Source organism: Aphis gossypii, unplaced genomic scaffold, assembly GCF_020184175.1.
Source record: "Aphis gossypii isolate Hap1 unplaced genomic scaffold, ASM2018417v2 Contig00456, whole genome shotgun sequence".
NCBI classification, from domain to species: Eukaryota; Metazoa; Arthropoda; class Insecta; order Hemiptera; family Aphididae; genus Aphis; species Aphis gossypii.
Genome location: NW_026083113.1, coordinates 1 through 112,228, shown reverse-complemented (window position 1 = coordinate 112,228; position 112,228 = coordinate 1). Strand labels below are relative to the sequence as shown.

The 112,228-nt window shown below is 31.1% G+C and overlaps 8 protein-coding genes and 2 pseudogenes across 8 annotated transcripts; 7 read left to right on the top strand and 3 right to left on the bottom strand.

Moving 5' to 3' along the window:
• Positions 1–16,547: 16,547 nt before the first annotated feature.
• Positions 16,548–23,743, bottom strand: LOC114126658 (uncharacterized; annotated as a pseudogene).
• A 4,900-nt stretch (positions 23,744–28,643) lies between these two features.
• On the top strand, positions 28,644–30,802 carry LOC126554245 (zinc finger MYM-type protein 1-like). Its single transcript, XM_050209338.1, has 3 exons — positions 28,644–28,857; positions 28,915–30,649; positions 30,793–30,802. Exons 1-3 carry the CDS (start codon positions 28,644–28,646, stop codon positions 30,800–30,802), a joined length of 1,959 nt encoding a protein of 652 aa, XP_050065295.1.
• A 49-nt stretch (positions 30,803–30,851) lies between these two features.
• Positions 30,852–31,608, top strand: LOC114130446 (zinc finger MYM-type protein 1-like). The gene is made up of 3 exons (XM_027995419.2): positions 30,852–30,915; positions 30,982–31,126; positions 31,458–31,608. The coding sequence occupies exons 1-3, from the start codon at positions 30,855–30,857 to the stop codon at positions 31,606–31,608; spliced, it is 357 nt and encodes a 118-aa protein (XP_027851220.2). The 5' UTR covers positions 30,852–30,854.
• A 543-nt stretch (positions 31,609–32,151) lies between these two features.
• Positions 32,152–32,814, top strand: LOC126554239 (uncharacterized; the record flags this gene model as incomplete). Its single annotated transcript, XM_050209330.1, has 2 exons — positions 32,152–32,456; positions 32,512–32,814. Coding segments are annotated over exons 1-2 (591 nt in total), but the record flags the coding sequence as incomplete, so codon positions are not given.
• Positions 32,815–32,885: 71 nt separating this feature from the next.
• On the top strand, positions 32,886–33,645 carry LOC126554240 (uncharacterized). Its single transcript, XM_050209331.1, has 3 exons — positions 32,886–32,986; positions 33,062–33,536; positions 33,601–33,645. Exons 1-3 carry the CDS (start codon positions 32,914–32,916, stop codon positions 33,629–33,631), a joined length of 579 nt encoding a protein of 192 aa, XP_050065288.1. The 5' UTR covers positions 32,886–32,913; the 3' UTR covers positions 33,632–33,645.
• Positions 33,646–39,086: 5,441 nt separating this feature from the next.
• On the top strand, positions 39,087–39,704 carry LOC126554244 (uncharacterized). Its single transcript, XM_050209335.1, has one exon. It carries the CDS (start codon positions 39,087–39,089, stop codon positions 39,702–39,704), a length of 618 nt encoding a protein of 205 aa, XP_050065292.1.
• A 20,208-nt stretch (positions 39,705–59,912) lies between these two features.
• On the top strand, positions 59,913–61,668 carry LOC126554243 (uncharacterized). Its single transcript, XM_050209334.1, has 7 exons — positions 59,913–59,977; positions 60,162–60,345; positions 60,415–60,477; positions 60,547–60,666; positions 60,860–60,939; positions 61,401–61,567; positions 61,637–61,668. Exons 1-7 carry the CDS (start codon positions 59,913–59,915, stop codon positions 61,666–61,668), a joined length of 711 nt encoding a protein of 236 aa, XP_050065291.1.
• A 3,967-nt stretch (positions 61,669–65,635) lies between these two features.
• Positions 65,636–67,231, bottom strand: LOC126554242 (KRAB-A domain-containing protein 2-like). The gene is made up of 3 exons (XM_050209333.1): positions 67,048–67,231; positions 66,505–66,758; positions 65,636–65,737 (listed from the first exon to the last, which is right to left on the bottom strand). The coding sequence occupies exons 1-3, from the start codon at positions 67,229–67,231 to the stop codon at positions 65,636–65,638; spliced, it is 540 nt and encodes a 179-aa protein (XP_050065290.1).
• Positions 67,232–71,453: 4,222 nt separating this feature from the next.
• Positions 71,454–74,447, top strand: LOC126554238 (uncharacterized; annotated as a pseudogene).
• A 14,836-nt stretch (positions 74,448–89,283) lies between these two features.
• LOC126554241 (uncharacterized) lies at positions 89,284–90,078 on the bottom strand. The gene has a single exon (XM_050209332.1). The coding sequence runs from the start codon at positions 90,076–90,078 to the stop codon at positions 89,284–89,286; it is 795 nt and encodes a 264-aa protein (XP_050065289.1).
• Between the last annotated feature and the right edge of the window lie 22,150 nt (positions 90,079–112,228).

Genomic DNA, 112,228 nt, shown 5'->3' with positions numbered 1-112,228 from the left:
CTACTTTATTATGTCTACCCCTGGAAAAATATTCCCTTATAACACCCTGCTGTTCTCCGATGACATCATCCATGATAAATATAGAGTTTGGTAATACTTTTTCAGGTGTGATGACTTTATTATTCTCGAAAAATGTAAAAATGTTAACCCCCTCTATACCATCAATTATACGTTTTAGTAATTTATATTTCGGTTGTTCCAGCGTTTTAGAGTATATGTAAATGTTTTCAAATCGAAGCCCGTTTTCATCGACGAGTAGAAAATATATCAACTTCGTCTTGCCGCAACCCGAACTCCCTAATACTAGCGAGCGTATCGTGTTTGGAAATAACTCACCATGCCTATACTGTACTGTATCGGGGGTATCGATGTTATATATTCGAATTTTTTTCTCTTGCTCGATAAAACGCATTTTCAATATTACACTTTGTTCTCTATAAATACGGATGTACTGTCTATGATAGCGTCACACGATGTCTCGTGTTCGTAAACGAAACATCAATAAGGGTTCGGGCCTTGTTAACTCAGTAATAAACCATTTACCGGTAGAATTACATTTACCCAGTTATAGGTAAGTCGCTAAATTACATTATTAAATCCTAATAACTAAATTTTGGGTTTGCATTTAGATTCGCCGGTCCTGGTACGAAATTAAAAAAAAGGCTAGCTCGTGGTGATCGAGGAGTAAACAGTCTAGACGAGTTGGCTAGAGCTCATGATATCGCTTATGATAGAAGTTAATACATTAGGTAATTAACAATCGTACAATATAGTAAATTGTTATTTGTTTCCCAATCTGAGGAATATTACTTCGGCCTCCGTCATAGATGAGTATAGAGGCGAGCACGGTCACGGCGGGTATTATTTATTTTTAGTCGTATCGCCCGTACTTCCCATATCACTGGTAAAACCATAGACACAGTATTTACGGTTTGCCATGAACAACAATTTATACCCATAGCCATAGACCATCATACGATAATAATAATGTTGTTTAATGTTTTATTGTTTTGCGTTCATTCGTTGATCGTTCCTATAAATTATTATAACCATATCGACTATCGTCAAAATTGTACTGCGTTGTGTTCTGTCTTCTATAGTGCTGTTTTGTGAAGTCCACTTTAAAACTGATTTATTATTTTAAGTTTCATTTATAAGATGCATATTAAACTATATTATACTTATATAGTTATAATTAATATATTTATTATTATATATAATGAATCAAAAAAAAAAACTTAGCGGAGCTGCAAACAAAAAAGAAAATTGCAAATTGAAAATAATTTCAAAACTTCCAAAAATATTTGAATTTTTTTCAAAACAAGAAATAAAAGGTAAGTGTTTTAGCAATGATGGTTATTAGTTTTATGTTTTATAATCTAGCTCTCTAGTTACATTTAATACATTTTTTAAATAATTAATATTAATTTAGTTAAATTACATTAATACAATAACTTTATTATACACTTTGTTGGTTTAAAAAAATTAAGAAAATTAAGGGTCATCAAGTGAAATTGAGTCTGTTGTATTGTCTAAGAAAACAAGTAGTCAAGTATCACACACAACACTAGAAATATTAATGATTTACATTAAAGCAGGCTCCAATGATGTTCCATTGTAAGTAATTCATATGTTTGAAAATATTCCTTTATAATAATAAGTTAGTTTATTTATAAATAATGTTGGCATTTTATATTTGCTGACTGAAACCAACCTTGTATGAATGAAAAATAAATTAAAATGCCAATATTTTCAATATTACCTAATTGTTTTTTCACTTAGCCTGATTATATCATAAGAATATGTATTAGTAATTTTTAATTTAAATTTTTATTGTCATTTTAGAACTAACAACGAAGAAAAATGAAGGGTCACCAAGTGAAATTGAGTCTGTGGTATTGTCTAAGAAAACAAGTAGTCAAGTATCACTCAATAACACTGGAGATATTGATGTTTTACATAAACCAGATTCCAGTGATATTCCAGTGTAAGTAATTTCACAATATTTTAAATTACCTAGGTATATCATTTTAATAATAATTAACGTTTTTATAATGAGATCTATTAAAAGAATATGTTTTAGTATTTATTAATTTAAATTTTTATTGTCATTTTAGAATAACAATAGGAAGAAAATGAAGGGTTACCAAGTGAAATTGAGTCTGTGGTATTGTCTAAGAAAACAAGTAGTCAAGTATCACTCAATAAGACTGGAAATATTGATCTGGATATCGAGTGTTTTACATAAACCAGATTCCAGTGATATTCCAGGGTGAGTCAATTCACAATATTTTAAAATATTTCTTTATAATGTATACAATTGTATAAAAATGTTAGTTATTTATCTTTGTTGACTTGTGTAAATCTCCTATGTAAAATTAGTAAAATTTAAAATTAACCTAACCAATTAATGTTGTTTAAAAAAAATAAATATCAATTAATAGATTATTAGAGAATAAATTACTTAAATTTGTAACATATAGCATATAGGTATAGCAAATAGCGATTATTAGTAATTACTATTTTTTTTTAATTTGTGCTAATTTTAGTTCTGATCCAGGATTGTGGAATTTAGACGAGAAACAAGAGATTATATTTGTAGAAATGGATTCAGCCAAAATATAAATGCAGATTTACACATTCCAAAAAAGAGTATCTCATTGTACATAAATCTGGAGGTCATCGGACTTTTAATAGGTACTTAAATAAAGATTGGTTTAAAACTGTATTAGTCAATGGGAGAGACATGCCAACGAGATTATTTATCCTACTCAGAAACAAATGGATCGGTGTATGTATCCCTTGTTATTTGTTTGAAAACCAGACTGTTTTCTAAAAAGGATTCTCAAATTGGAAATATCCAGAAAAATTGAAAAAAACATGAAAGCTCAGAAGGACATAAAATTGTGTATACAAAATGAAACAACGGGCAACTGATTTAGCCGACGAAGACATTACAATTACTCGTCAGTTAAAAATAGAGACAAATTATTGGATTAATGTGCTAACTCGAGTATGTTCTGTAGTAAAGTCATTAGCTAGTCATGGATTACCATTTAGAGGAACTGAAGAAAGAAAAGTATGGATCTTCTGTTGCTAATAGTGGTAATTTTATTATGGCAATGGAATTAGTTGCAGAATATGATCCTTTTTTGTCTCAGCATATAAGTAAATATGGGAATCCTGGTAAAGGAAATACTCATATTTATCTTTTATACTTATGAGCAGTTTATAAGTATAATGTCAGAAAAGTCCTAGAAACAATAATTAAAGAAGTCAAAGTGGCAACATACTTTTCAATTAGTATTGATTCAACCCCAGATATAACTCACATTGACCAACTTTATTTTATTATAAGGTATGTATTACCAAATGGAGAACCAGTGGAACGTTGTATTGGGTTCATTGACGCTGCTGGGCATAAGGCTGAGTCGTTAACTGCTGCTATTTTTCTATATTGAAGAAATATGACTTAATGTTTGTTTTCTTAGGGGCCAGTCTTATGATAACGCCAAAAATATGTCTGGCTTTTATTCGGTGTCCAAGCAAGAATTAAAGATGTTATTTCCTTAGCTGATTTTGTTCCCTGTTCCGCTCATTCGCTAAATCTCATTGGAATGTGTGCTAGTTGTTGCGAAGAAGCAAACAATTTTTTTTCATTTATCCAAAACCTATATGTTTATTTCTCATCTTCAACTTTTCGTGGAGCTTATTAAAAAATACAATAATTCCACTCTTAAGAGTTTATCAGATACTCGTTGGTCTGCTCGAGATGATGCTTGCCATAGTTGAAAACAAATTGGGCTGGGGTGAAAAAGCATTATTAGATTTGAAACATGATAAACTACAAAACCACTTACAAGGTCAGAAGCTGAGGGACTACTTCGACAACTTAATAGACTAGAAACATCATTTATGACCGAGTTTTGGAATGATGTACTTCATACATTTAATAAAACTAGTAAACTTACAGTCTGTTCAAATAGATTTGAGTACTGTAGTAGAGTTATATAATTCATTAGTTGCTTATGTTAAATCTGTACGAGAAATGTTTCAAACCTATGAAGACGCAAAAGCAAAAAAGAAAATTTATAGACTGTGATAAAATTCCGGAATTTGAAAATAAACAAAGAAAACGAAAAAAACATTTTGATGAATCCAATGATCCTGGTCATACATTTGATAGCCCAAAACAATTTAAAATTAATATATTTATGTCATATGTGACAATTTAACAGTTGAACTCAACAAAAGAAATCTGCTTATGACAGTATAATATCTAAATACAACTTTTTTAAAAATATATGAACTAGACCCTTCAAAAATACGTGAAGATGCAAAAAAAATTGAGAACTATCTACAAACAAGATCTAGATGAATCCTTTGAAATGAATGTATCATTTTCAAAGTGTACTAAAATTAACCAACAACCCTCCTAAAACCCTATTAGATATGAGTAAATTTATAAAAAAAAAACATTAGTTACAATTTTTCCTTATGTTGATGTAGCTTTAAGAATGTTCCTTTGTAATTTGGCCTCCAACTGTTCAACCGAAAGGTCTTTTTCTACACTCGTAGAATAAAAAATTATTTAAGATCATCTATGTCTTCAGAAAGACTTAATAGTCTTGCAGTCTTAACATAGAAGCTACTCTTACAAAGAGCTTAAATTACTCAGATGTGATAAAACATTTGCGGCAAAACAAGCAAGAAAAAAAAACTGAAGTAATGATTTTTTATATTGAAATGTATTTGAGAGTGTTATTATATTTTATGTTAATTTATATTTCATTAGTATATTACCTATTGTATTCAGTTATTTTTTACCTAGCAAGAAAAAAAAACTGAAGTAATTATTTTATATATTATAATGTATTAATAATATGTTAAATATTTTATGTTTATTTTATATTTTAGTAGTATATACCTATAGTTTCTGTTATTTTTTACATTTTTAAATATATTAATATATTACCAGGCCCTGCATTAGCTTTTTTTTATTATTATTTTATTTAAATACTTAATACAGACACCAATCTCTATAATAAGTATTAGTACTATACTTACCAACTAGTTAATTTAAATTATTAAAGCAAAGTGGCGGGGGGGGGGGCGTTAAAATTTTGTTGCCTCGGGCGCCAAAATCTTAAATACGGCCCTGGGTGAAATGATTGTTAAATTACCCAAACGGCTTAAAAAAATAATTATTAAATCTTCTGTACATAGATAAAATATATTGGTTATACCTTTGGAGAATTTCACCATTCACCGTTGTACAATGTTCAGTTAATTGCGCTAATGCATACATTTGAGCTGACTAATGAAATCGACTTATGTTTAGGACTCCTTGCAATAATATGTTCATCGCGTACATTTTTAATAAAACGTAGTCATTTCTTCACTCGTTCTCGGCAATGATTCCCTTTGGAAAGTTCCCATTAATATAATTCGTAAATATATCGAATTGTTTTAAGACGATTGGATGCATTATAGTTGATTTTCGTACGATTGATTCAAAAATGCATCATTCCATAGTAGTGAAGTCGTATGAGTTCGTACGGTTTAAAAGAATTCGACATCCGTCGTGTATCTTGGACTCTATTACTAAGGAGTTTTCACCGCTATACATCATGCCTAAATAACTTGAAATTCTCTGTCTCAAGAAAAATGGTTCTTTTATATTTCGCCGGCTGCTCCAAAATAAATGATAGGATATTACCCATCAGTGAAAATATTCTTTTTAGAAACTCAGTTGAAATATTAATATAACGTGAGTGATGGGTTATTATATGCACCGCACCGCCACTCTGACATATCAGTTGGATCGATCCCAATATGTATAAACTTACGTTTCATGAAGTTCAACGTATATTTAGTAGAATCGATAAGCTCCGATGGTGGTATTGGCGGGGCATATGTAAAGGTTTTCTTGTATACAGCCGCATTATCTGTGATTGAACCGGCCATATTTGGAAACACTGGTAAATTTATTTTTTAAACGTGAAAAAAATGATTTTAAGTATAGAGAACAATGACTCGTTGCTAGAGTGAATGTATTACTACTGACGATATCGCACACATCACTTTGCTTTATTCATACCCTAAAATATTGCGATTATAATAAATTTGTTATGAGTATATTGAATTCGACTACTTATAATTTTCAATTGTGCGTTGTTTCAAAGTCACTAGTGCAGAATTTTCTTCCGCCTGGACTGGTGTCATCCCGATCGTTCTGTTTTAAATTGTTGTAATTATCTATCAGGATGGGTAAAATAGATGACCATTTATGTGAACCCTGAGCAGTAAACTCTCTATATATGTTTGTTTTTAAAGTTCGGTTAAACCTTTCTACAGAACAAGCTTTCGTCGTTGAATATACCTAGTAATTTATTTTTGAATTACATCAAAATAAGAAATTCATGCACGGAAAAAACGGGGGAACACCCAATGTCTTACTTCCAAGTTCAAACGCTCATAAAAATTTAGTTTGACTTACGGTAAAAATGTTTTTGTTAGAATGGTAGAAAAACTTATGGAGAATCTCATATTAAATTTTCAAATTTATACTCAAACCAAAAAAATACGTATTACGCATTTTACGTATTTTTTCAAATTTCTAACTTTAGACGCTAATAAAAAACAATCAAAAATTTACGCTCAATTTTTTTTCCATTTTCTTAATTATCTCAAACGGAATAATTTTATTATTTAAAAATACGGCCAATAAATTACTCATACGTGTATATTATTATATAAATACAAGTTGTACTGTACAACGTATGATGAATCTTGAGTATACTTTTCGTGCACTCTTCAGCCAAAAAACTTTTAATCAATTAATTCGAAAAATTATAAAATTTGTGATTTAAGTTCATCTACTTCAAGTTCATCGACCTGCACCTCTACATTACCTTTCATTCTCCCGTTTCAATGGTCAGACCATTACTTATTATTACATTAACATACATTATTATTATAATAATTGATTATGTATTATATATGTTAATATATTTAGCATATAGAAAAAAAACCAATTTAACAGTCGGTAATAAATAAAGAATGCTTTTCATCACAAAATAGTTGCGTTATTATTTGTAGTGGTTTGAGTATTTTGATAAGAAATTCTACCCAGCCCATTGGCTCTCTGTAATTTCAAACTTTTGTGCTATAGTTGCACTTGTAATAGCTAGATCAGCTATGACGTTAGCTAATGGAGATCGATTAAGGTATAGACGTTCTAACATCATGAAGGTAGAATTCCAACGTGTCTTACAGTATTGAATCAAAGCCGTTTTTGCCATACCAAGCTGTTCTTGTTTAATTTCTAATGATCGTTTCGCTATATTTGAATGTTTAAAATGAGAAACAAGTTTACTACATTTTTCAACCAATAATTGAATATTATCTTGTCTTAGCGAATGGTTGATAGCAAGTTGAAGTGAATGAGCTGCACATGTTACACTGCTAATGTTTGTATCGCTAGATATTAATGAAATGGCATTAACAATGTTCCAAGCATTGTCGGTGACAACAGCTATGACTTTACTGTTAACTTCCCATTCATTAAATGTATTGCCCAATTGAATCGCTAGATTCTCAGGTGTATGGCGTTCTTCCATTTCATGCGTGCTAAGGGTATAAGAGCTAACGTTCCAATGTAAATCAATTGTATGTGCAGTTACGGTAATATATGAATCCTGAGATAACGAAGACCAGTTATACAAAGTTGTACAAACGATACTTTTTGTCTGATGTAGATTTTCCCTTATTTTTGTTTCAACTAACTTTTTAATCTATTTATTCTAGCTTTCATTGCTTCTTGCTTACAAACTTTATAATTGGGCTCAACGACAGTCATACAATTTTTGAATCCTATGCTGGAACAAAATGAAATTGGTAGTTGATTCATTGATATTAATTTTGCTGATTCATGAATCAGTTCTCTTCGTTCATTACTGCACGCAAATTTAGATTTTTTTAGGTCTTTTGCGTTTTCGACTAACTGGTGACTTATGTTCAACATTTGAGTTAACTGGACCTTCCATTTCACTTATACCATCAGAGTCATCATTTTCTGCGAAATCGGAAAATGAAGGTAAAGGTAATGTAGAGGTGCAGGTCGATGAACTTGAAGTAGATGAACTTAAATCACAAATTTTATAATTTTTCGAATTAATTGATTTAAAGTTTTTTGGCTGAAGAGTGCACGAAAAGTATACTCAAGATTCATCATACGTTGTACAGTACAACTTGTATTTATATAATAATATACACGTATGAGTAATTTATTGGCCGTATTTTTAAATAATAAAATTATTCCGTTTGAGATAATTAAGAAAATGGAAAAAAAATTGAGCGTTAATTTTTGATTGTTTTTTATTAGCGTCTAAAGTTAGAAATTTGAAAAAATACGTAAAATGCGTAATACGTATTTTTTGGTTTTGAGTGAGTATAAAATTTGAAAATTTAATATGAGATTCTCCATAAGTTTTTCTACCATTCTAACAAAAAACATTTTACCGTAAGTCAAACTAATTTTTTATGAGCGTTTGAACTTGGAAGTAAGACATGGGTGTTCCCCCGTTTTTCCGTGCATGAATTTCTTATTTTGATGTAATTCAAAAATAAATTATCGCAACATTTTAAAATTTCACCAATTGTTAAGATAACCATTTTATATACACCAAAAAAATGTAAAATAATTTGACAAGTTTTCGGCTAATTGTAGGCCTAAGAAATTTTCGGTTTTTCCAAATTTTTTTTTTAAATATCGATAAAAAAAATTTCGTTGGGTCAAATTTTTTGAAAATTTAATACAAAATTCCTCACAAGTGGATTAACTAGCAAATCAAAAATAATAAAAATACATACGCACAATTTTTTTTATAAGCATTTAAATATCAAATTTTGACCGAAATTCATCATTGAAAATTTGCAAATGGTTTTGTTGTTAAAAATTCATCAAGCGTTCAGTTTTTTATATTTAAGGATTGAAAATTTAATGCAATGTTTTATGTAAACAGTTTATTATGTTATTAAAAAATCATAAATAAGTATTCAAATTATAATTTTTTATATACATTGTCAAATGAAAATCAATGATAAAACTATTCTGTGGTATGACCGTCGACCAACAACCTATATGATATCACGTATCTTACTTAGTAACAAAAATTCAAACAAACAAACGTACCTTAATGACTGACAGTTTGTTGGCTTCAAATTATGCACTAATTTTAAATTTCGACCTAATAATCCCGTAGTTCCACCAGTACATGAAAATTCGTTGACATCATCTTCATCACACATATTACAATATTCTTTGTCTCCAATACGTTTGGCATACTGCCATACCCAACTTTTTAATTTAGACATTTTAGAAGTTAAAATACGTTGAGCTTGAGAGGTGACACTTGAGACTGAGAGACGGTGGCAAACATAATATAATATGGTATCGTTTAATTTGGACTTTGGAGTATAAATTATATAATAAACTAAGAGTTTATCAATTATTATCTTTGTTTGATTAACCTATTTCTGTTATTCCCATTATTTACTTTTCATACATTATTATTTATTAGGCGTTTTAATATTTGTTACGGGCTCAGCCATCCATGTTTTTTATATTGTTATATGATATAATTGATAAGCAGCGAAATAATGCACTTTTGTATAGATATAATCATAGGGGGATAACTCGTATCGCCTGATTATGACCAATATTTTAGCGACAATTGTTATTAACCTTCATATATTTAAGTGTCTTACCAACTAATCAAAAACAAGGTTTTCCCCATAGTTTATTAATCCATGGTTTTCAAGTTCTTGTCTATGGCTTTGACTTTTGACTTTTTATTTTTTTTTTTTTTTTGACCGAGTGATTTACTTTACATTACATTTTTTCTATTATATTTTATACTTTTTTACGTTATCAAATTTATTTTATAATAGTTTAGTGTACACGTATAATTTTATAATGCCGTCACAAACGTGTGTTGTGAATACTTGTAAAAATCGTACCTATAGGCATTAACACGTTGGCTACCATTAGTATGTCCGGTGCTTTTCGACAAAACAAGCATATCCTACCAAGCTAATTTTTAAAAAACTTCTATTGCGTACCAAATCCATAATTCCATAACTAAGCAAGATAAAAATATTCTGTTTGGACCATTTTGATGTAGATTACATAGGGATCATTAGTATAATTGTTTTGGTGTGAGAAGTTCCGGTGACACACGTGGTACAGAATGAATACATTTCATAGTTTTTCATATGAGAGTTACCAGGGACTCTCAGAAATATTTCATGGTTCTTCAACGAAATATCTATTTTTGAACTCTGTATTTAGATTTTGTTTACGTTAATTTTTAGATAAGCCTTATTTAAAGCTATTTTTCGCATGAAGATTATCGATAACGACGACGACGACAATTGGGTATAATTATAGCTAGAGTATTATATATATATATATATATATATACATTCATTGTTCATTTCATATATATTGGTTACAGTTTATTAATATTATTATTTTTATAGCCAAACTAGATTCTCTGTTACTGCAGTACTGTACACTGTAAATTGTTTTTAATTTGTATAGTCCCTATTCATTAGTTGCTGCGTAAAGTTATCCGTACTTTTAAAACTATAACCTTTTACGTAAAATTACGTAATTTTATCTTACGTACATTTTACCTTACGTAAAATGGATTCCGATGAAATTTTATCAGCACTTGAAACCGAATTTGAAGATTCTGGAAGTGATTTTATTCCTAGTGATTTATCTGATTCTTCTGATGAATCAATAGAAGATGTTATTGAAAATAGTCAATTTGACTTTGAAGATGATATTGAAGAAAATTCAAATAACGAACAGCCTACGGAAATGCAAACTGATCACTGGTTTGATGTTTCAAGTATGTATAATAAATCATAAAATAATAAAATCAATGTAATTTACACTAAATCATTATTATTTTGTATATAATATTCGGTTACAATATTTATTATAATTGTATAGATGTACATCAATCAACATTTCCATACATTGGTAACGATCGAAATATTTGTAATCTTGGTCCAGAGCTCCAGACAGTAAGCCGATCGATTTTTTTATCTATTTTTAAATAATGATGTTATAGAAATGATTGTGCGAGAAACAAATAGACAAGCCAAAAAATATAAAAGAGATTGGGTGGATACTGAGTACTGACCATTTAGAGATAAAGAAAATGTTGGCCATAGTCATGTATACAGGACTAGTCACTTATCCAAAATTAAGTGATTACTGGTATCGAAATTACTATATAAAAACTCTTACATTCCTTTACTGATGCCTCGAAATCGTTTTCAACTTTTGTTGCGATTCTTTAATTTAGCTAATAATGATGACATTTTGGATCATGATCGATTAGGCAAAATTAGATCTTTAGTAGATATGTTGGTGAAAACGTACAGTGATGCTAAGATTCCTGGTGAGGATGTAGTTATAGATGAATCCATGATACCTTTTCGAGGCAGGTTGATTTTCAGACAGTACTTACCTAATAAATCATCAAAGTATGGAATAAAATTATACAAATTATGTGACTCTATAGGATATACATATAAAATAATTGTATATAGTGGAAAAGATTCTAATTTATCTCTTCAGACAAACTTTCCTGCTGCAGGAAAAGTTGTTATGGAATTAATGGATGGATATTTAAATGAAGGCAGGACTTTAATAATTGATAATTTTTATACTAGCTTAAAATTGCACATACATTACTCCAAAACAATACCCATATGGTAGGTACACTACGAAAAAATGCCAGAGAATTGCCAAAAGACGTGATGAATGCAAAAATTAAAAAGGGAGAAATAAAAGGAAAAGTAAATAGCAAAGGTGTTGTAGCAAGTGTCTGGAAGGATAAAAAAGATGTAAGGATGATTTCTACTAAACATGGTATTAATATATTGGAAACAGGGAAAAAAATAGGAAAGGTGAACCCATAAAAAAAATTGAAAGTATAATATTTTATAACAAACATAAACAAGGCATCGACGTCTCCGATCAAATGACCAGCTACTTTTCTCCTTTGAGAAAAACTATTCGGTGGTACCACAAAGTAGCATTTCATTTGTTAATAGGAACATCAGTAATCAATGCAATGATACTACACAAACAAATTACAGGTAAAAAAATACAAATTTCTGAATTTAGAGAGGAAATTATTATGGCTTTAGGAAAAGTTGATGATCAAATTATTTCTCCGAGGTCTAATAAACATAAGTTGGTTGAAAATAATCAGTATAGGAAAAATAGTAATAGGAAAAAAAGGAGTAGATGTGTTGGTTGCTATGAACGATTAAGAAAAGAGTTAGGAAGAAATGAGGCACAAAAAAATGTAAACAAGTGAATACCATGTATGAGACATGTGAAACTAACCCTTATTATTGTATTGACTGTTTTCAAATTTATCATAAATAAGTTATACATTTGTTATTAAATCTGTCATATAATTTTTTTTTATTTAGGCAAGTGTTGTATTTTTTTTTTTTTTACCAAGACAAGTGTCATATTTAAAAACTATTTAATTCTATGTAAATATTATGTTATTAAACATTTAAAAGATTCTTATGATGTTATTTAATATTTTATATAAGTATACATGTACAATAATAGTATTATGTAAAAGTAGTCATTAATACATTTTGATTGTATTTTATTTTATTACATTAAATCTGTAAAACATTTAATATGAATCTTGTGTGTTTTTTTTAATAAAAAATCATATGCATAATGAAAATGTACATATTTTAAAAATCGGGAGTTATCCCATTATACCCCAAGGTAAATAACATAATAAAGATTTTATTCGTTTATAGTTTTATCCAATAGAGCGCGCTAACAGTATACGAGTATACTGAAGGTACTAAACTAAGATAAGCTGAGTGTCACCGGTCACTCCCACAGTATAGCGAGAAAAACAATGTGAGAGTTACCAGTACTACACATGGTAACTAGCGCAAGTTGGTTGAAAAACAGATTGGTAGCCAACGTGTTAAGCATAGGTTCCCAAAAGAACCACATTTGTTTGATGTCTGGGTTTCAAAATGTAACAATAAAAAACTGAATAACCTTTCTATGATTGAAGCATACGAAAAATACGTAATTTGTGACATGCATTTTGAGCCAAAGTTCAAAATACTTGGTACAAAACGGCTACATAAAGAAGCTATACCTTTATTGTTAATATCTCCTGGTAAGTGAAAGTTAATGAAGTTCTAACCATTTATACCCTTTAAATCATTATTAAAATTATAGGTATATTTCATACATTACTGATTATCAGGGCTAGGATTTGTAGGCAATAAACAATGCAAAAATATGCATTTTAGTTTTTTAAATATTCACAAAAAATAAAGTTACCCACAAAAAAATATATTAATTTATTAAAATAGGCATATTAGTGTTAAGCTGATTTTTACATTAATACATATAATTGAGATAACAAACTAAATTTATTATTTATTTTTCACGTACATTAATTATTATTATTTATTATTTTAGTTAAAAAATCTATTATTCTCATTCAATAGTATAAATATGTGTATTATCTGCTACGACCACATATTTTTTTTAATTTTCTAATATAAATGATCGGTGAACGTAGGTACATAGTATATAAATATTTTGCTATAGGATTGTATTTATAAAATAAATTTATGTTTGACCAAAAAACAAGTTATAAACTATGATCAGTTAAATTATTATCGGTTTAAATATAATAAATACGATCATACTAAATATTCAAAAATATGCATTAAGCTCAATGTATGCAAAATAAAAATAGTACCTACAATTTCATCGCAATAATATAAATTGTTGACATTACTCATTTAAATTCCATTTTGACGTAAGTTAATATTTGGGCGAATGTAAGTTCCTACACAGTAAAAAACAAGTACACGTGTAAATTCCTACACTAAGTATATTATAAGTAAATAAGTTATCAATCTAATATCAGTTATATCATATTATAATACTGTTATACATTTTAACCCTTTATTCTATATAATATAAATAATTCTTTATAATATTTAATAATTTACCTAATAATTATTGTAATATAATAATAATTCATCATTTATTGTAAAAAAAAATATAAGTAGTGCATTCTATATAATATTTAATAATTTAAAAAATAATAATTGTAATATAATAATATAATATATTTATCGATAAACTATCGTTATAATCTATCTTTATAGATCTGATTCTTTTATATGGGCACCATATGTATAGGGATTTAAACGAGTGCGATAACATTATTTCATCACTTACTCCACACTATTATGTTTTTACAATTATGAATTATTATATTATTTTTTTTTAAATATGTAGGAATTAACGTATGTAATTGTCTACCTGTAACTCTCGTGTAGGAATTACGAAAGTCGACTGGACTATAGAAAACTGTTCATTAGACGTCTTACATAATGACAGTAAAGATGATGGTATTTATAATATTTATATTCATAGTTCATACTGATTACTTTATACTTAGACTATTATTGATTCAATAATTGTTATAAAATATGTGTTTGATATTCATTTATATTATTATTTTTTTTTTTGTTTTGTTAATTAGATAAAGATTTTGATATTGTAGAGGTAGAACCATCTGAAATCAGGATAGACAGTCATGTTGCTATTAATTGTTCAATGACAGCGATCTTCAAGGGAAGAGAATTCTTACTTAAATTGTGACATAAGTCAGTCAAAAAGAGGTATATAATATTTTATCATATTTTACATATCAGTATATAAAAATTATGTATTAAACATTTTTTCTATAGGTTCCCGTGTTAAAAGCAAAGGATGCTTAAAAGAAATCAAATTGACACGTATTAAAAATATGACTCCACGAAAGAAATATTTATATAAAGCCATGATTGATTTTAAAAAATCTTTATCTGTTATAAATAGAAGACATGTAGTAAATAAAAAAAATTTGGTTGAAGCTAAGAATTTCATAAACAAGCATGGTTTATTGATATCTAAGATGAATGAAACTTCAATCAACTTTTTTAAAACTCAGTTAAAAGCACAAACTATTTCACCGAGAGGAAGACGTTTTTCAATTGACGATAAAATTTTTGCTTTATCGATCTTTAAATCGGGTGCAAAAACTTATCGTCTTTTATCTAAGACATTTGCTTTACCATCTCGTAAAACCCTTATGGACTTACAACGTCAACTGCAAGTAGAACCTGGTAAAAATGATCAAATTATTAATAATTTAAAGGATACCGTTAGCCAATTTAAAAATAAATTAGATACACACTGTGTGCTTCTATTTGATGAAGTTTCATTGGCAACTGGCACCCAGTATTCTGAACTTGATGATAAAATTATTGGATTTCAAGATTTGGGTAATGACAACCGAAAACTTAAATTTGCTGATAAAGCATTAACGTTTATGGTTCGCTGAGTAAGACGAAAATTTAAACAATCAATTTCCTTTTATTTTACTGAAAGTGGAATGAAAACTAATGATTTAGTCATTGCTCTGACAGAGACTATAAGAATTAAGAGCAGTTCAGTCGACTGGATTAAAAATAATTGCAACGGTTTGTGATCAAGCTCCGACCAATGTAGCTGCTCTCAATATATTAACTAAAAGAACCGTTGAAAACTACGCTAGAAGAGGCATAGAAAAAACAAACATTGGATTTGAGGTTGACGGAATAGAAATTGTACCATTGTGTGACCCACCGCACCTTTTAAAGGGTATAAGAAATAATCTTGTAAACAAAGATTTATTGTTTTATATGAACGGAGAAAAAAAAGTCGCCAAATGGAGTCAAATAATACAGTTTTATGAAATAGATAAATTAAGACTAGACATAGGCGAACGAATGACACCTAAATTGACAGATGCTCACATCTACCCAGACAGATTAAAAAAAATGAAAGTGTCAGTGGCTGCTCAAGTGTTGAGTCAACGAGTAGGCTCAATTATGCTAATGTTATCTGAATGTGCAGGTGAGTAACATTTTTATGTACTATAAAATATTTATAAATGTTATAGTTATTAGTAAAAAAATAATTTTAGGCAAAGAAGAGGACAAACTAAGTATAGCAGCAGCAGATACTGCAAAACTTTGTTTGTTCATAGACAAGCTTTTTGACAGTGTCAATAGCAGTTCAATTTCAACATTGCCAGGTAAAGAACTGCGAAGTGTTGTTACTTCTACGTCATCACATTGGACGTTTTGGGATGACGCTATACAAATTTTATTAAGTATGAAATTTTCAAAAAATAATGTACCAACAATTAAAAACTGGATTACCACTATTAAAGGGATACATTATGTATGTAAGAAACTTTTGGCTAGTGGTTTCAATTTATAACACTGATATCTTTTAATCAGGATCCAGTGGAAAATTTATTTTGTAAAAATTAGAAGCCACGGTTGTCGTAATATAATCCGACGTGTTATAATTTCCAGTAATCTTTTAAATCACTGATGCTCAATAGTTTAATGTCTTCTCAAAGTGTGGGAGCTAACTGCGAGAATGATAACTGTGAAAATTGACAAATTTTAAAAAAACTATTGTGTTCATTTCCTTCATTAAATTCTTAAAAATCACTATTTGCATCCTCTAGTATTCACATAACAAATAATAATAATATTCCAAAAACAAGTTCTAAATTGGCTTTAGCTTGTCAGTCTTATGTCACAGGAGCTATTATAAATAAAGTTAAAAAAACGACAAAAAATTGTAAATTTTGTTTAGAAATTTTAAGTTCAAAAAATTATTCGAAACACAAAGACATAATAAAAATAAACGATATGAAAATTGTAGTCTTCAAACGCCATCAGTTATTTCAGTTGACATTTATGCTACTATTATAAATGAATTAATTACAATATTCATGCTTTCATCAACAAACCCAATATAAAACAACATTTTTTAAATTATATTGATTCTAAGATTAAATTTTCGTCTATATGTCTATCTCACATACAAAACAATTGTTCTTAAATCATGCATTCAAAATTTTAATTTTTTTTATATTACAAATATTAACCGAATACTGAAAGGGGAAAAAGTGCAAAACCTATGCTCTGAAACAAATGACATATTTATTTCTTGCCACAAATTACTATAACATTTCAAACTTAAGAGACAAAAATACTAAAGAACTGTAATAAAAACATTATTTAACATAGGTAGGTACATAAACAACTACATTTTTAAAATTTAACTTGAAAACTTGTATTTATTCTTTGTTATTAATATTTAATATGTGGAAACAATGCATTAACTAATGTAATAAATGCATTGTTATACTGTATGGTATATACATATATATTTCGTATGGCAACTATATGGTAATTTAATTCTATTATTATTTTTATTATTATAATTATTATTTATTTCTGTTATTTCAACTATTTATAAACATAATATTATTTATCTATATAGTAGTAGTCGTAGTGTACTAATTTTAACCACTGTGTAACACTTGTGCTATACCATTTTTATTCAATTATATTATTTTAATAAATGTTTTATTATTATTAATATTAAGTATGTATAAACAATGTATTATTATTAAATATGTATGATAAATGTATTAATATAAAAAGACATAACTGTTTTTCATTTATTAATAATTTCAACAAATTGATATTAATTGTAATTTTATAATTCATGGTTTTTATTTTAAATAGATAATATGTAGATATAATATAATTAATCGATTTTAAGTTGAATCGATTATAATTATCGATTGTAACTATCGATTGTGTGAAAAATACAAAATGCGACAACCTGGAGCGCTAGTGTCACTCAACATGTCAACAAAATTTTTTCACACTAGTGCCCTTTCTATCTATTTACTTTTCTATGGATATAATCTTCGTAATAATTATTGCACACACAGAGCATAATATAATATAAGTATAATCTGCAATGACGTCCTTGACCATCGAACTAATTATCTAATGACGCCAGTGTACTACTGTTAATTTTTTTTTTTCTATATCCTAAATTTATTAACATTTATAAATTGTTATACATTATAAATTATTATAGATCATTAAATACACGGTTAAATACACGTCTACCCGTGTACTGAAATACACGTGTACCCGTGTACCCGTGTATTTCAAATACCCATAGGAAATCGTAAGCCCTAATTCGGACGCCGCCCGCGGGGATTTTGACAAGCCCGACAACAAGTAAAAACCAGCTACGGACAACCTGTTGGAATACTGCGGGTATCAGTCGACTATGCAATAGGTACAGTCCGCAGGGTCGGTAGAGAGCGACCTGTTTAAAACCGCGGCGGAACAGTTTTTAAAGTTGTTGACACAAACGTTGCAACAAACGAACGAATCAAAACCGTTCGAGGCACGTTTACGGGCGCTTGAGGCAAGCATGACGAGTTTCTTTACGGAGACACGTTTAGTAGCAGCACAGCAGCCACACAACAACACAGTCTCGCGGATAAACATGCACCCGTCGTCTGAACACGTAACAACTCGCAGTGACGTGACGAACTCAAAATTGTGGTGAGGCAAACATTTTTACTGACCACCCACTCTTCAAAATCTCATAAGACCCTCAGTTCATCAAAACACACCCCAAAAAAAAAAAAAAAAAAAACTCACTTCAAAAATTGTTTTCAAATAGGTACATATGAACATTTTGTCTCTCTATATTTTAGACCAAAAAACATCCCTAATAATTTCAATTAACATGCCCAAACAGTTGAAAAATGGAAAAAATTTAAATTTAAGTATAAAAAAATTTTACTTTGAAAAGTGACACAGATAATGTAGTTAACTTTGGTAATCCATTTTCAAAACATTAATTTAATGATTCATTCATCTCGGCGTACTAATGGACCTTACTAACGTCTTTGAAGAATGTATTATGTAAATTAAGGGGGTTACAATACGTTATTTTGTTGCATATTTTGTGTTAAAATACATATCTAAATATTTATTGCCTAATTGATTTATTGATTCAACAATTAATAAATGTAAGGAGAGAGGCTCCTCTAAAGCACATTCTTGTAATATGAGCTTTTTATGATATAATTTATCATTAACTAATTTATTTATTTATAGTAACATATATACATAAATGAGATAGTAAAATTAATATACAATTAAAAGAAGTATAAAATTATAGATACCATTTTAATTATATATGTATATTATTGAAAAATAATTAAGAAAACATTAATTTTTTTAAAAAAAAATCTGAATATAGAGCAACTTGATCATGACACTTTTATGTCAATAGGAAATCTTTTTCAGTACTCAGAATTAAAAGACTTTCAAAACGGCTTTGTCCTGTTGAGAATCGCAATCTATTTTTTATTAATTTCACCTTAAAATAAAAATGTACCAAAAATTATAATGATGTTTTATGCTTGTAATAGCAATTTATGTATGATTATATATTACTTTTGAAAAACTACGCTCAGCAGAAGCCGATGATATTGGGAATGGTACTCAATGACTTGTAGGTCATGTATACATTTGGAAACGCATCAATTAAACCATAATTTGATAATAGCTCAAGTATTTTTAAACATGAAGTTGTTCATTGTGTCTTCTGTTTTTGTTCATTTTCATCTGAACTTGGGCCTGGGATGTCATCAGAACTTATATTGACTATTTTCATAATTTGGTGTAGAATAATTGAATTTAAGTTCATGACCATTTAGTAGTTCACTTAAGCTTTTCCTAAATGTTAAATATCCAGTTCTTAATGCAATTTTGTCAATGTGTACAATCCATTTTTGCAGATTATCAAAAGAATTTTGTGGTAATTTGTTTTCATTCATTGTCATTAATTGCTCAGGAGACAGTTAACACAAATCTTTAAGTATTTCTCTAGAGTCACTAAACCTTACAGTAATAATTAATTGATGTAATAATAGCATCTAACAATTTGTAATAAACATTTCTTCGAAACACATCACTAGGCAATGAAGAAATGTCATCTCTTGTTTTTTCTCCAGACATCATTTTTATTTTCATTGGTCTTGTCTGTTTAAAATCTTTTTCTTCTTGATTTTTGTCATGTACAAATAACTTATTGAGGGGGCTGGAGTATAATAATAATAATATACGAGTCCGGAGACCAAACTCTTATTTTACGCCACTAACACCTTGGTCTAAAAAATATATTATGGAGGACTAGCTGGGTGTGTAGTGGTGTAATAGCTCGAACCAACCTGGTCGGGATCGCCTAGCAATTACTGTCGGCTATGTAGTGATTATTGTGGATTATGTGTATTTGTATATTAATGTGTAACACGGTTTTTGGCAATAAGTTACTGTTGCTGTATAATACACAATAATAATAATGACTACAAATATTATAACAATGAACACAAATAGAAACAGTATTTTAGAAATTACAATGAACACATTATTTAAAAATATAGTTTGTTAATAGTATTCTAGCTGTCCTTTACCATATAAAAACAACTTGAATACCCTATTGAGCAATGGCACAAGCACAAGTAAGTAACACTAAGTAGGCCAAAGTTTTTTAACATAATGTCGTCAAATTTACTTGATTTTTTCAAAGACCAAATAATATTTTAGTATGTCTACTTTTAAAAATTACCATAAAAAATGTGCGTTTATAAAGGTAAACATAATAATACATAACTAAAAGTAATAAACTCACCTCTTTCCACGACTTGATGTTTTTTGTGGCTTGGTTTGAGGTTTTCATACCACTTAAATTGGCAGATAGTTCTTCCCATGAACCTTGCAATTTGTCTTTGGTATTCAGAGTTGTAAATTTTGCCTGTTGCAACTTCCGGATGCTGAGTTAAATAATCAACCATAAATTCTAACTGCTGAATGTTTCGTCGCTCTTGCCTTTTTTTTTTTTGTAGGCGGTCCATTGTAGCTGTATTATACCATTTATTAATATTAATTTAAATATTAAGGCTGGAGTATAATAATAATAATATACGAGTCCGGAAACCAAACTCTTATTTTACGCCGCTAACACCTTGGTCTAAAAAAATATATTATGGAGGACTAGCTGGGTGTGTAGTGGTGTAATAGCTCGAACCAACCTGGTCGGGATTGCCTAGCAATTACTGTCGGCTATGTAGTGATTATTGTGGATTATGTGTATTTGTGTATTAATGTGTAACACGGTTTTTGGCATTAAGTTACTGTTGCTGTATAATACACAATAATAATAATGACACAAATATATAACAAATCACAGCAATGCAAATGTATAAAATTGAAAATATAATATAAATAATAAATCAAAGCCCTTATGGCTATAACAGCATATTATATATTGTGGCCCTTCTGGCCCAACCGGAAAAAAAAGGTATATATAAATGCGTGACCCTTATGGCCAAACAAAATATAAATATAATAAATAAACGGCCCTTATGGCACGAAAAAATAATAATAAATATATATGGCCCTTTTGGCTTAACCACTAAATAATTATAACACAAATATAATAATAATATAAAACAATTAACTCACAGGTTGTCGGTGCACTGCTGGCCAGCCGCTGCCTAAACTATATAATTCACATAAAAATAAAACACGCAAATGGTGTTAACACACAGCTTAAATATTATAATATAAAATTGACGATTCGCGCCGGAACAAAGGTACAATAAATCAATTGGTGCAACAATATAATAATTAGGCCCTTCTGGCGCTAATGGTTATAATAAAAAATAAAATTCGCACTATTTTGAAATACAATAAAATAATTTGGCGCACACCGTGTAAACGCGACAACGTACGATGTGAGAAGATGTATACAATACGGTGGCCGTGATAATTAATTTGCGTAGACGGAGCCGGTGCCGTATGATAACGCGGTGCTAGGTAATCTACATATTATATAACTCGCAAGACATTCGAAAAATTCAATTATAACTATAACAAAAATAAAGAATACGATAAGTGATTATTATGTGTGTGACCAGCTATTCTTGCTTCCCGGTATTAATTAAACATAAAGATACTATTATTATATTGTATCATTATGTTGCGGCGGCAACATTTATCATCATTAACTATCTGAATGCAGTTTTCTTCAGATCTTAAATCTTGTAAACGAGTTTTAGCATTATCAAGTAATGTCATAGCTTGAATGAAATCCATTGATTTTGATTGCAAATAATTAGAAACTACTGTGGTAATTGAAAATATTTTTCTTATAAAGTGCAAACTAAAACAAATTGATATAATGTAATTATTTTTAGTACCTAAAGATTCTGCAGTTGACACCATATCCTGGTCAGAATCCTTTAGTGTGGTCAATTCATTTAAAGTTTTTAACAGTGCAAAATATTTCTCTTATACCACAATTAACACCCTATCATGTGATGACCACCTTGTAGATGAAAACCGTTTTAATCGACGTTTCTGTTCTTGTGAGTACAATTCTCCTTGCCATTTTATGAATATTGCAGTTCACTTTCTAGCTCGCATAAATTCTACCAATGAGCTGATATTGCCAAAAAATGACTTTGTTTCTAAGCAGCAGTCGCAAGTATCAACTACAACTAAGTTGAAAATATGGGCGGAACACCAAACGTAAATTGCATGAGGATTTTCTTCTTTTATGCGTGTTTTCAAACCAGAATATTGCCGTTGCATAGATGCTGCCCCATCATATTCTTGGGTAATTAATTGTGAACGCCAGTCAATTTGATATTTATCAGTAATTTAACAAAAAAATATTGAACATACCAAGACCAGTAGAATCTGGTGCAGTTTCGAGGGCTACTAATCGTTCATTAAATTTTCCTTGTTCACTAATGCATATTAAAATAAATGTATACTGCTCAATATTTGATATATCAGTAGTAGCGTCAATAATAACAGCAAATTCGTTAGCCTGTTTTACTTCTTTAAATATAAATGAACGAACTTTTTCTAACAAAATATTCATGATATTGTTTTGAGTTACATTTGATAAAAATGTTACACGGTTATGCTGATTTTCATTTATTTTAACCATATGGTATTTTAATGGAGCATGGTAATTAGATAAGAGTTTTAATAATTCCAAAAAATTACCACGATTGGATGATTTATAGCCTTCATCATGCCCTCGCAAAGCTATATTTTGTCTAGCTATAAATAGTATTGCTTCAATTATAGCTGACAAAACTGCTCGGTTTTCAGCGACTTGACGATTAGCTGCTTCTAAGATTCCTGTATCAATTCGCACGTTCTTCTGATACAAACCTCTAGCTATTTCACTGGTAATATGCTCTGACCAACTTTCATAAGAATCAATTGTTCTTTTAATATTTTTGTAGTCATTTGACCCTATTTTGGCCAAGAATGAATTTTTTGCTATTGGAAGGCCAAAAAGCTTACAAGATAAGCAAAAAAACTTATCTTGTGATGTCAAGTATGAAAGCCACCACCTTTTTACAAACATCCGTTAATTTTGAATTTTACGGTGGTAAAAATTTTCATGAAATTATCGCACATCACCATTTGGATATTTTTTCTTGGGGAACTCATAATTCAATAACTCCAATGAAATTGGTTGACGAGAGCCTAATGATGAAAAGTGATGTACTAGCTCATTTGATAATACCAGTGACAGCTTTCCAGGGTCATTTGGAAATACTAGAAAAAATTGTTTTTAATTTTAATTTCAATACTCTATTTACTTATGGCTATTTTTAATGCCTAATGACATACTTACTTACCTGTAAGAAATGTGTTTGAAGGATTTAATTGCTAGGTTTGTCCACTAATTTCTAATATTGACTCATTTTTCTCTACATTATATCAAATATCAATGATAATTAATATGCAATATACAATTAATACAATTTGTTTTACAAATACGGTATTGTAGCCAATTCTTTTTTCATTTAAAAACAATTTTTCACCAGGAACAAAAATCTAACATGTATGGCTAAAAAACTACATCACACAAAATTAAACTTCTTATAAAAACAGTTTTATGCAGAGCTTAATCACATATATTTGAGCTTTTATACATATAGTCTATATTATACAAAATACCAACACTATTTTACAAACAAAATTAGTTATAGTGAAACATTGTTATAAGAAGGTGTAAAATGAGAGTTTTGGAACCTAACCCGCTGACCCGCTGACCCGGCTGACCAGGCTGACCAGCTGACCCGCCGCCGTCCCCACCACCGCCCCCGTCCCCGCCACCGCAGCCGGATACGTATCCGTGTAACCCCGTCGCGCCGCCCCCACATCAATCGCCAGCCGCCATGGTTATCATATTATTGTACACGTACTATATTACCGTACACACATATTAATGTATATTCAACAGTTATCATGCACATGCGCAGGCCTATTTTACCGTGCACACATATTCAATAGATAACGCTATCTATCCCTGTTGTTATCACATATTACAGGCATATTACCATTTGAAAAATTATAGTATAACAAGCATGTAGAGTCTTGTTTGCATTACAAACAATAGTATTCCATACTCAATATTATATATTTATGCAACTTTTGTATTGGGTTAGGAGACTGGAAGAAATCGAGCCGATAGAATATAGACGGCGACTAAAAGTACAATAGATGGTAAATGCAACTATGATTTTAATATGGTACGAGTTTCCGAGTGATACTTTAGGTTTTATTATAGAACGAATTCGGATTTTAATATAGATGTAAATAATAATAGTATTGTACAGAAATTAGATTTGAGTTTAGAAATAATTCTATAAGATGTATTTAGAATATTGTAGTTATACTAAATATATTTGTATCATCAAAACAAAATGTATATTTCATCTACCTGTAATACCTCATCCCTCGATGACCACCATAGATCGTCACCGCGTATTGTCACGCTTTTATTCTCCAGCATTTAAATTAAAACGTTCGTGTCTGAATACACAACTCACTAAAAAAGAAATCCCTAACAAACAATAGTACAGGTAAGTATCCGTCTGTCTAGACTCTAAATTCAGTTTATTTAATTCATATAATATACCCTGGGTCCTTTAAGTCAAATGTACCCAGAGATTTCGAAAACCAGAGTTTTCGAAATTAGTTGTATTTTTATCGATCAACAAGCAACATCACATTTCTACATACATTTTCTTTACATTTTTTTTTCTTTTAAATATGGATCTCATGACACGTAAGTACCTTTATAGTTTTTTATACTTAGCTGAGTAATATAAAACATATATATAAAATGTGTTACAAATTAAATAATACGTCGTTGGGTTTTACGAGACTATTTGATCGAAAAACACTACATGTATAAGTATTCTATTGTTATCGAAAATGCCCTGTCCCAACCGGTCTATTCTCGCACGTGCAGGTCAGTTTCAGGAATTTTATCGATGCTCTGTTCAATACAATGATACCCAAAATAGTTAAAAATCTATAGTGATATACCTAATTCCTAAATAATATTTTACCTAACCCTGGCTTAATTTGTCTTCATCACCGCAAATGCTAAGACACTTGCTCCGTTACCCGTCGATGTACGTTCAGTCTGTTCTAGACAACCATTTCGTACGTATTATCTCCGCGTTTTCACACAACAGTATTAACAATTTTTCCAAGTGTTTAAACACTTTATTTAAACATGTTTAAATGAGATAAGTGTCCATCGGTTTTTAACGCGAAGCGTAATTTGTCGACTCATAAAAAAAATCATCTCGGAATTCGATTCCCATGCACTATTTGACCTACGACATTTAAATACAAGTCACATCTTAATAGACACCAAAAAAAATCTTCATGGTATGTATTTATATAATATTATTTTTCATCATTCATGATATTAATTTATAATAATTTTTTGAAGGTATCATTAACGTGCCTGCACATTGTCAACCCGCCGCACGTGAAGATATACAGATAGCACCGCAAATAACTGTTCCAGATATACCAGCTGGTGGTTCAAACATGTTATCTGATGACGATATTTGTATGATTGCAATGGATGCATATGAAATGCTAGACGCTAATACAGGTAAGTTAAATATAGTTTATCACTCGCGACATTTTCGACAACACATTTTTAGATATTAATTAGGATTTTTATTTTTTAAAGATTCTTACACTACAACCGATAACGGGAAACGTGCTTCTTCCGCAAACACTACGTCTGCTATCAAAGCTAAAAAAGCACGTTTACTTCTTGTACAGTCTCCCGGCTTTATCGAAATTTCGTCTTCTGCAAATAGAAAAGTCGTTGGTATTACGCAAAAAATATCGAAAACATTCAAAACTATATTGCATTTTTTAATTCGATTAAATCTGAATAAGTCGAGTTACTAAAATCACAAGCGTCTAAACATCCAATCAAGTTTAATTTAAAGCTGGAAGCTACATACAATATTCCGAATGTTGATAATTCAACAGAGAACCGTTCATTTAAGACCTCAGCTAGACCAATTTTTTCCGAAACTGGTGTACGGGAAATTGTTGAAGAAGGTATTATAAAATTAATGGCTGAGCAAGACGAATATTCTAGCAAGGGAAGTGGTTATACGCTACAGTGTATTGACGGAATATTATTAGGTGTTTATCAATATACACCTATGAGTAGTTCGTCTTATATTCCGTTACCTGATTTCATTGAAAGAAAAAAAGCTGTAATCAACCCGCAAAACTCAGACCAACAGTGCTTCAAGTTTGCTATATTAGCAAAACACGTTACGGGTTCAAATAAACAACGTATAGAAAATTATACAACTCACGAAGAAAAATATAATTTTTCCGGTCTCACGTTCCCGACAAAACTACATCAGGTTAAAATTTTCGAAAAAAATAATCCTAATGTAACTGTCAATGTTTACGGACTCGAAAAACATTTCCAACCACCGCAAAAATTTCCAAAATATGAAGTGTTTCCACTGAAGGTGGTAGATGAAGAAAAAACAGATCATTTCGACTTGTTACTAATAACCGATGATGAAAATTCTCATTTTACCTACATCTCTAATTTTTCCCGACTTGTGCGATCACAGAAAACCCAACAAAATGGACGTGCTGTATTTTGTAAACGGTGCTTTACATCGTTCGAACCTCTAAATATTAATAAATATGAATTAAATGAACGCATACGATTTGAAGAACACAAGTTAATATGCGGAACACACAAACCAATTTTACCTCGAATGCCTGCTCCCGGATCGATGTTAGAATTCGACGCATGGAAAAAAACTCAACGACATCCGATAGGTATATATGATGATTTTGAAGCACTACTAAGAAAATCCGATGACAAATACCTACCCTATGTCCCTATGCATTTAACATATTATTACAATCCGTCAATCCACATTAGTTCATAGTTATATCCTAATGTCTCGATAATATAATTTGATTATTATGAATGATTATAACTACTTTAATACAAACCGTTGGTCTATATTATACTATTACCTATAGTATATACGTATTAGTTATTGTTTTACAATGCTAAAATAGGTAGGTAGCAGTAAGTACTGCACAATTAGAGTTTTAGAACTGCACATTTTATTTTAGAACTGCACAATTTGTGTTGTACTGCACATTAGCGCAAACCCTGGTTCATTGACACATTAAGATTTATGGCTTCAAGTTTATCAACACTCTCGGAATATTTATTAACACCAGGGTTCGAAAAGTTTAGAGAAACAGCTAAACATTTTAATACCGCAGACTTGCCACTCGTTACTCATAAAGGTGTTTACCCTTATGAGTACACGGATGGTTGGAACAAGCTGGAGCAAACCAATTTACCAGAGAAAGCAGATTTCTACAGTACACTAACAGAATCAAATATACAAGAAGAAGATTATGAACATGCAAAAACTGTTTGGAGTCACTTTGGATGCAAGACTTTGGGTGAATACAGTGATCTATATCTGAAAATTGATGTTTTATTGTTGGCTGACGTGTTTGAGAACTTCAGAGACCTATGTTTAACCACATACTGTTTGGACCCATCTTTTTACTATACAGCATCAGGATTCTCCTTTGATCAGTGGCGTATTTGAGGGGGGGGCGATGGGGGCGATCGCCCCCCCATTGCCCAAGTTATATGTTTTTGTTTGTATATATAAATCAATTTACACTAAGAAAATATGTATTACGAAAATTAAAAAAAAAAAATTGTTACCATTATGTTACTATTTTATCAACAATATTATCATACACGATAAAAATTATAAATATTTCGATTGTGACCACGGTTGTAGATACCGCCGTGATTGTGATGATGCGTGATGTTTATTGAGAGTTGTAAATAAAAATAATACATATTATCATGATATTATCATAGATTAACATGTTCTGTTCCGTTTCGAACGTTATTTTCTTTTCTATGGTTATGGTTTCGAACGCGTTTGCTTTGCGGACGTTGCGGTGCGAGTGTGCGACCTGACGATTTTGCAATCCGTTATAATTTTATAAGTCGAACGACTCTCCGTTGTTTACTTTTAAAAATCTCGTGTTTCTTTTACGAACGCCATTTGCTTTTATCTCTCGAGTATCGCGAGTAAAACGAGTGACTTTATATTATATAGTGTTAAATATTATATATAGTTATATGAAATTCTATGTTGTGTAAGTGAAACATTAAAAATAAGACTATGAGTAAAAGAACTACTGACCAAAACACGCTTTCATCGTGGGTGATAAAACGACCAAATGTTTCTACTACGATTGACTGCAATATAACAAATAAATTACCAAATTGTTTAAATGAAGTATTATCAAATACTTTAGATGTAAAACAACCTTCAAAATTAAATGACGATCAGTTTAATTTACCGCCTACTACAAGCAATTTAAACGAATTTACAAGTGATATAGGTTATTTTTTAAAGAATGAATTATCAAAAATTCCTGACAATATTAAAGTAAAATTATTGGAACTACCTAATATTCCAAAAGATGATTTTATTTACCCATTCTCGACTCACATAAAAAAAAACAAGGAAGAAAAAAGGTTTCTGAATAGATCACATTTTGAAAAATACAAATGGCTTGTGTATTCTTATGAAAAAAATGGTGTTTTGTGCAAATATTGTGTATTATTTAGTAATAAAGGTGGAAAAGATAGAGCAACGCAATTAAATAAATTGGTAAAAGAACCTCTAAAAAAATATGCAAAAATCTTAGGAAAAGATGGTGATTTTGAAGTGCATAGTAAAAATCAATATCATATTAATAGTGTTCAAATTGCTGAAGATTTTTTACTGAGATATAAAAATCCTCACAAAGAGGTTATCAATATTATTAATACTGATAGACTGAAACAAATAGAAGAAAATAGAAAGAGACTAAAACCAATAATTGAAACAATTATTTTTCTTGGTCATCAAAATATACCTTTAAGAGGGCACTATGATTCAGGACATTTCTATCAGAAAGTTAATAATTTATTACCAACAACATCAGATATAAATTCTACAATTAATAAAGGTAATTTTAGAGAACTCCTAAAATTAAGAATTTCATGTGGAGATTCTAATTTGGAAAAACATTTAAAGTCTACTCATTCAAAAGCTACCTACATCAGTCCAATTATTCAGAATGATATAATTGAATGCTGCAAAAATTACATTACAGAGGAAATTGTTAAAGAGATTCATGAAAGTAAGTATTACAGTATCTTATTTGATGAAACGACGGATATTAGTCATATTTCACAAATGAGTTTGATAATTAGATATCCATATAAAGGCATTATAAAGGAATGCTTCATGGGTTTTATTAACTGCCATGATATTTATGATGACACTGCAACTGATGATGATGAATTAATTGAACAGGTTGAGAGGAATCTTGAGACATATGAACCAAAGCTCACTGGTGATATATTGGGAGAAGTTGTGGTAAATATGTTAAAGAATTTGACATTAAATTTAAAAAACTGTGTTGGAATAGGTACTGATGGATGTGCGGTTATGGTATCTATTGCAAGAGGTGCTGTTAAGAAAGTCCAATCTCATGCAACAAATGCTTTACATTGTCCATGTTCAAACCATGCACTAAATCTATCAATATCGAAATCATCTAATGTACAAGTAATCCGTAATACCATAGGGATAGTCATGGATGTAATTTCATTTTTTAATTTGTCCTCTAAACGTAATTTTGTCTTAAAAAAAGTTTTAAATGGTAAACCACAACTAAAAAGTTTGTGTGAGACAAGATGGGTTGAACGCCACGACTGTATCATGATTTTTAAATCTTCTTTGTCTGATATTGTAGAATCTTTATCATTAATTTCTTATTGGCAAGAACAAATTTCTTCTTCAAAAGCAAAAATATTATTGTTAACACTTTGTACATGTGAATTTATTAATGGATTGCAGTGTCTATCAAGTATATTGTGTGTGACATCTAAAATAAGTAAACTTCTACAAGCAGAATGGCAAGATATATGTCAAACTAAAGAAATTATAACTGATGTTATTAATAATCTTGAGGAAAAGAGAAAAAACTCTACTGAAAATTTCCATGAACTCTATATTGAAACAAAAAAAATTATGCTGAACTTGGAAGTTGAAGAAAAACTGCCCCGTTTAACTGGTCGTCAAACTAAAAGACCTAACTATTCTGTTTCATCAGTTGAAGAGTATTACAGAGTGTCAGTATATATTCCTCTGGTAGAAAATATATTAAATGATATGAAGGAAAGATTTAATAATGAAAAAAATCAAGCCTTTTTATTTTTATCTCAACTTACTCCTAAATATATTATTAAAACTAACAATGATGATATTGTTAAAGTAGTTCTTGAAAATAAAAAATATTATATTTTTGAAGATATGGATTTTATTGATTTGGAAGAAATGCATCTTAAAACTGAAATTAACCTATGGAAATCTAAATGGATAAGAATAAAAGAAGAAGGTATTTCAAAAAATAATTATATAATTTCTTAGAGGTTTATCAATAAAAAGTCTGTTTTTGTTTAAGGTGGAGATGTCAACCTTGATGTCATCACTTCTGCGGAAAATTGTAATGAGGTGCTTTATCCTACTATAAAGAAGTTGCTTTTTATTTTAGCATGCTTGCCTGTTAGTGTTGCCTCCGCTGAAAGATCTTTTTCGACTCTTAGAAGGTAATGCTTAATTCTAATTGCATGCATAGTAAATTAGTATTATTATATAGTTAGTATTTAACCATATTTAAATGTTTCAGCTATTACAATATTAAAAATATTTTTCCTAAGCCTTACAATAATTTGCTATCAAAATTCTTATAAATTATTAAAATTTATTTAAAAGTATCTTATTTAGTATTATTAAAAATATCACAGATAAAATTTGCTGAAAATATTTTCTTGTTCATGGTGGTTGAATAGTATCTTCTGTTTTTAAAAAAGTTTGGATTATTTAATTGACATTAATATACTTTTATTTTTATTTTCATTTTTAATTTATTTTATGTAGATTAAAAACCTGGCTTAGGTCAACAATGGGGCAAAATAGATTAAGCGGATTGGCTTTAATGCATGTGCATCGATCAATACACATCGATATTGATCGAATTATTGATAAATTTTCCGCTATGAAAAAAAGAAATGTTGATTTTCAAATTTAATAAATATTTTCTTACTGTAAATTGAGTTATATTATTTTATTTACCTTTCTTAAGAGATGTAAGAGATGCAAGTATAAATGAACCAGTAAGTAAAGACCGGTAGGTCTTGTATCCAAAAGTAAAAGCATATTTATAAAAAAAAAAAAAAAATATTGCTCTTGTGTAGTGTATAATGCTCATAAATTTAGTATCGCCCCCCCCCCCATAAAACAAACTCAAATACGCCACTGCCTTTGATTGTATGTTAAAATATACCAGAGTCAAATTAGAGTTACTCACAGAGTATGATATGCTGTTGATGATTAAAAAGGGTAATTATAATAATTATATATAAAAATTTACATTTATAATATATAAATTTTTTATAGGAATTCGAGGCGGTCTGACACAAGCAAGTATGAGGTATGCTAAAACTAATAATGAAAAGACCCCAGATTATGATCCAACAAAGCCCAAATCATGGTTAATTTATCAAGATTGTAAGTATACATATACATATATTTTAATTATTTTTTTAATATTAATTTATTTTTTTAGGTAATAATCTCTACGGTTGGGCAATGTCACAACACATGCCCTATGGTGGTTTTAAGTGGGTTGAACCTAACCTAGAAGGGCTGAATGATTTGAACGATACATCACCCATCGGACGGATATATGAAGTTGACATTGCTTATCCGAAAGAACTCCATGATAAACACAACGACTTACCTTTCCTACCACAAAACGGTATCCCAGCTGGTTCAAAAGTTAAAAAACTCATGGCAACACTTCAGTCGAAAAAAAACTATATTATTCATTACCGAAACCTCCAACAAGCTATAGCCAATGGACTCATAGTTGAAAAAGTAAATGTATAAATGTTTTTATTTTACATTTATAATATAATTATTTTTATTATAGGTTCATAGAGTAGTTCAGTTTAATCAATCACCATGGCTGGCTCCATACATAGCACTCAATACAGAGATGCGAAAAAAAGCAGCAAATGACTTTGAGAAAGACTTTTTCAAACTTTTAAATAATGCGGTTTTTGGGAAAACCATGGAGTCTATGCGGAAAAGAATAAAAATGGAACTGGTGTCTAGTGATCGTCGTTTACAAAAACTGATAAATCAGTCAACATTCAAACACTGTACTACATACAATGAAACTCTAAATGCAGTTGCATTAGAAAACAAAATCATTGATTTTTGTAAACCTATTTATATAGGTAAATATAAACATTTTAATTTTTTTTATTGTCATATTAATATTTTTAATTTTTTATCAGGTTTTGCAGTGCTGGAAACTTCCAAGTATTTAATGTATGACTATCACTATAACGTAATGCAGAAACATTATGATGATAAAATTGAGCTCATGTATACAGATACAGGTAAATTATTATTATTATTAATTTATTATTTTAGTTTCATTGGTATACTTTTATTAATTTAATTTATTATTTTAGATTCATTGGTGTACTATATTCAAACTGATGATTTTTACAATGATCTGTTGAACAATCCAAACTTGTTGAATCGAATGGACACTGCAAATCTACCCCGTGACCACCCGTGTTACATTGCTGAGAGAAAGAAGATTCCTGGGTTATTTTCTGATGAAACCGATGGACGTATTATGAGAGAGTTTTGTGCTCTCCGTGCAAAGTCCTACGCTTACATTTTAGAAGATAAGGAGAAAATCAAAGCAAAAGGAATCCGTGGACATGTTGTTAGAAACCATATGACCTTTCAAGATCATAAACGGTGTTTGTTTGGTGATCCCAGTTTGGAAGTAACAACGTCAAACGTTTCTATCCGTTCATTCAAACACAAATTAAAGACCATCAAATCCAATAAATTAACTTATAACAGTTTTGATGATAAAAGGGTTATAGTTGAAGACAAAGTACACACCCTAGCTCATGGACACTATTCTATAGAGTGAGTATATAAATATATATATATATTTTAATTATTTTTTAATTAATAATTTTGAATTTTATAGGGAGGAACTTGAAGCAGAACTAGATAGTTAGTTTTTTTTTAAATATATATATATTTGTATATATTTGTAAAAATTATTTCTGTATGTATAATTTTTTATACTTGTTTAATTTTTGTAAATATTTTTTCTATACATTGTTCTGTATACATTTTATCTAGAATAAAACAATTAAATTTTTCCAATGTCATATTTTTGTACTTGTATATTTTACTTTAAACTATTTTCTTTGTCAATATTATAGTTAGTATGGTATAGAATTAAAACTCAATTTTGAAATAAAAAAAACATGATTACAATTTTTATGAATTATTTACAAACCATTTTCTTAAAGCAAACACTTTATAAAATGAACAATATTTAGGATTTAAATCCTTATGAAAGATACAACAAGGTAACCTTTCTTCATCACATATTTGATCCAGTCGAGGACAACCCAAGTCTTCAATGTTGATGACTGCAACGTATGGTATATACTCTATAAGTAGTTGTTTTTTCTGTTCGCCTTTGGTGTAAATACAGTCAAACTTTAACGAATTCAATATTCTGCCAAGTTCTTCATACTCAATATCACCGTAATCTATAGATAGCTGATGAAAATTTTGTAGCCACTTGTTAGTTTTTCGACGTTTATTATCTTGATTAGATTTTGAATTTTTAAAAATCCAATGTTGAGTAGCCCATGTTTCTGTGTCTACAATAGACATCGCTTTAATCATATATTTGTTATTCGCTCCAAGAATGCAATGAATGTCAATGATGCCTGTAGACATTATGGTTTGTCTTTAAAATAAGTTTCAATAGTATTGAGTTGACTATGTATAGCAGATAATGTTTTTTTCAAATCGTTTACAGCTTCTAGAATAGTTTGTAATGTAACTTCAGCTTTTATCATATGCTCTAATATCTATACACGTTAATTTCAACTTTTCTGTTTGTGCTTCTTGTAATTGAAGGGATGTATGATTTTCTTCAATTAAATGTTCAATTTTATTTAATTTATCCGAATATGATTTAATCGAATGTTCAAGATTTGAATTAATTTTTTTTATTTCACCAGACTGAGAACTACCGAACACGTTCATAGTAGAAACTCAACTAAAGTTATTTTCTAGTGTCATTTATTTTTATCCAACTATTATGTGTATTGTCAAACCCCAGCCACTTTATAAATATCTGTGTCCCCTTCCTACGAATAATTTTTTCGATTAAATATTCGTTTGGGTTATTTGTTTTACATATTTCCTCAGAGTAAAAACAGCCAGCAATTGGTTTTCCTGTATAATCTTGTAATTGATATGTAATAGGCATGGTTTGATTAACTTAGATAATTTTGAATATTTCTGCAGACCAACTTGGTAAATAACCTTTTGTAAATACACTTTTATATGTACTTATACGAACGTAATCACCAATTTTTAAACTATTTTTTCTATTAATAATTTTGCGTGTTTTTATTTCAACTGATGTTGGATCTAAATCAGCTTGCGTCGGAGTCATCCTTATTGTTCTATGTTTTGTATTATTATATTCATTAATCAATGAAGGTAAAATAGAAATACAATTGTATGAACCTCGTGCAGTAAACTCTCTAAACATTTTTTCTTTTAATGTACGGTTGAAACGTTCTACAATACATGCTTTCATGGTGCTATACGTTGAATATTTGTGTATGTTATACTTTTTCATCAATTTATCGAATATTGTATTATACAATTCTTTTCCGTTATCAAGCTGTAGTAGTTTGGTGAACGTTTGAGTAGTATTTTCGACATTGCATTTGAAACTTCTTTAGCAGTTTTTGATTTTAATGCTATCGCCCATGCAAATTTCGTAAAACAGTCTATGACGCATAGAATATATTTGTAACCTTTATTTTTTTTCGAATATGGTATCATTTCAACCAGATCAGCTTGCCATAGATCATTTTTTCCGTATATATTAACTATACGTCTTATGTAATTTTTTTTAGCAGGTTTGTGTAGTTAAAATGCGATATCTCGCTTAGACATTTGGTATACGTTTTATGTAACCAGCTTCGCGTAATTGATCGTATTTCGTTGGAAACACCTGTATTGTCAGCAGCTTTTGATGCTAATAGTAGTTTTAAACGGGAAACCAATTCATTCGGATCGTTCCAATATTGAAGTGTATGTTTCTGTAATTGTACAGATAGTCCACTACCAGATGGAAATAATGTTGTGATTATATCTCTGTATTTATTACCGTCTTTTTTAATTTGTTTGCTGTTTGACGTTAAATGAGCTGATGTTTGAATTAATATAGATTTATATGTTTTTAAATCGTTTTCGGTATATAATTTCGGGGCTTTTGAAAATATTAAACTACAGAGACCCTGTGTTAACGGGTGTGTAGTATCATCAACAATTATCGTATTTCCGACAAGTTTGAATTCTTTTTTACCTAAACGTACCGTTTTATTAGGCTGTAATTTAGGACCATACGTCTTGTCTATGCTGTATGAATCTAACAATTCATCTATTTGATAAAAATGAAAATCTTCAGTGTTGTCTATAATTTTATCCAAAGTAGATTTTTTTATTTCGTTTAACGGATCGATAATCGGTTTAAATGTTTCTGTTACTATCGATTGAATATCGGCTTTTCCTTGTTTTAATGCAGTATATTTTCGTTTAATATTTTCTTTTGCTTTTATCAATTCTTCGAGTACTTCACCACTGGCGTCCATGATCGTGAATGAGATGTTTTTTAAAAAACGTAAGTTTATATAATAACAAACGTGTCGAAACCGTGACGATAACGCCAATTATCGCGTTCACACTCTTTGTTTATTACGATAAAGTTGAACCTCCCCTTACGCCAACATGATGTACAGAAATCTTTAAATTCTGTATACGACATATCACCAGAGTAATGCTTCATGTAAACATGTTTTAAATTAGTTTCATCTTGTTTAAATAAAACGATAAGGTTAGCGTTATCACGCAAAAGTTGTTTTGGTACTCTTGAATAATTCTGAGTTAGATAGTACACATCTATAAGGTTATGCCTTCCCCTTGCAAAGATTGATCTACATACTCCTTGCCCCTCTGTCAAAATATCGTCTAGAATATACACAGAGTTTGGTAGGGCTTTTTCAGGTTCAATAACTTGTTCGTTTTCGTAGAACGTAAATAATTGTATTCCTTCGATATCTGATGAGATATTACTCAACATTTTATATTTCGCTTGATCCAGAGTTTTCGAATATATGTAAACGTTGTGAAATCTTATTCCATTTATATTAGTTAATAATGCAAACATTAAGTTCGTTTTTCCACAGCCGGACGGACTCACAATAAGCGCACGTATCGTATTAGGTAGAAGCGGACCGTGTCTATAGTTTTGAAACGAAGTAGGTGGATCTACGTTCTCAACTGTAAGCTCGGTTTCTTGTTTAATGAATTTCATTTTGATATAAATATCTATATTGTGATGAGAATGTCATCAGTACACAATGTCACTCGCTCGAAGAAGCAACAAGAATAAAGGTGGCGGGCTTATTAACACGCTTATAAACAAATTACCGGTCGAACTTCACGTGCCTGGTAAGTTTATTAAATCCAATATTATCATAATAATAATAATAATAATATTTTTTTTTTGTAGGTTATCAATATTGTGGACCTAGTAAAAAATTGAAAAAAACGTTTAGTTCGTGTTGATAAAGGTATAAACCCATTAGACGCTGCGTGTAGAGACCACGATATCGCAAACGAACGTAGTAACTCTATCTCCGATCGTAACGAAGCTGATCATATACTAGAACAGCGAGCCTGGGATAGGTTCAAATCGAAAGATTCTGGTTTAAAAGAAAAAGCTGTAGCTTGGGGTGTGACGACCGCCATGAAGGCAAAACGTAAAGTTGGTGGTGGTTGTGATTGTGGGTGTAAAGCAGCGGTTAAAGCAACTAAAAACGTTTTAAAGAAAAATGTCGGTGAAAAAAATTTAATGAAATTAACAAAAAAGTGTGTAGCCGTCGCACGAAAAACATTTAAATCTACAAAACAAAAGTTCCGAGAATAGTAAACATTCCGAAAAAAGGTGGTGCATTACCACTTATTCCGATTTTCGCAGGCTTATCAGCTCTAGGCGCTCTGACTGGTGGAGTTGCCAACGTTGTTAAGGTGGCTAATGAATTTAAGAGGAACGTTCCATCACATTTGGGAAATGGTTTATACCAGACGCCATATAAAGGCAACTCGTACAAAATAGGCGATGGTCTATATATCATACCTTATAAAAATGGTGGTGGGAGAGTAAAGACGAAAAAAAACTAATATCTACGTTACCCAAGAGAGCGTTGTACGATTTCGAACTTATAAAAATCGCATGTTTGTTGAAAATACCACATTTCATCGGCGTGTTTACTAGAGATAAGTTGCCCGTTCGTCCTAAACGATTTGAATCGGCGATTGTTAACTTGGACACTGAAAACGGTACAAGTACGCATTGGGTAACGTTTAAAAAAATCGGAAAAAAAATAAAATATTACGATAGCTTTGGAAATTTAGCACCTCCGCTAGAAGTACAGAAATATTTTCAAGGATGCGATATTAATTACAATTATAACACAGAGCAGAGATTTAATACATCAAACTGTGGACACTTGTGTATACAATTTTTATCATGTACACGATAACGTTAAACGGAAACTCGAGTGAACTGTCATGCGATTTTTTTCCACCCATAGAGGTAGAAAATACAGCACAAATATGTCTTTTGAGCCTGCTAACAAATAATTCAATTCCAAACATAGAACTTGGTTGCAATACCATAGGTTTTCGGAATATGATTGGACAAGTTGAAAACGTAATTATACCTACTGGAACGTATGGGTTGGAAGATTTAGAGTTTGTTATAAACAAGTTGAAGGCCGACTATATAACTTTTTTCGAACTTAAATCAGATGGTAACACGTTTAAGTGTATGATATCCTGTAGCCATGAGATTGACTTTTCAATCGAAAACAGTACAGCAACATTATTAGGATTTAGAAATGTTGTATATACTACTGGTACTACACACGAATCTGAAAATACAGTCAACATAATGAAAATAAACTGTATAAAAATAGAGTGCAACTTAATAACCGACTCATTTTGTGACGGATCTCCGAGCCAGATTATACATGAATTTTATCCGACTGTTGCTGTGGGCTTTAAAATTGTTGAAGTGCTTAGACATTTAGTTTTTTATGGTCTTAATACTACTTCTATAAGTAAAGTTGAAATCATACTAAAAGATCATAAAGATCGATTGATAAATTTACGTGGTGAACCAATTACGATTCGATTACAAATAACACACGGATAAGATGGCGCTCAAGTTTAATATAAATACTACTGCAATAAAAAAACCCGTCATTAAAGTGACTGCAGTTAAGAAGTCAACACCTATATCTAAACCGAAAAACAACGAGTTCAAGCTCACGAAAAATAACTTAGATTTTCTTCGTTACTACAATAATGGATGACACATATTTAGATGTAACGGCCGGTTATGTCGACGATTGTAAAATAACGCAAATGCAATATCATTCGTTCACACCGTATTCAAACACGTCTTTTTCATACAATGATGAAATTGGAATAAATATTCAAAATATGGAATCTTACACTCTACCGTGTGAAAGTTATATTTACATTGAAGGAAAGCTAAGAAAACCTTTAGATACTGTAGGAGACGTACGTTTTTCGAATAATGGTTTAGCATTTTTATTCTCCGAAATGCGATATGAAATAAACGGAATAGAAATACAAAAATTGAAATCACCCGGAGTGTCGTCTTGCTTGAAAGCATACTGTTCATATACACCAAGTGACTTGAATACGTTAGATAATTGTGCTTGGGACTCGGGCTTGGACGGCGAAGATAATAAAAATTTTATGAGCAAAGATGTATTTACCGGTTGCATACCTCTAAAACATTTATTCGGATTTTGCAAAGATTATAAAAAAATATTACTAAATTGCAATCAACAACTGATTTTCAATCGCTCGTCTACCGATTTAGACGCATTACGTATGACGCAAACCGGAACCCCCGAAAATGTTGAAAAAAATAAAAAAAATACGATTGAATAGATTAAAGTTATATGGAAGATGCCGTATAATCAGAGTTAATGATAAAGAAAAATTAAAACTGTTGAAAGTGATAGATTCACGTAAAACGTTATCATGTGCGTTCAGAACCTGGGATCTATGTGAATATCCTATACTATCTAGAAATACTTCATATTCATGGACGATAAAGTCTAACAGCTTGCTTGAAAAACCTAGATTTATTTTATTTGGATTACAAACAGATAGAAAAAAAAATATAGAAAACGACGCTGGGCGCTTTGACCACTGCCAACTAAAAAATCTTAAGGTACACTTAAATTCTGAAGTGTTTCCATATGAAGACTTTCGTGCTGATTTTAAAAATAATACCATCAGCTTACTGTATAAAGCCTATACAGACTTTCAAAAATCGTATTACGAGAGAGATTATTCTGAACCATTGTTATCAAAAAATGTTTTTCAAACATATGTTCCAATCGTCGTTGTCGAATTATCGCATCAGAATGATAACATAAAAGCATCGACCATAGACCTACGAGTAGAATTTGAAACGGATACGGTTATTCCTGAGAAAACTGCAGCTTATTGTTTAATTTTACATGATCAGATTATAACTTATAACCCGTTTAGCGGTGATGTTAGAAAACTGTGATTTTTATACATAAATATGTGTATTATTTCTATTTGTAATTATTTTTTTATACCTTGTAAATATATTATTTTTACTTTGTAAATATTTTTATTACCTTATTATTAATAAATAAAAAGAAAAACTTTTTTTTTTTTTTTTAAAAATAACTGAGTTGTTTTTATTTTACACAAATACTATACAAATTTTACACAAAAGTACATTAAACAGTGTGTCGTCTTTTGGGTAGTGAGTTGGTAATATTGTATTGCGGTCCGTATGGTCCATCGTTTTCGTCTGTACAGCTTGTCTGTGATGGAGGGGATATATCAGAAAGAATTTCCTAAAACACGAAATATTAAAATATTTGTTTTTTATAAAGTAGGTTTTATTATATTACCTCATTAAATATAGTGTAAAATGATGGCGGTGAAAAAGGTTTCTCGTATCCCTATAAAATATAATATATTAATATTGGTATAAGAAAAATAAAAAATATTTTTTTTCTTACCTCATTTTTTTCTAATTCGTCCAACCATCTTTGTGCGATATTGAACATATCTAAATGAATGTAATTGAAGCTGACTTGTGAAATTGTAGTCATTTACATGTGTTGCAATGCAAATGTTGTTAATTCTTTTTACGCGATTTGTCATATCTTCAAGCGTTCTAGTTTCAACCTTGGTATTTGTTTTTAAGTATGATGCTATTTGATTAATTTGCTGTTATTATGAGCGGTTTAACGATTTTGGTTTTTCTCTCGATGATCTCCAAAATTGACCACTCTAAATCTTGTAACTTTAATAAGTCGTTACGATTTAACAGTATGCGACATCCATCTTGAATTTTAGACTCTATAATGAGCATATTCTCTCCTTGGTACACCATACTAGATATTGTAATTGAATCGGAATCCAAAAATAAATTACGCTTATACTTTTGTGGTTGTTAAATGATAAAATGTTTCCCATAAGTCGGAAAATACGTTTGAGAAAATCGGCGGAAATATTTACAAAACGTGATGGTGTTATAATGTGAATCACGGTGTTGAATTCATCTGTCGGATCGAGTCCGATGTTTAAAAACTTGCGAGATGAAAAATCAAGGAATAAATTACTGCAATCGATTAGGTTAGCTGGTGGTGACGAAGGCACATATGTAAAAACATTCTTCTTGTAAACAGCACGCATGTTTTCTATCGAACCAGCCATATTCAAAAATTTTATCCCAAAACAACGGACTTAATCGAACGAAGAGTGGAGATAGACTGATTTCATTTCAGATTTTGAAACCCTCGCATGTATATTTTATGATAGGGATTTCTTCTACAGGTTTGAAGTATGCATGTCAGAACATGTTAGATTATTGAATAATACTATTGTTTGTAATGCAAACAAGACTCGACATGCTTGTTATACTATAATTTTTCAAATGGCAATATGCTGGTAATATGTGATAACAACAGGGATAGATAGCGTTATCTATTGAATATGTGTGTACGGTAAAATAGTTCTGCGCATGTCCATGATAACTGTTGAATATAATATATACATTAATATGTGTGTACGGTAATATAGTACGTGTACGGTAACCTGGCGTATGTACAATAATATGATAACCACGGCGTCTGGCGATGGATGTGGGGGCGGCGGGGTTACACGGATACGTATCAGGGCGTCAGCGGTGGCGTGGACGGGTGCGGTGGTGGGGACGGCGGCGGCTCAGCGGCTCAGCTACGGCGGCGTCTCAGCTACGGTGGCGGGTCAGCTGGTCAGCCTGGTCAGCCGGGTCAGCGGGTTAGGTTCCAGAACTCTCATTTTACACCTACTGTTATAACAACATAAAAATATGAAAACATTAAATTCTACATGACTACATAAAGAAAAAAATAATAATTTTGGTAACAAGTTGATAACTTTAAATCAATATATTATTGGTTAGATAAAACAAAATAGAAAAGAAATATTTTTGTACAAAATTATATTAATTTAGTAAAGCTACACAAAACATATAACTATCTAAGCGACTTAAATGTTAATTAACACACATAATGAATGTAACATGATTACATGACAACTGAAACACACAAATAAACAAAAAAAAAAACATAAATAAAATAAACTAAAAACACAAAACAATAGGTAATTATTAAAGGAATTACCATTAGAATTTGTTATTTCCACATTATTTGTCGTAGCACTTGGTTCAGAGTCATGATCCAAGTCCAGAGAATTTTGTGGTATTTCAATAAAATCTAAAAAAAATAAATACGCTTGTTATGGGCTACGAGATATCAAGGCTAAGTTAGTATGAGTGTATGACCATGCCTCTTGTCGAGGGTAATGCGGATACTACTATGACCATGACACGTGTTGGGATAGTAAGCGCACCAATAATTATAGTGCACTAATGCTGTATTTGAGATGTTATTGCACATTCTCAAATTCGTGTCCGAATTTGCAACAACAACTATAAGGACACCTGGTTTCACCCAGAAGGTGAATACTCGACGTAAACAAGAGACGCACCACAGTATATAAGGGAGCCCGAAGACCAGCAACGGCAGATGTACCAAAGCTATCAACAACTGAGCACTTTCACGACACTCAGCCACTTATTTTGTTTATTACATGTATTTAATTTATATGCAATAAAGACATATTTCGTTATTGAGTTTAACTTTCGTTCAAAATAACCATCTGGATTTAAATCTGATACTGGCACGCAACACCCTGTTGTAAATAGTTAGTACCATGTATAATAGAAAAAACATTTTCTATGTTTATTGATATTTAATATATAACATAATATAAAATTGGAAAAATATTTTTGAATTTTCTAAGCCAAAATGTCTTTACTTACTTACTAAAAATGTCCATAGAATTTGTATTATATAAGGTACAACACAGTGTGGAAAAATTACAAATTAATTGTTACTTAATAAAATTACTCATAATAAATATTAAATTAAAAAAAAAAAAATAATAAATGATAATAAAAGATTTGTTTATCATACATATAAAATTTTAGAAACCATGTAAAAGCACTGTTATAATTATTATTTACCTTGAATACATGCACCGATTATTTCGTTTGTTAATTAATACATCTTCAGAGTTGCTATTGATCTCTTCAGACATTAAACAAATTATTTATTCTTGGAGAATAATACAAGTCAAGTAAACATTCTATCATATAATATGTATATTTTCAATGGTATTATTTACTTACATTTACGTTTTCTCTGTGAAGTAAAGAATGCTGAAATATCTGTATTGTTTTTTTTCGTTTTTGTGCTTCACATGAAGCTACATGTCTTGTCCAATTCAAATCGTTCATATCATTTCTTTTTTTACCACAAAGACACTTCATAACACAACTGCTAAATGCCATTATAAATAAAATAAAATTATACGAGTATACGACTTATAATTTATAAAAGAAACGAGAATCAAAATATCAAATTACACAGACATCGGCATGGACAGACTAGAAGTTAGAACACATTGACATTTGCGATTTGCCATGTTTTTTTCAATTTTATATTATCATATTTAAATTTGATAACGGTTACCGAAACCACGATTATAAAGAACAAGTTATATGCAACGCGGGCATGGAACAGCGGTCAGAATTCGTTAAGGCGTAGTTTTAATATCTACCGAGCGCTAGTAGTCAGACGTGTCAGATTTTCATTATTTCATATTATACGTGTATTGTCTATCACAGTTTTAGAACAATTTTACTTAAATTACCCGGGGTTTTTTCTATTGAAGTTAAATAAAATGACTTTTTTTAAATGATGGGGCCAAAAATAATTGTCAAAATCTTTAGTTTTGAAGTTATAATAACTTGAAATTGACAGATTCGTATTTAATTTATATACGCACAACTTCAGTTTACCACGTCTTTTAAGAATTTATATAATTTTTTTTTTTAAAACCTAATTATTTAAATGAATGTATTTATGTGTGGATAATTAATGTGGATAATTGAGAACTTCAAGTGTCTAAATCGTTAAAATTAACGTTTTTCATTAATATTTTTTGAAACTGTAACGTGCCACGTACAAGCAATAGAATGATGTAGTATCGAATGGAATATTTGTAAAAAATGAAGACTGTTGAATTATTTCTAAGTGTTTTATTTCGACAAAAATATTCTAAGTCCAAATAATTAAATAAATTAAACTGTGTACCTTTGCTGCTTGTGATAGACTTGATGTACATTCATTGATAACGCATGATGTTTGTTCCATCGTGGACAATGCCCGTTTTTTAATGTTAGTTATAGCAATTTGTGTTTCAACTTTAGCAGCATCAGAACCATGCGTGTGTACATTTTCAGATTTTTTTAAAATCTTTAAATTGTCAATACTTGTATGAATTCTTGCCAAACAATCATTCTTTTGACGACACCTCCAAAACTTTTTTTGTTTGTCGGCACTAAATTTATCAAAAATATACATGAAACCGTCATTTACGAGCATTTCTCGATCACGTTTCGATTGAATTTTCTCCATTTTTAAATTTTTTATGCAGTATATAACTGTGTACAAACTATAAATCACTTCACTAAACGCGTGCTTGTATACTGTATTAGACAAAAATGTCACCAAACTATCAGGTGAACACCAAATTTTACTTTTATTGTTGTATTATTTTTATTATTATATATAGATAACGCGCGACCTTTCTTCTTTTCTAATCTATACTCCGCGCACGATAAGATGATGACCAGGCGGCCGACCGTTTTTCGTCCGTTTCGCGCAGCTGGTTTTTCATTGGTTAGGTAAACAAAAGCGGGCCGGGCCGCCAAGGCGAGCGGTGCGCCGGTGCGGTGGAGAAACTGGTTTTGGATGCGCGCCTGGTCATCATCTTATCGTGAGTGGAGTATACGTTGTAGATTCTATGTAATATATGATCTAATGGTTTTGCGTGTGAACAGCATGATTTGCTTTTATCGTTATACTTTATTACAGTTACAATAGATAACGTGCAACATTTATTGTCGATTGACATTTTTTCGTTTTGGATTAAATGCAATCATTTATATTTATGAATTATTAAAATATATCAAAATTAATGTTTTGCAACAATAACTATTTTTAATGTTTTAACTATTTAATTTTTTACTATATTATATTTATATTTATATTTTTACAATATCTTGTAGTCATTTTTTAAGTAGATTTTTACAACTAACTATTTACTATATTTTCATTTAAAATTAATTGTAATATTTAACAAAATTGTAATTTTAAATTTTATATACAAATATTAGTTGGCACCAAAACAGCAGGGCCAAAACGGCAGCGCCCAAACGGCGGCGCCAAAACGTCCTAGACTGACTTAACATTCATTCTCGTATCATGCGTAGTATGGTGTTTCTTTTACATAATATGTTATGGGTCTCTACTAAGTTAAGTAGTCTTCCTGATTTGTCATATGTTCCTATACCTACTTCAAAAATGATATCCCATTATGCAACGTGCTCTGATATTTAAATATAATATATAAATTACCATAGTCAACAATAATCTAAACATTGGGGGCACAACGGACATCCTTATAGTTATGTTAGGGGTGAGCAGCCAAGCAAGCAATTATCGAGTATAATAAACTAGGACCGGACCTAAAAACAAAAGTTAAAAACAATCAAAAGCAGCATCGCCCGTGTGCTTCCTATCCGCTAGGAGATAATAATATATGATTGCTATCCGGTGGCATATTATAAATGCGTGATTACCACCCGGTAGAATATATTAAGTGCGGAATCACTCACCCGGTAGAATATTATAGTCATATAATTGACACACGGTATCGCCCGGATGACGCAAAGCGTGGGAAGAAGTGGATGCAGGTGCAGATGACCAACAGGGACCTGGAGGTACCGCTGGAGTCCCTGGACGATATATAAGGGGGCCCAGATTAGGCACATTTCAAACGTGATCCACCAGAGTTAGAGCGAGCACCTTCACGTCACCCAGATCAATAGTTTTGTCATTTGAACTTAGAATATTTTTCACAAGTTTAATTTATTTTATTTAATGGACTTAGAATAATTTTCAATAAAAAAACACTTAGAATTATTTCAAGAGACTTCATTTATTTAACAACAACCTATCCGATACGACATCATTCAACTGATTGTACGTGGCACGTTACAATTACTTAATTTCTCAAATTGAATGTAAAAATGTTTTTTTTTTAAATATTTATCGTAGCATGTTATGTTTAATATTGGATAATGGTCTGAATCTAATCTTTTCAAAATGTTTTTATCTGAGTGGCCGTTCCACACCACTATTACATTCTCTTTATTACTTCTTCGTATATAACTGTCAATTATTGTAAATTATTTTTTTTACTTTGTTTCTATTGGTCTAGAGAAGCACCTCTCAGATCGGTTTTAACTCTGAAAACTCTTTTTATCTCTCTTATTGCTACCTGAAGCTCCTTCTCACCCATAGGTTGAGCTTCTGCATTAAGTGGTAACAATAAAAGTCGTCCTTCTAGTTTCCTAATTTTAAATCGGTCTAGGCTATTTGATATAGCACTGAAAATGACTACCATGCTTGTCTTGCTCACCAATGAAAATTCGAAATCCATTATTATGAATTGATGTGTCTCTTTTTTGTATAATTTAAACAATTTTATTTTATACTGGTCTCATTTTTTAAATTTTTCTATAGTGTATGGCAATTGTCTTTGTATCGTCATTATACACAAAACCTTAAATTATTCAATAGGTCACTTATACGTTATTCTTCTCATTTACTTAAACATAAGGTTAATTTACTAATTCTACTTAATATTGTCTGTTTTATCTAAATTATTACTTCTATATACGTGTCTTGTAGTATTTAAAAATTTTATTTATATTTTTTTTGTTTTTTTTTTTTTTATAAATCACTTTCTTTTATTACATTTAATTCTATACCCTGCTCCTGTATTAAATTTCCTATATATTTGTATCTGTGTCGGTTTACACATTTAAAATTATAGAGTACGCCTATCGTTACTAACTAACATTATAGTCACTATTAAGGTACTTATCACCAGGAGCGGCTCGTCAGGGGAGACTTTGAGACTGAGTCTCCCCCTTAAAAAAACTCAGTTACTTGTAAATAATAATTAATTAAAATAATAATGCATAAAAATATTTTTATTCGAATTGAAAATATAATATTATATAATTTATATCGTTTTCTTTGTTTATTATTATAAATTGAAAGCAATCAAGTCTAAAACCTTTAAATAGTTATTTTAATAGAAATGCTATTTTAGTTTTATCGATGACGGTGACGGTCGCCGTTACAGTGAAACTGCCGCCCGACAGTTTCAATCATAACATGTAAAATGGTACGGCCGGTTTGATGGTGGGCCGGAGGGGGCAGGGAGAATAAGCTGCGTATTATAGACTCTATTGAGACTGGGTTCACGACAATAATTGCCGTACCGCGCGCCGTTCTTAGTCGCTGTCATAATTTAATGCATTTCTATGATTTAATAACTATAACACGTTTACTACAGGGTTTTTATACTATCTTCTATTTGATATTTGTTATATTTCTAATTATTTTAAAAATGCAAAAGACAATATAATAGACGTATTATTAATTAGTAGTTTTAATACTTTAACGTACGAACAAAAAAATCAAATTAAACTTAAAAATATTGACTAAATATGTAATACTATAATACTATTAGATTTTCAATAACAGGGTTTTTCTTGTTCGTTGTTGTACGTAGCTTATGTTAAATAATTTTAAGTCTCCCCAGAATAATAACTCACGAGCCGCTACTGCTTATCACTACACTTATTACAAAATTATAATATTGTACTTTAGATTTATTACTTCCCGAATTTGACAGAGGTGGAGTATCAGTTGTGTTATTAATTAAGTGTTCTGTCCCATTATCATTTTTTATTTTATTAATCGTTGTGTCGAAGTGATCGAAATTGTCTGTATTTATTGTTATATTATCGGTTATTTCTTTCGTTGTAATTGTTTTGTTTGTTGTTGGAGTTGTTGGCGATTTGTATTTGTTTAGTTTCGTGGTATATGGTTCTTTTGTATGCATACAATTTAATTGTTTAATTTGATCGGGCATTTCTATTAATTTATCATTATTGACTCCTACTGTTTTTAATTGTATATCACATGTTTTTATAAGTGTACATTTTGTTGAATTTTTATTTAATACGATAATTTTTGGTCTTATAGTAAATACGCATCCTATGGTTAAAGTAACGCGAGTGTCATTTTCATCGTTTAAAGTTATGTTTTCGGTTGTGCCCCAAGTCGTTTTTTGTAGTTCGATACTGTTATCGTTTAGTCTGTAAAATATTATTGTTTCTTCATCGCTCAATACTCCCTTCAATATCATAGCGATTAACCTATAATTTATCAATTATTACTCTATATTATTTTATTACTTAATATACTTTATGTCTATGTTTATTATTATTTTATCTTATTTATTAATTCTTGTTTCTGTATTAAAATATTTTTATTTTTCATTATCGGATCAGCTATTGGTATGGATATTATCGTTTCCGTTCGTGGTTTAAATGTAAAACATATTTTATTTTTATTTAATTCGTGACGAGTGCCATCATTTATTGTCAATATATTATTCGCAACATCTATTATCGCATTATTCTGTAACAGGAAGTGGTGACCTAGAATTCCATCTCGCGGTATTGGAAATTCCTTATCGACCACATGAAATTCCGTTTTTATTTTATTATTATTTAATATTAATATTATTGTAATTTTACCCATGGTAGTTACTATTTTATCGTTAATGCTTTTTTAAATTTATTTTTCCTTTTCCGTTTACTAATGTTTCGCCTGTTAATTAATTTATTTTTATTAAATTGATTTCACTACCGGTATCTAAAAGAAGATCTATTGTGTTTGTTTTAAAACTAGGTGATTGTAATGTAACGTGATTTTCACTAATTACTGATACGATTATGAAACATCGTTGAGTGACAACTCCTCCGTTACGGCCGTTATCTGGTTGATCGAACGGACGCCATTCCCGTTCGACACTTGACCATTTCTCGTCCGATTTACATTATTACGTTCATCCCGTTGCTTACTATAACAGCTAACACTATCGTGTCCTATCTTATTGCAATAACTACAAGTTATCGGCTTTACGTTACTGTTATAATAATTATTATTATTATATTGACTATTAGTATACCTAACGATTAAAATTATTATAATAATTCGGATTTTGTCTATTCTGACCACGGTTAAAATTTTGCTTATAATCAAAGTTTTGTCCGTTTGGATTATTTCCCTGATAATTATTTGACCAACGATTTCCGTTAAAATTTTGATTTCCATAATTATTTTTATTTCCGTTCTGATTTATTTTATTTTCATTATTCTGTAATTCTTTATTAAAGCTAAATTCTATTTCTAACTGCCTAGCCATTTGCATTGCCAGTTCCAACGTTTCTGGATTCCTAGCCCGTAATATCATTTGTAAATCCATTGTTAACCCATTTATATAAATCGCTAAGGCCTGATCCCTTCAGAGTTTGCCTTAAAATTCTCGCCTCTTCTGGTGTTTCATTTGCTAAAGTTGCGTTACATAAATTATAAATTATAACTAAATAAATTCAGTACAACAAATTCGAATCAATCAAATCATCAAAAGAAAAATATAAATAAAATGTTTAGGATTCAAACACAATTTTTTTTTTTATAATAAAACCAATGAGCTGAAAAGCAAAAATTCATAAGCTTCAATTTTTTTGAAAAGTAAAATCAAGATAATTTTAAGTATTTATTAGCAAAAATTAAGAAAGTATTACACGTCTTCTTACTAAATTACAAAAGCTAAGTTAAACATGCAATAATTTGGCGTATTTCTTTTTCTTTTGTGCTGTATTTTCTTTCCTATTATCTTGTACTGAGAAATGTCGCATGCGCATGACTAGATAATTAGTAATAATAGACATTAGAATATTATTTTAATGAAGTATACATGGAAATGTAAATTTATGTTTCTCAAAAATATCTTCTATAACTAAATCAAAAACATGCTTTTTCCCACAATATTTTGTGAATGATTGTTCTACACTAGTTAATAAATAAAATAAATAAATATTAGGATGGGTTAAGCCACCTTTAGTTTTTAAGTTAACAAGTTCAGCTACTGGTGCATCGACATAAGTGCTAGACGATTTTAAAGCATTCAGGCAGTGTAAGCATGTATTGTTTTTAGACAACTTTTTTGAAATATACCCACATGCATAATAAACTATGCAATCTATTGCTGTGGAACTATTGTAGTTGTGATCTTCAAATATGTCATAAGTTTCTCATTGGCCATCTTCAACTAGCATATCGATCTTTGATTGTAAATCATTTAGTTTACTTGTCCTAACACTTTCTTCATTACCTTGGAAAATTTCTTTTAATTTCTGAAACTGAAAATTTTGGCGACTTTATTAAGGAGTATAATGATAGAATTATGTAAAGATGTAAAAAGGTAGAACCAGTCGGATGGTCATTAGGTCCAGCGGCTTGGCGAATAATTCCAAAGAATTCCTGAAAGATATGTACAATTTCACCCAAGTATTAATTAATTATTATTTAAGTCTATAATATAAGGATTTAAGCTACTTCTAAAGGGTCTTGATTTATTTTCCCAGTGAGCACGTAATCAAATCCACATTCGGATAGTAAATATGTTGTTAACTCAATTGTTGATCTTAAAGTTACTCTTAATCCTTCGGCTGTCGTCATAGTCAAAAATTCATTTTGATGAATGTGATGATAATGTACACAATTTTCCCAATTGTTCAACAATATCTCTGTGTCTTCCATTATCTACAATTAAAGATATAGTTAAATAAATAAAATATACTATCACTTCCTAATTGTATTAATTTCCTTTTAAATCATGACTAAATTCTTTTACGCTTTCAGCTGGGAATGGTCTATTCATCGCATCAAACAAATTATTTAAAAGCACTGTAAATTGTTGAGTGTCTTCACTATTTTCCAAACTTGAAACCTTCCTCCGTCGATAAAATTCGATCCCACAAGCCATGTAATGACTGAATACCTAAAATTAATAAACAATTTAGACACACAATATTAATGATATGGACTTTTAAATATTTTTGTATACCTACTTAGTACTTATGTAAAACACACCATACCATTTTATATTAAATTTACAGTACGTATTAAACATTTTTCTAACTAAAAGATAACATGCTGTTATAAAATGCATTTTTCTGAAGATTATCATATCATTGTTATTTTACAAAAATATTGAATTTACTTTTATTTGTATTGCTGGCCGCTATTATTTCTTTTATCATTGTTGATTGTGAATCATTTATTTTATGTTTATTTATTAAATCGTCAATTGAATTATAAGACATGGTACTTAAACGTTCTTTTGCTGTGTTCAATTCAACTTCTAACTTTTTTATCCTAAATTTAGCTCTTAACACTCTTTTTGGATTTTATGCTTGTCTTTTTTTTAATGTAATAATTTCCTGTTTTTTGATGATAACGTATTTTTTTTTTGCCATCTGTCATTCGTTTTTTTTTTTCATGCGGAATACATTATTCAATTGAAAGCAATACAAACAACTCTTCTTTTTTTTTGTTCATTGCTATTTAATAAATAAAGGCAATTATTGTTTCTCAAACGCTGATTTAGTCCTATACTTGCCAAGTTATTCTGAATATCTGGATATATATCTTCTAATGGGCCACCAAAACAAAAATTATAACCATCGAGTAAATGTATCAAATTTGTTATATTTGTAACTAATGGTGAACAGGGTATTGTGATACCAAATTGTTCTAAATCAAATAATTTGTTGTGTATCTTACAAGTAATGACCATATCTTTTCCAAACCTTATCTGTTTTTCAACTAAGACTCCAAAACTGATATCATTATATGGTGACACAAAATAATATGTAACAAAAGGATATTTATCACCATTTTTTTTGTATTCCCAACCTTCTGGAAGGGTAACTATTGTAGGGTTTTCAAATATTTTGTTACACATTACTTCAGGAAAATATTCAGAGTTTGGTGAAAGTATGATTGGAGTAGGCTCAACAAAGACTTCTTTGATCTTTAATAATATTATGAATAAATAATTTTTGTACTATAACAAAAATCTAAAGTAATTTGATAGTAAATCGTTATTTTATAAATGAATGTAATTGGCCAACGCTCAATTTATTTTATATTTATTGTTAGCTAAAGTTATGGAAATTCTTGTATTCAATTTTCAAATCTTAGCTACTTAAATATACAATATTTTTTATAAATTTTTAACTGATTCCTTATGTAACATTTAACAATTACATATTAACATCAAGACGAGTCATTTCCCTCATATTTCCTAAAGATTTCAATATGTAAGTCTTATAAGTACTTATCATTACTCTTACAAACTTAAAATATTTAATACATTTTCACATTTTTTACTACAAAATAATTTTCGAGTACTTGTGTTACTTCAAACGCTAATAAAATTGTGCCTATATATTTTTATGATTTTTGAATCACTATAAGACTAACTAATAAGGAACCATTATATGTATTAAATTTAATATAATAAAATTAATTTAATTTTAAGTATTTTGACTTAGTCAAAAAATTGTATCGACATTTAAACTTTTAACATTTAACTTGTTTTTATAGTAAATAGTTAAAAAATAAAATAATCGTATATTTCAAATGCCTTTAAATAGTCTTAAAATAAGCGAAATATATTGAAAAATAAGTTATGTAAAGAAAGTGCCAATCTAAAATCATAACTGGTGTAATTTCCAAGTATTTATGACTTATACTTTTTGAATATTAACAACTTTTTAAAATCGGTTGTAGGATAAATCGTTATCGTTCCCAAATTTCGTAAACATTTTAAGTCTCCAAACATGCGGTCTATCTGTTTTTTGCGTACTACCTAACTATAAATATGAGTATAGTATGTGGTCTACCAATGTTATGTGTTATACCTGCCTGTAGTAGGGTAGGAAATCCAGCATCATTATTATTTATTAGTTTATTACCTACTAATTTAATGTATTATGTTTTATCACTTTAATCTTATTTTTTCATAATGATATATACCTATATTTTATCATATAACAGCTAATATGTTATTAGTCGGTTTAGTGTCATTTGTGGCGAAACAACTTTTTTTAAATTTGAATTGAAAATTTTTTTAACTTAAAATGCTTATTAAAGAATTTTATAAATTTTTTTAACTGAGGCCTCAAGTGTTAAATACTTGCAAGATTGTGGCCTGTTACCTTGTGCGAAACAGTGTCACAAATGTGGTAGTGACATAAAACTGTGCCAGAGAAATGAACGAGGAAAAGTTAGAGAAGTTTTCCGGTGTAAAAAAAAAGGTTGCCAAACTACCCAATCGAAATTTATAATTTAATATTAGTATATCAATTATTATACTTACAATTGTTTCGCTCAGACGCTGTTTAATATAGATATATCTATACATTAGACATTTATACAAGTCTCACTAGTCTGTGATAAAAGACATCGTTTATTTATGAACTTTACTGTTCTTATATAAAATAAAAACATTAAATATTTTTCTATAAAATCACGTCACTCAACCATTGATTAAATACAAAAAATAAAAAAAAACACAAAAAAATAGGTACATTATTTGGCATAATATTTAATATTTTTCGGTACAGACAAAATATTTTATTGAGTTCATATTCCATTTATTTGGGTAATAAATGTAATACTAGATATAATTTGTATAACTGTAATATATTATTATAATAAGAAATAATAACAATTTAATAATTTTAAAAGACAGGATCACATAATAAAAGTATTTCAATTCACGTTTTTTCCGGTTAGCGTGTTATTTTCTAGAAACTTAACCACGACGTAAAACGAGGAATTATTACTGTTGTATAATATAATATATTTTATAGTAGTATTATAGTATGTAATGGAATATGGGCTGATGGGCTGTTTGAGTGTGTCTTGCGTGTTATTGAAATATTCGAAAATATCATATAATATTATATGTATGTAATATTATACCTACTTAGAGAAGCAACATATTAAGTTTTTCAATAATTATTTATAGACTTCAGGCTTCGACCAGGCTGTGACAGACCATTTTATAAAAATATATTACCTAACTATTAATAATTTTATACGAAAATAAAAATATTATTATATAATTCTGTTAGTTTTAATAACATAATTATCATTGTTACGGAATAATATTCTATTATTTCAATTAAAATGTCATAATATTAATATTTTCAAAATATAATTGAGATATTTTGTTTTTTATAATATAATAATCAAATTTTTAAAATATAATACTATTATTTCTGTTAAAATGTCATATTATTATAATATTCAAAATATATTTTTAATAATATATTAATAATTAATTCAGATTATCAGTTTATCATTTCGTTTATGATGTTCTATAATTAATATTTTTACAATATTACCTTGCAAAATAATTATTTGAAATTGTATTAATATTTATTTGATAATATTATTTTTTTAATGAAAATATGATATTAATTTCATATTATCATTACTAAAATGCTATCTGAGGATATACTACAATTTAGTATAATATTTAAGACTAAACCACGTCCATTCTGGTAGATCGTATTTTTTTTGGTAGACCGCATATTGGGAGATAGCCAAAAAAATAGCTAATATTTTAAATTCAGTCGCTCTTAACATTTTTTTCCTATAATGAAATTTTATTTTTCTTTATAGTTATTAATGGAAAACTCATGTAAAACTTTGTGTTGAATTTGTTAACGTTACCTACATAATTATTTAATTAACATATCCTACCCACTGAACTGTATACTATGGAACGCGCATTGTGTATACTTTCTAATATAAAATGTGTAACACTCCTAGAGGCCGCCATATTGAGTCTGCAAATGTTCCTTTCCATGATTTTTCATGGGTAAGACTATTTTATTATCTCAACCAATACCAAATATCAATGATATCACGTTATCACAGAATTATACAGAATAATACACATAGACATATAATCACTGAGATAGATAAGATATACTGGAGCGCGGACTCGGCCGTAAAAACGAGCCGTCGTGTTTGACGTTACCCCCACCACCGAAGGGCAAAACATTTCATTTTTACATAGGAAAATACGATGAATTTGTAAATAACGATTTATTTTCGTTCTTAATCGCTGAGATATTTACTCAAATGCCTATATAATCTCAAGCCTTTTCGTTAGTTTGTAATTTGTTACAATTTTGTATATCTAGTATATTCAATATGGTTGTCTCGTGTTCAGCTTTTGGATGTACTAATAGGCACATTAAAGGTGGAAGTACCTATTCCACAAGTAAATATTAACATTTTATACAGTTTTGTTTGTGGCCAGGGGCCCGGAGGTTTCTTGAAGCCCCGATGGTTTTATAATTTTATATAATTAAATATTTAATCAATAAAAAATAATTTTCGATAAGTAGTCTATACAATCATGATAAAATTCAACAATAACCTGTAGGCTATATCTATACATAAAAAAATTAAAATTAACTTAACTGTATAATAATGATAATTAACTATAAAAGCTAAGTTAAAACAATACAAAATTTAACTGAATAAGTTATATTATATTAATAAGTTTGATTGAACAAAAATAACTAACAAGTTAAGTTATTATAGGTACCTACCTAAATATTAATATTTTATAATATATAGATTTCCACTTAATAATCCTTAATATTAACTTGTTGACCCGACAGAAATTGTCATGTAATTTTATGTTAGATTAAATTGTTTATTAATGTTTATTTATTATTTAACAAGAGCAACTATTTATAAACAAAAATGTCCATTGTAAATCTCAAAATCCCTGCTTGATCACTTTCCATATCGTTATATCTTATATTATAATCATGGTAATACAATAAGGTAATGAAAAATTACTACTACATTTAATTTGTTAAAGAATTAAGAAAATAAATTAAGAATTATGAACGAAAATAATCATAACTACACGTATATCGTATGTAAAAATGAAATGTTTTGCCCTTCGATGGTGGGGGAAGCGGGATTGAGACGGCTCGTTTTTTGTATCATTGCGGGAATGGCGAGTCCGCGCTCCAGTATATCTTATCTATCTCAGTGCATATAATAGAATATGTATATAATATTATATGTCTATGATAATACATTTGCATTTTTCAGTTAATTAACATTAACGCTATTGACGGTTATACACTTATACAGTTATACACGTGTTTGTGCTTCGTAATTAATAATTACTAGCTATAGTAATATTTCATAATGTAGTTTTATGAGTTCGATGTGGAGAAGATCTACATCGTATTCATAAGTAAAACGTAGTACCTATAGTCATAGATCTTATACTTCAATAAGTATAAGGTGTATGAGTGTAGACGTGGTGCAGTGCAGTTTTTTTTATAATGTATAATTTTCATATTAATTTTGCATTAAAAAGTAATGAAAACAGGAAAATAAATTTGTATATAACCATGGAAGACATAGGTAATTATATTTTATTTACTATTGGTAGGTATTATTGCATAACATGTATTATTGTATGTAATAATATATAATTTTTATTAATATAAATAATTTTAATACTACCTTGCTAAATTTTAAACATTTTGTAGTATTGCTAATGTAGTTAAAAGTTTACGTTTGTTTTTGCCTATCATATTTATATTAATTTTTTTAGTTTCATGAAAGTTTCTTATTCTTATGAAACATAATGATATTTTTTTTATTAAAATTGGAATATGGTTTTTTCAGAATCAAAGGAATGTGTATTTAGCTGATTAAATAAATGTTTTTGACTTAGGCGACTGAAAACAGATAATGCTAAATTTTGTGAAAAATCATGTTCACCTATTTCTGCAATGTCATTTAATACTTGGTGATATAATAATTCTGTCTTGTGGCAAATAGTTATAACATCACTTGCTGGTATTATAAGGCCACCTTGGCTTTTTTGTATTATAAGAAGCACACGATTTTCTTCTAAGTTTCCTTTGTATAATGCTGCTATACAATCATGACATTTTAGTCGTTTGCTAACCTACAATTTGTTTTATTTAAATTAATCTTACAGTTATGATTAAATAAAATTTTAACTTAACCATTTGAACAACATATCCTGCAACTAAAGCAACTGCATTCTCTGAAAATTCACTTAGTACAAAATAATTGGGTAACATTTCTAAGCCTATATCATAGAGTTCTTTTAGAATTTCTCTATTAATGATCAATATTAAAATCAGGTAAACAACTCATATTATCTTCTTTAACATTAATATCTTCATATTTAACAATTCTTTAAATTTTCTATCATTAGATATAGATAAAGTATCATTATTTGGCAGTGTATCTTCAAATCTAGCTACTGGCACACGGGTTGTAAAAAGGATTTCTGTTTGGTCCAAAGATTTAACATTTCCACCGGATGATTTGACACAATGATGCATCAATAATTTTTTGTACGCAGCACTGAAATTCCTGGGTGTTGGATTTACACACCATCCACCTCGTGCTCTTATGGCATTAAAAAATAGCTCTATATGATACTGAGACATTTTATTGTTAAGTAGATACTTAAATTGATCAGGATTTTGCTCGATTACTTTTTTATATATATCTACAACACTTATTGATGAAATTACTATTCCTGTAAATAAAAAAAAAAGTATAGCTAGATTAGGAACATTAATAATATCTTCTAAAACAATTTCTTTTAAATCATTTTTCAGTCAAAATAAATTCTAATTAGTGATTTTTGTGAATAATTTTTTTAATAAATAACTTAGTTATTAATTATATAGGTAAAATATATTTTTAAACTTTACCTAAAAACCCAGTCTTTTTTGGATGTTCAACCATTAATCCTTTGCATGGTCCTCGTGTTATTTTTAATATATAATTTTTTATTTCATTTAAATCTTTTACTCTCTGGTTAATGTTTGTAGATCTTAATGAACTTTTATAACCAACACCATGCAGATTTCTGGAATTGAGAATATCAAACCATCTATCAATTGTTCGTATGAACTGAGTAGTTGCCTCGCTGTCTTCAAATCTTTTCATATTAAGGCTTCTACAAAATTCGATAGCATCTGCAACATTCGAGCTTAAAGTTTGGACTGCTATATTCACTTTCATTGGTGATTGTTTCCATTCCAAATGTCTTCTCCTCAACTTATTACCAGCATGAAGTCCTTCATTTTTTTTGTAAAGTAACAAGTTTTTCAATGTATCCCCAGTCAATTTTGTTATTATCACCATCCTAAATCACCGAAGACCAAGCATTTCTTACTAACTTCAAAGCATGGCAAGGGTCTATTATGCAGTGAACTAATTTTTTTGGATGTGAAAAAATGTTATCTTGTTTGTGGTTGATAAATTAGCTCCTAATGTGTGGGCCATAGAAAAATGAGATGCAGGACCATCAAAAGTTAAAGACGGAACTTGAATATCTGAAAAGTAATATATTAAAATTGGAGCTTTTTTTTATTTATTTATAAAATTCATAAAAAAACATACCAATTTCATAAAGTTTTTTTAAAGCTTCTAATATTAATTTTCCTTTGTCTTTTCCATTTAGACCTTTATGAAAAAAATAGCCTATTGGAACTTTCCATGAAGAATCAAGGGCAACTACTAAAATTACCAATAAATTTAAATTATGAGCAAACTTCGGTAAGTAAAACTGTTGATGAAGAAAGTTCTAAGAAAAGTGTAGGTACCGTTAATATATCTAGCCAAATTTAAAATCTTCAACAATTGAAAAAAAACACAACAGTTTTAATTTGTTAACATCAGTTAAATTTTTTAAAAAGCCTTCAGCCTTTGTTTTATTATCTTTATCATGGTTTTTTTAAAATAAAGTATTTAACAAGGATTCTCCAATTCCTTAATATGTTCAGTAATAAATTATAAGTAAACTCTGTCCACCTGACATCAAAATACTTAGGAAGTGTGTACATAGTGTTTTGTTCATCTAGAGCAACTTTCAATTCATTAGTTCTTAGTCCCGATTGGTGAAAGTATGATGAAATCGAAGAGCATATTTGAATAAGTTTATTTAATTCATCTACTTCAGAAGTTAGTTATTCCCAAACTAATGCACTCCTATGAACTGCACACCAAATTTTGATAAATGGACCAGTATTATTAAACATTTTGTTTCTTTCTTGTTCAAAAATAGATCATAAGCCATTTTTCTTACCTATATTAACGCTATTAACGCTAGCTCCATCGGTTGCAATAGATGAAACTAATGGTAAAACTCTTTTGTTGGAATTCGCATCATTGTCCAATCTCCATTATTCTTTGTCATATTTTAATAAAATATAGTACTTAATACTTTGTAGTATTTGAATTGTATATTTTATTTTGCACTTGTTATTTGTTATGGTTAATAGTACAGTGAAATAAAGTACATTTATATTAAATTATTTAAATTACATTTACTACATAAATTATATTATTTACATTACATTTGTTGCATAAATTAAAATATTTATTTGCCAAAATTATGGTTCGAAAGTGTAGTGTACCTGGTTGCAACCAAAAATATTTTAAAGGCCTGGGTTTGTTCAAGTAAGTACTTCAATTAAATATTTTTTATTATTATGTTTTTTTTTTATTATTATTTTTATTTATTAAGAGATTTTAACTTAAAATTATTATATCTCGACAATTATGTACATGAGACTAAAATAAATATAATTTAGTAAAGCTCACACTTTTAAATGGTATTATATACTTATATAAAATTATTTAGAGTTCCATTTCATGATGTTATACGGTCAGAACAATGGTTAAATGTAATTGGCATCAATGAAACTAGTAATAAAAATTACTTTGTTCGCGAAAAACATTTTAAAAGTTGTGATTTTGATCACAACGGAATTAATGTTAATGTAAGGAAATTGAAATTGTCTGCTGTGCCCAGTTTGTTTTTGCCGGTACTAAACAATTTATTTAAAAATGTATAACAACAATTATTTTAATAATATTACCTACATATTATATAGGTAATTGAAATAGTAAATGAAGAACATGAGCATAATAATATGGAATTAACATTTGATGTTGAGGTAAAAATATATCCATTAGATATTTTGAATCTTGTGGATCTTTACTTAAGTTTGAAATAATTTGTTTAGGAAATCAAATTGAATAATGATGGTATCAGTGATGAAAGTTTGGCATTGGACAGAAATGAAATAAATAACAGTATTTGTAATGAAAATTTACCAATAACCCCAAAAATTTTATTTCCTCAAGTAATAAACCACATAAGACATAACATTAAATAAGCATTAAGTTAAAAGTATACATAATAAATTATATTTAGTAGTGCAGCTTTAGTGCAACATACCCCAGAATATTTTTTATTTAAAAATAAGGGAAATATTGTCTGTTTAAATAAAAAAAAATATATAATACACATACTTCTTATAATGTATTATGTATTAGGTCAGCGTTTCCCAAACCATGGGTCGCGAAAGTTTTTTGGTGGGTCGCGACTCGTTGTTACGATTACAGTTATTTCAGCCGTAAATTGATAAATATTCTTATGTTATATTTTATTTCATACTCTATAATAATAATGTTTGGTCTAACAAGTATTGTAGAATAAATGACGTAAAGTTATTACGATTATATTTATTATATTTATTTATTAAGTTATTATTATTCAGTATATTGTATTTTATAAAAAACTCAATGATAAAATTGATTATAATAAAAATCTTATTTATTTACACTTTACACTTTTACAGCGTACTTTTTTTTTTAGCGAGGGGTCGCGTACCTAACAAAGATTAAATTTATGGGTCGCCATAGCAAAAAGGTTGGGAAACGCTGTATTAGGTGGTGTGATAAAACTTGTTTTTACATGATATTTTATAAATTATAAATAATTATTTTATACGATAATTAAGAAATAAAAATGTAGTAATATTATACACTTAAAATAAATAATTATTATTTATTATGTTTAACATCCTTTGGTTAGAAACCCAGAAACCTCTTGTGTTTATTGTAGTAAAAGACATGATATTTTGAGAACCAAAGAATGTTATACTAAAAAACTAGCTGAAATAAAAGAAGAAGAAAGTAAGCTACCTTTGTCTTGTCCTTGTGAAAATAATAAAAACCTCAACTCAAATAAAATATTGATGAGTATGTTTCAAATTAAAAATATGTTATAGCCTTATAGGTTTAATTATTATCTTTTTAATTAACTTATAGCACTGTCGGATACGTGTAATGAAAATTTTTGATGAAAACTCCAAAGTCACTAGCAAGACGTGCCTTCATTCTTGACCATTCATAAATATCATCTCCTTCAAAGTTGATTAAAAACTCCAAAAATATAAAAATTAGTCAAACTAAGTCAAGGAGAATGGTACAAAAGTATAGACGTCAAATAAAAGTGATTAAAAAAATTAAATTGTTATTGAGTAATCTAAAAAGGAAATGTGTTATTCAAGAAAAATTAACATCCTATCTTGAACATACATTCCCAACAGCAATGTCAGAGATATTTAACAGATATAAAAAGGGGGGAGAAAATGTTATTCACCATCATTAAGAGATTTTGCTCTAACTTTAAATATAAAAGTTACTTTTAAAAAAATAGTACAATTCAAAAATATTATTATTTTTTATTTACAATCAAGAATATTTTTTGTATGGGATGAAGAAAACGTAAAACGAGAAAAAAATAAAAAACAAAAACATTTAGCGAAGCAGTCTAAACTCTTATAATTGTGTACATAACATTGTTAAAACATATAACTATACCGTGTGTCCCAAGAAACAGGGTACACTTTATCACTCATTACCCTTTTAATATTTTTCAATTCTGTTTGCGAGATATTAAATTAGACTTATAGATCCTACATTTCTATGATTTAAAATTTTTTTAACTTAAGCATTTTACGCATGCGCAACAAAACTTTATTTTCTTTTTAATGGCAACCCCTATTTTAAATATAATTTTTGGATTGTACTATTTTTTTTAAGTAATTTTGATATATCAACTTATATTGTAAACTAAAAATTGGCTAAATTAGAGTTAAAAATATAATTTAAAAAAAATCTTATTAAATTTGATTTTTTTTTTTTTTTTAAGCATATTCATCTAACCCTATTATATTTAAACGCTTTTAAGGTTATTATTATTATTATTATAATTATACGCTTTATACATTCAAAAATTGTTAATATAATTCTTATAAGATATTATATTTTAATTACTACCGACAAAATGTTGTATAAATTTCAAATAATGTATTATATTTCGTAAAATTAGCAGTTATAAACGTAAAAAATAACGATAACGAATGTTTCAAATATTCAATACTAAGTCAGTACGATAATCGTTTGAATAAATCTCGGTTTAACAAAAAATATTTTGGTATGTTAGAAAAAAAAAGTGGGTTTAATTTTAAATGCATTGATTTTCCAACACCTATAACTCAGTTAAAAAAATTGAAAAAATAAACAATGTATCAATAAATATTTACAGCTTAGATGATAATAATGTAATTTACCCATTACGTATAATCAATATTGAAAAAAAAAATCATTTTGATCTTTTTCTATTTGATGATAATAATACAGCTCATTATTGTTATAATTGTTATATTAACAACTTCTCAAGGTTTATTAGAAGCCAAAGAACTAAAAATTGTTCAAAATTGATTATATGTTAGAGATGTTTTACAAGTTTTGGAAATAAACCGTGTAAAAGCAAACTTTGGGGTGAAACAGGATTAATTAGACATAAAGAAATGTGTATTAAAAATAAATTAGGAAGACCTATAATGTTTGAAAAAGGAGATGACGATTTCATATATTTCAAAAACTATAAAAATACTCAACGAATCCCAATTGTTATATACGCTGACTTCAAATGTATTTTAAACCCTAAACAACCTGATAAATTCTTTCAAAATGGTGTTATATGCCCACCACTATAGACTATAGAGACGCTTGTACTACAGAATATAATAACACCTGTATGTAGGCGTCTTATCTTAGATATTTTTGCTTATGCGCGACAAGACTATAGTATCGGTCTTGTCGACAAGTTAGTCTTGAACCCGACTCATTCGAGTTAAGTAATGTGCTTATAGAATAAATTATATTATTTTAATAACTAATTAGTGTAATATTCTTATTTAAATCCAAAAACGTCTATTCTTTTAATAATAATTATTCCGCAACATTTAATTAACACCCGCTACACAGAAAACGGTTTCAACAAATTGTCGTCTTCGGATACAACCAGAGACACAATATAAAAATATAACAGAACATCACAGGCTCACGCGATGGCGTTCATAACAATGGTAAAAAAAAAAAACCATAAACTCTTTTACACATTTACATAAACTTATAAGTTACGGGTTTTATGTAAAAGTTGACTATAATATTATTCCGAAAAAATTAATAAAAAAGTTTGAAATTCCTAGAAAAGTAGTAATATACAGAGGTAAAAACGCCGCAAAAAATGTATGAATAGTATGATAACTGTAGGCAATAAAATTAATGATATTTATAAAACTAATTTACCAATTAACAAATTAACTTTAAAAGAAGAAAAACATTTTCAAAAAGCTAAGGTTTGTGAAAAATGTTTATTAACTTTTAAAGATAATAATTTGTTAAAAGTTCGAGATCACTGCCATCCCACATATAGCAATATTATATTTTTGTAACATTATTAAAATGTTTTAAAAATATTCATTCATAATCGTCAAAAAGTTTTAAAATATTGTCACAATATTGTTAGATCATCATTTGTCCAATGATTATTTAATTATGAACATATCTAACAACAATATTTACTAAAAATATTGATGATATTATTTTGCATACAATATTTAGCAAATATATTGATGATATTATTTTGGGAATATTTCACTACCATATTAATCAAATATTATTAATAATATTTTGAAAATAATTTTCCAACAGCATTGATCAAATATTAGTTTTCAAATATTTTCAAAATATTTGTATAATAAAATCATAAAAACAATTATACAAATTTACTTATTATAATAAATTAAATAATTTAAAGCAATATAGTAAAAAAAAAAAATAACAAAAATATCTTTTTGAATCCTTCTTTTAAATTTATTTATTATAACATCATGAAAAAATTATACAAATTTATTTATTTTAAATAATTTTAAAAAACACAATAAAAAAAAATTAACAAAAACATCTCTTTGAGTCCTTCTTTTTTTCAGGTGTATAAATATATTAAAATGAAAAAATAAAAGTTATATAATAATAGAATAATCATACTAGAAATAATAAAAAAAATTTTAAGTATACAATTTTTTAATTTAACATTTTTTTTTATTCTTGAAGGAGCTTGTGCCATCCAACTTTTAAATGGTTTTTCAATTTCTTTGATTGTTACTTCTTTAAATTTTTTCATTTTTAAAATCGCTTCTGAAAGAAAAATATGAGAATACAATATACATAGAATAAGTGCATAATATAATATTATTCCCATACATTTTCTGATATATAATGATTTTTTTTTAGTTATTTTTATACAAAAATGAATTTTTATTAAAACTGTTTACACTTATGTATATTACTATCAATTTATGTAATTTACAATCTAAAGATTGTACAATTGTAAATATTAACATCAAAAATTGTATTATACTTACTGGAAACAAAAATTAGGTATTATAAGATATTAATTATATAATACTAGTACCTACATACATTATACACATAATTAAATAGGTACATAAAAAAAAAAAAAAAATACTTGCCTATTATAACTGTACAATGTTGAAGATTTGAAAATGTTAGTTTGCTTACCTAACCTATAAGGAGTAGTAGGTATGACAAAAAATTATCTGTAAATAATTTTTGCATAATTTTTCTCACTGTCTCCCATCAACCGTGTTAATAGAACAATCTAGAAGATAAACTTAATTAATAAAATAAATATAACTTGCAGTATATTATAATTTAGATTAAATCAAGGTGATTTAATTTAAGACCTATATTTAAGGTTTTCTTGCAAAGTCATTTGTAATACATGACTTTATTTTTAAAAGATTGGTTGTAATTTTTTTTGATTTCCAACTTGGTAAGCGGACATTATTTGGCCCTTTATTTAACCATAAGGTAATCAGCCGTTTTGTGACACCCAGACACACCAAGTGTATATGTTACCGTAAATGCCCGATCACTAGGTAAACCTAGGTTTTACTGTTTGTACTCAGTAAATGCTGAAATTCTTAGTTTTATTCGGGCTTTTAATAAACACGTTGTGTACATCCTAGGATATACAAATTGACTTAGTAAAAGCTGATCAATACACGACACATAACATTAAAGCTGCGTAAAAATTATAATTATATATTATTAAAACAAATTACTGACAGTTATTTAAATTCTTTATACAAAATAAAAATCATTTAAAAACAGAATTATTATATTTTATTCTTCATAAAAATTAGTATTACTGGCGGGTAGTTAGAAATAATTATTATTTAAAAATTTTATTTATTTGCACATGTTGTGCTATTATGGCACCTGCTATTACATAATACATTTGACTGGCGGCATTTGCATTTTTTAGTTGTACATTTTTTCTGGCAATCACACCTCAAAAATCCTTGCCCACCTGATAGTGAAAGTTGAGCAATAGCTTGGCGTATGCTTGTTGTTGTATTTGGAACATCGGATATTGAAATAAATTTTTCTTCGCATAATGTAAATTGATTTCTAGTGAATAATTGATTCAATGTACCAGCTTTAGATCCTAATCGATAAAATTCTTCGTCAATAATTTCAACAACTATAGCCAATAATGTGAGAGAATCAATTTTACATCGGTCGAAATCTGGAATGTTCACTCGCACTGTTAGACCAATTAATGCAGCAGGAAATTTTTTATTAGATATTTTTTTCATTTTTTTCGCTTGTTTTTCCAGAGATTGAAGTGACTCTACTCGTTGTCGTTTAATTTGAGTAGAACGTTCAAGTAATATTTTTTCATTAACTTTTTCATTTTTATGTTTCTTCGATAAAATTGTTTTTTCATCGTTGTCTATATTTGTTTCTATATCTACCCCTGTATTTTTATTGATCTCAATATCGATTTTTTTTCCTCGGTTATGATCAATGTCTATGTCCTTATTGATTTTTTCAGTATTATTCTTCTCTTCATTCTCATTGGAAATTGTAATTTTAGAGTCTTCAAGGACAGATATAAGGTCATCTTCATTAATGAGTTCTGTTATCACATTTTTCGGTATACTCGAAGTAGCAAGTCCCATTTTCATTGTACATCCAAACATTGCCTCATAGGGAGATCGTTTTATACCTAATTCAAAAAATAGTAATCATTTATAGCTATTTTTTATTATATTATACTTTATTTCAAAACTTATATTAAAATTGTAGGATTATTTTAATACAAATAATAATTCTTCAATGTTATATTATACATGGGTGTACCACGAAAATCTGTGTTTGTTCTGTTGTATATTTTTTCTTGTTTTTATAATAATTACTAAATACTTTTTAACCTAAAACTGTATGATATAATTAAATTGATAAAAATACCTTTTAAATATACAACAGAACAAAAGTTAATAATAATTATAACTAACCTGAATGAAATGCTGAATTTTTCATTGCTTGAACAAATCGTAAAGATTCAGACCATTTTGCATTGTGATTAGTTTCCATCCAAGTTGCTATCATACTTTCGATGTCTTGATTAGCTCGTTCAACCGATCCTTGAGATTGGCTGTGACGAGCTTTGCCATGAACTATTTTAACTTGAGGCCACATTTCACATACACTGGTAACAATTTTATTTACAAATTCTCGCCCATTATCAGAGTGTAGTATACTAGGAGCTCCAAAGAGAGTGAATATATCTAGAAGTTGATATGCAATTTCTTCTGCGCGTTTACACCGTAGAGGCCGTATAATCACAAATTTTGTCAGGTGATCTTGATAAACCATAATGTATTTAAAACCATTATCTGGGTTTGATTGCATATCAATCAAATAAATTTGACATCGAGAATTCATTTCATTGTGCATTATCGGTTTAACAACGAGTCCTTTTTTTGGCATACTATGCTTTTTCTGGCATGTTTCACACATTTTCAAGTACACATTTATAGCTTCCACATTAATATTTTTGAATTTTTTTTTTAGCATATGATTTATCCGATCCCTACCACCATGTCCTGTTTCAATATGCGCTGAGTGTATAATATCAAAAAGTTCGTCATTACATACGTAGTATCGAATATCTTCAGATCCACTTTCCACTGGAACAATAAGTTTGTCTTCATTCCCAATATAAAGAACATCAAAACGTTTTAATCTCCGATAGTGAATTGATTTTTTGACAGCGATTGTTTTTGCTTTCTTCACTTCTTGTAAATACGTATTGTACATTTCACGTGTTAAATAAAAAGTATTACTAGAATCTTTTTTTTTAATTATTGGATTTAAAACGTCATAAAACCTATCTTTATTAACCATATTTAAATCAAATGTGTCGTGTATTGATCAGCTTTTACTAAGTCAATTTGTATATCCTAGGATGTACACAACGTGTTTATTAAAAGCCCGAATAAAATTAAGAATTTCAGCATTTACTGAGTACAAACAGTAAAACCTAACATTAACTAGTAAAACCTAGGTTTACCTAGTGATCGGGCATTTACGGTAACATATATAATCCAATGGAAACAGATCAACAATATTAACATTGGGAATCAATGCAAGACATGATATTGTGGGTGAAATATGATATTGCTCATTTTTCATCAAAATATAATCTTCATGACTTCTTTTTTCATTGCCTTTTCCTTGTAGGGAAAACAAACATTATTTAGGTAATATTTACCTTCATGTGAACATTTAGTGCAATAAAAGTAACCTGAATGTCCTTTTACTCTTAATATAAAGGCTTTGGCAGGGAAACATCACAACAAATAATTTTAATTTCAATTTTTTTAAGCTTAATGGTCACCCACAATCCACTCCTACTTAGTTCTAACACTTCAGCAATAAAATCAGAAAGATAATTATTACTATCTGATGGTTTTTTATGGCCATGAAATATTCCAACAGGAAAAACATATTTATGATAGGGCATAATATAGTCTAAAATAGGCTAAAATTGACTGGAGGTGCTTTTCAATATTGGCAACCCATCAATCCCAATTGCAATTTGAATACACTCTTGCAAAGGTAAAATTGTTGAAAACCTTAGTATTCCATTACGTAAGTCAAAATTATAATATAAACCATCTGGGTCTACTTTTTTTTAAATTTAATACTTTTGTAGAGTTAGAATGAAGAAGTGTTCGACTATCTTTAGGTATAAATGAAAGTTTAGCTTTATACTTCAAAATTTCTAATAGTTTATTAATTGTATTTTGAGGGACATTGTAATCTACAGCCCAATGAGCCAATGATTGTAAAATATCTTTTTGTTTATTATATTTACTTTTGTAAATATTTATAAATTCATCATTGCTGGATTCTAATAGGTACATGTTCAATAGCTAGATTTGAAATTAGAATATTATTATGTTTTACTATTTGCTGATCAGACTGGTCTATATCAGAACCAACAGTGTTTAATAGACTATTAACAGTACTTGAAATAGAAGTTGTATAGGATTAGGCAATGTTTCTTGTACAGGTAAAATGGCATGAGTACTATTTGAAACATCTGGTAAACAACCTACATACCAATCACCTAAAGCATCCAACTCCCTTTGCACTTTTCTTTTTTTTGTTCGATTACAAAATACCTTTTTCATCTTATCCAACCTAAAACCATTAGTTTTAGAATACTTAATATAAAAATAAAATGTGTGATTAACACTTAGTTATGTACATATATATATTTTGATTGGGCCAAAAAAATTTAATCGACACTTCAAAAAAAAATTTTCAGAAAAATTGAAAATTTCAGTTGTCTATAAATAACTCAAAAAAACTCAAAATATTTTGAAAATTAATCATGTAAAGGCAATGCCAATCTAAATAACTGGTAAAATTTTCAAGTATCTACAACTTATACTTTTTGAATAATACAAATATTTAAAATCGTTCGAGGATAAATCGTTATCGTTACGCGATTTCGTAAAAATTTAAAATTCAAACGCACATACAATTTTTCCTATAATGATGCTTCGAGTTTTCTCTATAGCTACTTGAAGAAAAACCTATGGAAAACTTAGTGTTGTATTTTTAATCATTAGTTATAAACACAAAAAATTTTATGATTTTTCAACTTCAAAATTACTTGCAAATTTTCGCGTTTACGACAGATTTCGTAAAAATTTTAACTATAAACGCTTATAAAAAAAAGTTGTGACTAACGACTTTTAATTTTTTTTTAGCTACAATAAAAACAACTCATAAGGAACCTTGTATTAAATTTTCAAATTTCTTTGGTCATTCAAATTTTTTTACCGACACTTCAAAAAAAATTCGCATAAAAATCGAAAATTTCAGTGGTCTATAAATAACTCAAAAATAGTCAAAAAATTTTAACTGTATATACTATATAGATAACACTAACATAAACATTTGGTGAAAATTTCAAGTATTTACAGTGATTAGTTTTTGAATTACAACCTTTTAAAAAAATCGATTCGGTCGAAAACTGATTTTGCGTAAAAATTACCGTTTTTCCGTCATTTTTTTTTTTTGTTTTTCTCGATTTTTTTGAAAACTGTCGGAAAATGTTTACTTTTTACCTCTATAATGCACCAAAAATATTAACTTTTACATCGGAAACCACCCCCGAAGTTTGAAATTGAAGCATTATTTCGACTAGTCATGCTGTACACAGACACACAAAAAAAAAAAAACATACATCATTGTAAAATCAATACATTCGTCACTCCGTTCGGAATCTAAAATATTTTCAAAAACATGAATACTTTTGGAAATAATGAGTGTTGTTTGATAAGAAAATCACCCTGTAGAATACTACCAATTTAACTACACCATATAAGTTATTAATAATGAAAAATATAGGATCATAAAATTGTTTTAAATTAAAATTATATTTTAATAATTGCTGCCTACACTTAATACCTATTAAATAATATAAAATGCTTGACCTTTTTAAATTGTATTTTAACCTGTGATATTACGACAAAAATCCAAAACGTACCTTATATAGTTTTATATAATATTATAATAATATGATCGAGTCATAAATATATATATTTTATATATTATATTCTGGTATAAAGAAAATAATGATATTGATATAGAAACCAATAATTTATTAAAAACGAAAAGAAATTGATTAGAATCGACAGAATAAAGATGTCGGTCGGGTATGATATTATATAGGTAGCGACGAGGTACATTAACTGCAAGTACAATAAATTATATTATATTATTAATATTGCAAAATTCATATTTAAAATTATTTTTAGTTACACTAGTTACAGTAACGAATTTGCATTGTGTACTTACACTACGCAGTTCGCAGTGTACAGAAATAAGATTTGAACGAATTAAACGTCGTTGATAAAAATATTATTGGTTACAAATATTAATATTATTATATGATATTGCTATAAAATATAAAAGTTAAGGCGCATTCATAGCTACGGTCGTGTGTCGTGTCGTGTTGGTCAAATCGCATTCTGATTGGACGTTTAACTTTTGATATGTTGGTACAACCAAGTTTAAACCGAGGATACCTAGAATTGAATACATCTCAACTTTTGTCGTTTCTGGTATAAACGGTTAAAGAGTGGTTATAGATTATTAATTACTATCACTATTATTATTGAATATTGACTAAAATGACATGATTATAATTACTGATAACAAATTAGTAATTTTAAATGAGCGATTTGCATATCTAGACAATCTTGTAACTGCGACATGCCGAAGCCGAAAACTACGAAGTACTGAACTACGCTCGTTGCTCGTATCAGTCATAGCTCATACAGTCCGACAGTCGTCAATCGTCAGTCATACGTGTTTGCTATAAGTATTGCAATATTGAATATTGACTATTGTATAGGTACCATTTTGCCATGTCTGTAGTGGTTAAAACTTGTTCAAAATGCCAAAGGTTGTATTTGCCTCATTTCATCCACGATTGTAATGTATTAGGTATGTATCATGTTAAGAGTAAAGTATAATTATTACATTTTCAAATTAAATATTGAAGTTAAATTTAAATAATATGTTTTTATATAGCCTTGGTATGTAGGTAACAATTCAGTTAACAGACCTACTTTAAATCATAATACCATTGGCATTATTATTATACTGTTTATAATTGTAATTCAATATTTGCATTATTCAATTACATTTTTTAATATTTATAGATACTTCATTGATACCTAGCACATGCACATCACAATCGCTGGATCAAGTGAGGACAGCAATTAAGCCACAAAATATTAGGCCAAAGACTACCGAAATAGTAGATGATACAGTTGGTAATGAAACCTTATATTCTAATATTATTGGGGCAGTGCTTAAACATCCTGCTTTGTGGGACCATCGTCTACCTCTAAAGGACCGGACTGAAATTAAAAAAAGAAAATTATGGGAATTGGTCCATTTGAGTGTGGAGGTTTGGTCCAATCTATTATCAAGCTATTTGTATTATTATTGAATAATGGTTTGTATTTGTGTGTTCTTTTGCGTGTTTGTTGGGGTTTTTTTTTCTTAGGTAATTATGATGTAACGTCTATTATGAATAAATGGAAATATTTGAGGGATAAGTATGCAAGAGAAAAAAAAAGTTACAAACGTCCATCTAGTAGTGGCAGTACACACCATTAAATATGGGAGCATTTTGAGGAACTCAAGTTTTTTGAGGACATTGTAGCTGTTGAACCAACGTAAGTAATTTACCTTGTTTATTTTTTCATAGGTAAATTATATTAAATGTAAGTTACAGCAAACAGTCAATACTACATATTATATATGTGACCAATGAAATACCAATTCTAAAAATATGAAGTTTTTTTTTTTGTTTTTCATGATACATATTTTTTTTTAGTACTTCTTCAAACTTGACACTTGAAATTGACAAAAAAGTCCAACCATTTCAAATGCTTCGTCATCAAGAAAAAGTAAAATGTCTATGTTATTTATAGATAGATGAATTATGTAGTTATTATAATTACAATTGTCATAAATACCCATAATTATGACATATTATCTATCTTATTTTAATTTATTGATCATTATATTATTACTTGAATATCTTTATAATCAATACTAATTGTTGTATATTAAAATGAAAAAATAATATAGTCCATATAATGCTATTAATAATTTATTAGTAATCACAATAATGAGGATGAACAATTACAATGAGATATAAGAATATTTAGTTTGAATAGAAACCAAAAAACCAAGAATCGTAATGATCAACATTAATTAATACTATTTTACCATTAATTATTAAACTATTAAAAAATTCTACATATTGTGTGATTTTAATATAAATGTATAAATTTCAGGAAAAACGCATGATGTTATTGGTGAAGCTATTTTAAACGAATTAATATCGTCTAGGCCCAAAACACCACCACCACCACCTACAACACCATCAGTGACTGACCCATTTTGCAACTATTTGATGGAAACAATGAAAGATTTACCTAATAATATAAAAATTCAATTGGAAGAGGACATATTAGCATTGGTGTTTGCTGCAAAAAAAAAGCACTGTTCAAAAGATTAGTACAAATTTTATTTTTAGTATATATGTCTATTAATTTTCTTTTATAACTGTCTCTGTTGGTACTCTAAAGCTCCTGCATGATTAACATACATTTTTAATTTGTCCCTTATTTCTTTAGCATTTGAACTATAATGATTTGAACCTGCACGGTTTAATGGGACTAAACCTTGTAGTTCATCTGTTTGCATGTTGCTTGCACTGCATGATATGGCTTGGTTGTACATGCTTATACCTGTTAAGATAATATTATTAAATTATTATTATTATTATAATATTATTCCATAATATTTACCTGCGTCTGTTTCTAACTTTTTTATAAAGTTGTAAAACAATTGTTGCTTTCGTTATATTTATTATTGTTTTTTCAGAAGCTATTATTGGCTTTCTGAAAATCCTAAATCGTGATGCTAGTATGCCAAAAGCATTTTCAATCGTTCGTCGTGCTCTGCTTAACCTTAATAGTTTTTTTGGAATATTTTACTAGTATAATTTTAATATTTGATAAGTAATAATTTTTATTAAGAATATACCACCACATCTATATTAAGTGCCTCAAAAAACATACTACATAGAAAATTTACATTCAAATTTGCATCAAATTTGTTGATAATATCTACTAACATAAAATCTTTAACATTTCTCTAAAATACTACTCAATTGAAGCTAAAAAAAAAAACACAATTGGTTCTGTTAAAAGCAAATTTGGTATGTTGTACATTATTAATATGTGGGTGTGGTGTATTCTTATAGTAAATTTACCTATAGTTGAAAATTTCTTCATCTTTTGGCATAGTAGATCTTCTACGACCAGGATATGGCCTCATCAAGTATTCGGTAAGTGGAAATGCCTCATCTCCTACTATAAAGTATGGTATTGGTCCATTCACACCATCAATATCTATGGTTTCAGGTAAGTTAATTGTTTTATTGGCAAAAGCTTTGCCCATATTACTACTCCTGAAAACCCCTCCATCGCTGCATCATCCCGGAGCCCCAATATCGACCAGCAAAAAACTATAATTGGCGTCACACATAGCCAACAAAACTGTACTATGCGTACCCTTATAATTGAAATGGTAAGAACCATCATTTGAAAAAGCCTGAATATGGTAAGTATCTGGTAAGTATTTGGTAAGTACTTATATTTAGGTAGGATAAGAAACAAAATTAAAATAAAAATAATTCACTTGATGAACAATATGTTTTCCATCAATTGCTGCAACACAATGTGGTAAATTCCACTTGTCTTCAAATTCTCTAGCCTTTTTTTTTCCAATTTAAGACAGATGGAGTAAACAAAACCTTAAATATTTAATGCTATTTAGTATGTTGCTTAGCTATATTTTTTTTGATCATGACTCATGAATCAGGTATGTTAAGTATAGTTTACATAAATACAGGTATAATTGCCTGTAGATTTGTAAATACTATAAATTCCTACATTTTTCTCTTTAACCTGCCAAATGACTGAACAGCATTCACAAATCAACTTTGATATTGTTGAATGACCCATACGGAAAGAGTATACCAAAGACATCATACTATCTCCTGAAGCCAAGTATCTAAATGGGCATATTATTTATAAATAAATAAGTTTTATTTACACGGAAAAGATAAATATAATAAATAAATAAAAATAAAAGTATTATGCAATTCATACATATCTCAATGTACATGATAATATTTCACCAACAACTAAAGTATCCTTTCTAAAATTTGGAAATCTTGTTACATGAGGACCAACTAAACAAACTAGCTCTTCAAATGTTGTTGAGCTCATGCGGATAAAATTGTGGTATATTGCTGAGTTGTTGCTCAGACACTAAATTGCTGTAGTCGCCATAAAAACGATCGATCTTGGTATCGGTCGCACATGCCATCTTCTTTCAACACTAGATAATATTTATATTAAATCAATTTAAAATGTATCAAAGACAATACATTTAGAGGTAAAAACTATCATTTTATGCAAAATTAATTTTCTTTCCTTAAGTCAATATTTAAAATAATGAGCAACTTCCAGTCGTCTACCTCCTGGATCAATTATAAGTAAGGCCTGGAGGCTGGATGTTTATGACTTGCATCTTTATATAGAACATCATAAAGAATGCTTTTCCATCCTAAGATTTGCTTTAATAACATATGAACCTATATAACCAATTATTAATTTTGATTTTAATATTAAGGATTTTTCTTTAAATTGATTTTTTAACAACTGATAGAAAAAATACAGATACCTAACTATTTGTCATTATTATATTTTCTGACAATCGAAGAATTTAATTTTACCTTCTTGTTACAAAAAATACTTAAAACAACATTTTTAACTGTTAGCTAGATTGAAAATCGTTCTGAAATTCAAATTAATAGTTCTTTCAAGATTTATTTAGGTCAAGTATATTCAGGTGCTAAAATACAGTGTCTCAAGGACACTCAGTGTGTTGTGTCCACTGAATACCAAAGTGTGTAAATAAAAAATACAAATAAAAGTATTCTGAATACGTATTTGAATAATTTTTTTAAAAAAGTATTTAAAATAGTATTCGAACACAAAAAAAAGTATACAAATACTTTTATTGATATACTTTACTAGGCTGCCCCCCTAACTACGGTTAAGGCCCCAATAGGTTTTATTTTTGCAATAGAAAACCGTCAAAGCCAAAAGTAACTGTTCAATTTAAGTGTGTAATGTGTCCCCTGAAATCAGATATATTTTAGTCCCTGGACTATATTTTTTAGATTCTGAACGGAGTGAAGAATGTATTGATTTTACAATGATTTTTTTTTTTTTTGTTTTTTTTTTTGTGTCTGTGTACAGCATAACTAGTCGAAATAATGCTCCAATTTCAAGCTATGGGGTTGTTTCCGATGTAAAAGTGAATATCCTCGGTGCATTCAAAAGTTAACATTTTCCAACAGTTTTCAAAAAAATCGAGAAAAACAAAAAAAAAATGACGGAAAAACTGGATTTTTTACGCAAAACCAGTTTTCGACCAAATCGATTTTTTTTTATGGTTGTAATTCAAAAACTAATCACTGAAAATACTTGAAATTTTCACCAATTGTTATGTCAAGCTATTTATATATAGTTAAATTTTCAAATATTTTTGACTTTTTTTGAGTTTTTATAGACCACTGAAATTTTCGATTTTTTTTCAGAAATTTTTTTTAAAGTGTTTAAAATTTAATACAAGGTTCCTTATGAGTTGTTTTTATTGTAGCTAAAAAAAATTAAAAATCGTTAGTCACAATTTTTTTTTATATAGCGTTTATAGTTCAAGTTTTTACGAAATCTGTCGAAAACGCGAAAATTTGCAAGTAATGTTGAAGTTGAAAAATCATAAAATTTTTTGTGTTCATAACTAAGGATTTAAATTATAACACTAAGTTTTCCATAAGTTTTCCTTCAAGTAGCTATAGAGAAAACACATAACATCATTATAGGAAAAATTGTATGTGCGTTTGAATTTTAAATTTTTACGAAATAGCGTAACGACAACGATTTATCCCAACGATTTTAAATATTTGTTATTATTCAAAAAGTATACTTTAAAATTTTACCAGTTATTAGGATTCGCGTTTTCTTTAGGTGATTTAATTTTTAAAATATTTTGAGCTATTTATAGGCAACTGAAATTTTCAACTTTTCTGAAAAAATTTTTTGAAGTGTCGATAAAATTTTTTTGGCCCTATCAAAAACTTGAAAAATTAATTCAAAGTTCCTCATAAGTTCTTCCTATAGTGATTAAAAAATTATAAGAATACATAGGCACAATTTTTTTAAGTAGCTAAGAGTTGAAAATGTATTACAAGATTTTCCATAAGTTTAGCTAATAATAATTATAAAAAAACTTAAATTTTGATGTATTCAGGTCATTAAAACATAAACCACCTTTTTCACCAACAACTGAAAATTATATCCTAGGCTGACAAATCATCTTCGTTCAGAATTGTTTTTCGTATACAATGATAATTATCATTGGATTCAAATTTAACCTTCTCTTAATACATAATAGTGATCTACACGACACCTAATGTACAGCAGAGCGGTACCCACTTGCCCGCTTTTTTTTATTTTTAGAGCATTTTTTCGTTTTTTTTTAAGTCAAATTTCATTGATGCTGAAAACTTGAAAGATACACTCTCATTAAACTTACGTTTTTTGTATTTGGCATCTGTGCCACACATACAGCAACACAACTTTTCTTCTATATAATGCCATTTCATGGTTATATATTTCATTTTGACGTTTCATTTTCAATCACTTTTAAGTAATTTTAAAAATGTTTTAAAAATGATTTTTGTAATATAAATTAATATATGATGGTCCTGAAAAGCACGGCCTTATAATATAATACAACTAAATAATATTATACACAATTACGTGATCTTTCGTATTGAAAATTTTACTAATTAGCACAGGTTAAAACAGTAGACATCGTCACTTACAATTTTAATCAGTAATAATGACAGTCATTAATTATATTATTTGCGTACTAACGCAGTCTATTTATTTATTTTTAAAAAGACCGGGCTCTATGGGAAACCAGATACCAAGGTAAGCAATATGGTGGTAACATTGTAACATTTGTAACCATAGTTACCTTGTCCACTTCTTCACATCGCACGACACGACACACGACGTAATGTGAATGCGCCTTTATACCTAATACCGTCTAGACGACATTTTATCCATAGAATAGTATTTATTACTCCATGGTATTACCGCGGCTGGCCGACGCTGTATTGCTATATATATACTAATTATATCTGATACCGTGAAAAAACCACAATTAATGGTCAAAAAGTCAATCACGTCGGCGATAGTCGTTTCATCGTATGTACTACGTATCGCCGTATCGGTCGACCGTATCGTTATTCGTTATATTTTCATTTTATATCATGTTATATTATTATATTGTCATTAGCATTTAGCACTCAACGGCACTCGCTAACGCTCTCATCTTTTCAGTATTTTTTTTTTCAATTTAAAGAAATTGAAGTAATACGACCTAGCTTATTTCGCTATACTTCGTGTGGTTTACGGTAAGTAACAATCATAATATTATCTTATTAGATTTACAATAATATTTTCTAATGCACTTCTATTATAATGTTCAGTGCAATGTATTAATAATGTAATAATTAATATAATTATGGTATCTTATAAATTGTCATATTTGTATATGGCTACACTATATACATTATTAGGTATAATATTTATTATATTTATTAGGTACCTTTATATTCTCCTGAGTGGTAAAACAGTCGGGAAGACAGGCGGAAATTGAAATGATTAGATGCCTCCAAATCAATGTTGGCGTATGTAGGGTGGCACAAGACCTGGCACTGGCAACCGCGGCCAATATGGGCATTGACGTGATTATCATGAGCGAGCCGTACCGTTGTGGGACTGAGGCAAACGGATGATTCAGCGACACCGGTGGAAAGGCGGCTATCTTTTTATCAGATCCCAAGCTGCAAGTGCAAGCCGTCTGCCAAAAAGACAGCGCGGGGTTTAGATGGGTTAAAGTGGAGGACTTCACTGTGTACACTTGCTATTGGTCTCCCAACACTGTCTTCACCTTATTCGTGGACTTCCTCGACTGGCTGGAGGGAAGCATAAGACAAAAGACAGAGACCGTCATAGTCGCCGGTGATTTCAACGCGAAGTCACCGGCATGGGGAGACCACAATGAAGAACCCAAGGGGCGTGCACTAGTTGATATGATCGCCAGCCTGGGCTTCAGTGCGTGTAACACCGGTGACAAACCGACATTCTCTAGAGTATACGCAGGCGGGATATCGAGATCGCACATCGACATCACGTTCGTCAACGACAGCAGCAGTCACCAAGTGCAGGATTGGAAGGTACTACTTTACAGGTATATCGCCTTCACACCGCTGGAACTCCCGGCCCAGAGCGCCGTCCGCCAGAGGAAAGGTGGTCATGGAGGAGTTACGATGACTCCAAGCTAAGGGATTTTATAAATTCGGTCAGCATTGATACCACCTGTGAAGAGGCGATAACAGCCACGGAAACTCTAGACTTGTACCTAAAGCAAGCGTGCGACAGCTGCATGTCTAAGGGCAGGTATACAGGAGGCAAAAAACCTGCTTACTGGTGGTCGCAGGAAATAGACAAACTACGCGAGGAGTGCAACAGAATGAGACGCCGAGTTAAGAGGGGACGCCTGCAGCCGGATCAGGATCTAAGGCGTGAGGATTTTAGACGGGCCAGGAAGGAACTCAAGGTGGCCATCAGAGTCAGCAAAAGGAACAGCTGGAATGATCTATTGAAACAGGAAGAAGCAGATCCCTGGGGCCTACCATATAAATTGGTAACCAAAAAACTAGTTGGCAGGAGACCCATTCCCGGACTTTCCGCACCAGGAAGAGTGGAATCGATCGTCGACGCCCTATTCCAGAGGGAGGCAGCCACCGCCTGGCCACCACGTACGGAAACTCACAACTTCCCAGCGGTCACCAACACGGAAATCATGATGCTCAGCATCAGGATCCCACGAGGAAAGGCCCGGGACCTGATGGTGTACCCAACCTGATTATAAAAACGTCGCTAGGCACAAACCAGAGATACTGCGGGATTTTTTCAACGAGTGTCTAAAGGAGAGCGTCTCCCACGCCCTTGGAACATAGCGAAACTCGTTCTCCTAAGGAAGGGGGATAAACCTCTCGAGGACCCGTCGTCATATAGACCAATTTGCCTGTTGAACACAGTAGGCAAATTCTTTGAAAGGCTAATAAAGACCCGTACGAGAAGCGGCTCGAGGAAGCTGGTGACCTCAATGACCGTCAATATGGCTTTAGAAAGGGGCGTCGACGGTGGACGCCATAAGACGTGTGTTTGACGTCGTAAAAGCAGCCGGTTCCGGACAGTTTTACAACAGAAAGCTGTACGCAGTGTGGCATTGGACGTGGCGAATGCCTTTAATTCAGCGAGATGGCCGAGGATAGTAAAGGCCAAGAAGGATAAGGTATGCCCCCCTACCTCGTCGGTATAATCGAGAGCTACCTTAGTGATCGGACTGTGGTACATGAGGTGTGGTGTCCCACAAGGTTCAGTGCTTGGGCCTCTCCTGTGGAACATGATGTATGACGAGCTTCTACAAGTGGAAACAGGAGGCAATGAACGCGGAATGTCGTCCACGGAACTGGTGGCTTTCGCCGACGACGTGGCTGTCGTGGCAACCGGCCATACTACGTGGATACTCGAGACGGTAATCAACCAGGCTTTGGATAAAGTTGCCGAGTGGATGATTGGCGCTGGTCTATCTCTGTCGGTTAGGAAAACGGAGGCAGTCATCTTGACGACGAAGAGGGGATACAGTCAGCCGAGCCGAGTGGTGTCTACAAGTGCAGTCCACAAGGAGCACGAAGAAAGGGTGCGACAGCGACTTAGGGCTTAACTAGCATAAGTTTATTTTGTACGCGCGAAGCCGAAAGTTAGAGGAGTAGAGTCCTCTCTTTTTTGTCGAGCAAAGCTCATAATTGTTGTACTATTGTGTATTGTACTTAATATGTGTTTGATAACTGAACCATATTGTTATCAATAGGTAACTTAACCACAAAATAGTGTGTTCATTTAACAGACACCCACTCAATGAAAACACATGTTATAATATACACCAGTCAGTTGTCTTATAATTAATGTTTAAATAATAAATAATATGTTATTCACTATTAAACATTAAATAGTTTTTAATAACAAACATGGCGCAGTCGTAAACGAATCTAATACTGAAATTGGTTTTAATTAATTATTTTAATAAATAAAATAATGGAGTTCAACAAACCGGCACCTCTGAAAATGACTGGTAACCTGAGTCAAAATTTTAAGTTCTTCAAACAACAAATTGAAATTTACATGATAGCAACAGAGATGAAAAATCAAAAACAATTCAAGTAGCAAGATTATTGAATTTGACGGGCACGGATGCCTTAAAGTCTACAACACATTAGTAATAGATAAACCTGATATGGAAGTGTCACAAATTCTAGGCCGATTGGAAAAATATTGTTCACCTTTTTTTTTTTTTTTTTCCGGTTTGCATCGCGAACCAGGGAGGGAAGTAGGTTTCCCATTGCTGCCTCCCGGCCGCATCGTTTATTCATAAACATACAACATATATGTTGGTTGAATACAGGGACAGTCCCCCTGCAGCAACCTTACAACAACAGAAATAACAAGAAACGAGGGGCTTTACCCCCTCAACTTTGCTTTCAGCGTACAAAAAAAAAAACATTGGCTTAACTATTACTACATCTGAATTCGCGGTTGATCGTGTGCTGCCTCTCCCTCTCCAACTGCTCCTTGTGTCCCATTATGTCCTCACCATCTGGAGGAATTGACTCCTAATCCTGGAGGCCGCTACAAGAATCCTGCTGCTACGGAGTGGGTCTTCGGGTAGGTCCGTCGGATTGGCCCACATAACACGTCCAATCACGTCTTCCGAACGAATAGGTCGGCCCAAGGACTGCTCCAGCTCCCGTCTCTCCCCGGTCCAAAAGTTGCAGATAAAAACTGTATGCTCCGCATCGTCTGACTCCGCAGGGCAGTGGGGACAGGCTTCACGGTGCAACTTTTTCATCTTCCAAAGTTATGCTGGAAGCAGCCATGGTCGTAAGGACTTGGGCCATATGAAAGCTAACCTGCTTCAGCCCATAGCGCCACCACCTGATCAGATCAGGAATCAGACGTCTTGTTTGTCCATGCCGCATTAGTGGTCGACAACACCAGAGGGTTTGCCAGCGTTCGAGGATTTCCACCTTTATGTCCCGTTTCGCCAGCGTAGCGTCGACCGCTCTCGCCTCCGCTCGCCTCCGCCATAATCCCTCCGCCCTCCGCCTGTAGGGTAGCCGGGGGCATCCTGGCCAATACTAGTGACGCCATGCAGATACAGTCCGGTAGCACCTCGCCACCCTCAGCGCTGCACACCTCTGCGACTGCAGCATAGGTTACTTGTTTTCTGGGTCCCAAGCACGCGCTCCGACCAAATTGGCGCTCCATATAGAAGTCGGCTATAGATTACGCTCATCAAGAGCTGTCTTTTTGCTTGTGGACGGCCACCGACGTTAGGCATAAGTCTCCCAAGGGCGGCTGCAGCCTTTCTCGCTCCCGCCGCCACCGTGCTCGCGTGTTGTACAAATGACATCCTAGTGTCCAGCATAACGCCCAGGTATCTAATTGTCGGTTTGACCGGGATCTGGCAACCCTGGAGAAACAGATTTGGACTCCGATAGCGGTATTTGTTTGTAAGCACCACACACTCAGATTTCTCCGGGGCTAAGCATAGGCCGTTCTCTGACATCCAGGCCGTGACTTCATTCAGCGTGGGATACAATCTCCTCATTAACTCAATGTTAACTCGGCGTTATGCGCGACTGCTACCACTGCTATATCGTCCGCAAATGCCACCAACTTGACGCCATCACGCAGTGGGAGCCGTAAGACACTGTCGTAAAATAAATTCCAAAGTGTGGGCCCCAGGACGGAAGCCTGTGGGACACCACACGTCACAGGAATGATCCTGTCGTTGTCAATCTGGAGCACTCTGTTCTGCTGTAAGACTCAAGAGACTTTAATCAGGTATTCAGGAACTGCACATCCGCGTAGGGCCTTGTCTATAAGCCTCCAGGGTGCTGAATTAAACGCGTTGCGAACGTCAAGGGATACGAGGACGCATAGATCCCTGTTCTGGACCGAGCCTCGGGCAGATTTGCGTGCACAACTTAGGACTTCCTCGATAGCACCTAGGGTGGATTTCGACCGCCTGAAACCGTGCTGTGCATCACTGATCGATCGCGCACGACAATGGTCAGGTGGGACTCCAATCTATTGAGCAACATCCTCTCAAAAATTTTCCCGGCTCCGTCCAGCAGACTTATTGGCCGGTAGCTAGATGGCTGATCGCGGGCTTTACCTCCGTCCCTTGTACAATAGCACCAACTTCGCCCGCTTCCGTCTGGACGGGAAGACCCCGTTGACAATGCACGAGTCGTAACACCGTTTGAACGTCTCTGGGAATCTATTGAAGACCATTCTAATCGCCTCGTTTGGCACTAGGTCAAGCCCCGCCCCGGAGCCTTCCCATTGGGCAATCGGATTACAGCCTTCCTGATTTCCTCCTCCGTGAATAGCGGCACCAGGGGGTCGTCCTCGGATGAAATTGTAAAGTCCATGATGACTGTTGTTGTTGAACGACCATGGGGATACAGGCCCCGTCCGTAGGGGCGGCTGTAGGGAACAGTCCCCGGGCTACCCTGAGGACTAAATCCGGGTCCAAGGCTGGGGCACTGCGTCCGAGTCTCTTGGTGACCAACTTATACGGGACATAACACCTTGTTGCATCCTGAAAGCAAACCTGAAGTATCATCCAGCTCTACTTCAGCCGTCACAGCATCAACAACAACTGCTTTTACTACAAGTTTTACCAACCAAAACAAACTGTACTGTTAGGGACAGCGCTTGTTCATGTACGTGACCGTGCTGGTTATATGCAACCTGTCCGAGTTCTCATTGATTCTGCCTCTCAAATTAGCGCTATGTCTACTACGTGTGTGGAACGACTAGGTCTAAGAAGAAAAAATTGGACTGCACCGATAACAGGTTTGTCTGGTGTGCCGATACCAGCACATATCGGGAAAAGTTGATTTTTATATGACGCCCAGATATGCTACAGACCGTCACTTTCCGTAACTGCCTGGATCATGCCGAATATAGTTTCAGATATGCCGTCTCACAATTTACCGAACCTTCTCAAGGATAAGTTTTCTCACCTTGCGTTGGCTGATCCTCACTTTGACCGCTCTTCTCCAATTGATATGCTATTGGGAGCAGACATGTTCTCGCGTATTATGGATGGAAACCGGGTGTCAATCGATGACTCCTCCTGTTGCATACGGTTCAGTCTTCGGTTGGGTCTTGATCGGAAGGTTCTCTGATCAACGTCACCAGGATCACTCTGCAGTAGCACTATCGGTTTCGCTGGAAGGTTTGGTTCAACGTTTTTGGCAGATCGAGGAACCAGAGGAGGCTCCACTACTACGTTCACCTCTGATGGGCACTGCGAGTCCATATACGTCTCGGAGAGCCGCCGAGATCATCTTGGCCGTTTTCTGGTTCCCTTGCCATTTATACCGAAACACCGAAATGAGGTGTTTCCTGGGTCTCGTAATATCGCCGAACGTCGCTTTCAAAACCTTGAACGGAAGCTTCAAGGCGACAATATTTTATATACTGCATACAAGAACTTTATGAACGAATATGAAACTTTAGGGCATATGTCTATTGCCACGGAACCTGGCACATACTTCATCCCTCATCATCCTGTCTTTAAGCCCAATTATCCATCGATCAAAATTCGTGTGGTATTCGATGCATCGACGAAGTCCGCCTCTCAATTGTCATTAAATCAATGTCTATACTCTATATGCTGGCCCAAAGTTGCAGCTGGACATCGTGGATATCTTGTTTCGTTTCCGGATCCATCAGTTCGTATTTACCGCGGATGTGTGCAAAATGTACAGGCAAATACTCGTCTTGCCAGAGTACCGTGGGTTCCAGCATATTCTTTGGAGGTCCTCCTCATTGGACGAATTAAAAGAGTATCAATTAAATACTGTAACATACGGCATAAATAGTGCTCCTTTTCTGGCGTTAAGGGTTTTAAAGGATATCGCTGACCACGAGTGCGTAGAATTCCCTGAAGTATAGAACGGGTTGAGAGAACAAACCTATGTAGACGACATCTGTCTCGGTGCTGACAACGTAAATGAATTGTTAACGTTACAGTCGAACCTATGTTCCGTCCTGAAGCGTGCCGGTTTTGATTTGAAGAAGTGGTCGAGCAATACTGTATCTGTTTTAGAGGCTGTACCACCAGAAGATCGCGTCATGGATAGTCTAACGTTTGACGAAACTGTTTGCGAAACTACCAAGGTTCTAGGATTACAGTGGGACCCGTCCAACGATATTTTAAGTTCGACGTACATTCCACCACCACTGTCGTCACAAAGCGGGCAGTTCTGTCAACTATCGCCCGTATTTTTGACCCGATTGGTTTGTTAGCACCGGTGACATTTTATGCTAAACACATCTTGCACGAGATTTGGGAAGAGGGCTTGGCGTGGGACGACCCCCTACCTCAAAACCTGCACCAGAACTGGAAAAAATTTATTGATGAACTACCGGCTTTATCTTCACTCAAGATTCCTCGCTACGTTTTAACTCAACGTTAGTCACATGTCGAGTTGTGTGGTTTTTGTGACGCTTCTGAACGCGGGTTCGCCGCAGTGGTTTACCTTCGTAAAACGAGCTCAGATGGTACTATTTCTGTGTTCTTGCTTGGTTCCAAAACAAAAATGGCTCCAACGAAAACCGTAACCATCCCGAGACTTGAGTTATGTGCTTCAGTTCTCCTTGCTAGATGGATGGCACGTATAATAAAAATTTTTGACGGTAAACTCGTGATCGACGGGTTGTACGCATGGTCTGATTCCCAGATCGTCTTGGCATGGTTAATGAACCCGCATATTTCTTTTAAGGTTTTTATTTCAAATCGAGTACACCAGGTGTATCAACTTATGCCATCGTGTCGTTGGCTGTATGTACGTTCAGCTGAAAATCCAGCGGATTGCGCATCAAGAGGCATAATGCCGTCAGAACTGACTGCACATTCATTATACTGGTCTGGTCCTGCATTTTTAAAAAACCCAATCGAAACTTGGAACTTTTCAGTTACGTCGGTTCCCGTAGAACAACTTCCGGAATTCAAAGCCGTGACTCTAGTTGTTCAAACCACACCAGACGTAGAATGGTTTTCTCGTTTCTCGTCTTACCTCAACATGATAAGGATGGTTGCATGGATTCGCAGGTTTATGTATTTAAGTCGCAAAAAACTATCGTATCCTGAACGTTTCTTAACCCGTGAAGAACTAGATGAATCGTTATTAGTTATTGTAAAACATTTCAACATCACTGGTTCTCCAAATTGATTTCGGACCTGTCGCATGATCGATGTGCGGCTCGCCCCCTAGCTAGTTAACGACCGTTTCTGAACTCACAAAATGTAATTTGTGTTGGTGGCCGACTACTGCAGTCAGATTTATCGGATGCCGAAAGACACCCAATCTTGCTGTCCAAAGAATCATATATCATTGTTAATTGCACGCCACTGGCATGGTTGGTTACGTGCCATTCTGGTCCTCGAGTAATCACCTCATTAATTATGCGCCAATTTTGGGTTTTATCGATACGGTCGGTGATCCGTAAGGTAATCGGTCAGTGTACTATCTGTGTCAGAACAATTGCCCGATCACCACACCCCGTAATGGGTAACCTTCCCAGTTCACGAGTCCAAGCATGTCGACCTTTTTCCAAAGTAGTAGTGGATTATGCAGGTCCACTGCCGATGCGTGAATGCAAGTTGCGTAAATCCCGACAATACAAAATTTACGTTTCTGTTTTTGTTTGTATGGTGACCAAGGCGGTGCATTTGGAAATTGTTACAGAACTATCTACCGCAGCATTTTGGCAGGTTTTGACCGCTTTGTTTTCCCGACGCGGACTCCCGTCAGACGTCTATTTGGATTGTGGAACCATTTCAAGGTTGCCGCTAAACATCTGTTTGATGTCATTAACGATCCAGAAAATCATCATGCACTGTCACACATTCATTCTGTACCTGGCATTTCAATCCACCCGCAGCACCCCACTTTGGGGGTCTATGGGAAGCTGCGGTGCGTTCATTCAAGACTCTACTTGTACGAATGAAACGGACAACTTCTTCACTTTATGAAGAATGGCTTTTCATTTTTCAAAATGCAAAAAAAAACCATCCTCAATTATATCAAATAAAAAAAAAATAACAACGAACAACAAGGTAAGTTAAAAACTTAAATACTATGTACTTTTTTGGAATTCATGTAATTTATGCATTTTCTGATCATTTTATAATATTAAATATAGTGTTATGTATTCATGCTATTGATTAAATACTTGGTGGCTAGAAAGCAGGTTTTTAAGAGTATTTTGTATTATTATAGATTTTTGTTGTTTTTGAAATATCTTATAGCATTGGTCATTGGTTAAGTAGGTTAGTGTTAGTCAATAAGTATATTTTAATTTTTAGGAAACAATTTCATTGAAAGTGATTCATTAAATACCACCAACACAAGCTTAAACAATATCAATACTGGCCATACTAAAGAAAGGAACTTAATATCATACATGGATACCATGAAAAGAAATGAACAAGTAATGTACTTACATTATTCTTAATTTAAAATTGTTTTTTATTCAGTAAATATTCAATGTTATTATTATTATTATTATTTATTTAATTAGCACTTTAAATTTGAAAATATTAATTAACATACTTCACTAAATATTTTATGCTTAATTGGAAACTTATATTAACAACTTCCTATTACTTAATTTTACTTTATTAGTTTTTTGAAGAAATACTATTTACATTTTTTAAATATTTGAAATAACTTAATTTATAACTACAAAATGATGTCATGTTTCAAATATTTTTTAACACAAACCTATATTGCCTATACTTATATTGGCATTTTTAATTCATTAATAAATTAGGTAAAAAATTGTATTGCTTTTCAATGTCAAAAATGTTAAATTAAGTATAAAATATATAATTGTTGCGCCGTCAAACTCCTACCGTGAGGCGGTTAATTTGATGACTCGCGACCTGTTAATAAACTATACCTGGAATGTACTTTAACAAAGAAGGCATAAAGCCTTTATTTTACATGCAATAATAATAATATTTAAAATATGTGATACAGTAGATGTAATATATATGAATGAATATGTATTTATCCTACGAGCTACACATGAGTATATAACGATATTATGATGCCAATACAACAACAATAATGATATAACAGATTGATAAAAGATAATAAATATATAATGATAATAAAATATGTAACGACCGTACTAGTATCAACAGTTACGACGGTGGGTGGCGTGGTATCAGCAATGGAGAAGTCGTGATAACGGGAGAACTGCAGCGTATAAACAAGTCACTAGCATATGACCTTTATGACGGCGGCTGACGGCGTGGTGTCGCTTACAACGATAGGCGTTGTCGGCGGTTATTTGCAACAGCGAAAGTTATAGCAGGTTTTCAAAGGAAACAATAACACGCAACAATAATGAGATGCGATATCATCGAAGACACCGACGAATCGATCAGACGGATTCGCAAACGTATTTCGGATCGCGTAATATAACGCGACGGACACAGACGGCAGATGCGTGCAGTTATCGTGCAAGTCCAGGGCATACTGCTTAGACGGTGGCGGGGCGACGTACGTAAAAACGATACCGGCGGCATTGCGCAACAGTTAGATAATAATAATCTGTCATAGCCCGTGCGATTTGTCGTCGAGATCAGAGTCCGCGGGTGATTGCGATTATATATATTACATTGACGCGCGCTGGAAGGCCGACCTAACGGCAGCGACTTCGTTATTGATAGCGTTTACACATTCTCCCCCATGGGAGGTTGTAATGATCCAACCTCACATCTGTTGTTGAAGTTCTCTTTCCTGACATCGATATGTAGTTTCTTGGATAGTAGATGGTTGATTCTGCACATGGCATGAGACTGGATCTCTTTGAACTGTATACAACTGCACGGACGTTACAATTTAACAAAAAACATTTTTTTTTTACTTACAGTACACTCCGTACACAGCTTAAAAACCAATCGAGTTAGCGCAACAGCATTTTGGTCACAGTTTGTACACGCCAACATAGTTAACTTGTTCCTCACCAAAACAGTATGACACAGTGTTAAAAATTAGATTATAAAAAAATAGACAATGTAATAGGAAAAAGGAGAAAGAAATAGGGAAACGCATTTAAAGTTTACGTGTTTAAATATATATATTTTTTATGTACACTGGATAAAAGAGTAAACGTTCCAACACAGGTTGGTTTGTTAATCCGTGGGCAGTAATACCAGTTTAACGACCGAACGAGTCAATTCTCCTGTGGAGGTTAGGATCTTGGCTACTCGTACCACGCCATCTTGGCCAGGAGTCACTCCCAGTATGCGACCTAATCACCAAGATGTTGGAGGACTTAGGTTATCCTTATTACAACCATTTGTCCAATCTTAATATTGGGTACATCTGTTGTCCACTTGGACCGGATTTGAAGGGATGCCAAGTACTCAGTAGACCAACGACGCCAGAATGATTGGTGACATTGATGTAGCAATTTCCACCGAGTCAACAGGTTTGAACGTTCTTCGGAAACGGCAAAGTCAGGGACAGCTAGTAACGGTTGTCCAATAATGAAGTGACCAGGCGATAGATAATCCAAATCTAGAGGAGAAGTCGTCAGAGGTGTTAGAGGTCTGGAATTTAATACAGCTTCGATCCGGCACAATAACGTTGATAATTCTTCCATAGTAAAAGTGTGATTTCCAACCATTCGTACAAGTAGAGTCTTGAATGAACGCACCGCAGCTTCCCATAGACCCCCAAAGTGGGGTGCTGCGGGTGGATTGAAATGCCAGGTACAGAATGAATGTGATGACAGTGCATGATGATTTTCTGGATCGTTAATGACATCAAACAGATGTTTAGCGGCAACCTTGAAATTGGTTCCACAATCCGAATAGACGTCTGACGGGAGTCCGCGTCGGGAAACAAAGCGGTCAAAACCTGCCAAAAATGCTGCGGTAGATAGTTCTGTAACAATTTCCAAATGCACCGCCTTGGTCACCATACAAACAAAAACAGAAACGTAAATTTTGTATTGTCGGGATTTACGCAACTTGCATTCACGCATCGGCAGTGGACCTGCATAATCCACTACTACTTTGGAAAAAGGTCGACATGCTTGGACTCGTGAACTGGGAAGGTTACCCATTACGGGGTGTGGTGATCGGGCAATTGTTCTGACACAGATAGTACACTGACCGATTACCTTACGGATCACCGACCGTATCGATAAAACCCAAAATTGGCGCATAATTAATGAGGTGATTACTCGAGGACCAGAATGGCACGTAACCAAATGCCAGTGGCGTGCAATTAACAATGATAAATATGATTCTTTGGACAGCAAGATTGGGTGTCTTTCGGCATCCGATAAATCTGACTGCAGTAGTCGGCCACAACACAAATTACATTTTGTGAGTTCAGAAACGGTCGTTAACTAGCTAGGGGGCGAGCCGCACATCGATCATGCGACAGGTCCGAAATCAATTTGGAGAACCAGTGATGTTGAGAATGTTTTACAATAACTAATAACGATTCATCTAGTTCTTCACGGGTTAAGAAACGTTCAGGATACGATAGTTTTTTGCGACTTAAATACATAAACCTGCGAATCCATGCAACCATCCTTATCATGTTGAGGTAAGACGAGAAACGAGAAAACCATTCTACGTCTGGTGTGGTTTGAACAACTAGAGTCACGGCTTTGAATTCCGGAAGTTGTTCTACGGGAACCGACGTAACTGAAAAGTTCCAAGTTTCGATTGGGGTTTTTAAAAATGCAGGACCAGACCAGTATAATGAATGTGCAGTCAGTTCTGACGGCATTATGCCTCTTGATGCGCAATCCGCTGGATTTTCAGCTGAACGTACATACAGCCAACGACACGATGGCATAAGTTGATACACCTGGTGTACTCGATTTGAAATAAAAACCTTAAAAGAAATATGCGGGTTCATTAACCATGCCAAGACGATCTGGGAATCAGACCATGCGTACAACCCGTCGATCACGAGTTTACCGTCAAAAATTTTTATTATACGTGCCATCCATCTAGCAAGGAGAACTGAAGCACATAACTCAAGTCTCGGGATGGTTACGGTTTTCGTTGGAGCCATTTTTGTTTTGGAACCAAGCAAGAACACAGAAATAGTACCATCTGAGCTCGTTTTACGAAGGTAAACCACTGCGGCGAACCCGCGTTCAGAAGCGTCACAAAAACCACACAACTCGACATGTGACTAACGTTGAGTTAAAACGTAGCGAGGAATCTTGAGTGAAGATAAAGCCGGTAGTTCATCAATAAATTTTTTCCAGTTCTGGTGCAGGTTTTGAGGTAGGGGGTCGTCCCACGCCAAGCCCTCTTCCCAAATCTCGTGCAAGATGTGTTTAGCATAAAATGTCACCGGTGCTAACAAACCAATCGGGTCAAAAATACGGGCGATAGTTGACAGAACTGCCCGCTTTGTGACGACAGTGGTGGTGGAATGTACGTCGAACTTAAAAATATCGTTGGACGGGTCCCACTGTAATCCTAGAACCTTGGTAGTTTCGCAAACAGTTTCGTCAAACGTTAGACTATCCATGACGCGATCTTCTGGTGGTACAGCCTCTAAAACAGATACAGTATTGCTCGACCACTTCTTCAAATCAAAACCGGCACGCTTCAGGACGGAACATAGGTTCGACTGTAACGTTAACAATTCATTTACGTTGTCAGCACCGAGACAGATGTCGTCTACATAGGTTTGTTCTCTCAACCCGTTCTATACTTCAGGAATTCTACGCACTCGTGGTCAGCGATATCCTTTAAAACCCTTAACGCCAGAAAAGGAGCACTATTTATGCCGTATGTTACAGTATTTAATTGATACTCTTTTAATTCGTCCAATGAGGAGGACCTCCAAAGAATATGCTGGAACCCACGGTACTCTGGCAAGACGAGTATTTGCCTGTACATTTTGCACACATCCGCGGTAAATACGAACTGATGGATCCGGAAACGAAACAAGATATCCACGATGTCCAGCTGCAACTTTGGGCCAGCATATAGAGTATAGACATTGATTTAATGACAATTGAGAGGCGGACTTCGTCGATGCATCGAATACCACACGAATTTTGATCGATGGATAATTGGGCTTAAAGACAGGATGATGAGGGATGAAGTATGTGCCAGGTTCCGTGGCAATAGACATATGCCCTAAAGTTTCATATTCGTTCATAAAGTTCTTGTATGCAGTATATAAAATATTGTCGCCTTGAAGCTTCCGTTCAAGGTTTTGAAAGCGACGTTCGGCGATATTACGAGACCCAGGAAACACCTCATTTCGGTGTTTCGGTATAAATGGCAAGGGAACCAGAAAACGGCCAAGATGATCTCGGCGGCTCTCCGAGACGTATATGGACTCGCAGTGCCCATCAGAGGTGAACGTAGTAGGAGCCTCCTCTGGTTCCTCGATCTGCCAAAAACGTTGAACCAAACCTTCCAGCGAAACCGATAGTGCTACTGCAGAGTGATCCTGGTGACGTTGATCAGAGAACCTTCCGATCAAGACCCAACCGAAGACTGAACCGTATGCAACAGGCGAGGAGTCATCGATTGACACCCGGTTTCCATCCATAATACGCGAGAACATGTCTGCTCCCAATAGCATATCAATTGGAGAAGAGCGGTCAAAGTGAGGATCAGCCAACGCAAGGTGAGAAAACTTATCCTTGAGAAGGTTCGGTAAATTGTGAGACGGCATATCTGAAACTATATTCGGCATGATCCAGGCAGTTACGGAAAGTGACGGGTCTGTAGCATATCTGGGCGTCATATAACAATCAACTTTTCCCGATATTGCTGGTATCGGCACACCAGACAAACCTGTTATCGGTGCAGTCCAATTTTTTCTTCTTAGACCTAGTCGTTCCACACACGTAGTAGACATAGCGCTAATTTGAGAGGCAGAATCAATGAGAACTCGGACAGGTTGCATATAACCAGCACGGTCACGTACATGAACAAGCGCTGTCCCTAACAGTACAGTTGTTTTGGTTGGATAACTTGTAGTAAAAGCAGTTGTTGATGCTGTGACGGCTGAAGTAGAGCTGGATGATACTTCAGGTTTGCTTTCAGGATGCAACAAGGTGTTATGTCCCGTATAAGTTGGTCACCAAGAGACTCGGACGCAGTGCCCCAGCCTTGGACCCGGATTTAGTCCTCAGGGTAGCCCGGGGACTGTTCCCTACAGCCGCCCCTACGGACTGGGCCTGTATCCCCATGGTCGTTCAACAACCAACAGTCATCATGGACTTTACAATTTCATCCGAGGACGACCCCCTGGTGCCGCTATTCACGGAGGAGGAAATCAGGAAGGCTGTAATCCGATTGCCCAATGGGAAGGCTCCGGGGCTTGACCTAGTGCCAAACGAGGCGATTAGAATGGTCTTCAATAGATTCCCAGAGACGTTCAAACGGTGTTACGACTCGTGCATTGTCAACGGGGTCTTCCCGTCCAGACGGAAGCGGGCGAAGTTGGTGCTATTGTACAAGGGACAGGGTAAAGCCCGCGATCAGCCATCTAGCTACCGGCCAATAAGTCTGCTGGACGGAGCCGGGAAAATTTTTGAGAGGATGTTGCTCAATAGATTGGAGTCCCACCTGACCATTGTCGGTGCGATCAGTGATGCACAGCACGGTTTCAGGCGGTCGAAATCCACCCTAGGTGCTATCGAGGAAGTCCTAAGTTGTGCACGCAAATCTGCCCGAGGCTCGGTCCAGAACAGGGATCTATGCGTCCTCGTATCCCTTACTAGTAAAGTTATTTCTTTCACATTCAGGGTATGTTATAGTCTGTCTCTTTCACTCAACGTTCAAACTGGTTTTCTCTCTCAATAAGCAGTCTATTTCTTAATATGTCTATGCTCCGTCATCGGACTTGTAAAGTCCCTCAATTCCTCCCTTGTATCTAGTTTGGGGACATTCCTCCACAATGTGTTTGATGGATTGTTATTTATATTAATATAATTATTGAAATTGTATTTATGAAACTGAAGTTACTGAAGTTACTAGCTATTATATTCTGTAGAGTGTAGATGTATCATCAGACTTAAGTGACTGTCGTAACGTTTATTTGTGGTTCATCTAATTTTAAAATGCCTCGTCAATATTCGGTGATTTCGTGCTCGAGTATTAAAAGCAAACAAGCTGTTCAGTTGTTTAAAGTTCGAGACTCAGATTTTTATGCTTGGAACAAAATTATTCGAAAAGTAAATGGTAATTCAAATCGTAAAGTGGTTTATGTCAGCGCTGAGCACTTTTCTAATGATGATTTGATAACTTATTATAATGGACCTAATAATTTGGAAAAGTAAAATTAAGAATTTTACATAATATTTGAATATGTTTAAATTGTAATATTTTGTATTTCTGTAACATAATAATTATTAACTACTTATAGATTAAAGGACATTTGTTTGGGTTAAGAAAGGGAGCTATTCCATCAATATTTGATACATCAATTGATATCATTGAAAACTATAATACTGTAACTCCTGATTTACCAGACCCATCCGCAAAAAGTACATTAACTACTGAACCATTTAGTAAACAGTTGTTTAATGAACGAATATGTCTTAGTTCACAGATCCCAATACAAGTGTGTTAATGACTTATAATTATTTCACCCAAAAATAGTCTGTCTAGAACTATAGACTACTGTATGAATTTTAATACTTATAAGCACTAATTAACTATTGTTATTTATTTAGGAAACATTTACCAGTTATGAGAATTATTAATGCCAGTTGGTTGGATGTTGTACCGTGATGAATGTATAGTGTCATTGTATAAACCAATTAAAATTTGACTCCTTAATAATAAATTATGTAGATGTAGATGATATATTTGATGGCAATATACATAATTTTTACAAGGCAAATGTTGAAGACTGTGTGTTGTATTATATTTGTGGCTATATCACCAAAAATCTCACAAAACAAATAAAATGTAAAGATTGCCTTACAACATATATATATATATATATATATATATATATTAGTTATTTTATATAACTGGTAAGTACTTATACAAAAATACATCTTTCCTATAAACAAATTACAATAAATTAAATTTAAAAAGCATTTTGACAATAACAATTTATTTTCAGGTAAAAAGCGTACTCCGATAAACCTGAAGCTACATTTCTCAATTTAAAATCACGGGGAGGTTTGACTTATCCAAATGAATTCATTTTTAGATTGTTGACGGCAGTCGAAAATTCATTTGCAAAACATTGCGAAAATAATAATGTTTTTTTTATTAACTATTGATGATTTTTTCAATAGTAATAAGTCTATTGATTTCCCTTGTAAAATACACAAGAAAGAAGTCCTGTTACACATAGTTTCAAATTTCATAATTATGAGGATGAGACAGTATTCCTTAATCAGTAATTAAAATAAACCTAAAATAAATGCAAAAAAAAAAAAAGTTTGCTAAATTGATTAACACTAATTAATGTTTATAATATTTAAATTTTGTAATACCTATTAATAGGTAAACAAATATACAATCTACAATTTTATTTCATTTCTATTATTTTAATAAAATAAACTAAGTTAGGTAATGTTTATCTATAATTTATTATATTGCTAATTTGTTATATTTAATTGTATTACAATTCGCTAATATTCTTTTTTTTTCATAAAATATACACTGTTGGTTTTTTATATAATTAATATAAATTTAATTATTTATTTATCTAATATCTATGTAATATGTATATATTTTTAAAAATAAAGTTTGTTTTAATAAAGTAATATTTTTGAAAAATGTTATATCCGGTAATAATACCAATCGGTAAAAGTATGGTCTTACAGTATTTAGTCAAGGTAGTAGTTAGATAATAGATATTATTAATTTAAGTTATAAAAAACCTTAAATCTTAAGTACATTGCATTGAATATCACACAAATACCTTATTAATTCTAATAGTTTCATCTCTACCATATGCATATTAATTATTAATATGTCTATGATCTCTACCTACATAAGATCATTTATGTTATGAAATATCAACATTTTTCAAACTTTAAATTGCTTCAGTAATTTGTACTAAGTAGTAAGCATCAAATAAATATACCCTTAGTTATTAAAATAATTATATTCATTTTAAAGAAAACATCAAATTTAATAATTTTGCAAAATTTTGCCGGTGTACATCGTACAATGAATATTATGATTAACGTGTAATTTCTAAAATAGATGGCGCTAGGTACTACACTTGTACCTTTGGAAACATTTGGGGATCACTGATAATGTTTTCGATACCAGTCCTTCCAGTATATCTTAGTCCGTTGTTATGACTTTTTAATATTTCTATTTTAAGACATATTTTTGAGTTGTAGTTTCTAAATTCTAGTGTATCAACAAACATATTTTTACCATTTCCAGATGCCAAAAATGGCAAAAAAACCTTAAAAATATTTAAATATAGCTATCAAGATTAAGCCTCAAGAAATAAAAAAACGATATTTTGTACCAATTAAAGCCAAACGTTTTCATTGCTTATTTTGCGAAAACCTTTATAAAGAAAACACCGATTCGTAGAAGTTGTCCGATTATTGAAAAAGTTTATGTTATAAATAAATATTATATGTTTTTATAAAGTTATAAATACAATATCTATTAATAATTTGTGTTGTAACTTACTCAATGAATAGTTCAAAAGAGAAAATTAACTATTGGTGAATGCTTATCTTATACTTTTTTAATGTGAGTTGGTGAAGTTGTGTATGAACATATAACTAAAACACAATAAAATGTTTAAATATATTTTTTATTAATTTTTGACATAGGACATTACCTAACGCTGAATTGATTAGACGACAATTACATCATGATACACATCAATATTCTCCAGATTTACGCAGTTTTGCTTTAACTCTTCATTTTTTCTCTCCTTCTGCGTATAACTATGTACGAAATACGTTCAACAAAGCTCTTCCTCATACAAGTACAATACGTAAATGGTATACTTCTATTAATGGTAAACCTGGTTTTACTCAGGAATCTCTGAATGCTATTCGTTTGAAATCCAAAGAAATGAAACAAAATGGTAAACAATTTATTTGTGAATTGTTAATGGACGAAATGCATATAAAAGAAAATTTTAAAAATAAATCACATATTATATTTCTTAATATGTCTATGGGGGCAAGTTGTAGTCTATCTCTCTTACTCAATGATCATATTGGTTTTCTCTTTCAATGCGCAGTCCATTTCTTAATATGTTTATGGTCAAGTATAGACATTCAACAATTAGGATGACCTTTACCACATATATGTATATATATATATATATATATATTTACATAGATATTTCTTTATCTAATCAGTTAAAATATTCTTATCAAGCATTGGAAGAATAAATATTTTATTATTTCTTCCACATTCGGGGTAAGTTATAGTCTGTCTCTCTAACTCAACGTTCAGACCGTCAAACCCTATGGGTACCATAGGGAACGCGCAATCCATTTCTTAATATGTCTATGTGACGGAGCAATGGATTGGATGTCTAAGTTCAATGTTCGCCTTTTAATATATTATGAGCTCTTATTATTATTAACTTTCCTATTGCTAAACTTTTTAGTTTATTGTAAATCTATCTACTCTAGTCCTCGTAGCTTTGCTAATTTAATGTTTATTTAGTTTTGTTTTATGTTAATTTAATTTGGTTTTCACCAATAAACCTACGCCATATGTAAGAAAAAAAAATTATTTCAAAAAATAATTATTTTAGTACGTTGCCAATATACGCTACTAGAATGCGCTAGTAACCACACCTGTACCATTAGAAACATTTGAGGACCGGCCTTCTACTACCCCCCGGCCATGTCGATTCCAGTCCTGTATATCTTAGTCTGTGACAACATTTACGCTCGACAGCTGATAAATGATAACGATTGACAGTCGGCCATATACTGATAAATATGATCAGTACAATAATTATTGTATTGTTATCAGTTGATAAAAAAGATATCTCTTTACAATTCATATTAGACGTTTTTGATTTCATTTGACTAGAGGAGCCACACAACATTTTTTTTTTGGTAAAAAAATGTTTAGCGGTAAAAAAAAATTGGTAAAATTTACCTGGTAAATTTACAGCACTCACATCTCTAAATTTTTCCATACATATTTTCAATTTAATTAAAAATGTTTTGAAATTTTAAAAATACATTAGATTTATATCACACATGATAAATACAAAAACTGAGTAGGTAAAAATTAACCCATCTTTGAAATCCTTTATTGTACCAATATTTTACATAATTGACCAGTGTCACGTATTCCTTATATAGTCAGTATTATTAATATATGTGAAGGAAAGATAAATAAAATAAAGAATATTAACAACAAACAGTATATAATTGTTTGATAATTATAATTTATAGCTCAGCATTAATCAAATATAGTAAGTAGTTAAATAAAAATAAAACAATTTATTGTAATAAATATTTTGGTTTATTCAGAACCAATTAAAAGCAATAATACTTTGTAAGAGTAAAGATGAATGAGTATGTATAATGTTTAGATAACTGGTTTACATTAAACCATTAACCAGAATTTTAAGCATAACGTCTCATAATATATAAGCTAAAACAAAAAACAGTAGTATAAAAAATACATGGTGCTTGGATGACATAGCTATGCGATATTGTATATTGTGCAATTGCATCTTATTATTATACGTATTTTCCGTGTCTATGATAATGGTGTTCTTAATACTTCCTAAACATAATATATGTATTTAAGGGGTTCAATGAGGGGTTAAATTGGTTTTCTATGAATACAAACATGCAATATATTATATGCAACAGACCTATACTCCGGCCCACGAAAGAACGACCGTAATTCGCGCATCGATACTGATATATACAGATATATTCCCACTACCCGACCGGTGTCCGATCGCCCGGCATGCGATATGGAAGGGGAACGGACGGATAGGCGTCGGACGAGTTTTTACGGTCGTTCTTTCGTGGGCCGGAGTATATACCTAATAAGCAAAACTATTAAATACTTTCGCATATTTAAAGTTGTATATATTTAATAATAATACACCGTCTGTGGAAGTGAAGGCATATAGTAATGCCATGTGAGTGCGCCTTTGTACTCACGAATGATGTGTAAACATCTTAGCTGTAATACGACTTTAATTGGGGAATATAATGTCATGGTTTGAGTGGGAATTTGTATAATCATACAAGATCGCGTTCTCTTTAAAATTTATATTTCTTCAATATCTCTTATACATGTAATTATTTATTTATGGTAGCTGAAATAAGATACATAAATTTCTGATTTTCTAACATTTAAAAATCGCGAGAATACACCGTCTAGTGTAGTTTTGTAGTTTTGTACGGTCCATAATTAATATTTAATATGAACTTGTCACAACTCACAGATAGACTGCTGTGTGTGGTGTGAAACTGCGTTAACGACTGAATGTCGAGTAAAATAATAATAAATATAATATAATATATAATGTGATACATGTGGTGTGAACTGTGTAATAATATTATATTAAACATAAACACAGTGTCATTATTTCAATAGTAAAAATAACTTGTGAGTTGTGTCAGTAGAAATAATTATCCGTCATCGTCGCACGTCGGCCGTCATCATTGTCGCGGATATACGGGCGACGCGGTCGGCGTCAAAATATAGCATTACGTACGTAGGTACCTACTGTGTATTATAAAACTATAAAAGTATAAAATATAATTCTTGTTTGTAAAATCTAAATTATGTCCTAACCTATTTCTACTTCACAATATATAATTGAAAACCGATAAAAACCCTAATTACCGGTTTTTTCGATTTTATATAAGGGTTTCGGTTTTGGTTAGGGTCTTTTAAAAATGTAAAACAAAAGTTACGGTTATTTTCGGTTCTTTAATTTATACAAGGTTTTAGGTTCTGTAACCGGTTTTTTCGGTCCGGTCTCAGTCCCTGTGTATTATACAGCTGCAATTTTATGGATAAAAGAAATAATAACATTTTGATTTTTTTAGCATTAACGTTGTTTTAAAAATTAAAATTATTAATTAAATTAAATTAAAAGTAACCTTTTCAATTGATAAACCACAGTAATGTTTGAGTTACTCAATACCTCGTAATATTGTAATATCTCGTACAGACACCACGATGAGGCACAAAACGAGTAGTGTATAATAATATTATTATACGATACAAACACGGTTTCGCGCGTATACGTAAACGAGAATAATAAATAATATTAATAATAATAATGAATCGGTGTTGCCACCCCACTCCGCCCGTGACGTACGCCATCGCCCACGCGTATGTTGGGTAGCCTGCGCGAAGACCGAGCGCAATAGCCTCACACACACACACTCAAGCAGTCACATCTACATGACTTACGCCTGACGCTCGATTCCCCAAGAAGGTCGTACTACAAATCGATAGCATAGATGTTTACACATCAAAAAACCTAAATTAATAACAATGAAATATTAATAAAAACCCTAAATTATAAAAAATATAATATTTGTAAAAAAACTGAATAAGTAGATCATGATAAAACGTTTAATAAGAAATGCAAAGGTACTGGTCTGTTATCGCCCACCATGGGAACAAAAAATTTATCGCCCCGCCAATTACGAATGCGGCGATTTCAAACATATTATTTTATTTATACCTACAACAATTACCTATCGCTTTGTTTTATTAGTTTAGGTAATTTTACGGTACTTATCGGTTATCGCGACTACCTAACAAAAAATATGACTGCGGCAATATTTCGGCACTCGTCGCTACGCTCCGCACAAATCAAAAATCTCCCTCGACTTGCTATGCAACGCCACCTCAAGTAGGTCACAGGGCAATCACTGCCCATATACTACGCATAATTTACCCTTTGACCTACTTAAGGTGGCGTTGCATAGCAAGTCGAGGGATATTTTCGATTTGTGCGGAGCGTAGCGACGAGTGCCGAAACACGCGCAGTCACATTTTTGACTTTTTCTGAATTTTTAATATTTCTTCGGGCGGTTACATTTTTGTTAGGTAGTCGCGATAACCGATAAGTACCTAAACTAATAAAACAAAGCGATAGGTAATCGCCGCGTTCGTAATTGGCGGGGCGATAAAAATTTTCGTTCCCGTGGCGGGGCGATAACAGACCAGCACCAATGCAAAATGTAGTAAAAATCTTAAATTAATAACAAATCTAATTTATAATTGATGTTCTTTATGGAAAAAAAAAAATTAATAACAAAAAATTAAAAATTAAAAAATTCATTATTTCATAAAAACTTCAATAAAAAATTTAATGAGTATAAATATTTTGGATATCTTGACGTATGATCACACCAATTAATTTATTTTGTGGAATCATCACATATCGTACTTACTGATAATATAATTACCTACGATAAAACAACACAATTTATACAAATTTAAATCACGGATAAAGGTATTATACAGGACTGAACACAAAATTATTATTATAGTACATAAATAATATTAGTTGGAGTAATATTGGTACGGGAGTATTTTATTTACAATAGCCACTAAGACATAAAGCAGTAAAATAATTAATTCCCTCGTATACCACCCAACCATCAACATATTTTGTACAACAGTCCCCCTACACCCTCCATTCACCAACTATGTCTGTCGATAATGCTATATACCTAAATATCTAGTCTGCGATCTAAATATAGCAAACTATATACTAATAAAAACATTGTGGACTGTGGTATTAAAATAATTGATAAAAATGAATTAGGCAATATTTTATTTATAGAAATTATTATTTAATGTCTATAATATAATAATATTATATTATTATGATATTATCATTGTTGAATCTGCATTTGATCGAGTAAGTTGATTCTCAACAGAAATATTGGATTGTCTTTAATTTTTACTCTTTTTTTGTATCTAGTGTTGTGTTTTATAATATTGTTAATATTATTTAAATCATAAATAAAAATAATATTTAATAAATATAAAATGGAAACTAAAGTAAGTATATTTCGTTTATGTAAATAATAAAAATCCAATTATGTACTAAGTTATTGAAATAATGAAGTAAAAATTTTAATCAATTATTGGGTATCGACGTATAATCTCAGAAAAGTAAAATTACCCCGCCTGTAGTAGCTAGTCTATGATCGCGTTGGGATGAAATCTAGGTAATTTGAAATTTTGAGATTTAAAGGTGAGTAAAATATATTTTATCAATTTATTTATATAGCATGTGTTCACTATTCAGATTCTTACATTTTCTCTTTCACAAAGTAAACATTTTAGATTCTGATTGTGCAACCATTGATTATATTTTTACTATGATGTGTTTTATTATCTATCTAAACCATTTCTAAATATACAAATGATATATCAATATGATTTTATATTCTTATACTTACATATTTTTAACGTACGATTTTATTACATATGATTAAATTAAATCAAAAACCATCCAACTTTTAATAGCTATATCTCGCTAAAAAATTAACGAAAAATAATTATTTTAACGTTAAAATTGATAAAAAAAATAGCCTTATTAATTTAGTACATTTTAAATATAGGATGCAATTTGTAAATCAAAAGTTTTTAGTGGTGTCACTATTAAATTAAAGAGTGAAAAAAATAATAATTTCATTGAGTTTGAGAAAAACACGATACAAAAATTAAATAAATCTACCGTAATACTTGAAATAAATAAAAATACATTATTGCAATACTAAAAACAATACAATAAAATTAAAATATACTTATTGATATTAGCTGACAGACCATGTCCGCTCAAAATTGTTTTTTGCATAGGTATAATGATATATCATTATTCATTGCATTCAAATTTAACACATCCGCGTTAGTACCCTCTCAACATATAAGATTTTTTTTTGATTTTTCAAGTTTTCAATTTGTTTTAACAATGTTCACTAACCTATACGACAACAATGGATATAAAAGATATTATATAGTGCCTTATAGTACTCTACCAAAATAGTTAAATCCTATGAACTTAATATTTTGAGTGAAGTGAAAAATGTATTGATTTTACAATTGTGTTTTTTTTTGTCTATCATACATGTTTGGGCAGTAAAGTAAATATAATTATGTCCGTTTCTTTGGCCTCTTCCCCAACATCGAAATTTTAAATTTTTGTTAATACTATTAATTTTTAAGTCTTTTTTAATGGTTTATATAGAATTTCTTTGGTACATAATAAAAAAAGCGGGTAAATGGATGTCGCTCTACTGTACAGTATGTTACAAGTGGGTTCAGCGTTACTGTAATGGATGGTATTAAATTTGAATTTAATAATAGGTATATCATATTATCATTGTATAGTGTATACGAAAAACGATTCTGAGCAGAGACGGTGGTCAGTCTTGTATATTTTATACTATATTAACTATATTGTTACTATTTCAAAAAAAAAAAAAATATGAGTACCTATTAACCAAATTAATCAAATCAGGTTCATTATGCACTTGACTCATTCAATAATTCATAGTATATACTATAAAAAATTAGTATAAGTTATTTACGACATCAGGGGCGGTGCTACATGCAGCCATGGAGTAAGTGCCCCCTCCCTAAAAAAAAAATAGATTTTGCCCTCCATTGCCCCTCTAAGATTTAATGTAAAAATTATGTAAGTATAAATAAAGAAAAAATTGTAAATCAGTATTAATATTTAAAATGGTTTTAATTAATTTAAAGAGTTTTTAGACTCGAGTATTATATTATTTTAAGTTTGACTGTTAGGTTTATTAATTATAAATATTTTTTTTTGTACATTTAGAAATAATACACAATTAAGTTAACTAACTGCACATTTTCTAAAATCTCATACATTAAAAGATAAAAAGTTATGTATTGTTACATACAAAAATAAAATAAAACAGAAGACATTTGAAGTTTTACAGTTGTACATTTTATGATAATATTATAGTAAGTATAGTTTTTGATTATTTATTAGAAATATAACATGTATATACCCGAGAGTAGCAATACTTTCCTGAAAATATGGTATAAAAAAATTTAATTTGTTATATGTTTAATTAGTATAAATTTTTAATAATCAAATAATTTGTATAATTTCAATTTAATACATTTTGTCAAAATTTGAACTTTAAACGGTTATAAAAAAAAATTGTGACTATGTATTTTTAATATTTGTAATTATCATTGTAAAAATATATTAGGAACCTTTATTATACATTTTTACTTTTTTTACCAAAGAATAAGATTTAAAACAAATAACTAAACAAATTGAAAATTTCAATAATGTTATCAAGTATAGGAAATTCCAATATAAAGATTCAGTGAAAATTTCATGTATCTATTTCATGTAATTTGTTGATTTTGTCAAAAACCGATTTTGTGTAAAAACTCCTGTTTTTTCTTATTTTTTTTTTTTATTTTACACTGGGATTTTGAAAACTTCTGGAAATTTTGATCTTCCAATGTACCAACTAGATTCACTTTCCCACAAGAAAAGCTACTAAAGTTAAAAATCGAAGCATTATTTCGACAACTTATCGTGTATACAAACATTCGCGCTCGTTTTTGACAACAGTATGCCGGTCGCAGTGGTTAGATTAGACTAGATTAATATTTCATTATAATCTTATTTACAAACTTTCTACATTTTTATTGTGAATATTAAAAATTTGTTTATAAATTATAGTATAAATTCAGGGGTGTTCTGATAGGGTTTATTACACATACGTAGTATACTCCAAGAGTTAATTCTATCAGAAGCTATAAGAATATTTTTTTTTTTTTTGTAACGCAAAATTAAGTATTTTAATTAGAACATTGAGTTCATAAACTTATAACACATTATATAATACATTTAAATACAAATTATATGGTTACATTTCGGTTGGATCTCAAAATTATCAGTTGTAAATCAAAGCTCAGGTTATTCAATTTGATATTGTTAAAATTTATAATTTTAAAATGTCTTAATACTTTAGGCTACAGTTAAAAGAGGTAGAAAACCTCGAGTTGATGCAAATATAATTGTTGAGGCATTGAAAAAAGAAAGCACGAAATTATAAATGAACAGTAAATAGTAGAAAAACGAAGAGCTAGAGCTAAGTACCAAGTCACTAGGCTTCCATCTCATAAAACAGCTTATAATAAACTCGCTAACTCACTAAAAAAGGCCTTGGCAAAATATAAATCATATGAGTTTGAACAAAAATTACACTCTCTTTCAGTCATTGATGGGAGTCTATGGAGGGAAACTAAACGGTTACTTAAATATAAAACTGCTTCACCTCCACTGTTAAATGCTGACAACGCGCTCGCCGTTTCAGATGCTGAAAAATCAGAAGTATTCCAAGCCCATCTTTCTAAAACTTTTTATCCGCATGAGGATATCTATAATCCGCAACATATTATTGATGTTGAAAATTATTTAAATTCTACCTTACCAAGTGCTCGCCCAGAAAAATACTTTACACCTAATGAAGTTAAAAATATGATCTCAAATTGTTCTCGCAAAAAATCTCCAGGGTTTGATCTAATAACGGCTAATGTTGCTAATTGTTTACCGAACAAAGCCTTTATAATGCTTACTTATATCTACAATGCTATTTTAAGACTTTCATACTTCCCCACTCTTTGGAAGTTTTCGCAAATAATTATGTTTGCTAAGCCGGATAAACCACCTGACCTCCCAACATCCTATAGACCTATTAGTCTGTTGCCATATTTTTCAAAAATTTGCGAAAGACTCATCCTCAAACGCATTTATCCACACATAATTTCAAAAAATGTGCTCCCATCTTCACAATTTGGTTTTAGAGCCAAACACAGCACCGTACACCAAGTCCACAGAGTAATTGATGCAATCTCTACCTCCCTTGAAAATAAATGCTACTGTACTTGTGCCTTTTTAGACATCTCCCAGGCATTTGACAAAGTCTGGCATGATGGTCTTCTGTTTAAGCTTCGCAAATTTCTTCCTCCTTGTAGTGAGCCGGTCCTGGTGAAGATGGCTCAACACGATTTAACGACGAAGTCCACTTTATCGTCTATCTTCTTCGGAGAACGTAGGAAATTTGTAGTAAATAAACAACTCGTTTTTTATAAGTTTGAAAATCAAGTTATTTATTAACTGAGACAAAGTAAAATAATAAAGGCTAGACCGATGTGTTGTTAAGTATAGAACAACGCCACCGGTCCATGCGTACTTGAGGCTTAACTATGTCTGAATCTTAATACTACCACAACCCTTTTTATATAAAACTAATCATGGACGTAGTCCCAGAATATACGTGTGTGTCATGGTAAACCGGAACACAAGTTTCGTGTTTACTAAGACACGATTATTGAATGCATATTTGCTTTCTAAAAATTCATATAACTAGATCTATAAATAATATAAAGAATATACGTATTTTAATTCTACGAATTCATATAACAAGAATATAATACTAGATCTATAAATTGGATATATGAAATTATTGCAAACAGTATCAGCTCAAGGTAATAAAAATAAAGTAATAAAAATAAAGTAATATGGTCGGATTACTACATCCTGCATTATTTCTACTAATGAAGTCATATTATACAGACCGACATTTTCAAATACGTCAAGGTTCCGCCACCTCAAATATAGCCACAATAAGTGCTGGAGTTCCCCAAGGAGGTGTGTTTTCTCCTATTTTATTTAATATTTATGCTGCTGATCAACCTTCTACACCAAATACTATGTTGCTGATTATGCTGACGATAAAGTCATATTATCAGTACATAATGATACATTAATTGCTTCAAGAAATTTACTATCCCATTTAAATATACTCTCTGAATGGTACACTAAATGGAAAATTAAATTAAATAACAACAAATCCACTCACACAACATTCACCCTAAGACATGGACTTTGCCCTAGCGTAACTGTAAATAATTTACCAATCCCTTCTCTTGACACTGTTGAATACTTAGGACTAAACCTCGACAAAAGACTGACCTGGCAAAGTCATATTAGAAAAAAAAGATTACTACTTAATGCCCGCTCTCGCTCTCTAAAAGTATTACTTTCAAAAAATAAATGTTCATCGTTAAAAACAAAACTTCAAATATACAAATCTCTTTTAAAACCCATATGTACGTATGGAATCCAGCTGTGGGGATCGGCAAAAAAAAAAATATAAATAAAATTCAGGCCTTCCAAAATATTACCCTTCGTAAAATTATAAATGCCCCACCCTTCGTCTCTAACATGACTCTCCACAAAGACCTAGGTATAAAAACAGTAGAAGAAGAATTTCTGTTTTCTATAAACGATTTTATAATAAATTAGAAAATCATGAAAATCATCTAATAAAAAGCTTACATATCCCGTCACGTAGGCTTAAAAGGAAATGGTGAAGGGATCATTTAATTTAATCCTAATAAGCTAAGTAACTATCACATAATAAACAAGCTAAGTGTTACCAATGGGTGGCTTCTTATTCACGTAACCCTATAATGTTTATTACCCTAATCTCACATATACTTATTGTGCTTAATTGTAGAGATTGTATATTTCTTGTAAAAAAAAAAAAAAAAACATATGGCGTAGGTTTATTGGTGAAAACTAAATTAAATAAACATAAAACAAAACTATAATTCGTGGTTTTATTATATTATATTATAATTTATACCTAGTTATTATTCATTTATGTTTTAAAAAAGTCAAGGTTTCTTAGTATGTGTAGAAATATAAAATTACTGCATATTAAAAATAAAATAAAAATACAATTTTTAATTTTAATTTAAAAACATTAATTGTTAATTTTATTATTGTTGCGTAGATTATTATATTTTATGTACCTATATCCGACATCTAAGATTTGACCAATTTTGAATGTTTTTTTAACTGTTTATTTGTTACGATTTTGTAGTACTGCATGTTGGCGCATCCTTATTGTTTGGTAATATGTGATAATATGAGTAAGTATTTCTTTTTATGTTGAGAACATGGAAAACATAAAAGATTAGAACTGTTTTGCATAATATCTTCAACTCAGCAATCAACACATTTTCATTATTAGAAAACTTTTCAAATGAATTTCCTATCAACAAAATTAAATTAAAAAATCCTTGATTTGGATGTGTTAATCTTCCCCTGGACTTCATATTTGTAAAAGTTGCTTCTTGTGTAGTTGAAGAATTACCTGTAAAGTATTTGACATTAGTATTTATCATGAACTAAGATCATAGTTCTAAGTTCATAAAGTTCATAGTATTTATATTTTATATTAATTTCTAACTGTTTTTTATTTTAAGGACTATATTTTATTATTTCTAATTCCATTGAATTAATGGAGTAATATACCTTTGTTAAATATAAGTATATCTTAGTACGAACCTGGATAGTTAATAACATCTACCAAATGTTGTATGTGTGATATATTATGTGAAAATGCTATTTTATTAATCCCCAAAACATCCTCCGTCATCAACTTATCTTTTATATAGGATGTTATTTGACTCTCTTCAAAATTTATAATTACTTGTTTTTCTACTGTTGCTTTAATTATATCTGTTTTTTCATTTTTTATACAGAAATAACTCAGATCTACCTCATCATAATGAAAGTACCAGCCATCAGGTAATTTTATACTATTTGGAATTTGTTTCAAATCGGATATCAAATGATCAGAGGTTTCAAAACACTGAATCTGTTTCATAAAAAAATTTAAAATATTGGATACCTGTATCATTTTTATATAATTATTTTTTAATCCGCTGTGAATTATTGTTATGTAATAAAAGCTTTGTTTCAGTACTTTCAATGGGCCACAACAATTGTCGCTTATATTTAAGAATATCATTAACAAGATTGTCTTCTATCGATCTTTTGTTCGAAACCTAAATATTTTATTTCCACATGTAACTTTATTTATAACTTTCATTTAATAATAAATTACCTGTTCATATAATAAACTTGATGTATTATTTATTGTTTCGTAATTAAAAACCGAGGGAAAAGAACCTTTTTTGAAACCAGGATTGAGTCTTAATGTAAAAGGAGTCAACTATAATATTGTAAATAATATGTTTATGTACAATTGTATTAAATATTTATGAATAAAATCAACATACTTCATCATTAGTGTTATTACCAGACCATCCTGAATAATTGTTTAAAAAGTCATCTGGCTTAAAGTGTTTTTCGCATACGAAATTAACTTTTGTAGCAAAACCATTTACTTTTGATGTCAGTCCAAATATTTACCGAGGTCTTAGGAACTTTAAAAAAGGTACATTTACTAATATCATCTGCGCTTGTGCTCAATTTAATTGCACATTTTCTTCCCATTTTTATGAAATAAATAAACACAGTTTTACAGAAAAGTAACAATAACGTTTATTCTGGAAGTTTGGAGTAATGCTCAATGCAAAAAGTAACTATTAAGTAACTATTTTTAAACAAAATATTAAAAATATTAAATATGTCCGCTAGAGTGAGTTACTATCGCATAGTTTTGTACCCATAACATTTCCTAACCGGTATTAGGGTATACGTGACCAGTCCATATTGTCATAGTTCATGCTTTGAGGCAACCTGTATTATCTATAAACCTTGCTCCACAAATACTTCACTAGACCGTGATAATTGGAGTCAACTGATAAGTAATATAGATTATAATAATATATTATCTATGTTAATATACAAATTACCACTTCACCAAAATTTCCCGCATAAATTAGAATATTATTTTAATTATTACATTAATTGTTATTTGTTACTGCATATAAGAGCAGTATACTATAGATTTATTTAGTATGAATATTTGTTTTGTTTTTTTATCAGTTGAATTACAGACCAATATAAAATGATCTGGAATGGTGTTTTTTATAGTAATTTCGTATTATTACAATTGTATTGGATTTTCCAATGGGGTTTCTGTAGGAAGTACGAACTTTTTCTCTCGCGAAATCTGTCGAAGTAGTTAGTCCTATCACAGTTTAATCGAATTTTTCATGGTTTTTTCAATCTCGATTATTTTTGTTACCTACTTTAATTTTCTTTCTTTCTTTCTTCTAGCTTTTACAGTCCATTTAGGACCTTCGCTGCCTCAACCACATCTTTCCACCTATTCCTATCTTCGCAATCTTCAATCCTTATTAAATCTTCTGAGATTTCCGTGAGATCCGTTTTCACTCTGTCCACCCATCTTTGTCTTGGTCGAACCCTTGGTCTTTTACCGTTTAGTCCTCCAGTGAATAGATTTTTTGCAATACCTTTCGATCTCTAAATATGACCCACCCATTCTAACCTTTTCTAAACCATTCTCAATTTGATTTCGTTGTGCATATTGTTACGGTTGTTTATATTAGTTCCTAGATACTTGAAATCCGTTACTTGTTGGAAGACATATCCATCCACTAGTTTATCATCTAGAGCTCTCTCTTCTCTTGATACTACTATGTATTTAGTCTTTTCATGATTGACTTTTAATCCAATCGGTTCCGCTGCTTTAATTAGGTCCGCAGTCCTCATTTCCACATCGATTCGAGAACTACCAATTATTACTATGTCATCTGCGTATGCTAAGATAGTGTTCTGTCCCAAAATTTCCATATTTTGTCTAGCAGAGAGAGATCTTATTACTTTTTCTAAAGCCAAATTAAAAAAAACTGGAGAGAGCGTATCTCCCTGTCTTAGGCCAGCCCTCACTTCAAAACTTTCTGACAGTGTATTTGCATATTTTACTCTACATTTTGTTTCGGTATTGCACTCTTTTATCAGCTGGATGAGTTTGGTTGGTATACCAAATTCCTCTAGTGCTGCACATAGTTTTATCCTTATAATACTGTCGTACGCCTGTTTGAAGTCCACGAAGCAAAGATGCACTTCTCTACCGTACTCATAGTACTTTTCTAACAATTGTCTGATTCTAAAAATGGGGTATGTTGTAGATTTCCCTCTCATAAATCCGTTTTGATAGTCTCCAATTATGTCGTTAGCATAGACTTCCAGCCTTCACAGGATTGCTATCAACAGAACTTTATAGCAAGTGTCTAAAAGTGAGATTCCTCTATAGTTTGATGTTTCCATCGGGTCTCCTTTTTTATACATCGGGCAAATGAGTCGTTCGGGACTTTTCCACTTACCTATATTTCTTTGATCAATAGCTAAATCTTTGATATTAATTTTGGGTTAGCTGTTTTAATTAATTCCGCATTGATATTGTCTTCCCCCGGTGCCTTGTTGTTTTTTAGAGATTTAATTATCAGTGTTATTTCTTCATATTCTGGTTCTGGTAATTCAGGCTGTACAGTGTTGTAAGTGGTATGTTCTTGACATTCCTCTGGGTGGACATCCTCATTAGTGGTACTCAGTAATTCTTTGAAATGTTTCCGGAATTCTTCAACTATATTAGATTCCTCTGTAATCAAGCAGCCGTGGGTATCTTTAATTATGCAGGTTTTGGATTTAAAACCATCCTTGAAGATCTGCATTTTCCAAAAAGTAGTCGTGGATTCCTTCTGTATTCTTCTATATTTCTTATTTTTTGTTGTTCATACTCTCTCTTTACGTTTCTTATTTTCTTACTTGCTATTTTTCTGAGTTCCTGATATCTTTCCACATTCTCAGGCGTTGGTTCCTGAATCATTTTTTGTCTAGCTTTACTTCGCTTTTCTGTAATGTCTCTACATTCGTCATCAAACCATGGTTTCTCTCTAGTTTATATTTCTTTCTTAAACAAAAGAGCCGCTTTATTAACAGTTTCCTTGACAATATTCCACCCTTTTTCACTATCAGGCTCTGTATCCAGTTTGTTTGATTCAAGGATATTGTTAAGATTATTATGGTAGGCAGTAATTTTTTCCTGGTTTTTTATTTTGCCCATATCTAACCGGAATTTTTTCTTTATTCCTTTTTGGTTCCTATTTCATTGTCTTGACACATTCACTTTTAAAGAACTGATGACCAGGTAGTGGTCAGTGTCGCCATCTGCTCCTCTATAGCTTCTTACGGAATTTATACTGGATTAAAATCTTTTATCAATCACTACATAATCTATCTGGCTTTTATATTGGCCATCTGGGGATATCCAAGTATGTTTATATATATCCTTTCGTTGGAACAGTTTATTACCAGCCCTTTATCTGTGCAAAGACTAATTAATCTCATACCATTATTGTTGCTTTCTTGGAGTAAACTTTCTTTGCCTACAATTGGTTTGAATACATTCTTCCTTCCTACTTGAACATTAAAATATCCTACTACTATTTTTATGCTTTCTCTGG

What these genes read in the sequence shown, in the direction of transcription:
- LOC126554245 (XM_050209338.1), top strand. Translation starts at nt 28,644, where the DNA reads ATGAGTAAAAGAACTACTGACCAAAACACGCTTTCATCGTGGGTGATA. An exon ending in CAATTTAAACGAATTTACAA is followed by an intron (nt 28,858 to 28,914) that starts GTGATATAGGTT and finishes ACAATATTAAAG; the next exon opens with TAAAATTATTGGAACTACCT.
- LOC114130446 (XM_027995419.2), top strand. Translation starts at nt 30,855, where the DNA reads ATGCATCTTAAAACTGAAATTAACCTATGGAAATCTAAATGGATAAGA. An exon ending in GATAAGAATAAAAGAAGAAG is followed by an intron (nt 30,916 to 30,981) that starts GTATTTCAAAAA and finishes TTTTTGTTTAAG; the next exon opens with GTGGAGATGTCAACCTTGAT. An exon ending in TCTTTTTCGACTCTTAGAAG is followed by an intron (nt 31,127 to 31,457) that starts GTAATGCTTAAT and finishes TATTTTATGTAG; the next exon opens with ATTAAAAACCTGGCTTAGGT.
- LOC126554240 (XM_050209331.1), top strand. Translation starts at nt 32,914, where the DNA reads ATGTATGACTATCACTATAACGTAATGCAGAAACATTATGATGATAAA. An exon ending in GCTCATGTATACAGATACAG is followed by an intron (nt 32,987 to 33,061) that starts GTAAATTATTAT and finishes TTATTATTTTAG; the next exon opens with ATTCATTGGTGTACTATATT. An exon ending in CATGGACACTATTCTATAGA is followed by an intron (nt 33,537 to 33,600) that starts GTGAGTATATAA and finishes TGAATTTTATAG; the next exon opens with GGAGGAACTTGAAGCAGAAC.
- LOC126554244 (XM_050209335.1), top strand. Translation starts at nt 39,087, where the DNA reads ATGGATGACACATATTTAGATGTAACGGCCGGTTATGTCGACGATTGT.
- LOC126554243 (XM_050209334.1), top strand. Translation starts at nt 59,913, where the DNA reads ATGGTTCGAAAGTGTAGTGTACCTGGTTGCAACCAAAAATATTTTAAA. An exon ending in TGCCCAGTTTGTTTTTGCCG is followed by an intron (nt 60,346 to 60,414) that starts GTACTAAACAAT and finishes CATATTATATAG; the next exon opens with GTAATTGAAATAGTAAATGA. An exon ending in CGATTACAGTTATTTCAGCC is followed by an intron (nt 60,940 to 61,400) that starts GTAAATTGATAA and finishes TCCTTTGGTTAG; the next exon opens with AAACCCAGAAACCTCTTGTG.
- LOC126554242 (XM_050209333.1), bottom strand. Translation starts at nt 67,231, where the DNA reads ATGTGGCCTCAAGTTAAAATAGTTCATGGCAAAGCTCGTCACAGCCAA. An exon ending in AAATTCAGCATTTCATTCAG is followed by an intron (nt 66,759 to 67,047) that starts GTTAGTTATAAT and finishes TTTTTGAATTAG; the next exon opens with GTATAAAACGATCTCCCTAT. An exon ending in AGATCAATAAAAATACAGGG is followed by an intron (nt 65,738 to 66,504) that starts GTAGATATAGAA and finishes TGTATTGATCAG; the next exon opens with CTTTTACTAAGTCAATTTGT.
- LOC126554241 (XM_050209332.1), bottom strand. Translation starts at nt 90,078, where the DNA reads ATGGGTAACCTTCCCAGTTCACGAGTCCAAGCATGTCGACCTTTTTCC.